This window comes from Impatiens glandulifera, chromosome 2 (genome assembly GCF_907164915.1).
Source record: "Impatiens glandulifera chromosome 2, dImpGla2.1, whole genome shotgun sequence".
NCBI classification, from domain to species: domain Eukaryota; kingdom Viridiplantae; phylum Streptophyta; class Magnoliopsida; order Ericales; family Balsaminaceae; genus Impatiens; species Impatiens glandulifera.
Window position 1 is genome coordinate 60,878,302 of NC_061863.1, and position 131,283 is coordinate 61,009,584.

At 31.7% G+C, this 131,283-nt stretch overlaps 24 protein-coding genes and 1 pseudogene across 33 annotated transcripts; 9 read left to right on the plus strand and 16 right to left on the minus strand.

Annotated features, from left to right (window-relative positions):
• The first annotated feature begins 5,709 nt into the window (after positions 1-5,709).
• On the plus strand, positions 5,710-7,326 carry LOC124927685 (UDP-glycosyltransferase 90A1-like). Its single transcript, XM_047468140.1, has one exon. It carries the CDS (start codon positions 5,725-5,727, stop codon positions 7,135-7,137), a length of 1,413 nt encoding a protein of 470 aa, XP_047324096.1. The 5' UTR covers positions 5,710-5,724; the 3' UTR covers positions 7,138-7,326.
• An 893-nt stretch (positions 7,327-8,219) lies between these two features.
• On the minus strand, positions 8,220-10,919 carry LOC124927688. 3 transcript variants are annotated; one of them, XM_047468143.1, is made up of 7 exons: positions 10,858-10,919; positions 10,720-10,783; positions 9,624-9,910; positions 9,369-9,475; positions 9,152-9,284; positions 8,886-9,080; positions 8,220-8,767 (listed from the first exon to the last, which is right to left on the minus strand). In XM_047468143.1, the coding sequence occupies exons 3-7, from the start codon at positions 9,888-9,890 to the stop codon at positions 8,450-8,452; spliced, it is 1,020 nt and encodes a 339-aa protein (XP_047324099.1). In that variant the 5' UTR covers positions 9,891-9,910; positions 10,720-10,783; positions 10,858-10,919; the 3' UTR covers positions 8,220-8,449. The 3 variants fall into 3 exon arrangements, with proteins under 3 accessions (XP_047324099.1, XP_047324100.1, XP_047324098.1); XM_047468144.1 differs by having other exon boundaries at positions 9,624-9,893; positions 10,858-10,863; XM_047468142.1 differs by having other exon boundaries at positions 10,720-10,898.
• A 921-nt stretch (positions 10,920-11,840) lies between these two features.
• LOC124927687 (serine/threonine-protein kinase STY13-like) lies at positions 11,841-14,007 on the minus strand. Its single transcript, XM_047468141.1, has 6 exons — positions 13,591-14,007; positions 13,290-13,411; positions 12,933-13,129; positions 12,681-12,855; positions 12,459-12,593; positions 11,841-12,345 (listed from the first exon to the last, which is right to left on the minus strand). Exons 1-6 carry the CDS (start codon positions 13,856-13,858, stop codon positions 12,139-12,141), a joined length of 1,104 nt encoding a protein of 367 aa, XP_047324097.1. The 5' UTR covers positions 13,859-14,007; the 3' UTR covers positions 11,841-12,138.
• A 480-nt stretch (positions 14,008-14,487) lies between these two features.
• Positions 14,488-17,740, minus strand: LOC124925129 (L-aspartate oxidase, chloroplastic-like; the record flags this gene model as incomplete). Its single annotated transcript, XM_047465099.1, is given in 13 exon segments — positions 14,488-14,559; positions 14,562-14,750; positions 14,752-14,854; positions 14,856-14,917; positions 14,919-14,942; positions 14,944-15,064; positions 15,173-15,234; positions 15,577-15,657; positions 15,761-15,817; positions 15,950-16,095; positions 16,098-16,191; positions 16,646-17,000; positions 17,239-17,740. Coding segments are annotated over 12 exon segments (1,248 nt in total), but the record flags the coding sequence as incomplete, so codon positions are not given.
• Positions 17,741-24,583: 6,843 nt separating this feature from the next.
• Positions 24,584-32,046, plus strand: LOC124925465 (serine/threonine-protein kinase BLUS1-like). 2 transcript variants are annotated; one of them, XM_047465470.1, is made up of 21 exons: positions 24,584-24,822; positions 25,967-26,180; positions 26,403-26,657; positions 26,909-27,033; positions 27,171-27,215; positions 27,318-27,399; positions 27,592-27,660; positions 27,756-27,926; positions 28,034-28,099; positions 29,181-29,249; positions 29,330-29,479; positions 29,612-29,685; positions 29,884-30,087; positions 30,404-30,480; positions 30,599-30,672; positions 31,087-31,215; positions 31,294-31,336; positions 31,425-31,447; positions 31,555-31,616; positions 31,710-31,761; positions 31,840-32,046. In XM_047465470.1, exons 2-21 carry the CDS (start codon positions 26,004-26,006, stop codon positions 31,873-31,875), a joined length of 1,983 nt encoding a protein of 660 aa, XP_047321426.1. In that variant the 5' UTR covers positions 24,584-24,822; positions 25,967-26,003; the 3' UTR covers positions 31,876-32,046. The 2 variants fall into 2 exon arrangements, with proteins under 2 accessions (XP_047321426.1, XP_047321427.1); XM_047465471.1 differs by having other exon boundaries at positions 30,602-30,672.
• Positions 32,047-37,971: 5,925 nt separating this feature from the next.
• LOC124926603 (cinnamoyl-CoA reductase-like SNL6) lies at positions 37,972-39,476 on the plus strand. 2 transcript variants are annotated; one of them, XM_047466855.1, is made up of 4 exons: positions 37,972-38,347; positions 38,420-38,601; positions 38,692-38,895; positions 38,980-39,476. In XM_047466855.1, exons 1-4 carry the CDS (start codon positions 38,086-38,088, stop codon positions 39,442-39,444), a joined length of 1,113 nt encoding a protein of 370 aa, XP_047322811.1. In that variant the 5' UTR covers positions 37,972-38,085; the 3' UTR covers positions 39,445-39,476. The 2 variants fall into 2 exon arrangements, with proteins under 2 accessions (XP_047322811.1, XP_047322810.1); XM_047466854.1 differs by having other exon boundaries at positions 37,975-38,347; positions 38,692-38,913; positions 38,980-39,474.
• Positions 39,477-40,527: 1,051 nt separating this feature from the next.
• Positions 40,528-43,548, minus strand: LOC124926696 (ADP-ribosylation factor 1). Of its 3 annotated transcripts, none has more exons than XM_047466974.1 (7): positions 43,412-43,548; positions 42,718-42,895; positions 42,555-42,625; positions 41,450-41,569; positions 41,197-41,315; positions 40,903-40,984; positions 40,528-40,757 (listed from the first exon to the last, which is right to left on the minus strand). In XM_047466974.1, exons 2-7 carry the CDS (start codon positions 42,863-42,865, stop codon positions 40,752-40,754), a joined length of 546 nt encoding a protein of 181 aa, XP_047322930.1. In that variant the 5' UTR covers positions 42,866-42,895; positions 43,412-43,548; the 3' UTR covers positions 40,528-40,751. The 3 variants fall into 3 exon arrangements, with proteins under 3 accessions (XP_047322930.1, XP_047322931.1, XP_047322932.1); XM_047466975.1 differs by having other exon boundaries at positions 43,460-43,535; XM_047466976.1 differs by having other exon boundaries at positions 42,718-42,886; positions 43,412-43,429.
• Positions 43,549-44,980: 1,432 nt separating this feature from the next.
• On the minus strand, positions 44,981-46,864 carry LOC124925131 (annotated as a pseudogene).
• Positions 46,865-47,344: 480 nt separating this feature from the next.
• On the minus strand, positions 47,345-49,358 carry LOC124927192. Of its 2 annotated transcripts, none has more exons than XM_047467563.1 (5): positions 49,016-49,358; positions 48,853-48,942; positions 48,543-48,763; positions 47,806-47,856; positions 47,345-47,726 (listed from the first exon to the last, which is right to left on the minus strand). In XM_047467563.1, the coding sequence occupies exons 1-5, from the start codon at positions 49,236-49,238 to the stop codon at positions 47,499-47,501; spliced, it is 813 nt and encodes a 270-aa protein (XP_047323519.1). In that variant the 5' UTR covers positions 49,239-49,358; the 3' UTR covers positions 47,345-47,498. The 2 variants fall into 2 exon arrangements, with proteins under 2 accessions (XP_047323519.1, XP_047323518.1); XM_047467562.1 differs by having other exon boundaries at positions 48,543-48,778.
• Positions 49,359-50,595: 1,237 nt separating this feature from the next.
• On the plus strand, positions 50,596-53,013 carry LOC124927063 (pentatricopeptide repeat-containing protein At3g26782, mitochondrial). Its single transcript, XM_047467404.1, has 2 exons — positions 50,596-50,822; positions 50,951-53,013. The coding sequence occupies exon 2, from the start codon at positions 50,964-50,966 to the stop codon at positions 52,947-52,949; it is 1,986 nt and encodes a 661-aa protein (XP_047323360.1). The 5' UTR covers positions 50,596-50,822; positions 50,951-50,963; the 3' UTR covers positions 52,950-53,013.
• Positions 53,014-54,574: 1,561 nt separating this feature from the next.
• LOC124926586 (mitochondrial phosphate carrier protein 3, mitochondrial) lies at positions 54,575-56,732 on the plus strand. The gene is made up of 6 exons (XM_047466836.1): positions 54,575-54,982; positions 55,310-55,671; positions 55,771-55,814; positions 55,892-56,106; positions 56,202-56,326; positions 56,411-56,732. The coding sequence occupies exons 1-6, from the start codon at positions 54,674-54,676 to the stop codon at positions 56,469-56,471; spliced, it is 1,116 nt and encodes a 371-aa protein (XP_047322792.1). The 5' UTR covers positions 54,575-54,673; the 3' UTR covers positions 56,472-56,732.
• Positions 56,733-58,004: 1,272 nt separating this feature from the next.
• Positions 58,005-59,854, minus strand: LOC124926642 (translocon-associated protein subunit beta-like). Its single transcript, XM_047466908.1, has 6 exons — positions 59,612-59,854; positions 59,129-59,227; positions 58,942-59,050; positions 58,794-58,865; positions 58,680-58,685; positions 58,005-58,322 (listed from the first exon to the last, which is right to left on the minus strand). The coding sequence occupies exons 1-6, from the start codon at positions 59,791-59,793 to the stop codon at positions 58,206-58,208; spliced, it is 585 nt and encodes a 194-aa protein (XP_047322864.1). The 5' UTR covers positions 59,794-59,854; the 3' UTR covers positions 58,005-58,205.
• Positions 59,855-61,423: 1,569 nt separating this feature from the next.
• LOC124925868 (zinc finger protein CONSTANS-LIKE 13-like) lies at positions 61,424-63,527 on the plus strand. The gene is made up of 4 exons (XM_047465986.1): positions 61,424-62,460; positions 62,583-62,774; positions 62,853-63,061; positions 63,180-63,527. Exons 1-4 carry the CDS (start codon positions 61,657-61,659, stop codon positions 63,313-63,315), a joined length of 1,341 nt encoding a protein of 446 aa, XP_047321942.1. The 5' UTR covers positions 61,424-61,656; the 3' UTR covers positions 63,316-63,527.
• Positions 63,528-65,384: 1,857 nt separating this feature from the next.
• On the minus strand, positions 65,385-66,017 carry LOC124925132 (zinc finger protein 3-like). Its single transcript, XM_047465100.1, has one exon. The coding sequence runs from the start codon at positions 66,015-66,017 to the stop codon at positions 65,385-65,387; it is 633 nt and encodes a 210-aa protein (XP_047321056.1).
• Positions 66,018-67,069: 1,052 nt separating this feature from the next.
• On the minus strand, positions 67,070-70,417 carry LOC124927765. Of its 3 annotated transcripts, XM_047468236.1 has the most exons (6): positions 69,608-70,417; positions 69,252-69,509; positions 68,605-68,685; positions 67,806-67,950; positions 67,411-67,724; positions 67,070-67,325 (listed from the first exon to the last, which is right to left on the minus strand). In XM_047468236.1, the coding sequence occupies exons 3-6, from the start codon at positions 68,620-68,622 to the stop codon at positions 67,263-67,265; spliced, it is 540 nt and encodes a 179-aa protein (XP_047324192.1). In that variant the 5' UTR covers positions 68,623-68,685; positions 69,252-69,509; positions 69,608-70,417; the 3' UTR covers positions 67,070-67,262. The 3 variants fall into 3 exon arrangements, with proteins under 3 accessions (XP_047324192.1, XP_047324193.1, XP_047324191.1); XM_047468237.1 differs by having other exon boundaries at positions 67,411-67,856; XM_047468235.1 differs by having other exon boundaries at positions 67,411-67,950.
• Positions 70,418-72,731: 2,314 nt separating this feature from the next.
• On the minus strand, positions 72,732-78,347 carry LOC124926868 (uncharacterized protein At2g33490-like). The gene is given in 14 exon segments (XM_047467176.1): positions 72,732-72,934; positions 73,228-74,248; positions 74,908-75,103; positions 75,105-75,140; positions 75,237-75,316; positions 75,319-75,443; positions 76,228-76,256; positions 76,428-76,442; positions 76,444-76,499; positions 76,575-76,649; positions 77,008-77,038; positions 77,041-77,084; positions 77,307-77,394; positions 78,106-78,347. Coding segments are annotated over 12 exon segments (813 nt in total). The 5' UTR covers positions 78,220-78,347; the 3' UTR covers positions 72,732-72,934; positions 73,228-74,248; positions 74,908-74,983.
• Positions 78,348-83,105: 4,758 nt separating this feature from the next.
• Positions 83,106-91,324, plus strand: LOC124925986 (regulation of nuclear pre-mRNA domain-containing protein 1A-like). The gene is made up of 8 exons (XM_047466137.1): positions 83,106-83,490; positions 87,829-87,966; positions 88,411-88,658; positions 89,261-89,380; positions 89,476-89,632; positions 90,100-90,239; positions 90,345-90,380; positions 90,488-91,324. The coding sequence occupies exons 2-8, from the start codon at positions 87,891-87,893 to the stop codon at positions 91,079-91,081; spliced, it is 1,371 nt and encodes a 456-aa protein (XP_047322093.1). The 5' UTR covers positions 83,106-83,490; positions 87,829-87,890; the 3' UTR covers positions 91,082-91,324.
• Positions 91,325-100,397: 9,073 nt separating this feature from the next.
• Positions 100,398-101,006, plus strand: LOC124927617 (glutaredoxin-C1-like). The gene has a single exon (XM_047468066.1). The coding sequence runs from the start codon at positions 100,427-100,429 to the stop codon at positions 100,832-100,834; it is 408 nt and encodes a 135-aa protein (XP_047324022.1). The 5' UTR covers positions 100,398-100,426; the 3' UTR covers positions 100,835-101,006.
• Positions 101,007-105,731: 4,725 nt separating this feature from the next.
• Positions 105,732-110,118, minus strand: LOC124925715 (actin-related protein 2). Its single transcript, XM_047465792.1, has 15 exons — positions 109,699-110,118; positions 109,381-109,491; positions 108,999-109,133; positions 108,835-108,906; positions 108,655-108,733; positions 108,498-108,547; positions 108,195-108,298; positions 108,001-108,069; positions 107,852-107,915; positions 107,673-107,741; positions 106,627-106,710; positions 106,465-106,523; positions 106,271-106,337; positions 106,069-106,152; positions 105,732-105,974 (listed from the first exon to the last, which is right to left on the minus strand). Exons 1-15 carry the CDS (start codon positions 109,738-109,740, stop codon positions 105,894-105,896), a joined length of 1,170 nt encoding a protein of 389 aa, XP_047321748.1. The 5' UTR covers positions 109,741-110,118; the 3' UTR covers positions 105,732-105,893.
• An 886-nt stretch (positions 110,119-111,004) lies between these two features.
• On the plus strand, positions 111,005-112,619 carry LOC124925556 (60S ribosomal protein L7a-2-like). Its single transcript, XM_047465590.1, has 7 exons — positions 111,005-111,113; positions 111,199-111,246; positions 111,326-111,527; positions 111,639-111,808; positions 111,894-112,022; positions 112,102-112,194; positions 112,274-112,619. The coding sequence occupies exons 1-7, from the start codon at positions 111,111-111,113 to the stop codon at positions 112,403-112,405; spliced, it is 777 nt and encodes a 258-aa protein (XP_047321546.1). The 5' UTR covers positions 111,005-111,110; the 3' UTR covers positions 112,406-112,619.
• A 292-nt stretch (positions 112,620-112,911) lies between these two features.
• LOC124927162 (pentatricopeptide repeat-containing protein At5g14080) lies at positions 112,912-115,378 on the minus strand. The gene is made up of 2 exons (XM_047467523.1): positions 113,700-115,378; positions 112,912-113,626 (listed from the first exon to the last, which is right to left on the minus strand). The coding sequence occupies exons 1-2, from the start codon at positions 115,333-115,335 to the stop codon at positions 113,391-113,393; spliced, it is 1,872 nt and encodes a 623-aa protein (XP_047323479.1). The 5' UTR covers positions 115,336-115,378; the 3' UTR covers positions 112,912-113,390.
• A 1,368-nt stretch (positions 115,379-116,746) lies between these two features.
• LOC124925416 lies at positions 116,747-117,089 on the minus strand. The gene has a single exon (XM_047465409.1). The coding sequence runs from the start codon at positions 117,025-117,027 to the stop codon at positions 116,803-116,805; it is 225 nt and encodes a 74-aa protein (XP_047321365.1). The 5' UTR covers positions 117,028-117,089; the 3' UTR covers positions 116,747-116,802.
• A 305-nt stretch (positions 117,090-117,394) lies between these two features.
• Positions 117,395-118,609, minus strand: LOC124925413 (ribonucleoside-diphosphate reductase small chain-like). Its single transcript, XM_047465407.1, has one exon. The coding sequence runs from the start codon at positions 118,550-118,552 to the stop codon at positions 117,557-117,559; it is 996 nt and encodes a 331-aa protein (XP_047321363.1). The 5' UTR covers positions 118,553-118,609; the 3' UTR covers positions 117,395-117,556.
• Positions 118,610-122,389: 3,780 nt separating this feature from the next.
• LOC124925414 (mitochondrial import receptor subunit TOM20-like) lies at positions 122,390-124,520 on the minus strand. Its single transcript, XM_047465408.1, has 6 exons — positions 124,344-124,520; positions 124,171-124,249; positions 123,915-124,084; positions 123,786-123,833; positions 123,051-123,137; positions 122,390-122,794 (listed from the first exon to the last, which is right to left on the minus strand). Exons 1-6 carry the CDS (start codon positions 124,437-124,439, stop codon positions 122,669-122,671), a joined length of 606 nt encoding a protein of 201 aa, XP_047321364.1. The 5' UTR covers positions 124,440-124,520; the 3' UTR covers positions 122,390-122,668.
• Positions 124,521-125,340: 820 nt separating this feature from the next.
• LOC124927373 lies at positions 125,341-125,915 on the minus strand. Its single transcript, XM_047467778.1, has one exon. It carries the CDS (start codon positions 125,855-125,857, stop codon positions 125,435-125,437), a length of 423 nt encoding a protein of 140 aa, XP_047323734.1. The 5' UTR covers positions 125,858-125,915; the 3' UTR covers positions 125,341-125,434.
• Between the last annotated feature and the right edge of the window lie 5,368 nt (positions 125,916-131,283).

Consider the following 131,283-nt stretch of genomic DNA (forward strand, 5'->3'; position numbering starts at 1 on the left):
TCAAATACTTTCAGAGATAATGATTTGAGTTTTTTTTTTTTTTTTTTTTACGGTAAATTCTGTGTCTAATTAAATGGTTAATTGTTTGTGGGATATGTGTTTAACCTATTGTTACCACATTTTTTATCTCTCTTCTAGTCTAGCGGAAATAAAAGTTGGATATCTTCAACTTTTTTGAAAGGTCATTTTTTATCCTGTTTTCTAGTCTAGTGATAATAAGAGATAAATATATTCAGCTTTTTTTACTGAGTTCGAAAGTTTGGTTAAATTGTTTAGTGTGTTTGCAGACTATTTGCTTAACTTTGTAGTCATTTTTTTTAATATATTTTTCTAAAAGAACTTTTTATATTTAATAATATACCGACCCTGGCTAAAGGACTACAACCGAACTTGTTTGATATATGGGTTATTTCGAGATTGAACCCATTAAATAATAATAATAATAATAAAGAGACCCTACTATTATTTGGCTATATTGGAACAATAATATTATTATCAAGACCCTACTAGAAAGACTATAACGACTTTGTTTAAAGTATAATTATTATGGGTATGGACCTTATGGGTTATGGTATTTAAATAATTCTTAAATAATTAGTTGTTTATTTATTTTTAATATTAAAATATTATTTATTACTGTAAAAATATATTATATATAAATATTTCTACACAACTAATTTACTAATACAACCTCAATCAATCACAATAGGCAATTTAAGATGTTTGCTTCATGATTCATGAGAATCATTTTTACCTTACAAAAGTTTAATTAACCATTTTTAACATACATATTATTTTAGTTTAAGTCTAATAAATAAATTTATTTTTCATTTGAGGTATATTAATTAGTAATTTTTATTTATTTATTAATGTAGTAAATTAGAATTACCGTCACGATCATAATATTTATTTTAACTTGTTTAAGTAAGAATCGAACTCGTAATGTTATCTTTTAAGAACCATTTTAACTAATTAATTTAGTTTAGAATTAACTCATTATAACATCTTTTCTCCTAAAAACTTTTGAAAATCTAATTGAAATATAAACCATGCTTACAAAGAAAAGAGATGTATAAACAATTAATATTTTTTTTTTATATATATAAATTTATAATTAGTTTAAACTTAAACCTAAACACCACGAGATAAAATATCCAAACATATTAAAATTTTATACACTTTCAAATTAATTTATAAAATATAATAAAATATTTATATTCTTATTAGCTCGGAATCAATTATCTTTATAATTTACGTAGATAATATTTCACTTAAACTTTTATTTTAAGTTTTGTAAAAAAACTTTATATTAATAATACAAATATATAACTATTGCTTACATTTAAAGATTTTATTTATTTAATTTGATTTATATGCGTAGTAAATTGCATTGGTTTAATAAATAAGTTACTCCATATAAATAAAATTAAATAGGAACATTTTGTCGAATAAATTGAATCATTTGAAACAAATACAAATAATAAATTATATGTATAATAAATTAAATATTATCAACTATATATTATTAGAGTTTCATGAATAAGTTGAACATAAAATGAAATTTTAATATAAAGTTGAAAATCATGAAAAAGATAATGATTTCACTTATAAAAATTGTAAAAAAAAATAATTAAAATTGTTATTTTTTAAATTTTAATTCACTAAACAAGATAATTACCGTCAGAATTAAGAATATGTTACGAAACATTATAAATAGTGATAAATTAGTTTACAAGTTAAAATCATATTTATTTTAGCAAATTATTTTTTCTATCTTTTCTGTTATTCTCATCTCGATTTCACTCCATATTTACCTGCAAAATTACTTATTTATCCTTATCACTTTTATATAATTATTTTTTATTTTATTTATTTTACTTATTTTATTTTATTTTATTATTAATTTTTTATATTAATTATAATTAATTAATTTATAATATGTTTTTTTCTACTTTATTTATTTAATTAAAAATACAAAATATTATTATTTTTATATTATAATTATTTAAAATAAGTGTGTCCTAATTTAATAAAATATAAATATTTATTATTTTATTATATTAATTATATATATATATTAAAATACTTATAAAAAATAATTGAATGATACAATTTTTTTATAAATAAAATTATCTATAATAATATAAAGTCATTAAAATATTATATATTAATAATTAGTCAAATTAAGTATAATATTTTATTTAATAATATTATATATTAAGTATAATATTTTTAATAATAGGTTGTCTTACCCCTGGGCCGGTTTGAATAGCAAAATCAATTATAAATAAAATTATTTGTGTCGGATTCTGGGTTGATCGTCAAAAACTTAAAACGGTTACAAATAAAATTAAAAATGTTATAGGTATATTTCAAACTCGCCACATAACAAAACAACTACAAATCTATAACCAACTAAGCTAATAACACTTTATATTTTAAATTCAACACTAAATTTGATGAACGTGGAACGTTGTAACAATATATTTTTATCCGTGTGCATCGCACGAAAATCTTCGTAATTAAATTAGTAAAGCTTTAAGCTATCATGCAAAAAAGAATAACAAATCAACTTATTTGGTTGGAGGGAAGAAGGATAAGTTTATTGGAATTAAGGTAATGAAATTTATTCTTTTATAGTTTTAGTTTTATAAATATATGTATGATTATTTTGGGTATAAGTTTTAGAATATTGAAATGTTAATTTTCATATTATATAGTATATAGTGATGTTTCAATGTAAAAACATGGGTTTATAAATAGTTGATTTTGAAATGATTTTTGATAATGTGATGGTAAGATTTTAAAATGCATTTTTAATAAAATAATGATTTTTGATAGTTGAATTTGAAATAACTTTTGATAAAATAGACCGTCGCCTTTAAGCATTCCTCGCAAGATTTCCAAGTGTTGGGTCATCGAACTCCGTTTGAATGGTCGGGCTCAAGAAGTGGAGTAGTGGGTTCGCAAATGTGATATCTGGTAGCAATTTAAATGGTTATGATAGTTGATTTTGAAATAACTTTGGATAAAATGATGGCTTGTGATAAATGATTTTGAAATGTTTGTGATAAAATGATGTTTTGTGATAAATGATTTTCAAGTAGTTTGATGTGGTTTTTTTATTTCGACATTGAAATGAAATATGATATATTTGGACTTGAAAATGAGGCTTTAAATAATTACGACGATTGAGATATTTTTATTACTCTGGACTTGATATTGTATTTATTTATCTAATAATGGACTATTTGTGACTCGAGTGCCGCTTATATTGGTTAATGCGTCAACGCAAAACCTTTTTGTCTTGGTTGATGATTATTGCGTCAATGCAAGACCCTAGTCTTGATTGATAGCTATTACGTCTATATAAAACTTTCTGGTAGATGACTTATTATTAAGCTATTATGATATATAAACATTATTTTGATTACAATAAAGAATGAATACATCTTTTTAAGAATTAATTTTCTATGAAGTTTATTATTTTTTATCTAGATATAAAAATATATTGTTTTTTTTATTATGCATATGATTTAGCTCATTCATTAAATGGATTCCTTTTATATAAGAATACTGATGAGTCATGAGAATTATTGAGAAAAAGACTATATATATTTAGACTAACCGGTAAGGAAGGTTAAATCTCTATTTTATATTAATATAAATGTATAGATAGCTTGGAAATAAGAAAATATAGTTTTTTAAAAATATGATTTGTTATCCTCTATTTTAAACTAAAGATGAAAAGAAAATTATAGTTTATAAAGGTTGATAGATTGTGATATATGATGAATGTTTCTTTTAATTTGTTAGCCTAGCATGTTAATTATGTATGGATAATGAAATGCAGTAACTACATGCATCTCATTTGTTTTGTTCTGGGGCCTAATTTTATAAAATTGTGTCATATTTATTCAAATGTAAACTAAATATATATAACCCTCTTAATTTTTTTGCAATATAATCATTACACATTAATATTTTTTTTTTAACATAACGTGGGTTCTATCTTTTAATTTTAAATTTTGTTTATACGTTTGAACTAAAAAATTAACATTTAACTAAAAAAAAAATAATCTTAAACCACCTAACAAAATCTAATTTTAATAAATTTACATACTAATAATATTAGTACAATAATTATATTTACTGACTTTAAAATGACTCGAACCATGACCTCGCTGAATATTGTTGTTACTAGAATATAATAAAGTTGAAGATCTAATTCTTTACAGCTCACACTTATTAGGCTAAACGACAACACCACAAACAAACGCTTTTACTATTTCACAGCCATCTTCTCCGGACGGATTGTCGTCTTTAGGGTAAGTCAAGTGTTCTGGAGATGAATTCGTGAATGCCAAAAAGGAACTGGACGACACTCCTCTCCTCTCCAGTTGTTTAAACGGGCTGAAATAACTAATTCTATAAGTGAAGTGATGATGCCAAAATAGAAATTGAGCAATCTGACTAATTAATTAATTAATTTGTTAGGATATGAAGCATCCTAACAAATTAAGAGAAATCATATATAGTGACTTTTCAATAATTTATTAAATATAATTATTGAGTAAATATTATTACACATTACATAATTCTATATTTATTAAAATTAGTTGTTGGCAAGTGGTGTAAGAGTTCAAATGCAAAGCATACACTTACAGGTCCATCCATTTGACAAACGTCTATTGGACACTGCTCTTTCGGCCTACTTTCCCTTTAAACTCGTTTCATTTTGGTTTTTCTATTAAAAATATTTTGAATTTTATAATATATATTTTTTATATTTTGAATTTAATAAATATAAAAATATTTAAATTAATAAATTAAATAATTCAAATAATACTGACTTAGCAAAAATAAATTTTAAAATATACCGGATATTATTTTTTACAATTTAATAAATCATAGACAAACATCATCGCATTCACTTTTTTATTAATTATATATTTATATATCTCAATTCATTAATTAAAATATTAAAAAAATATATTATTTTATATAATAAAAAAATTTAAATATTTTCTTTTACACTCCATCATACCATATTATATCATTTTTCGTTAAATTTTTCTTAATCATATCACTTATTCATTAATTAAATTATTTAATAATTTGATCAAATCATGTAATTAACACATATCTGAAAAACAGATCAAGTTACATATCTTCAGTCATTGCTTAGTCCCTTAAACCTTTTTCTATGATTTTTCTTTAATACTTCTAAGCTCTTATTTTTCTCTCTTAAATGGTGTACGAGAGACTTAATGAAAAATGAGTCTAGCGACCTTTTATATACAAACCATGGAAGCAATCTATAAAAATTTCTCTCCATCAATAAAGTTATAGATATGTGTTATTTTCATGTTTGGACAAATGGATATTTAGCCAAGTGAACATTTGACTAAGTATGAATATACTTGATCATACTATGTGTTATTTTCATGTTTGTATTAAGTGGACATTTAGCTAAGTGAACATTTAACTAAGTAGGGATATACATGATAGTCCTAGTCCCGCTTAAACTCAAAATATTTATAGATAGAATCGAAATCCATTGAGCTACCTCGGTAAGTATCGTTACTACATATTGTCATATATTAATAATAATTAAGTTTCTTTACCAAAAATCTCAAAATCTCACTATACAAACATTTTAAAACAAAACATGAACAATAAGTTTATTTTACTTATAAATAAGAATAGAGAGAGTGTGATAGAATGAGAGGAAGAGAGAGAGAAAGAATGGATTCAAATGTTTTATTTTCATCCACTCACGTCCTTCTATTCCCGTTCATGTCCAAAGGCCATACCATCCCAATTCTCCACCTATCCCGCCTCCTCATCCGCCGTGGCGCCGCCGTAACCGTTATCACAACTCCGGCCAACCAACCCTTCGTCGCCGACTTTCTATCCGGCACCCCCCAAGCTTCCATCGTCGTCCTCCCTTTCCCAAAAAACATCGTCGGAATTCCCCCCGGCGTTGAAAGCACCGACAAACTCCCTTCCATGTCACTCTTCTTTTCATTCGCCGCCGCCGCAAAACAAATGCAAACCCACTTCGAATCATATCTCTCTTCAATCCCCGTCGGCACCATTTCTTTCCTTATCTCCGATGGTTTCCTCCCCTGGACCTTAGAATCATCCTCCAAATTCAAAATCCCACGTTTCTTTTACTACGGTATGTCAAATTACGCTGTAACCGTCAGTCGAGAGGTCTTTATAAATATGAACCAAATAGATGTCAAATCAGAGGACGAACTCTTTTCAGTTCCAAATTTCACTTCTGTTAAGTTAACCCTGAATGATCTCGAGAAGAACGCAAGAGGCTCGGAATTCATACAAGAGTCGATCTCTGCAGCTTCTAGAAGTTACGGTGTGGTCGTTAATAGTTTCTATGAACTCGAGCCTGTCTATTTCAATCACTGGAATCAACATGCAGTCCCGAAAGCTTGGTGCTTGGGACCGTTCTTCCTTGAACATCCGTTAAAGGAAAATGGTCCTAAATCTCCCTGGATGGACTGGCTGGACATGAAGTTAGAAAATGGGGAATCCGTTCTGTATGTAGCATTCGGTTCCCAGGCCGAGATTTCAAGAGAGCAATTCGAGGAAATCCGAATTGGGTTAGAGAAATCGGAGGTGAATTTCTTGTGGGTGGTGAGAGGATTCGAGGATAAGAATGGAGATGGATTCGAAAACAGAGTGAAAAACAGGGGAATGGTTGTGAGGGAATGGGTGGAACAGAGGGATATTCTTGAACACAAGAGTGTGACCGGGTTTTTAAGTCATTGTGGATGGAACTCGGTCATAGAGAGTATATGCGCCAAGGTCCCGATATTGGCATGGCCGATGATGGCCGAGCAGCATCTGAATGCGAGGTTTATAACGGATGAGATCGGAGTTGGGATTAGAGTGGAGACATGTGATGGATCGGTTAGGGGGTTCGTCAAATGGAAAGGGTTGGAGAAGATGGTTAGGGAATTGATGGAAGGGGAGAAAGGAAAGGTGATAAGGAAGAAGGTGGAGGAGGTGGGGGTTGCCGCCATGAAGGCGGTGGCGGACGGCGGTTCATCCTGGCGTGCGTTAAATGAGCTCATCAATGAGATTCATGGAAATAAAATTAACATTTCATGATTTGATTGATGATATTGCGTAATGCGTTTTGTGGTCCTTTCTATTTTGTATTTTTCCTTAAGTTGGGCAGACTTTTATTGAAGTATGGGGGGGAATAATATGTATATTCAAGATCAGATGGTATCTTTGTTGAATGCTAATTGTATTCTAGAATTTTCATTCATACTATTTTAAAACACATTTATTGGTGACAGCGATAATAAAATAATTATATTATTTTGACTACTCATTTTTTACAGTTTTTATTGAATTTGGGAGAATATTTGACAAGTATTTATACCTGATTATAAAATAAAATGTCATTGCTAGTTTTTTAAATTATTCAAATTTCAATATAAAAGAAAATAACCTTTTGTGTAAACTAAAAGACCAAATACAAATTTAAATTTTACATTTCAATTCAATATATATATATATATATTGAAATTATTGACTCAAAAGTAATTAACTTAATATTTAATTATTTTAATATTAGATTTAATCCCTTATATATATTTTTTAATTTAATCTTATGTTTTAATATCCTACTTTTGAGGATTTAATTTTTTTTCAAAGAACTTAATTATTTAAAAGGAACCGAATGGTGATGATTTTGAGATTTGAGAAGGGATGACTTCTTAAAAAAAAAAACTTAACGGATTAATATATAATAATAAAATAAATAATAATTTAAAATAATTGAGTTATTTAAATATCTCAAATCAAACAAGACATTAGTTTTATTTTGTCCTTAAATAAGTCATTATTATAGTTAAAGTTTGTTTGATGTTTTGTTAATTGAGAATTTTTTTTGAATTTTATTAAAATAATTGTTGAATAAAAAAGAAATTTTATTTAAGTTTTTAATTTGTTGAATTATTTTTTTTTTCATTGATTTGTTGCTTGAAATGATATATGATAAAATGTTTAGGTAAAAATTCACATCAAACAAGTTCCAATTGTATTAAATCTTACCAAAGAGATTAAATATCATAAGTTCATAAAAATACTAAACAATTGATCCTCATTTTGTTGTGTATGTTTTCATTAAAATAAAGATAAGAACTTGCAATGAATTGTAAAAAGTAAACTTACACGTAAACTCATAAAGTAGTAAGTACTCAAACAAAACTCTTGCTGTGAATAATTGTCAAAGAATCACTTAAAATGCCACCACTATTTATAAGGCAACTACAATCCTTGGAACAACCTCAAATCCCAATCATTTTAAACCTCTCTTGTGGTATTTACAAGTAATCAAACAACCAATCAAGGGAGGGGATGAAAAATCCATATCTTCTTTACTCAGTAACAATAAAACCAAATATGTTCTTCATACAGCAGCTACTGCTGGAACCCGTTCACTGGATTGACGACGACCTTCCTGCCCCCCAATATTCGTTGTTGCTCTGAGAACTGCCTGCGCATTTAAAGCGGACAGTTTTGACTGACAGAATATCTCCCAAGAATTTTTTTCAGATGATTCAACGACAGCAGCATCTTCTGCCTCCTGACATTTCTCGTACGCTGATTGAAGTTCTACAAGAAGAGTCCGGGCAGCCTCCCTTGACTCAGGAAGCTGGTCACTCAGCTGGGCAGCTGCTATCTCCACCAATTTGTCCATCCCAAAAGCTTTTATCCCTTCATTGCCCTGTTGTGGGAAATGTCTTTAGTAAATGGAAGAAACTATGTGTTCTTGTTCAATTGAAAATATTAATCATGATGATCCAGAAGTATATCTAGAAATAGGACATTATCTGAATTCTTACTAGGCGTGGGACACTTCGACAAAAGCACAATGAAGCTTTGGCTCGAATTCGAGGATTCCGGTTCTTCAGATATGGTTGCAACTTTGGTAACAGTAATGCTGGAGAAAGCCAAGTAGTCATGGCTATTAAAGCTCTCTCAGCTGCTTCGCATACAAATCTCTTGTCTTGTGAAGACTTGAGAAGAAGTTGAAGAAGCTATACATGATAGAATAAATGAGTTTTAAGGAGGTTGAATTTAATAGATCACATATTAGTATACTTCTTACCATTGGGTCAAGTTCATCAATTAGCTGATCATTGTATGCAATGAATATATCAGCAGATGTCATTATGGCAGTCTTACAGACTGCACTTCTTGGATTTTTCAGGGATTTTACAATCAAAGGGATCACTTCTACCCTACAATGGAATTTAAGAGGGGAAGAGCAAACATGAGTAACAAAAAATGAGAAAATAACTTATGACTGAAAAACGAAGACTTACAACATGCCAACTAGCATCTCCTTGTGATATATAGACAAACGGCGAACATCATTTAGAGCCTCACAAACCAAAATCCACTCTTTTGAACGTAGACCTTCTACAAATGTCTGCATGATAATTAATAATGATTATTATTTTTGGGTAAGTATCATATCAATACATCGATAAGCTAGAAGTTGGTAAACAAGATTAGTGAAACAATTTTACTAGCAAATCAAGTCTATAAAGAAAAAGTATATTTCTATTTGTTCATACCTTAAGACTCATTTCTACGTTATCCACGTCAGTAAGGTTCTCTGAATCAATGTACTCAACCTCTGAGTTTCCTCCTTCAACCCCTGGATTAAGACTTGGGTTGCCATTCGTGAGATCTGCAACAATGGAATCATTCTCTATTTTGTGCTTTTCTTCAAGTTTTGTGTGTCCTACATCAGTATCAACAAGGTCTTTGACCTTGAGGCTTTCACATTTTCCATTAGGATCCAGATGCCCATTCAGATCACCAGGAGCTTCCCCAGACATGATCTGCAGGAAATAAGAACCTGATGTAGATGGCAGATAAACAAAAGTGATTATCATGGACCATGAGTAATCAAGTACATGTATATAGAAAGAGCACAACTGTAAAAGAAGAAAATATTAAAAACTGTATTGAAGTTAGATCAATCAGTTTCATTTACTCATTAATACAGTAAACAAGAAGTTCAAAAGCATTGCATTCTCCTCTATTTCTCAGAAGCTAGGGTGCCACAACTTCAGTAACATTCTCCAAAGAAACTTAAGGTGCATTCTGACAAATACTAATACAGTTTCCACTTCAGAAACTTTGATACAAACATGACAAAGCCCTATGAACACTATAAAACCGAGAAACTAAATCTAATGAGCAAATATAGTACCAGTTCAGTAAGACTGATTCGATTCACATTACAGATGCAGAACTGTATACAATGTTGATGTATTCACTAGATGAACACATGAATATATTGACAAAAGTAACAGGCATACATACGCATAGGAATTTGATCATTCCTTTAAGAAAAAAGTAAGGACTATCAAATACATCTAAGATTTTTCATTGAACACTTCAACCTGGACAGCTAAAACTAGGCTTGAACATGAAATGCAGTAAAATGGAAACGCAAAACTGATCTATACAACCGAAAAGCAGCACGTTAAGTAAATTAGGAAGAGCAAAAGAAAGAGTTATTCATTGAACAGCGAGATCTCATCTTAAAAGACATTAAAGAGTCCAGATCTTCCAGGTCAAACTATATTCTTCGATCATGGAGTCCGCTAGACTATAAATGAAGATAAATAGATTAGAAAACGCGTTTGAAAGAAAGCTTACCAGAGAACGGTAGTGAAGTAGTGATCGGACCGGCAGAAGTCCAGCAAGTTCCTGACGTCTCTGTCTACGATTACAACGTATTCATTCGCAAAAAGTAGAGAGAGAGAGAGAGAAGGAGAGGTTTTGTAAGTAAGTTACCGGCGAAAGGCGACGCCGCTGTTGTTACCAGACTTGGGCCGGCAAGCACGGGTAAAATCCAGGAGATATAAATTCGCAAGATTTTCTAAAATTAATGCCCCTCAATTTTCAAATAATATACGTAATTGCCACTATTACCACCTATTCATGTGTAATTTTTAAATTGCCAAAGAAGATATAGGTCCCCTGATTTTGGCGCCATTTTCAATTCTATACTAGAGATTTCATGTATTTTGGTCCCTAATCTTATCAATACTTGTAATTTATGCATCATTTCTCCTCTTTTTTTAAAAAAAATTATTACATGGAATTTTGGGAAGCTGTAAGGATTCTTGACTTTGGTCTTTTAGTCAAGATTTTGTTAATTACTATAAATAATGTTTAAATGAAAACCTAATTTAAATTATTTATTTTAATAATTTTAATGAATCAAATATGGAAACTCTGTAATGAAGATCATTAAATTGCTAGATTTAGGGGAATAAGAAGTTATTAGCTGGTCAATTTTAAATAATTCTATGTTATAGCCGCCGGCCTTTTAATAAGTCAAGAGATTTCCTTTTTTTGCCTGAATAAATGAAAATTTTATTTGTTATAAAGATGTATATAATAATAAGCTATTAATTGTAATATATATATATATAGTAACATTAATATAACCATATTTAATTTCAGTCTAACTTGGTTTGGTGTTGAATTTCAGCTAAAATTGAATTGAAATTGTTACCAGTATCTCTTTAATCTTAATGTTGTCCTGAATAGAGTAAATGAAAATTTATTGGAATTGTATTGATTCACTTATTAAGGCATAGTTTTTTTTGTGTTAATTTTTTTTTTTTTTTTAAATAGTTCATTATCCAATTTACAATCAAAACAATGGTTGCATCATTTAAAATATTAAATAACAGGGACATTTTAGTCATTTTACATCAAACAAATAATATTTGGAAATAACCTCAGATCTAACCAAGCCTAAATATTATAATATTCAAAATGAATAAAAGATAATTTCATTACAGACTGTGAGATAAGATTTACAGATGGAAGATGTTCATGCAATGCTTGTGACAATAACTTCATTGCTCAAATAAATTACTTCATAACCTTACAACTCAAAAGTTCAATTTTTCCAGTTTGAATTGAATCAAAATGGAAAACTCACTCATTCACTCACAGTCACGTAGATATATCTGCATCTGCATCTACTACTACTTATTATCATTATTATTATTTAAACCAATGGCTCTCTGGTTCGGGTTTTGGTACATAGTTTCTTCATATTCAGGGTCCTCTAGTTCTACGGAAACATAAACAACCTTGAGACTGATCTTGAGGAATCATACCTCCACCCTTGGATGTGTCGATGGCCTCCAACATTGTTACAACCTCGTCCATCTCAGGCCGTCTGTCTGGGTTAGCATCCCAACATCGTTTCATCACGTTTGCAATACCACTTGGACAGCATCGAGGAATATCTGGCCGCAGATTCTGTAGACAGACAGACATCCAGACAAACATAATAATAATAATAATAATATTGCAATTTATGTCATTTCTAGTTAACAAATTCATCCCTATCCCTATTCATATTTTTTATTTACCTGGCGAACAACTGCAGAAGTTACTTCAGAGAAACTGAGATCTGGATATGGCATATCGCAACAATATATCTCCCAAAGACATATACCAAAACTATACACATCGCATTTCCTGTTATACGGGTTGCCATTAAGAACCTGTCCCAGATTGTTATCCAATTTTATTTTAGTTGTTCAGGAAAAAATATAAAAAGAAAACGTCAATTTGGTAATTTTGTTATATACCTCAGGGGCCATATAGCCCAAGGTTCCGGTTTCCCCTGTCATGTCATTAGGGTTTGAAGCCTCCACACGAGCAACTCCAAAGTCGGCTATTTTTAGCACACGGGACTTGTCCAAGAGCATATTTTCTGTCTTGACGTCTCTGTGGACAATCTTCTTCAAGTGAAGATAGCTCAACCTGCGAAATCAACGTTTTAGCATCAAATTCTACTTTCTTTTAAAAAAGAAAATTGTGATTTTAAGAGTACTTCACACCCTCTTGCAAGATCCAGTGCCAGTTGAATGACAACTTTGAAAGCTAACTTTCTTCTTCTGTTTTTAATGAGGAAATTCTTAAGCGCTCCTCCAGGTAGATATTCCACAACTACACAACAAATATTCCTAGGCATGTCAATTTGTCCACTTTCTGTCTGAATGTTAAGATCCGTTGCCCCCATTATAGCCCCTATGAACTGCAATCAATCAAACAAACTGTCAGCAGCAGCTTCATGTCTATGTGACTGAAACAAATGATCATTTGCCCCCGCCCATGATCCAAATTTGTGATTCATTCAACTCTACATTTCACTTCCCACAAAACCACAGAGAGAAAACAGGTATTGTGATAAATACCTTAGTTACATTAGGATGGTCAAGTTTGTGCCAGACAGCAACTTCTTGTGTAAAAGAAGCTCTAAGTGATGATATTTCTGCTTCTGTTCTATGTCCTTCTTCTCCCCAATCAAGAAGTTTAACTGAGCATGAAGATGATATGTCACTTTATAAGTTTGAGACAGCTGTAAATTCAGCTATATCCCGTGATAAACTACTACAGATCTATCTAAATTGATTTTTAAAAAAACCCTAATTAATTAATTAATTAATCAATCAATAGTAGTAAGATTTGTCTAAAAACCCTGAAAAGAAAATAGACCTGCAACGTCAAGGCCATCGTAGAAACCCCGATGAACAGTACCGAAGGTACCGCGAGCAATAACACTCTTGATAATGAGTTTGGAAGGATCGATCTCCCATTCCTGCCTAGAAACAATAGATTCAAGTTGCTGTTGATCGTTGTTCTTCTTCTTTTCCATTGTCCATGCTCTACTAAGATGCCTCTGAAGCTGTTCATCCAAGCTTTTCAGATCTATCTGATCCGCCCTAACAAAACCATCTCCTCCCCCTCCTCCTCCTTCCTTCATCCTTTGAATGTATGTTTGACTTTGAGAGAGCTTATCTCTATTCTCTACTACTAGTAGTAATAATAATAAGATGTAAAAATGGGGAATTATTAAAGAAGGCAACTGTATAGACAGAGAGAGAGAGAGAGAGAGAGTAACTGCCCGATGGGTGTTGAAGATTGCAGAGATTCGGGAAAGTAATCTATCATTCAAAGCAGCCTTCCTTTAAGGATTTGACTCTGCTGTTTTTTCTTTTTCTTTCTTTCTTTCTCGTGAAGGCTGTTTCTCTTTCATACCCATGTGTCCACATGGATCACCATGTCTGTTTCTTTCTTTTGGGAGCCCCACCCTTTTTCATTTAAAGCACCCCCTCTCTCTCTCTCTCTCTTTCCCACACGGTCATCGTACCTTCTCAAAACATTTACCTGCCTGCAAGAAAAAAAAACCATGTTACTTCCCAACTACCCGCATCCAGCTTCTACTTTTGTTTTGTTTTATTTTATTAATTCACATCATTAATTAACTCTTTCTTTAGAGGTTAGTATTTTAATATAAATATAATAATATTTTAAAAATAAAATATAAAAGTTGAGATAAAATATAATTAAAGTTTTTATAGGCTAATATAAAAATAGTATAAAAAAACTATCCTTCTTCTTCTTCTTCTTCATGTGATGATGATCTATTGAAGGTTGGACTGCTCTTGCAAAGACTAATGCTTTCGAGTAATGAATTGCTAGCTAGCTAATCTATTAGCTCCGTGTAAACCAGTGCATGCAACCTCACCAGCCACGTATAAACCAATCACATTCGTCTCTCCTTCTAGACCGGCCCTGACTCCACCGCACATGTAATGGTTGCGGCTGGAACTACTGGAATTGGTTGCCTGCCGGGTTATATCCAGGCCATACTTTGAGGCACTCGGCAGCTATGTTGGGAAAATGACTCAGTATTTCTTCTTTGATGGATTTATGGCATATGTCTAGAAGCACATATTTCTCATTGCGTTTCTTCAGCAATGCTTCTGGCGACCACGTCTCTAGGAGCAAGTTCTGCTCTCTCGTCGTATAAAGGCATGAATGAATCTTTCCATGGCTAAGTTATAGATACAGGATGCCTCCATCGCCTCTAACAGCTTCTGTAATTAGAAATGCATTCTCCCTAATCTTTGTTGGCTTAATGGGAAGACCTTCGTCAGCTAAGGCTGTGGGATGGAACTGAACAAATCTGCCAACAAATTTAACACCAACCAAAATAAAGCATTTTTGGATTTCTTAACAACATAATTGATTCCATAGTTTTCAAAATGACAGTTAAAGAGGTGAAGTTACTTACTCCATATTTGATATCACAGCTTGAGCTCGATGAGCCATAGCCATCCCGTCACCTGTAGCTATCTACAATATTGAATTGAAATGGAGTTCAAAAGACTGGGACATCTTGACCTACATACTGGATGATCACTGATGAAAACTTGAATCAGGAGACAAGCACAGCAATAACCATGATGGTTTCTGATTTTTTTTTTATTTCAGTTGGAAGTGGGTTATGATCCGGATCAAGATCCTAAAAATTATACGTTTGTTATGTTTGTTCACGCCTTTCTAGCATTCCAATCAGCTGTTTCCAAAACACAAGTATCAAATTTATCTCAAGTGTGAGGATCACCTTGGAATATTTTTATAAATGTCTGACAGAAAGAGCAATAATCCTGCAAAGCAAGATAACTTTAAGAATACCAGAGGATTGGTAGTTGTTGGATAAATATGACCTGCCCCACCTGATGCAAGCAAAGTAACCTTTGAGATAAACCGTACAACCTACATGTTTGACATGAAGAAACCAGCAACTTGACCTCAAGAATGGTAATGAGTTTCTGCATTGGATCATTTTAAATAACATGGGGAAATTCTAAGAAGTTACCTCCTGAGTTTCAGTGCTCAAAGTGTCTACACCATGACAAACAGTGTCTGAACCATCCTGCAGTGGCAGCATTATTTATTCATATCAAACTAAGAGCTCGAAATTGCCAGATAAAGAGATCCACAACCTTGTAGAGGGGGATAGGAGTTAACTGGACCAAATTGGAATAGCTTTTTATTAGAATTGGACCTGAGATGTCAGCAAATCTATTGCAAAATGGTGCTGGAAAACATGAATATTCGAATCATTGACAACTGCCTCTAATAATACTCTCTCGATTTCTCTTCCCGTCATATCAGCAGCATGGACAATCCTGCAATGAGAGTGTCCCCCTCCCTTGCCAGATGCAAGTTTCCATCATCTCCATGGTCAAAAGATGCACCCATCGCAATCAATTCTCTAATCCTGTCTGGCCCTTCAGTGCACACAACCTGAACAATAATTCAAATTCACATTTGTCACTTTGCCAACCATTACACTACTTAGAATGCAAGAAAATCAAAGTTGTCAAATTTCAGAGGAGATGAAGAAGAAGATTCAAAATGATATTATTGATTAGATAACAAGTATTACAATGTGTCATTTATATAGGAGTTTTATGGTAAAATCTAATTAACTGCAGTAGTCGGTAATTTTAACAAATGATAAACTGCTAAAGTTACAGGAGAAAGAATAAACCGATATACACTTCCTCAATTCTTTAGACAATAGTTTTTTTTTTCTTTGAAGGAAGCTAGAACAACATCCCACTAAAATGCTAGCTAAATCAAGGTGTTCCTAGTAAGAATTGAACTTTAGACCTAATTCTCCTCTTATCACTTTAAGAGCCATGTGTATGGATGACAAACACTTAATACAGGGTATTCATGTAGAATCAGTACTTACTCTGACAGTCTCCTCATCACAAAGATAAGCCCCTGCTACAATGGTGTCCCTCATGTGATTCTCCACTGAATCAGTAGGGCACAAAACAGCACTTACACCACCCTGGGCATAGTTTGTGTTGCTTTCGTGAGGCTCAGCCTTGGTAATTATTGCAACAGTCCCAAATTTGGCCATTTCAAGAGCATAACGAATACCGGCAACACCACTACCAATCACAGTAAAATCGAAGCACTTCATAGAACTATCTTGTGTGCTAGACGCAGTTACAGTCCTAATGGGATTTTAGTTTACATGAACTGGATGAAGGGATATTTTAAATCTTTGCACATGCGAGAGTATAGGCATGCCATGGGACCTGGCAAAAGGTAAGACATTTTTCTCTTAAACCACATATAATTGCATTCATGTCTCCAAAGCAACAAATAACACAATTCAAGGGACAATTCTTTAGCATGCAAGAGTAACACGTTCCAAGAAGCAAAGTTAACCATTTCAAAGTATGAAATGCCAAGATGATTCTGACAGATGTTTGTAATGTGCCCACAAGTATAAGTCTCAATTTTATAGATTAAGAAATTATAACTAAAACATACCCATTCAATTATGTTGCTGTTGAAATACCATCCTTCATCACTTACCATACGACACCCCTTTGATGTCCTCCCCGAAAAGCTATACGAGAGACCAATGAAGCTTGTTTACAACAATGATTAGTGAAAAGCATCTCCTTGAAGTGCAAGTTGCTGCTGCTGCCTGAGGCTATATATGGTGGTTGCCATCACAACTTTCTGGGAAATGACAGAAGTTAATGAAAGAAAGATACATCAACATTTAGGTCACGTGTTTGTGACATGGTATGAACAATATTTGGAAGTCTCACGTGTAAATATGTGGAGGAGATCTGAAAAGCATCGGAGATATCGCGGTGGAATAAGATTAGAGTAGATAGAGAACAGAAATGTATAAGAAGAATCTTACGGTGTGGCTGGCAATCAGGAGAATGTCGCAAACAAGAGGATGATGAGTGGCCAAGAAGAGAGGATTACTGAGTCTTATGGTGGTTATTGGTACTGGTATGGGACGTCCTTGTCAATATTGATTATTCATAGCGGATTGCTGCAATAATAATTAAATGGAAGACGAAGCCAAACTGAATTTAAGCATTATTCCATTCGCGCCATACCCTTCCCCATTCATCCTTGTCAGCGACCGGCATACATGATCAACAACAATAAACGATGAAAAATAAACTCTAGCAAATTAATTAAGGGTGTAAAAATAATCTTTATCTACAATTCTATGCTGCATTAAAATTTATCTTTGTTTTGCTCGAGGTTAAAAAAAAATTCAATCAAATAATAATTTATCATTTACAAATATAGCCAAAATAGTGAACAAAATTATTAGAATATATATTTTATTTTTTAATAAAGAAGAACTAGAATCACACCTCACAATCATAATCTCCCGCTTAAACTCAAAGAACTTTCAAGTGGAATCGAATTTGTAATATTTCGATCTCTTAAATCGATAATTACTATAATATAAGGACAATATGATCTCTTTTGCTGCAAATAAGGAGATAAATATGGATTCGAGAAATAATTATTAACAAAATTGGAGAGGATAAACAACAAACAACTAACCAAAAATTACGATTATTGTTCGAATTATATATATTAGATATGACAAATCTAATTTGACTAAATAGATTATCGTACCGAAAAAACACCATACTAACTTTAAATTTGAACGTTATTCGAGTAAGATATTTTTCAACTATTTTAAATTATTTTTTAAAGAGATAAAATATAACTTTACATATTATGGGGACATGAAATATAGTTCCTTCATTATTATTTTATTATATATATATATATATATATATATATATATATATTATATTATATTTTGTGTGGTAGGAGATTGATTATAATATCTCATTTTTAATGTTTAAAATAATAATTAAAATAAATAAATAAATAAAATATTGAAAATAGTTGATACTTCACAAAGTCATGATTTTCAGGCGTTCTAAGAATTATTAACTATCTTTAAGTGATTATTAGTGTTTATTTATTTAAAAAAGATAAAAAAAAAATTAAATAGTGTTAATTTTTAGTAGAGTTACCTCTAAAGTTTTGTTTCATGAATTATTTAAAAAGTAACGCTCGGTGGTGATTTTTTTTTAGTAAAAATTATTTAAAATGTATATAATATAATGATAAAATAATAATTTAAAATAAATATTATTTTAATATTTTAATTAATAAATGGTGATGAATTAAATGATATTTAATTAGCTTGTGTTATTTAAATAAGTTTGAAGAGATTTAATATTTTTTAATTTTTATTTATAAATAAATATTAAATTTGTTAACGTTAAATTAAGACTATATAAATGGAGCATGGAGGGATTTCTTCAATTAAATAAAGTTTTAATTTTGTTAAAATTTTGAGTTGGCATTTGAAGGTTAGTAATGTGTATCATGCAGGTTAGTTATTTTAAATATTATAATTAACTAGGAAGATCCTACGATGCATATGGATAAAATTATATTGTTATAACATTCAGCGTTCATTAAACTTAGTGTTAAATTTAAAATATAAATTGTTATTAGTCTAATTGGTTAAAGAGTTGTACTTGTTTGGTTAGGTTGCGAGTTTGAAACATACCTATATAATTTTTTATTTTATTTTTAACCGTTTTAAGTTTATGGACGGGTTAACCCAAAATCCGACCCAAGTATCAATTTACTCTCACATATATATCCAAATTAATCACAGTTCTCGACCCGACAATTTGGTTAGTTAAAAATGTTTCGCGTTCATCAAATTTGGTGTTGAATTTTAAATATAAAGTGTTATTAGCCTAGTTGGTTAAAGAGTTGTATTTGTCTTGTTATGTTGCGAGTTCGAAACATATCTATAGAATTTTTAATTTTATTTTTAACCGTTTTAAGATTATGGGCGGGTCAACCCAGAATTCGACCCAAGTATCCATTACTCTCACATATATATCCAAATTAACCACAGCTCTCGACCCGGCAATCCGGACACTTTCAAAATTAAGCATCATTATATATATAGAGAGAGATTAGTTAGTTAAAAATGTCCCGCGTTTATCAAATTTAGTGTTGAATTTAAAATATAAAGTGTTATTAGTTTAGTTGGTTAGAAAGTTGAATATATTTTATTAGGTTGCGAGTTCGAAACATACCTATAAGATTTTTAATTTTATTTTTAACCGTTTTAAGTTTATGAGCAGGTCAACCCCGAATTCAACTCAAGTATCCATTTACTCTCATATATATATCCAAATTATCCACAGCTCTCGATCCGGCAATCCGGACACTTTCAAAATTAAGCATCATTATATATATATAGATTAGTTAGTTAAAAATGTCCCGCGTTTATCAAATTTAGTGTTGAATTTAAAATATAAAGTGTTATTAGTTTAGTTGGTTAGAAAGTTGAATATATTTTATTAGTTGCGAGTTCGAAACATACCTATAAGATTTTTAATTTTATTTTTAACCGTTTTAAGTTTATGAGCAGGTCAACCCCGAATTCAACTCAAGTATCCATTTACTCTCACATATATATCCAAATTAACCACATCTCTCGACCCGGTAATCCGGACACTTTCAAAATTAAGCATCATTTTATATATATATATATATATTAGTTATTTAAAAATGTCCCGCGTTCATAAAATTTGGTGTTGAATTTAAAATATAAAGTGTTATTAGCATAATTGGTTAAGGAATTGTACTTGTTTTGTTAGGTTGCGAGTTCGAAACATACCTATAGGATTTTTTATTTTATTTTTAACCGTTTTAAGTTTATGAGCGGGTCAACCTATAATTCGACCCAAGTATCCATTTACTCTCACATATATATCCAAATTACCCACAGCGACCCGGCAATCCGGACACTTTCAAAATTAAGCATCATTATGTATATATATATATTAGTTAGTTAAAAATATTTTGCGTAATCAAATTTGGTGTTAAATTTAAAATATAAAGTGTTATTAGCCTAGTTAGTTAAAAAGTTGTACTTATTTTGTGATGTTGCGAGTTTGAAACATATCTATAGGATTTTTAATTTTATGTTTAACCGTTTTAAGTTTATGGGCGGGTTAACCCAGAATCCGACCCAAGTATTGATTTACTCTCACATATATATCCAAATTAACCACAGCTCTCGACCTGACAATCCAGACACTTTCAAAATTAAGCATCATTATATATATATATATATATATATATATATATTAGTTAGTTAAAAATGTTTTGCGTTTATCAAATTTGATGTTTAATTTAAAATGTAAAGTGTTAGATTTTATGTTTAACCGTTTTAAGTTTATGGACAGGTCAACCCAGAATCCGACCTAAGTATTAATTTATTCTCACATATATATTCAAATTAACCAAATCTCTCGACCTGACAATCCGGACACTTTCAAAATTAAATATCTAGAGACATGTGAAATAAAATAATTATTAATTTTTAAAATGTTAAGTTAGTCAACTCAAGTTGCTTTGCAAATTGCAATGGTCTAATGAACTCGAACGGATTGGCTTAAAATTCAGCCAATTGGGCTAGTTTTTGAGTTTTTTTTTTTTTTTCAAATAATCAATTAAAAGAAAAACTTGTTATTAAATTATTATGATCAAAATACTCCAAATTAAATGTCTTTCTACTAATATTAACTTTATTAATATAAAATAAAATATTTAAGTTGATGGTAAGTTTGATATATATTTAAATTGATAAAATAATTTATTAGATATAATAGTTGAGTTTTGAAATAAAAACTTGATTTTATCTCAATAACCAAAGATCAATAATTCATTTTTCACCAAATATTTCAAATGATTTTGAAACTTATAAAGATTTATTTGCATTTTATTTTAATACCTATCTGTCTTTTTTTTATTCTGCAAATTTTAACTCTTTTTGACATTTCAACTAAATGTGGCTGTTTTCTATTTGGCAACATCAATACCTGCTTGGGCACTGACTGACCAATATTTATTTTGTCTATTTATTTAAAATATCATACATTAAAATATAATAAAAATTCTTTATTTTTACCATTAAACCTTTTTGTGTTGTATTTTTAAAAAAAAAAATGTAATAAAAATAATTTAGACTTAAGAGAATAACAGTAATTTGACCATTCAAAAAAGAAAAGAAAGTGAGTAAATAAACTTAAAATTACTTTTAAAAATTATTTGGTATTAATTTTGAATTTTTTTTTGTTGATAAAAAGGTACTTAAATGATATTAATTTATAATTATAAAATATATAAAATTAAAATAAAGAGTATTTTTTAATGAATTAAGTATAAGTATAGGGGATTTGGTTTGATCGGTTTGTACACCAAAATGCATAATCCCACTGTCGGTATGAGATTCAAATCATCGATTTCAATTTGTTGATAGGTTTAGTCGGTTCAATCATTTTTAATATTCGTTCGCAAAAAATATATTTTAAAATAATACAATTACGCATTGTTTGAACAAAATTATATCAAATATATATATACTTTGAAAAACAAATAATAAATATATATTATATTTCAATTATTGAAAATGTAATTATTAAAAAACAATTATCTATTATAAATTTTAACATACATATATATATTATTTTAACCATGATTGGTCTATAGGATGGTTTGACCGCCCCTAAACCGAACTATTTGAATTTGGTTTAGACATTTCACAAGTAGTAGGCTATATTGTCTATTAATTTCATTTATGTGGAATATAATTAAGTGATATAATTGATAAAAAAAAAATTATATTTAATTATATATATATATATATTTTAAATCATATACAGAACATATATATAATATATATTTTTTATTTAATATATCATGTTTCCACCTCAATAATTTGTTTTTAGTTATTTTCACTTTTGTTGATATAAATTAGTTTTAAATCATTGAATTATTTTATATAACTAAATTAGCAGAAAGATTGTTTTGGGCCCAATATGTGTACTAAAATGTCTTTAGCCTGGAGAGTTTGATGGGCTTAAGTCTTAACTAATATTTTTTACTGGGTTGCTGTCTTCTCTAACCCATTAGTTTGCTAGGTAAGTCTGAATAGATATTAAATTTATATAAATAAAAAATGGGTTGTTGACTTTTAGGGTTTGAGTAGAAAAGCTCAGTTTGAATTTTTTTTAAAAATGTTATTAAATATTTAAAATATTTTTAATACATTATATCATTAAACGACTCTACAGAAAACACACATGAAGTTGGAGCCAAAACTGAGTTTGAATTTTAAATGAAAAACATTATTAAATGATTTTAATACATATATCACTAAATCAATATTAGAATCTCATAGTTTGATAATAAATAAACATTCCAAATAAAATTATAAATATTTTTAAATTTAGCCTCAAATCCAACTCTAGCATGTTTAATTTAATAATCATTTTTTCTCAACAAACAAAAAAAAACATAATTTTTTAGGCTTTTGAATCTATTTAAATGAATTCTCTCAACCAACTTAACAACCAGATTTGAATCTTTTGACCAAATTAAGTAGGTGCATTCATATATTCATATTGAACTCACATATTGAGCATTTATTTTCCCCTTATTAGCACTACAAGAGAAAATTATACAATTCTAAAAAATCATTCACCCACCATTTTTCAACAAAGTAATGGCATTTTCCTATAAAATATTTGACAACAAAACAATAGTTGGGAGAAGTTTCTTTGGTACCAAAAAATTTTTAGACAATAATGATTTTCAGATAATAAATTTTCCACCGATCATCGATTTGCAATTAGTTTCAACTATTCATTACAAGATGAAATTTTCAATTCTTCCCTTATAACTTATTTTATAAGGGAATTCCATATTTTGAAATTGTATTTTACACTTATATTATGTTGCAGAGTTAAGTCGTTCATAATTTGTCGAATTAATTTGAGTTGAATATAAATTATTAATTAAGTATTTTGAAATAAAAATATCAAATATATTTAATTTAAATAAAATTTTAAATTAAGTATTCTGAAAATATTTATTGTTATCAACATAAATCCAAAAATCACTTGAAAAAAAAAATTAGTATTCATCACACGTACACATTGATCTAGTGAAGGAACATGATATACTTTATTTTTTCTTTAAAGTGAAAATTTTATACTACAATTCTCTATAATGAAATCATTTAATTAAATGAAGAAATGAAGTTCAAGTTTTGTTAGTTTGATGACATATTTGAACATCTTATTCAAGTTTAAGGGTACATATGAACATTTGACCAATAGATTCAATTTCCAAGGAAACAAATATTATTTTTGTATCCAACATACTACTACCATAAGATATATATTATTGTTTGACATTAAGAGAGTGACATCATACTCTAAATTGACCGAGTATAGAAAGCCAAGGCCCACATGTCCAATACATTTTGACCTACAAAATGTCTCAATATTTTCATCCATATCATATTCTTTTTTAGTAACGGCTTTCTTTCGTTTTATTAACATCGAACCATTAATTTAGAAAGACGTGTCCGACACGGAAACTCGAAGATATAATCTCATTTAAATTTAATGAGTTTAGATGTTAGTCAACGAATAATAACATTTTAGACAATTGAGGTCGATGATGTTCCGAAATATAATATGATTCTAATGATAAATTTTTATTAGATTTTATGATAATGATAATGTTATTCATTCAAGTGTTTTGGAGGTCAATTTTGCCCCCATACATTAATATTAAAGAACACCACCTAACCTATAACTTTTAACCTATATTTAATTTAATAATTGTGTAAATATCATAAATTGTCAGAGACCGAATATATAAGGTATTTAGGTTTTTTAATTATTTTTTTTTGTAATTCATTTATTTATTTTTATATATATAATATTGCTTTGATTTAATCAACGGGTGTGATCCGATCTCATAAACAGAACTGAAGCTACTACCGCTGGAAGAACTAAATCTGACATTTCTTCTTCTGCATCGTTCATGGCGGGATAGGCGAAGGATCTTCGCCGGTATCGACGTGCTGCGATTGCGGATTTCTCTCTCCATCACTCAATCGAAGATTCAGTAAACAACGAGGATTCAATTCGCGTGAATCACGCATTCATTTTTATCCTAATAAAACCCTAGGTCCGTACTCCAGACATATGCAATTCAATATCCGATTCATGTTTTCGACTGACTAGTTTCTTTGAGTAGACAAAATTCCCATTCTTGTTCGAATTCAAATTCTATAATTTTATTTGTTGGTTCTCAGGTTTAGCTTTACATTTTCAACTTAATTATGGTACAGTCTGTCTTTTGGTTCAGTATGAGCACTTTGATCCCATCAATTTGTATTGACACTTCATGTTTTTTGTGATTCAGTAAGATAAATTAGTTGTTAGTGGTTGTGAATTATTTGATCACTTAGCCAAAATGTGGAAAATGGGATCACTGAACCATGTATATCATCTTCTACTTTGGATCCATCATACACGTGTCCTTATTCTTATTTCAAATGTATCACACTCCTTGAGATTTTGTAATGGATTTAGCATTGTCATGGTTATTTCCTTTGGTATGCCTGTCAACCTGAACTATTTACCAAGATTTCCAATGCAGTCTGCACACCTGCTATGACTTCTGCTGAAAAAGTCTGAAGCAATTTTCAGAAGAAAAAGTGCTTCTGAATGAGACAAATTGCCCCATTTGGAAGTTAGTACCAGCTGTATTAGTTCTGTTTCTTTAGAATATTTACACATATGTCAACATCAATTATAATAAACTTATAGCTCAACAAAAAGTAGTTACACTTGACATATATAGTAACTTGATTCTCGTGAAGATCGCATGCTTCCGCATACGTTAAATGTTCTAAAGTTGGGATTCACTCATTGTGTACTTTATTCTTTTTTGTTTCCGCATACGTTAAATGCTCTAAAGTTGGGAATTCATTCATTGTGTACTTAGTTACTTTTTTTATTCCGCATACGTTAAATTTACTTAAATATCAGGTTCTGCGAAACGACAAAATTAGAGAATCATATTTTTTGGAGGCCAGTCTGTAGAAGTACTTCAATATTTTTGGACACTTCATCTCATATTTTTTTCTGGACAAGTTTTGTTGGGTATTAGTATAAATGACCTTCATAGTGTGGTGGTTTTGTTTTAGGATGAAAAGTATGTCAGATCATTTGTATCTTTGTAATTTTGTTCCAAATGCCAATATGTTAATTTTACTGAAGATATCCAGTATTGGTTCTACTCTAACCTCAGTTCTTCACGCATCTAGGGACATCTTCGACCAGTTAGGGTATGCCGTAGACCTTATGAAAACTATGGAAAATATCCCAGAGAAAAAGTTCCCAGTTGACGCAAAGGACTACAAATTGTACGAGGAGGTGGGAGAAGGTGTAAGTGCAACTGTTTATAGAGCTCTCTGTATTCCTCTCAATGAGATCGTTGCAATCAAGGTCCTTGATTTAGAAAAGTGCAATAATGACTTGGTATGCAATCCGTTTATGGCAATGCTTGTCTTCTCTATTTCACTTTTTTTTGGTCTTCATCCCTAATCTCATCCAATTCTTGTATTCCCATGTTTGATTTTTTAATTATGCGAATTCTGGGAAATTTCAATCTTTTTGATGTACTGAAATATTTCGTATAAGCATATTTAAATTAAAAAAATATCTTTGTATTGGTGTGTTATAATATCTTGAACTAAACAGGATGGTATCCGTCGTGAGGTTCAGACAATGAGCTTAATAAATCATTCAAACCTCTTGCGGGCACATTGCTCATTCAGTACCGGCTACTACCTGTGGGTTGTGATGCCATACATGGCTGGGGGCTCATGTCTTCACATAATGAAATCGGGCTTTCCTGAAGGTTTTGATGAGCCAGTTATTGCTACATTGTTGCGTGAGGTTCTCAAAGCCCTCGTTTATCTTCATGCCCATGGACACATTCATAGAGATGTAAAGGTAATTGTGATAAATGGGTGCATCATTGCTTCCTTTTTCTCTTGTGCTATTACCAGATTTTTGCCATGAAATTGCATATTTTCTCTATTGATACATTCTTTATATATGATGTAGCTGATTGGGTTGAGAATTTGATTAAGAATGATATTTCTTAGCAATTCCCAGGAATTAAATTTATCATGAGGATTCATGTGGTTAATACTTGTTCATCTGATATTTTCTATGCTCATGCATATCAAATTTTATGACAGGCTGGGAATATATTGCTTGATACCAATGGTGCAGTTAAATTAGCAGATTTTGGAGTCTCTGCATGCATGTTTGATACGGGGGACAGGCAGCGTTCAAGAAATACATTTGTCGGCACTCCATGCTGGTATATATTATTGTTAAAGCTTTACCAGTTGTGTTAAATATGAAACAATCATTTATGATGAATTCATTTGTTGTTGTTGTTGTGAGTTTTTAAGTTTTTAGATCTGCTTGTCTGTTTCTGATTTGTTTTTTTATTAGGATGGCTCCTGAGGTTATGCAGCAGTTGCATGGATATGACTTTAAGTGAGTCCATGACTGACTTAATGTGTTATTTGGAGATTTCTGTTTTATGACATATTTGTTTATTTTCGTAGTTATTCTAACTAATTTTTATCATTTAAACAGGGCAGATATCTGGTCCTTTGGGATAACTGCACTTGAACTCGCTCATGGACATGCTCCCTTTTCCAAGTATCCACCTATGAAGGTTATTATTTCAAGCTAGATTTCTATTTCCCCCATCTTGATAAGTTGTTGAGTGGGTTGGGAGATAAAACTCTTTAGCAAACCAGTCTTGGGTCCAAGCATCTACTTTACATTTGTACTCTGAAAGAAAAAGCTGTGGTGCGATATTTAGTTGCATAAACCGAATTCATTACCTAATTTTCTCAATTTGTAGGTTTTGTTAATGACACTACAAAATGCTCCGCCAGGCCTCGACTATGAGAGAGATAAGAGATTCTCAAAGGTCTTTTCCTGGTTTATTTACTATAGATTTGTCCTGTCCAATAGTTCCACCCTTCAGATTGTCGAATTAATTCTAAGTCTCAGTTGTATTAACAGTCTTTCAAGGAACTGGTGGCTGCCTGCTTGGTGAAGGACCCAAAAAGACGTCCGTCCTCGGAGAAACTTTTGAAACATTCCTTCTTTAAGCAGTCACGCTCATATGATTATCTTTCACGTACCATTCTTGATGGTCTTTCTCCACTTGGTGAACGTTTCATGAACTTGAAGGTCTCTTAGTTATCCTCAATATGTCTATTTGGATTGGTAAAACATGTTTATGATGTAACCAACTTCCTTTAGGTTTTGACTGATATATTGACTTTCAATTTTTTCAGGCAAAAGAAGCTAATATTCTTGAACAAAATAAGGCCTTATACGAGGACAAAGATCAATTATCACAGGTACAGTTTGTTGCACAAGATTTTGTTTGTTATCTGTACATTGACAATAAACGCCTATCACCAATTGCTTTATTTCATCAACTTCTAATGTTTGTAGGCTATAGAATCAAACCTGACAATAACACAAAATGTAAAATGTCTGCACTTCAATCAATGCTTGAGGTCATATTTGAAAAAGTGGATCACTATTGTGACCATTTAAATAATGTTTTCCTATAATGGAGTCTATGAGTTGGCAGATTCAATCATTTTTTTTTTCTTTTTACCCTTCAGACATGATCTTCTAAACCTGAACTGAACCGTGATGAGACTCTTGAACTTGATGCCTTTCAGGCATGGTTAACCACTTATTAAGATCTCATGCACCTGTGTAGGATGTCTTGGGTTATCTTACATTGGATGTACCTAATTGTTATATGTTCACTATTACCGCAAGTTTGCATGTTCTAAAGAGAGAAATTGATAATAGTGTGGTTGATTGATTACTGTGTTGTCTTATCCTTTCCCTTCTGGCTGTGGTCATGACTATTCTTGTTGCCCGGGGTTTTTAAGCTACTATTTTGGCGGTATATATTACTGATGGTCCTTGATTGAAATAACAGCAACTCTGAAATTTGTTGGTGTGGAGACATAGTTCTTTTCTAAAGGTTGTAGGATCTTTGTCTTCTCTGGAGGCAGATGGCCGAATTATTGAGGCCAAAGTTACTTTGTAAAATTAAGGAATTTGTCCAGTGACTATACTCCCCCTTCCCCACAAGGCCCTTACAAATCCAAAAAACTTGATGCAAAAATTCACGATTGATGCAAGATTATGCATTTTATTGAAGCACAAAAAAACTGAGGTTTCCATTTTTGTTATATATGTAATCAATGTTCTTCAAGGATTTACTGTTGAGAAATTATCTCTATCTTGTTGAAAATGCACTCAATTAAGATAACACACTTATTCTTGCAATTTACAAGTAATAGATTAACAATATTGTTGCTCTTTATATATCATGCATACAATTACTAATATCCTCTTGAAGGGACACACGCTATTTCATATGTTATACATCTTGATCTGATTTTTCATGTGCAGAGAGAGTACATTCGAGGAATTAGTGCCTGGAATTTTAACCTGGAGGATTTGAAGAGTCAAGCAGCCCTTGTATGTAGTCCATCGAGTGATCTTCCTGGAATCCTATTGTATACCACATGTTTTTATTCTTTTTCCTTCTCTGTTTGCAGATTCAGGATGATGATTCTATTTCAAATGGATTAGACCCTAGTCAGAGTAGGAATAAAAAAGACATGGATAATAATTTTAGTGTCTCTGAAGAGGAGCACTTCCCCAGGAATGATTATGAAAATCATTCTGATGCTGTACTACAAGAAAAAGTAGGGCCATTGACCCTCTCTATCAATTGTTATGCTCTCTCAATCTTACTCTACATATGATTATATATGCCTTATTTTATTTTATTATTTGTTTAATTTGATCTTCTAGTCTTGACCTTTTCTTTTTGTCAGGATAAAATCAACATGCTCGATAACTTGGACAGTTCCCTTGCTGCATTTCCTATCCAACCTCTTCAAGCATTGAAGTATGATTCATTTCTTTGGGCACTCTTTTTCTTACTTGACTGCAATTGTTTTCATTTTTGTTTTAGTTCTTCTTCTTTCAAACTTAAGAATTACCGCTCCTGCTGTAAATATAGAAATATTTCTGACAAATTGTAAGAAGTTTTTATTTGTTATCTTTAATTATATGTCTCTGTTTATTTCAATTTGTTGCATTCCAGAGGTTGCTTTGATATTTGTGAGGATGAAGAAGTTTCTAATAGATCAGTTCAACCAAATTCTGAACACCTGGGTCAAACACAGTCATCAGAAAAAGCCGCTGTTGATAAAGAAGGTGCTGGAGATGACGGTGAGAATTTGGGACAAAGTAGCTTTTTGCAGCGATCTATAATTTCTGGGAATAAGAAATATTTGAGTGGGGAGAGGTAAATATATTCCTTATTTGATGTTCTGATTTTTAGAACTTAAGCAAAATGTACTCGGGAGTTGGAGGGGTCATGGACTCTGAGCAAGGCAAAGTTTTATATTTCAATTCATACTGCCTTTAACCACCTCGCGAGTATAATATATAAATTGAGTAGATATATTTCAATTTATCTGGAGTTAGACTGCAAAATACTCAACCTGTATATCTACTTCTACTCCTTGCCATCTTCAAACATGCCTAATCCAATGTACATATTGGAAAACAAAAGATGTAGACAATTTAGCCTATTGACATGATTGCTTTTGAACTTGAAGGGATCATTTACAACCAAGGGCCCTTTCTGATAGGAATCTTAGTGGTCCATTACCTTACCGTCAAAAGAAGGATATTGGTAATGCTACAACTGTTAAAATCTACTTGCTTTAGCCTTGTCTCATCTTCATAATGCTTAATACTTTATTGGTTAGAGATATGTCTAATTTCTCTGCATAATGCTTCCGTTGATGCAGTAGAGGATACTTCTGACGGGGCAGTTGTCCGAAGGGGACGTTTCAAAGTCACTGCAGCTGATCTAAGTCCAAAGGTATATTGGAGTCATCTAGTGGATACAAATTAATAAGGCAAAAGACTTGGTGCATATGTTAGACTGTTGTCTTTCTTAATATCTGTTTAAAGTTTGTTTTCTCTAGCTATTCATGAGAACTACACCAACATTTAAGTTTGAGACTAACCCCATTTGGAAACACTTTTTATTTATTTATTTATTTTATCTGGATTCATATACGTTTGGAAAACCTATTGATTGTTTCTCATATGGATCCGGAAACATAAAAATTATAAGTGTTTCCAAATGGGGGCAGCACTGATCTCACCATTCCTTCATTCAGACCCCTTACTGCTATTTGTATATTGAAACCATTGTTAGGAAGCTTGGTTGGCAGTTTAATTTTTACAAATGATGGGCTTGTAACCGCTGCCTTTATTTTTTCCTGTTCAGGCTCCAACGACGTTATCCTCCACTATAGCTTCAGGAGGAGCTTCATCCGGTCCTGTAAACCCTACATTTTCACCTGCATCCGTTCTTCCATTCTTGCAATTTATTTTGCAGCAGAATACTATACAGAGGGTATTGTTTTATGTGATTATCAGGTCTATTGTTCTTAATAATCAGCTTCTGTTGTTGAATTATTATTAATGTTTGCAGGAGGAAATACTTAGAGTAATGAAGTTTGTTGAGCAAATGTCTGGTAATGTTATCATCTCTTTTGTGCTAGGTCAATATTTTTCTTGTACTACTATCGTGCTCACTTTTTGTCCATCCGTTTATGTATTCAGGTACGCCTACGGAGTCAACTGAGGTGAGAAATAAGAAATTTACTATTAGTTTATGTTTTGGCGATTCATAATCCTGATAAAGGTTGTTAAAAAGAAGTGTTTGGTTTACATTGTATGTATTTATGTATAGGTGCCATCAATTTCAAACAGGGAGAGAGAGCTGCAGTTACAGATGATTCAGTTGCAGCAAAGGTAACAAACAGACTTTTATCTGAATAGTCTAAACAGTTGGATGGTTTTCCATTGCAATACCGGATGTAGTGATCCACCTTTGAAATTTGACAGTGTTGGAAATCTCGTCGAAGAATTACAGAGACAAAAGGCGAAAAATGCACAGGTATTTTGATTTTGTTGTTTTTGGTAAAGTAATATTATTCTGATCTGACATGCAATTTTTCTTACTTACTTACTGTAGATGGAAAAGAAACTGGATGCTTTGGTGAAGAGATAGGACATAAAACTATTTTTGATTGCAATTACTACCATTGAAAGATGGTGTTTGATTTCATTTTTTTTGTGGGTCAGCTAAAAATACAATTAAAATTGTATTGTTAGTGTATCATATGTGACTGCAATACAGGGAGACCACACTCATTATTTTGAGATACCATCTTTTTTTAGTCATTTGTTCTGAGTGCCATAACTGTAATTAAGTATTTTCTTCTTCTTGAGGACGACATACTAGCAAATCTGATTCTCCCTCCCCCCTCCCTCCTTGTATAAATATAAAACGTGATTTCTGTACTTTTCAAGTTTTGGCATAAATTTTGTGACTTAATCTAGTAGTCTATCCTTAACATGATATTTACATTGCTTCATATGTTATGTGGGTTGCATTGCATGCAGTTTTCAATAGTTTTTTCGATTATAATTTTTGGAAAATGTTGCTGGATTTGTCTTTTATATTGTACAAAATTTCTCATTTTTTTTAATTTTTAAATAGCTGGTTGATGCTTTGTTAGTCTACATGAAACTAGCAAAAATGTGCATAAAGTGTTAATTTTTACATTGAGGTGTTTGGTTCAGGTGTTTAATTTTACCTTATTGATTTAATTATCCCTTTTAAAAAATTATCAATTCCTCTCTGAATCTAATCTTTTGGTCATTTTTTCTTTATATATATTATATATATTCTTTTATAATTATATTAATAATTCTTTTATAATTCTTTAAATAAAAATTAATATTTTGTTATTAAAATAAAATTTTTAAATATTTATATAAATTTTTTTTTTTTTGAGAATATAACAAATTTAAAGTAAGAGTGTAATGTTTTTATGATAATATTTAGAGTGAAGTAGGAATAAGATCGAATTATTTGAAAAGTCACACATTAAACTTTAATAAAAAAATTAATTTTAATATCAATATAGCCTGGTACATTCCCCATCTCCGACCCCGTACCCAACCGGGTACATTCTTTCTCTCCTCGTATCCGACCCCGATTTAAAATACTCATACCCGACTATCGGATGGATACCCACGAGTATCAGACATACATGTATTCATTATCATCCCTAAATTTTGTGTTTAATAATAATTTTTATTTATAATTTTTAAAAATATATATTGGTAATCATTTTTAAAATTTTGTAAGATATTGTAAAAATTATTTAACTCTTTTTTATTCAACTCCTTTTGCTTAAAATTCTATTTTTATTTTTGAAAAAATATAACTAGTATAATAATATGTATTTTATTAAATTATGACATATTTGAATATTTTTTATATTTTTAAAAAATAATATGATTTTAAAAAATAATTATATAATAAAAAAATAAAAATAAAATATTAATATTAATTTTGTTATAAATTAATAATAATAATTTCTCGACCCAGAATGGTAAAATATATAAAAATAAACTCTTTTGTATATATAGTTATTTGTTTATAATATTTGATATTTTAACTTCATAATTTTATTTGTAATTAAAAAGTAATAAAAATATTTTAAAATTAGGATTTTAATTTTAATTTTTTAATATAATTAATTATTTTAATTTTTATATATATATATATAATAATTTATCTATAATTGTTAAAATTAATGATAATTTTCAATAAAACTAAAAATATAATATATATAAAATTTAATTTATAATACAATTTATTTAGAATAACTACTCTAATATTTACTAAATAAATATAAAATTAAACTAAGTTGATAATTTAGAACAAAATATTTTAAAATAATGATTTGAATTTTTGTAATAAGTTTATTTATATATAATTCTATTTAAAAATATTATTATTTAATATATATATAATTCTTTATATTTATTAAAATAAGTTTACTACATCAACCTATGTCAATAATTATTCATGTTAAATGAATGTCAATGTATGGTACGCTAGTTTCTTAATTTAAAATAAAAAAAAAGTATATATTATAATAATATACTATTAATTTTATTTAAAAAAATTAAAATAAAATAATTGTGTCAAAATATTTTATTTTAAATTATTATTAATTAAGTGAGTTAGTTGAGTATTTATTTAATAAATATTTTAATAGTTATTTTAAATAAAATTATATATATATCAATATATATTAATTAGTTTAAAATAAAGTAATTGTTAAAAATATTTTATTCAAATTTATATTTTAACAATTATAAATAAATAATATATATATATATATTAAAATTATTAATTTTATTTAAAAATAAAAATAAAATCATAATTTCAAAATATTTTATTACATTTTATTTTTAAAATAATATTATTAAATAAAAAAAAACAAATATTATAATAAAGTTTGAATAATTCAGTCCTATCACTTTTATGGCAATTGATGCAATGGACCAAATGATGGGCAGTGGGGGTCATAATACCATTCAATTTGTTTATATGTAATATAGAAGAGTCTGGTTATCTTTTCTAGTTTGGACATCATTTAATTCTCATAAGGAAATAATTGCACCCCAGGTTGCTCTTGTCTGTTTGTAATGAGTAAAGCATTGTTAATCACTAAAATTATTAAATTCCTGTGGAGTGGTCCACGTAAACAGAGAAGAAGGTTGTTATAAAAATGGTATATATAAATTGTTTTTTTTTTCCAGAAAATTCGAAACTTTTATGTCGAGTGAACAGTGGGTTAAGAAGATATATATTTTTATATAATATTTGCTTTCCCTTTTGACATGTTACTTAAAAGAAAATTTAAACATATTTGAAATATTTTATGATTATTCGATATATTTTCGATATTTGAATTAATCTTAATAAGTTACACATATTTTCTAAACTTTTGTTTCGAATAGAAAAAATATGAGATTGACAAATTTATTGGGTTCAGAATTGGTAGTCTTCCGTCAACCTATCGATGCTAAATTACGATCCATAGTTATTGGGACCCACTAAAATGAAATTTAAACTGTTTAGATAAAAAAATAAAATAATTTCAAAAGGGGTTCGATTAATTCTTATTAAAAATGTGTTTTCATATATTCCCACATATATGATGTCTTTATTCATTTTTCTAAAAGTGTGGCGGTGAAAATGAATAATGATGTGTAAATTTCTATGGGTCTTTTAACTCGTCGTTTTGTTATATAGTTAGTTGATATAGGTTAAATGTTTTACAAATTAAAGATGTCTGAATATTCAAGATCCTATTTTATTTAATAAGGTTCTTTTATCAAAATGGTGTAATAAATTTGCAACGGAGCCGAATAATATTTGGGCTTCGAAGAGCAAATGTAAGTATAGTCATGATTGGTTTGATTGGTTTATCAAAATGTCTGAAAATGTTTTCGTAATAAAATCTAGATTCATTGTGAAGGTGATTATTTGATCGGTTTTTGGGACGATATTTGGTATAGTGTCAAAAGTCTAGCTATGACGTATCCTGAATCATTTTCATTGTTATATTTAGAAATGTTGGAGTTAAAAACATTTTTGATCTTCGGTCTAGTGGTTTTACTAGCTGAATTATATAAAAAGATATTAAACATTATTGATAGTTCGTCCCATAATAAAGTTTTACTTTTGATAGAACACAAACAAGTGTTCTCATCTAAACAAGACATTATACGTTGACAATACATAAATAATTTCTATGTGAAGAGCCCATCTTTGCAGAGCCAAAGGTGAATTGGTCGGGCCTAGCGTTTGCTACAAGTTGTCTATTCTTTATTTTTTCGACATTCGGAGAATAATCGCAACCCTAGGTGTGTGAAGACGAATGTTCCATCTCATCTTCACGAGAAACTATTAAATCATTTAATTTATCCCGTCTTGCTCAACCACCCCCGATCATATCATCTCAACAACTAGTCTTTCATCACCAACAATGTTAGCCATAAAGATCCGATCGACGTAATACAGTGTAGGAATTGACTCTCTCGTTAGTCCAAACGAAGTCGACACCTTCGACACTGACGAATTTGACGATGATGAGGATCTCAGTGAAGAAGACAAGACAATAGAACGTTCAAGTTTTATTTTAATGTATTATTTGATATTATATTTTTTATTCTAATAAGTTTGAAATTTTTATGTAATATATTTTGTTTAAATTTATATAATATATTGTTTTGATAAAAATATATATGTTTTATTTTAATAAGTTTTATAATAGGTTTTATTTGTATTTATTTATTTATATAATGTAATTGTTTTGATAAAATATATATTTTAATTTAATAAGTTTTATAATATGTTTCATTTATATGACAATATAATTTATTTAAATTTATATAATGTATTGTTTGATAAAATAATTAATAAGTTTTAAAATATGATAATATATTTTAATTTTAATTATTTAAAGAGAGAAAGAGAGAGAGTGGTGAGTGACCAAAATGTGGATAATTTGAAAGAAATAAATAGTTTAGGGTAATTTGTGAAAGGTAAGTAGAACCGAAATGAATCCCAAATGATGCATATTAAAAAACTGGCTAGATGTTAACAAATGAACACAAATGTTATTTATTTATTTTAATGTAACAAATTTGGGCAAGTATAACCAACCTGTCAAATGTGCTATAGTTTTTAATTAATTAATTAAAAAATACTGTCAATAAAGACAAAGGCATGTGATCAAATCGGCCAATCTGGATATGATGTCAGAGATTCCGTGAGTAAAGAGAAATGCTTATCACGTGCTCTTCATCCGATGTCAAGGTCTAGCTATAAAAAATAAAAAAAAATACAAATAATATATATATATATAATTGGCAAGACAATAACGTGACACAATTAAAAAAAAAAAAATTCTATACAGTCTACCTCTCCTCACCCTTCATCATTTAATATATAGTTCATTTTAAATATATATATTAACAAAGATTTCATATATATTTAATATTAATTATTTTGTTATAAAATATTTAAAAATTATTATTTTTTAATAAGATTAATAATTTTAATTTGTATATATTTTATTTTTAATTGTTAAAATTAATCCTAATTTCAAATCAAATAATAATTTTATTTTTAATTTATACAAAATTCTAATTCTAATATATTTTAGTTTGAATAATTACTAAATAAATATACAATTAAATAAATAATAAAAATTAGAATCAAATATTATTATATTATAAAAATATTTTTTAAATTTATTTGTAGTTAATAATATTAAAAAGATAATTATATAGTTTAATAATATATTATAAATATATATATATATATTAGAATTATTAATTTCATTTACAAATTTAAAATAAAATTATTATGTATATTTATTTAGTAAATATTTTAGTAATTATTCAAAATAAAATATATTATAAATAGATTTTTATATAAATATATATAATTTAAATAAAATTATCATTAATTTAACAAGTAAAATAAAATATATACACAAATAAAAAATAATAATCTTATTAAAAAAATATATAATTCAAAATATTTTAATATAAATTTATTATTATTAAAAAAAATCATTAATTAAATATTGAATTATATATCAAAAATTAAATTGCACATAAAAATATAGGTGCGGAATAATACGACATAATTGCAATAATTAAAATTTTAATGACCGAAGATCGACAACTCTAAAGATCTGTAACGATGAGGGATGAAGTAAAACAATCCATACAAACTAATCAAACGACGTCGGAATAATATTTACAAAATATTTTGAGCGACATTAAATTTTGCATTAACTGAGGGTCGATAAGTAACGCCAAAAAAAAATCATGTCAAATGAGAAACATGTAGAAATAATGGGAGGATATCTGTAAGAGGACCTCCGACTGAAAGATCTTATTCGGTGACTTTTTTAAAAAAATTGAAAAACAACTTCAAATCCGATAATTTCATCTCCTTTGCTACTAAAAAGGTGACGAACACAATCACCATCAAATTCGAAGGGTATGAACAAGAAACATCCACTAAAGATCAAGAATTATAAGAAATTTGATGCTAAAGAACACATAGAAAAGGCAAAATAAAAATATCTTATCTAACTTTCTTTTCTTTTTTTTATTAGAAAAAAGAGAAAGATAAGAATCAATATAAAATGTTTGAAATATATTAAAAGTAAGATTTTATAATGTTTGTAGCCGGTTTGTAAACTTGCTTCTTTTTTTCTCCATTGAAGAACCGTTGGAGAAAATTAACACCATATTTGACAATGATGTATTTATGTATTCTTCCCATATAAATATAATTAGAGCTATAGAAGGGGGAAAAATAAAATCTTGAGAAATGGGGATGATAAGGCCATTTGAAGAGGAGCGGATTGAGATTAAGGAATTCAAGCAGATGCTGTCTTCATGCTCCTCCGTGCAACGTAGGAAAGACGATGACCGATTTCACGATCAGCCCGAGAAGCTAGCTCTACAATCAGACCACGACGTCACAGAAACGCTAATCTGCGTTACCAGCGGAGTATCCTTCGTCGGCATCGCCATCGTCAACCGCCTCTTGCTTCGCGGTTACTCCGTCCGAGTTCTCGTCACTAATGAAGGTCAGCCAGCCAATTCAGATTTTGTATCCTCTAAATTATTTCATTCAATTTGAATTAAGTTTTATTTTACAGAGGAGTTGGAGAAACTAAGAGAGATTGCAGGCAACATAGACATTACAAATGGCACAACCATGTTGACTGCAGTTACAGCCGATATTAATGAAGTTCAGAGCTTATCAGATGCGTTTAATGGCTGCCAAGGAGTATTCCACACTGCTGCTTTCATCGATCCAGCTGGTCTTTCTGGATATTCGGTAACCCTAGCTAGCCCTCCTCCATCCCTAATCTTTCATTCATTCTTAATCAATCAATGAATTGCATGCTCTCTGATTTCAATCAATTAGAAAGCAATGGCTGGTATAGAATTGAAAACCTGCGAGAATGTGATGGTAGCATGTTCAAGAACAACAACGGTCAGACGTTGTGTGCTCACCTCGTCGCTTGTGGCCTGTCTATGGCGGGAGGATAGTAGTAACTGTGACAACGATCCTTCCTCTTCCTCTTCATCGAGTACGATTATTAATCACCATAGTTGGAGCGACGAATCAGTATGCTTGAAAAACAAGGTTTTCAAATAACACCACCTTAATTTATTTGAAAATAAGGTACTTATAATTCATAAATAAATGCAGTTATGGTATGCATTGGGTAAACTAAGAGCAGAGAAATGTGCATGGAGGATAATAGGTGAGCAAAAAAGAGTAAGGCTTGTAACCATTTGTGCTGGTTTGGTTACAGGTCCTGAATTTCCTCACAGAAATCCCACTTCTACATTTGCCTATCTAAAAGGAGTCCAACATATGTATGCAAAAGGTTTGCTAGCAACAGTAGATGTGCACCGACTGGCCGATGCACACTTACTTCTTTTCGAGGCAATGGACGACGAAGAATCATTCGGAAGGTACATTTGTTTTGACAATGTTGTTCAATGTCAGACCGAGGCCGATGATTTGGCCAGACAACTTGGTTCAAATGCAACTATTATTACCGGAAATAACCCGAGCCCTGCCTCTCCAAGGTTTCAATTATCAAATCTAAAGCTTTCTAAGCTAATGATGACAACACTAGGATGCAACAGCAATAATAATGTAATCTAAACTCTTTCCTTTTGTTTGTTTGTTTAGGTCTTGTTGTATCAATGATTTAAATAAAATTGCATAATTGAAAATTACAAATCTTGTGCCACAACAAACAAACAAACAAATACAAGTTTAAAGGAACATTATCAAAAGAATCACGTGCTTCATTTAAAGAACACCATTTTACGTGTTTACCTAACTGTCTGAAAGTTATAACCACACCCAATGTCTTTATGTGATTACCTAACTGTCTGAAAGTCATTAAATCATACCTCATGTCATATCTCTTGTAATATTTATTACATTTGATTCTTTATTTAAAACATCTTTACCTGAATAGTCTAGTACATTTATGATAGATATTGACTTTGTTCCCTGTTTTCTCTCACATTTGAGGGCAAAACAGTCCATAAAAAATATTTTTTTTACTATTTTATTTATCTCCTGTTCAAGGTTATAGGGTAAGTAAACAGGTAAAATCAATCTGTTTTGTTTTATTTTATATTAAATTCAAATTATATTTACTTAATTCAATAATTCAAACTATTTTACTAATTACTACATAATTAGATTAAATATGATTTAGAGAATTCAAACTAAAAAATATTTATATATTTATAAATGTCAACATGAAATTATTTATAATAATTTTTTTATAATTAATTTTATTTATTTAATATTTAATTAAAAAAATAAAAAAAATCTTTTAACTGAACAATGCAGAAATAAATAAAAAAATAAATTACAATGAATTGAAATATAATTTTAAAAAAAAAATTAAAATATATATTAATTAAATTGTTTGGATAATCTTAATCCCTAAGAGAGAACAGGGAGCAAAGGAGAATCTGAAATGGTTAGTTATTACTCAATTGAATGTATTAAGTTTTCTAATTGAATTGTCAAGCAATTCTATTGGCGTTGTTAGGTACATTTTCTATTTTATTTTTATTCCGGGAGCAGTTCTATGACCAAAACTTAAGACGTTTTTAATAATAACACACTCAAACCCGAGATATTTGGTCTCTCTTAAGTAAGACATTTGAACCAAACAACATAACTTGCCAAAGGATCATCCAAGGAGACAATTTGACAAATCAGTAGAACCGACAAGAGTTCGAATAAACAACATCAAATACCACAACAGAAACATAGTGCAATATTCAAAAAGTATCTATCAGATATTACAAACATTAAGAGAGAAGCAAAAATAGTATAAGCGCCTCTATCAAATTCTGACAATTTAGCACAAAGATAGTATAGATGGTATCTAAAAATCTCCGATCAGCTAAAACTCCACTGTCAGCACCACAAGAACATCTGCCCTAAGACTGTACCGAAAAGGAATACACAATTGTGTCAGTATCATCCACAAATGCATCCAATAATGAATATCTATCTCATTGGAATGAGAACTTACTTTGTAAGCAATATTGTAGTAGTGTTAATTTAATTTGACAAGGAATGAGAACTTACTTTGCTAGCAATATTGTTCGACAGCCAATCAAGCCCTTCATATAGACCCTCCCCAGAGGTTGCACAAGTGCTCTGGATGTACCTAAAGTGCACAAAACGGATATTGAATTATGTTGCCAGCTTTTGTAAGCTTATAAAAATATATATATAGGCATAACCCGGTGGAGCTGGTTTGGACGAGAAAATGTCAACAAATTTATTAATTATCTCGTCTAAATCAGCATCCGGATGTGATACTGATAAATAAATAAATAAATTCCAAGGAAATTTATAGAGGTGTTTCCATAAAATTACCAGTGACGTTGGCGAAGTGAGTGGAGACCGAGCTTATCAGTAATTTCTGCAGCATTCATTGCATTAGGAAGATCTTGCTTGTTAGCAAATACAAGCAAAACAGCATCTCTGAGTTCATCCTGTTGCAAAATCAATATGAACATTTCAATGTTTTTTTCTGCTTTCAACTCAAACAAAATGCAATAGGATAACTTCTGAAAAAAAAGAATAAAATCATAAGTTATCACAAAGATGGTAATTTGCATTAAGGTACCTCATTCAACATCCTATGCAATTCATCCTTGGCCTCAACAACACGGTCCCTGTCATTGCTATCCACAACAAATATCAGCCCCTGAGTGTTCTGGAAATAGTGCCTCCAAAGTGGGCGGATCTGTAACAGATATACAAACAGCCGTTTTGATATTACATTTTATGATCCCGATCATGATGTAGAAAATTCTACAAATGCCAAATATCACAATTATATACAAAATAATCTGGATCATAATAATCGCAGAATAATCTGAATCGATCATGATAGAAAATAATGTACACCAAGTGAAGTTAAAAATAGCACTAGAATATGGATCGTAATCTAGAAAATAATTTTGTGTTATATCAGAAATTAAGCCGATCAAGATTCAGAATGGAAAAAAAAAATCAGTTAACTTTGACAAATTTCCAATAAGATAATTTGGGAAATTTGAAAAAGTCAAATAAATAATATATATATATATATATTTTTTTTTAAAAAGCGCGCTATAAGGGGGCTATAGCTATTGGCAGGGGGCTATAGCTATTGGCGCTATAGCTAGAAAGGCGGCGCTATTTGAAAGTGTGTAGCCTATAGCGCCTTATAGCTACAAGGGGGCGCTACGCTACGCTATTCGCTATAGCTAGCGCTACGGGCGCTATTGACAACTATGGAGGAGGCGATTAGCACAACATCCCACTGTCATCATGCATCCTTCTACTTTAACCTAGGTGCTTTAAGTGGATCATGCATCCTTTAGTGATCACAATATGCAAGAAACCGTTTGAAATCCATTGATAGTAGTCACATTATAGTTTCAAAAGGCATAAGTATTTCATTTTCTCTTTGATGGCAAGGAGTTAAAGAGGATGTTTCATAAATACATACTGACTAATAGCCAAATATCAATAATCTGAAGTCATTACATACCAGGTGTTTTATAAATTCAGAACAAATAAATGAAAATGCTCTTTACTAGGGAAAATGTCATGAATTATTTTGTATCCTTCCAGCAGTCATGTTCAATTGCAATATAACAAAACAAAAAGTGATTTTTCTGTTTGAACAAATTCTTTAAGGACAATAAACCTCAACCCAGCACTAATGGTACATGCAAACATACCTTGTCCTGACCACCAACATCCCACACCGTGAAGCTAATGTTCTTGTATTCGACAGTCTCCACATTAAATCCTGCAGATAGCTCATATTCAGACCAAATGGAGAATGGGTATAGATGCATTGTGCGACAAAATCTTGACTGAACAACAACTGTAAGGACTCACCTATGGTAGGAATTGTAGTAACAATCTCTCCTAGCTTGAGCTTGTACAAAATGGTAGTCTTACCAGCAGCATCGAGACCTACCATCAGAATTCTCATCTCCTTCTTGGCAAAAAGCCTGCTGAAAAGCTTTGTGAAGCTGAGTCCCATCGTTCTTAAACTTCAGTTTCCCTGCAATGCCTATGTTCCACAAGAAAATTAAAATTGGATCTGGTAAATGACATTTCAGAAGTAAATCCCTCACTTAAAAGACAAGATAGCTTCATTACAACCATCTTTAGACTTCAATCAAGAAGGAAAACTCAAGCAGCAAAATGTTTGGTCAGAGACATCAAAACATGATTAAAGCAAAGTCAGATCTAGATATTACAGAATCTCTAATAGTTTGAGAAGCAATCAGGCGATAGGAAATCAACAAGAAATATCATGCGGTCCAAGGCGTTTGATCGGAAATCTCAGATCCTTTGATAAATGAACCACATGGCTATCGATTCAAAGATTTCAGGCACCGTGCGGCAACAAAAATCAAATGGATAAAGAAAGAAAGAAAGAAACAATAAGAAGATGAACGATGATCAATCTTAACAAACACAGCATCATCGTGAGATCTTGAGATCACGTATAACAAGATTATACAGAGCGGAATTGACATAGTTGATCTTTTGAAAGATGCTTTAAGAAATTTAGGAAACTTACAAATATCAACGATGACGGAGAGAAAGGAGAAGCGATAAGGGCTCACACCTTTCGAACCTCGAATCCTTCACAACAGGATTGATCTATCTGAGTGGCAGAGAGAAAATTTGGGTACCCTTTTATAGCGTTTTAACACAAGCAATAATCAGCCTATTTACGACCACTTTTTTTTTATTATTCTTTTTTAACAAAAATAATAATATATTTCCTTAATAACATAATAATAATAATAATAATATATAATAAAAAACGAGAAAAAACAATAATCAACCAAAAAAAATAATAATAATAATAATAATAAACTCAAAGCATCTATCAAGATTAATTATAGAAAATAGATGGATCTCCTACAAGGTAATACGTTAATTTTTGCATTTCTAGTTAAATTGGATTAATCGCACCACAATGAAAAAAGAATACTTCAACTGATTTTGTTTTGGACAAATATTTTTCCGATTTGATAACCCTATAATATCACCGAAAACTAATATATATAATGTAAACAAAAAAAATCTCAACTAAAGGAGACAAATAACATAATAGCACATAAACTCCAAAAGGATTCCCTTGTACTGTTACGAATATTTGATGTTCCAGAAATTTGATAGAATGACCCTAAAGATATCTTATTTGACTTTTTGACCGATACATAAAATTAAATACGCTGGTGACGCATTTTATTGTTTTGAACGAAAATACCCCGTTACAAGATGCAACTGGGTGCATTGTGAAAAGTCCACAATCGCGAGACGCAACCGGCATTCACGCGAGACGAGAAAAAAGATTTTTTTTTTTTTTGAAAAAAAAAAAATATATCGACTCGCGTATGCCGGTTGCGTCTCGCGATTGTGAACTTTTCACAGGACATTTGTGAACTTTTCACAAGGCATCCGGTTGTGTCTCGCAACGGAGACATTTTCGTCCAAAAATATAAAAGATGTCACCAGCGCATAACCACGGATGCAAATAAGGCCATCTTTAAGTTCATTCAGTCAAATTTCCATTTTGTGTTATGTCTCATAAGAAAAAGGTAAAATATCATCTTTTTAAAATAATATATATATATTTACCATTTTACCCCTCTCACGGCCCCTCTAAGAACATGCAGAAGCTTGAAGCATAAACTCCTTCAGTCTTAATTGCTAAACAAAACAATTTACCACCATTAAAAGTAAGACAAAATAATAAATAGAATCTTCTGTCACATTCATATTCCTAATACATACCATATCCTATTGTATTGTGACAAAATCCTGATTTTAGTTGGACATGCTTTTGTCAGAGATTGGCCCAATAGTTTATAAATATTAGAAATTTGAAATTTTGTTAGTACTTTTATGTTATTTAGGTGTTACTTGTTTCTCCTTTCTTTGATTTATAATCAAATAGAAATTTATTTAAGACCAAGGGTCAATGATTATTTAATTAGTTCATTTGATCATCTATATAAAATTAAATATGCTTCTGATTCTTGTTTTATTTTATTTTGTTCACCAACTGTACATTCAAGATCACCTTCTTTTGATTACATTATTTAATGACCCTTCTAAAGCTTAAATTGTAAGACAAAATGCACTTTTTGGACCCCAACTTAAAGCCAAAATCAGCATTGGATTGTTTGGTTGATTGACTTGCCAGTTTTCAAGCAATCAAAAGGAGGGATATCGGAGTCTGTTTCCAAAACTCCATATGTCTGCCAACAAAATGGTTCTCTATACATGCCTTTTTGCAGTGGCTCAAGCTCTATGTTAGCCAGAGTTACACCTCTGCATGGTAAATTGTCGCTGCATGCAAAATATATCGGTCGAGTTGTATAAGTCCCTCTTATGTTTCGAAAGAATACGCCCGAAATAGTGACGGCCGATGTCTTGTTCTTGCATTTGCTTGCGTCACAGTAATATTGGTCTATCACAATTGGAGTTTTCACCCTATAAACTTTTATGTTGGAGAACATGATTCTCTGAACTAAGCCTGATCCACCCTGCTGCAACAAATTGAAACAACTTAGTTTTTTTTCCTTTTCAAAGAAATATTTTAAGAAAAATTGGTTCTTTTTGTTCTTGTTATTGTTTGCCTGCCATGTTTTAATTCTGACTCCAGTCAATGTATCATTGATTGTTGTATCTCTGACTGTTATGTTTGATACACAAGCTTTTGTGCTGTTCTTTCCCAGCCCTCCTATGCTTATTCCATGGCCAGGTCCACAGTTCACATCATGTATGTTTATTTCAGAGCATCCTGTTTGGATGGAAACACAGTCATCCCCTGCAGTATTGACAGGAGAATGATTTTGGTTAGTCTTCTGATTTAGGGGGTTATTTGGATCAAATCTGAATGGTGAATCCAAAAGTGGATTAAATCAATAGGTTCTTAGTGGAAATCGAAACTGAGATCTTTTGAGAGTTGAGACCTAAGTCTCTTAGCACCACTTGAACCCACCTAGAGTAGCTCAAGTTCTCTATATTAAAAGGTTTAGGTCTCAATATGCCCCAGGAAAAAACCCTTGTCTAAAACAATGTACTATTTGAAAACAACAAAAAGAAGAAGCAATTGAAGAACTAATACCTACCGCAAGCAAGATTAGAGTTATGGATAAGAACGTTTGTAGAGTTATGGAGGTGAATTCCATCTGTATTAGGGCTGTCTCCTGGTGATGAAATAGTCACATTGAAGACATGAATAATCGAACAGGTATCGAACTTCAAGTGAGCTTTAGCACTATTTTGAATCTTGATTCCTGAAACTGTTATGTTTTTGCTCTCAATGAACCTCAGTGCCTGCACAAGTATACATAACATGAATGCTTCTTTATTAAACAAACAATTAACCATTCTTGTGATACATAAGAAACATGACTTACTGTCGGCCTTGTGCTTAGCTCTCTTGTCCACCAAACAGAGCCTTGGCCATCTATAATGCCTTTCCCTTTGATCATGATCCCATTATTAAGGTTTTTGAATTCAATCCATTGAAGTATACCTTTTATCCAAGCTGATGAGCTTCTAGGAGATATAATGGTACCATCCAACTGCAATCAATAAAAAATGTGTTAAGACAAACTATTTTGATTGAGGACTTCTCTAGCTAGGTAAGTATATAAAAAATACCTGCACTACTATGTTTGATCTGCAATTTGTGCCGTCCAGAGAAATGGGTTTGACAAGGAAAACATAACGGGATGGAACCAACATGGTAGATGTTTCCACTTTGCAAACATGTGCCCATGTTGCTATAAACGCCTGTCAAAAGTTGAGCATATTTTGAAAACTGATATTTTTGTCACAATCATGAACGATAATCTTAAAAGGGTTTGTTTGAATTTTGATTGAAACAAATCAATTTAATCACCTTAGTGTCATCTGTATCACCATCTCCTATAGCACCATAGTCCAAGACATTGAGAAAAACGGAAGCACCACCATTTGGTTCATGTTGTGGAGTGTTTGTAGCCATTAATGTCATAGACGAGGTCATCACTAAGGAATAGTAACTCTCGGCCATCATAAGTAATTCGTTGGCCTTAGTTACTATCAGTCTCCCTTGTTCATGCTTTTTTCTTTGCCAAGTCACCCAATTCGAACAACTTAAGACAATAAGAAGGAATATCAATATTGTGGAAATATTAATAGTCATTTGATTTCTTAGAGCTGTAAGTAGATGGAGATGTTCTTGTTATATTTATATTATTAAATTATGTTTGAAGGAGTAGATAAGCTAGCTAGGTTGCGTAAACAAATGAAAGATGGTGAGTGCAGGCATCAGTTTTGTTCCTTGCCTTGTTTAACTCAGATTTCATTTGTCTTATTGTCTAAAATTCATTTTAAAAATCACAAAAATCTACTTTACAATTACAAATTATGTCAAGTTATGAATAAGTGGTGCCTTTTCCACAGCCTACCATCTATTAGAACCAGGGTCATCCCATATATTATCAATTGTACCTAATCAAACAACTCGAAGAAAAAAAGATGCAATATATTATTATAGCTTTGACAGAATACAATGAACACTTTCAAATAAAAATAAAAACAAACAAAAAATGAAAGGCAATAAATAAGTAAAAGGATGCATCTCAAGTGATTATCATCTAAATTTGTAGTTTTGAGTATTTGAGATATCTATTATCATTATAAATGCCTGAGAGTCTGTTCTTGACTGCAACAAATGCTTCTTCAATCTGCAAACATGGCAAACATGGCAAAATCCACCAACTACCCAGCAGCCCGATCAAAGTCAATTTTTCATCGTTTAGTTCAACTCTCGCTATACACAATAATGTGTAGTCATCAATTTCAACTTTCTTAGCATACATTGACTGCAACACACACAAACAATTGTTAGATATTTTCATTTATCTTATGCCAAAAAGGAAATGAAAGAAAACTAACAAATACCTTAAATTTGGACAAGAAAGGATGTCGTTGATTCAGCAACTGATTCCGCAACTGCAAATGAGACATAAAAAAAAGTCAAACGATGGACCTATCAAAGAGAAGAAGTATTTTTGGGTTCATTTGTAAGAAATGACATAGACTTGCATCACAATTAACACTGATAAATTCTTAAATCATCAATACACAATTTTTTAAGCTCTTTAATTAATGGCAATTCTTGGCTAAAATATTATTTCTTTCTAAAATGCATATAAAGACAATGGAGTTGATAAAGAAATGACAACAATAAGTTGAGTCATGTTTAAAAAGTTCATGAAATGTTTTTCAAAAAGAAACTAGCATTGCCCCCACAATCATGTCAACTTAAGTATTTTTAGTGGGAATCGAATCTGTTAGGCAAAAATCTTTCCATTTGAGCTACCCTAGTGGGGTTGAGAAGATAAAACTTCCTTCCCATATTTTGTCTCAACAAGTTTATGTCACATATAAATGGTCATCAAAAGACACATGAAACTGTGTGGCCATGTCACCACCAAAATCCTCTCAATAGAAAGTTACTAAGCCATTACCTAATTTCTATGTTTTTCTTATTAATATCATAATATGCATTGAGATGTAACTATCAGATGATTCAATTGCAATACATTCAATCTTCTATCCTTCTCTACTATTATTTCAAACTAACTGTAAATAAGCGGAAACAGAAAGAAAGAGATGTATGCAATAGTGAATCTTACCTCTTCAATGGATACATATACAGAGTAGGGACTTGGCTTTGTAGTGATAAGAGTAAGAATAACTTTAGTCACAAGGATAATCGGACTGCCCCAGTTTGTCACAATAGTCAGAGTTAGAAATATGGGCAGCAACAGTTTCTTCATAAGTGCTAATATATCACGATACTTCTCCTCTGCTTCTGAAGCAGACATGTAGTTCAGACGATCATCATAACCATCTTCTAAAACCTCAAAACCTGAAAATTTAAGAGTCAACATTTGGAGGAATAACTAACTGATCACCATTCATTAAGTTCATCCTTTCCCATACCATCCATTGCAGATGCTATCTTTGGACAAAGGTATATTGATCCAAATGTGATAGATAAGCCACATATTCTCCTCATACTGAAATAGCTACCTGAAAACATTTAGGTCTAGAACCAATAAGTCATATCCACACTTTCCGTGTAAAGATCGATCTTTTGACTGACCTGATTTAGATAAATTTGGGATACGATGTCTTTGTGCAAACAACTTCCACCTATAACTGCTCCCATGGTTGAATATTGCAGGTTCAAAGTGCTTCGCCAATGTCGTTAGTGGCAAAGATTTCCATTTCAAAGAATTCCTTGAAGCAGGGAGCAGGGAAGGCGGGGACGTCAATTTAGAAAGAGTAGCGCGAACAGGATGCAGAGATCTCGCCATCTGCATCATTCTTGAGCAATCATCACCGGATTTTCCCGTTTATTTTTCTCTAAAAGATTAATGGCGGCGTACAGGGGGTGAAAATGTAGATTTTCCTCTCTTTGCCTCTTCGGCTCTTCCCACGATTAATGGCGGCGTACAGGTGAAAATGTAGACAACATTTTTATTTTCTTAAAAATGATGTTCAAGAGAAAAAAAAATCAACTTCCATTTAAAATAATTGATAAAAAAACTTTGAGAGTACAAAGAAAAAATAAAGTAATTGATAAAAAAAAATATGTTTTATGAAATAAACATTTTGATCTGTGTTTAAAAAATACTCAAAAAATTAGATGTTTACCTTCGTGTCAAATTTTTTTATGATCGGCGTTCACGTGACAACTTTAAATCAACCATGATCCAAATGAGTTTATAAACTCTATTCAAAAAACTTTGAGGATTCTTTTAAAATTCATGTAAGAGATGTTACTAATAAGTTCGTATTACCTTTTCAATAAATTTTTTAATAATTCTCTTATTGGGATGACACGACAATTTCAATTTTAACTTTATTATAGGTATAATTTATATCATCTAAAAAGAATATTGCAATTTGAAACTATATAGGATCAAATATGAAAGTATTCTAACATAGATTTTTGATAGGCTATGAATCTAACCTTTTTTTTGTTTTTATGAGTAGTTTTTTGTCACCAAATTTATAATAAATTAAATTTTATATGTTTCTTTACTAGATATTTAAAAATAACATATTAATATATAGAATCAAATACTAACAACATCATATAATATTTTTTTTCATATTCTGTGAAGAACGTGCGATTAGATTATTCATTGGTCTTGACAATCTGAATTTATTATGGTAACAGGAGGAGGTCAATTTTTTGTCGCTTCATTTTTGTGTTTGACCTTCATTTCCAGCCACGTTCTTTTCCTCCATCTTCAAAACTGCAATATTTTTTTTTGAGAAGATTAGACTCTATATTATAACTTTATCGTCGGTCACCGAAAATTTAGTCGGAGGTAGTTTACTCTTTTATGTATTTTTTAAACATAAAGGATAAATCCAGTGTTTTTTTTTGTTTTTTTTATATATTCTATATTAAAAAAATTCAATTACATTTTCTTTTTATTTATAAAAAAAATAAAATATTTTCATTTCATATTTTAATAATTTTTAAAATAATTGTCTTAAGAAAATTATGCCCAAAATAGAGTTATAGGTGTTTTAAATAAAAGTTTTTATAACATTAAGATATCTTATTAAAATATCACAAAGTTCAGGGACTTGTATAAAACATTTAATGTGAGAAGCTTTAAGACCCAAATACCTCCGTCCATTAGCCTAATCCCAGATTCCGGCGAGGCCATTCTCTCTGTTCTGCAGCCTACGGCGACTTTGAGCTAAACCCGGCGAGGTTATATATATCTCCGGCAAGAACCACCTTTCATTAGTTCACTCACACAGAAGCTCTCAAACACACGACGAACTCACACAACAAATTCACCTGTACCTTCAACCTCAGTTTCCAGAAACCGACAGCTTCCTCTTCTCTTCTTTTACAGACAAAATCTCCGACGACCAACCCTCAGGTCCATACAAGCCTTTCCTTCTACTTTGTTTCTGGAATTAGATTGTGGGTGGGCATCACTCAATTGGTAAATGTAATATTCTTCTAGTAATCATTTCAAATTGAAACTAAAGCAATTTTTATTGGCAGATTGAAGAAACAAATGAATGAAGTTCTCAGAAAGAGTTCTTCCTCCCGTGAATGTTTCCTTAAGATTTATAGATGTCGCCACTATTCAACCACTCCAAGCATAAAAAACATGTTCGATAGGTATGTCGACAAAAACAATGTCTTCTCCTGGAACTCAATCATAGCTGAGTTGGCTCGGGGCGGTGACGCTGTCGAAGCCCTTCGCGCTTTCTCCTCCATGCGGAAGATCTCTCTCACACCCAACCGTTCTTCTTTCCCCTGCGCTGTGAAGTCTTGTTCCGCCTTATATGATCTCCTTTCTGGCAGGCAAATCCACCTACAGGCTTTTATTTTTGGATTCCAGTCTGATCTTTTTGTGTCATCAGCTCTCATCGATATGTATTCTAAATGTGGCCTCTTGCAGGACGCAAGGAAGCTGTTCGATGAAATTCCCCTGAGAAATGTGGTTTCTTGGACTTCCATGCTCACCGGTTATGTCCAAAATGGCTATGCCTGGGATGCACTAGCTCTGTTCAAGCAACTTCTGTTGGAGGAAATGTGGAATGAAGGGGAGACAGAAATGTTTGTCGATTCAATTACAATGATCTCTGTTCTATCTGCGTGTGCCCACATATCAAAGAAAAGCTTCACAGAAGGGGCTCATGGGCTCGTTATCAAGAGAGGATTTGAAGAAGAGTTGGGTGTGGGGAACACTTTGATTGACGCGTATGCAAAATGCGGTGATGTGGGTTTGTCTAAGAAGGTTTTCGATGTGATGAATGAGAAAGATGATATTTCTTGGAATTCAATGATTGCTGTTTGTGCACAACAGGGGCTAGCTGAAGATGCCATGAATCTGTTTCATGATATGGTCAGAGATGGAAGTGTTTCCCATAATGCTATCACTTTATCATCTGTCTTAATAGCTTGTGCACATTCCGGAGCCTTACAATCTGGAAAAGCCATACATAATCAGGTTGTAAAGATGAACTTGGAAGATAATGTTTTTGTGGGCACTTCAATCATCGACATGTACAGCAAATGCGGGAGAGTATCAACAGCAAGTAAAGCATTCAACCGCATGAATTACAAGAATGTCAAAACATGGACAGCCATAATTGCAGGACACGGCATGCATGGCCACGCCAGAGAAGCTCTAGAACATTTCAACCAAATGATAAAGGCAAAAGTCAAACCTAATTACATAACCTTTGTGGCTGTTCTCGCAGCTTGTAGCCACGCCGGTCAATTAGATGAAGGCTGGCATTGGTTTAAAACGATGAAACATGGCTATAATATAGAACCGGGGTTAGAGCATTACGGCTGCATGGTTGATCTATTGGGTCGAGCCGGATATTTGAAAGAAGCTTACGATCTGATAAAAGAAATGAAAGTTAAGCCAGACAATGTCGTTTGGGGTTCCCTTCTTGCTGCTTGCAGGATTCACAAGAATGTTGAGCTAGCAGAGATATCTGCTAACAAGTTGTTTCAGTTAGACCCGAGAAACTGCGGGTATTATCTTTTGCTTTCGAATATATATTCCGATGCTGGGAGATGGAAGGAAGCTGAAAAAACGAGACTTTTTATTCAGAGTCACGGGCTGATGAAAGTACCAGGGTTCAGCCTGGTGGAGGTAAAAGGTTTGGTTCATGTGTTTTTGGTTGGAGACAAAGAACATCCTCAGAGAAACAAAATATATGAATACTTGGATGAACTGTCGTTGAAGATGCAAGAAGCTGGGTATGTGGCAAATATGACGTCGGTTTGTCATGATATTGACGAGGAAGAAAAGGAAATGGTGCTGCGAGTTCACAGCGAAAAGTTGGCGGTTGCTTTCGCATTGATGAGCACGGTTGATGGGACGACAGTTCAGGTTATTAAGAATCTTAGAGTTTGTAGCGATTGTCATACTGCGATCAAGTTGATTGCGAGAATAACGAATAGGGAGATTGTCGTGAGAGATTCTAAGCGATTTCATCATTTTAAGGGTGGGGTTTGCTCTTGTGGTGACTATTGGTGATGTTGAGATGGTTTTAAAATGTTCTTTATTAATACTAAAGAGTAGAATTTGATTTTATCATTCCTAGCAGGGTTTGTAACAAAAAAAAAGTGTGTTAGAGAAATCAAAATTAGAACTAAAGAATTACGTTAATTATATGCCTTTTTAATGAGAATTGAATAGTTTTATTTTTCTATTCATAAAAGTGGAACTCAATAATTCAAAAAAAAAAGGGCTAGAACAAACTTATTGCATTAGGGAATAATGCCGGAGAATACAAGTATGTAGTTGTAATTTGAGGACGAATATTCTTCTTTTGTTATTTGAGAAAAAATAATATTCTTCTGATTTTGTACTAAAATGCTTATCCTTCCTCAGTCAATTGGATTTATATTAGAATGAATCAATTAAATATGTTCTTGGAGATTTGTAACATATCTAGTTCTAATGAGACTAAACTAATTTTTTTTTAATATTGAAATTATTGAAATTCATATTCATTTGGTATTAATTTTGAATTAAAAAGAACTAGCTAACACTTTATAAAGAAGAACTAGCATGCTATTTTATAAAGAAGAACTAGCATGACTTATAAAAACGTCAAACTGAGTATTCAACAAATCATCAAATATTTATTCCAAATATCTCCAAGTGATTTGATTTTAAGAAATATATTTACGCCTTCTTCGGTATATGAGTTTTTTAAAAAACCCATACAAAATCAAATATCACTTTACCACTATTTATCCATCACATCACTCAAATCATTAACCAAAATACTAAAATACCCTCTATTTTAAATTATTATTTTTTATTTTATTTATATATATTAATACCCTTTAAGTATTTTTACCAAAAATAATCATCACCCCTCAAAATCATCACCAATTATTAATTTTTTTTCTCCTCTAAGTTTTTAAAATAACCAAAAAACGAACAAGCTCTTAGAATAGTTAAAGGTATATTTTTTTTTTAATATATTTTCACTATTTGATCTCCTGTATTTTGAATTAACATATATATCATAATTTGATTGAGAACATATCTTTAGTTATGGTTTCTAATGAACTTTTAGAATTTCTCATTTAAATATTCTTTTCAACACCTTTTTATTTAGAGTCACAAATAATTCTCATTGTCATTAGCTAGAAGCATTAGGCCATATTCTATATTTGAGACAAATATTGGTCTTTAGCATTAAAATATCAATCCTTTGATAATCTCAAAAGGGTGATTGCCTTCTAAATCTCTTCTCCAGCCCATCATCATCTCCAAAGTATACAGTTTTTAAAAAAAAAGTTGACATTGCTTTTATCAATATTATAATAAAAACTTTTATAAAACCAAATATTGTTTAAACACATTATAAGAATTACATGATAAAATATAAATATAATTTAAAAGTTTTGTTCTCAACATGATCAAATTTTAAAAGATTTAATCATCTCTCAAACAAAATTTTGACATATATATATTTTAAAAGATTTCCATAATATTAGTAAAAAAAAATGAATATATTATAAACTATTTGTTAATTTTTCTTAATATATATGGAATAAAGTTAGGGCAGCCAATACGGTAATTTCACATGGAGACGGTCAATTTGATTGGTCGCCTAGTTATATATAAAGGAAGAGAGTTAGCGTTGGCTGGCCCTATTATCAGACCAAGAAGATCGGGAGCGGAGTAAACTCGATACCTTAAAACCCTCTCATCTCCATTCCAATTTCGCACTCATTTCTGCGATGGCGATCTCCGATGACTGTCGGCGATCTCTCATCCCCAACTTCCTATACTCTTCTTCCGCCTCCTCTAAAACCCTAATTCTCGAGAGAATGACGAGTAACGCCTCCCCTGCGCCGTCGCTGTCCGGAAATGACATGTCGATCTCGCCTCCCAAAAGTAACTTCCTCATTCCTGCTCCCAAGGAGTCGGGAAAGATTGAGTTGTATTCTCCTCAGTTCTACGCCGCCTGTACGGTTGGTGGAATTCTCAGCTGTGGTCTTACTCACATGGCCGTTACTCCTCTTGACCTTGTCAAATGTAACATGCAGGTCTGCTTTCTTACTCGATCTACTTTGTTCGATCTGATTCAATTTAACACTGATTTTTGTTTTTACTGTCATTAGATCTGAATTTATTTGTGGGGTTTCCTTCTTTTTAATCTAGATCTAGTTTTTTTTTGTACATCATCTTTCATTTGTGTTTAACTTGTGATGTTTGTTAAATTTACATTGTTTGATCACTAATCTGCGAATGATCTTGTCAATGATATGGATATATTAGTGATTTTTAATGAGTACCATCGATAGTGGATCGTTTTTTTCAATTTATGTTGGAAGTGGTGGCTGGCTATAAATTTGCATTCATTTTCTGTCTAGATTGACCCTACAAAGTACAAGAGTATCTCCTCTGGTTTTGGTGTGCTACTTAAGGAACAAGGTGTAAGAGGTTTCTTTAGAGGATGGGTGCCTACACTACTTGGTTACAGTGCTCAGGGTGCCTGCAAGTTTGGCTTCTATGAATTTTTCAAGAAGTATTATTCTGATATTGCTGGGCCAGAATATGCAGCCAAGTATAAGACTCTTATATACCTTGCTGGATCAGCATCAGCTGAAGTGATAGCTGATATTGCCCTTTGTCCGTTCGAAGCAGTCAAAGTTCGAGTACAGACTCAACCTGGTTTTGCTAAAGGACTATCCGACGGATTGCCTAAATTTGTTAGATCTGAAGGTGCTGCCGGGTATGTCATTAAGGATGTTATATATTACTACAGAGTAAACTGTTTTTTTTTGTCACAGTAAGTGTCAATGTGTCATCTGATTTGTTGTTTATTGTGTAGGTTATACAAAGGGATTGTTCCACTTTGGGGACGTCAGATTCCATGTAAGTGTCTGATTTTCAATTGTTTCTCATTTGGAACGGTAATTCATTTGAATACTTATAAATTGTGAGGGTTGCAGATACAATGATGAAGTTTGCTTCTTTTGAGACAATTGTGGAGATGATCTACAAGCATGCAATTCCAGTGCCTAAAAGTGAATGCAGCAAGCAATTGCAGCTTGGTGTTAGCTTTGCTGGAGGTTATGTTGCTGGTGTTCTATGCGCTATTGTGTCGCATCCTGCTGATAATCTTGTCTCGTTCCTTAACAATGCGAAAGGAGCCACTGTTGGCGATGTAAGTGTTGTCTTTTTTTGTGGATTAATTTAAAGTCTTTCTATAATAAATGGTTTGTAAACTTTAGTGTTATTTTGAATGTTGTTTTTGAGTAGGCTGTGAAGAAGATTGGGGTGGTGGGTCTATTTACAAGGGGGCTTCCTTTACGTATTGTTATGATTGGGACCTTGACAGGAGCTCAATGGGGACTTTACGATGCTTTTAAAGTGTTTGTCGGACTGTAAGTTTCTGAAATCTTTGCTTGTTTCAAATATCGAACAAGGCTCAGTTGAGAACACATTTTGATGATTGATATTTTGTGTAGGCCTACAACTGGTGGTGTTACTCCTCCCCCTGCTGCTGTTGCTGAGCTAGTTAAGGCATAGATGATGGAGTTGTTCCTATTTTACAGGACTCGTGGTCCAACAGAGATCAGTATCACTGCTCTGCAGTTGAGAATATTCTCCTTTTTTGTATTGAGAACTCTTTTTTTTTGTAATTTGATAGATGGTTTTGAACTCATCATCCTTGGAATATTGTTGTTTGTTGGATACAAAATCATAATTAAATGCAGCTACAGTTGCAGGATAATATGAAAATATCTCTACCCATGTTGAGAAAAATGAAATGCCCTTATTAATTCCCTTGAAGTCTTGCTGATTGAAATCCCCTTATTTATTAATAATCTTTGTCATTTGATTCTGATTCTCATCCCCATAACTTGTGCTGTCTAGGAAAGCTCATGTCAACTTCTGAACTTGTTTTTATCTCATAATGGTATTTGATTCCCAATTCAATAACTCGACTGTTTCATGATTTAGTTAACTTTTTAAAATAGTCATGATAATTTAAAACCATGATATTGAAAGAATGAGTCCTTGTATTTTAGCTAACTTTGTTTGAACTAATGTTCTTTGTTTAATCATTTATTACGAGGAAGCAAATCTAAATAAAATTAAATTTTGGAGTTTTATGCTAATTTCTTATCTATTAAACTTGCACACATAACTTGTTTGTACACAATCAACGGAGGCCTTCCCAACATGTGGTCCTCCATATGGAAAGGTGGCCAATTCAAGAGTTTTTTCAACTTTATATCTATCTTTATATCTATCTTTTCTATGATTAAATAGCAGAAGTGCATCTTTTCTATGATTAAATAGCAGAAGTGCTACCGTCATTGTTAGTCCTCAAACTTTAAAGATATCTCAACCCTTTACAAATAAAGAGGAGGATGTTTTATCTTGTTTGCCCTTAGTACGTAGATATTCAAATCCTTTGTTAAATGAATATTAATCAGAAGGTTTGGGGCTTTTAGAGATACTGAATTTTACTCTATGAGAACATACTGTTTGCGATGATATAAGCCCACCATTTGAAGTTTCGCGCATCTCATAAGGTGGTAAATACTGTAATACTGGAAGCCTGCTCTCTCAAAAATTACTTATCAATGCATCCAGCAAGTATAAGGTCCCCTTTAGGGATGAAGCTTTTCAAATTGATAATAGTGATTGTAGTCATTTTCTACCTTTACCTTTATTGAATGAATAGTCTTCTCATACTGGTCCTAGACAATCTTATAAAAACTTATTAATATCACTATGACTTTAGGAATTACAAAGTATTTAAAAAAAAATAGTTCTACACACAAGAAGTCCTGGGTTCGAAACAGTAAGGTGTCAAATTCTGCGTCTGATAAAATGATTAAGTGTGCTTGAAAGGTATGGCTTAAAAGTTAAAACTCAAAAAACCACCCCAAAAAACAAACAAACTAAGCATTTATCACCCAAACCAACATGTAACTTTTTTACCAACATAAATCTTATCTCCATCAACATCAAATAACAAAAGAAACCAGGATGAAGCCTGCCCATGCATTTCATCATCCAACCAAACCTAAATTATTGGATCACAAATAATTTAGAATAAGAAAAGGGCCTTGTCAATATATGTGGTGTAACACTATTTTCCATGTTAAAGTCTAGTGATGTTCTATAACAAATTTCAACATAAAAACAAAATGCAGTATAATTCAAGTTGGACTACAACATGAGTCACAAGCTGAAGTAGCTAGATGAAGTCCCCCAGCTCAGACACGCTGTTTGCGCATAAACAATCAATCAATGCTTCTTCTTGTTTCCTTTACCACCAGACTTTGATGGAGTTGAAACCACATACACAAATAAAACCACAATGGAGATAGCAGAGACCAAAGACCCGTACTTAGCCAACAATCTCTGCAAAACGAAACCAATCAAAAAACTATTCTTAGATCCTCCTTGTAAATTATGCACATCAACTGTCACATTGGGTTCATTTGAAAACACAATTTCTTTCAGATTTCTCATCTTGATTGGATCACATTTAAAAACATCGTGTCCCAATTCAGAAAAACTTATTGTTTATGTTTCTTGATCCATTTCCAAATACAAAAACATGAGAATTTGATGTATACATTAGCATAAACAAACAATTAAGTTTTGTCTTTCCAAATGGGACCCATGGTTCGTTTCTAACATACATACAACTCATCTTTAGAACAATGATCACACACAAGAGAGTATAACTGAGAGTAATGAATGTGTAACTCGTACCTTAGCCTGAAAGATATCCATTGTTGATAATTTCATGCAAAAGATAAACAGAGAAGGGTATTAGCAAATGAGATAAAAGTTTGCAACTTGTATAGAAATTGAAGTGAAGTTTACCCAGTCAAACTTCTTTTCTGGAGTTCTGTCTGCAAGGATTTCCAGAGGCAGTAAAGGAGTGGAATATGCTTCCTAAAACAACAAAGACTAGTTAGAATTATATTCCATGTATAAAGCCTCATGGAAGATTTGATTTGGACAAACAAACCTGTAGAGCAGCCTTTGTAGGAACACGGAATGTGATAACCGCCGGAGCACTGTAGAATACTGTTTTCGTCTTCGACTCCAATTCAAAGAAATGCGACACGAGAGAACCACTGCCAGATCGCAGGTAGTGAAGATACAAGAGATGCGTGTATTAACCAACAAAACTCAACAAGATTTAGTCAACTTACGCGTTAAGATGATCCCATGACATTGAAGTGTTACCAGAGATAATGTCAAAAATCTCCTTGGACCAGCTATCATCAGTGAGGCTTACATCATATGCAGTTCTGAAGCAATGCAAGATCAATGTTTATAAGTTTGCAAACAATTAAGTGGGAATTGATCAATGAGGAGGTAGAAACGAGATCATTTAACCATGTCTGTGTACAATCACAGTCACAAGGAGATGATATCATAAATTGCAAGTCCAGAAATTAAGAAGGTATACTTTAATTTCAGATCCGAAACAATTGCTGCTCAAAATCAGTCAATGGCAAGTGAACACACAGATTTCAACAGGTTAGACTTCAGAATTGAAATCTAGATCATTGACGACTGACAAAATTTGATCATTTAATGCATGATAGATTTCTGGCGATATGCAGCACGTAAGGAAGATTAAAAGGTCATAAATAAAATGAGACAAATTGGATGAATGAAGAAGAACGTACACAGATCCTTGGTTATAGATATCGATGGAGACGGAAACTCGTTCGACGCCATTTTTGAGTCTAGTTAGGGAAGCTTTCTTATGAGAGACGATAAACGGAGAATCGGAGGTGGCTATCGCCGGCCAGAAGAGAAGAAGAGTTATCACCTTATAGATCAGGCACCTCGTCAATGGAGTCGCCATTGTTAAACACTTGAGAGTTGAGACTAGAGATAATACTGTTTCACGACCGGACGAGCTTTTTTTCCATTTATTTCTACTTAAATAAAACAAATGTACGAGGAAACAGAGACATATGGATAAAATGGTAATTTCCGTTTCTCATGTTTGGGCTGGGCTGGGTTGGGCTGAAGTCTGATCCAATGGCATTGTATAGTTGGGACTTGGGATTATTTACAAAAGATTTTTTTTGGGTTGTATGGATATATACATTTTATATGTTTTTAATTAATCTCTTCAAATTAAATCACGGTAAATCACATTAACTAGACTTATTAACTTTCATACAATCAATTGCTAATATAAGTTAGGGATAAGGTGTGCTCAAATTCACTCAATATTTTTATTTATTTCCCAAATTATCAAAAATAATTACGTTAATCTATAATGTTTCATTCATAATTTTTTTTAAAAATTTGTTACCCTGACTTCAATTATTTGATCCTAAATATTACATATAGATCAATGTGAGAGTATAATTTTGTTAGTCTGAGTTTTATACACCTTTATCAAGTAAGTGGGTGAGTATTGTTTTTAGATGTTTCCTTATTCATTTTCATCTTTAATGATTCATTAAATAATAATAATGAAAAATATTTCTTACTGAAATCAAATTTTATTCTCAAATTTAAAATAACTGGTAATCATGATAAATATTAATTGAAATTTCACTTCTAAAATTATATCAAATATAAATTAAATTGAGTATTTTTAACTTGAAGAATAATTCAAAGTCAGAGAATAAAAATTTGTGTTCATATTATTATTAAAAATATATTAATTTTGAAGTAAAAACTCATTTTCGTGGAGGACCAATTTCATCATTTTTTTCATGGACATGCCAAATTGTCACAAATTTCAAACCCATGAATAATGGGTTCTGATATGATGTTACAACACATGTTCCAATTTCTGTTTCCTTCTTCAAAAGTCTTAGAGAAGAATTTTGAAAGATTTAAAAGAATAAGACATGCATTAAAATATATAGTGGAACAGTAGATCATGCCCCTAAGCTAATCACTTATAGAAAAGAAAGATCTTTAAAATTCTTATTAACCTATTTCAAAATCATTAGATGGTTAAGTGATGAATTATCACAAGAAAAAAATGAATCAACTTTAAACATTGTGATTTTTTTCTTTAAATATTCATAATATTTTTAAGAATAAATGGGAATATAATGAATACATTTTTTTGATGCAAAGTTGAGTATATGCCATTAAAAAGTGACATTAGTTATATTTGACAATATTATAATATATAAAAATAATTTGAATCATATTAAAATATACTTATACATTAAAGAAAACCAAAATAACAAAATTATTTATATTATCAAAACAATTTATTATATGAACCATCATAATTCACAAAAGACTGATTAAAAAAATGTTAAAAATGAAAAATAATTGTACTTATATTTTAATAAGAATGAATTATTTGATTAAATATTTCAATATGCAATTAAAAAATCATTATATGTCAAATGAAGACGGCTACAGAGCCCAAGAAATTGAGCTGAGCTAAGCTGAGCCGAGCTGATTGATATTATAGTTAATTAAAGGACATGCCAACGAAGCAAAAAGTGCAGATATTTTTTTTACCCGCCTCTTTCTCTCTCTTCTTTCTCTCTCTTCCATCTTCATTCATTTTGTATTGTATGATTGAGCTGACTCTCTTCATCCATCCTGCAATTTCAGATTTCAAAGTCAGAAAATCTCTCCCATGATTTTATTCATATAATCATCGATTAAAAGTTTCATCAGATCCTCTAATAACTTAAATTTGCTCCTCTTTTCAAGCTGAATCTGTCGTAAGAGGAAGAACATGTCTGAAATTTCTCCATCGTGTGATTTCTGCGACGAGAGAACAGCGGTTCTTTATTGTCGTGCTGATTCCGCCAGACTATGTTTATTCTGCGACCAACAAGTTCATTCAGCAAACGCGCTTTCTCTAAAACATGTCCGATCTCAGATCTGTGACAACTGCAGATCTGATTCCGTCGCCGTTCGATGTATTACTGAAAATCTGGTGCTATGCAGTGAATGCGATTCGGATGCTCATGGAAGTTCTACTGTTGGTATTCACGATCTTGAACGTATACAGGGATTCTCTGGTTGTCCTACAGCAACTAAAATTGCTTCAGTTTGTGGAATTGTTCTGAAACATAACACGTCTAGTAAGATTTCAACTTTATCTAGAGATTTTAAGGTAACGAATTTTCATGATTTGATGATGAAAAGTGATAACTCACATGGCGCTAGTTCCCCTAGTGTTCCTTGCTTTGAGATCCAGATGACGCAGAACTCTGGAAATAAGAGTTGTGGGAGATATAAAACTGTGTTCTTTAAACAGTTGGTTGAGTTAGCTAATAGGGAAATTGTGAGATTTGAGGAAGATGAGGTGGAGGTGGAGGAGGAGCTAGGTCCTGGAACACCAAGTGGAAGGGGCCAACCCGAAATGAATTTGGATATTTCCGAGTTTGATAATGGAGAGGAAGAGGAAATGTTGCAGCAACAAACACCCTTTACATCTTTGCTAATGTTTTCTGATCATCCTGTTGAATCATCAAAGGAAGTTAACAATCATTGGACTTGCCACAACTCCCATAATAAGTATCAGGCACCTCAGGTTTGGCTCTAGATTATTGTCATATAGATCATATTCCATATTGCATGCAAGATGAAAGTAGAATACAATTAAGATTGATTGTAAGTTTGTAACCTTTAGTTATCATTGATATACCTTTGCAGATTTGGGATTTTTGTTCACAAAAATCAAGGAATTGTGATCAACCTGGAGACATAGAAATTAGATGTGATGCAAATAATTCTGGTTTTACCATGAATAACTATAATGACATTATGAAGGAAACCAATTTGATGACAAATGCATACGAAATGAACTGTTTGTCTCAGTATTTCAAATCACCTTTGCAGAAGAAGGTATGAGTCATTCAATATCATGATAGAACTTTTGAAGTATGCACTCAGGAGTACTAAGAAGAAGATTTTGTTGTATAGGGTATTGTTGATGTGGGTCAGGAATCAAACACTTTGAGCGATGATAAGTTTGTGTTTGGAGGAGCATTGTCGTCGGATTCAAAGATGGTTGAAATTGAAGCTGATGAACAATCTAAAACTGATACAAATAATCTTAATATGGCAGAGAAAAAAGCTGGGTATAGAGGTAATGCCTTGTTAAGGTATTTGGAGAAGAAGAAAATGAGAAGGTACATAATTATTCTTTCAATTTACCTTAGCTAAACTGTTACATTTTTCATCCTATATATACAATTCTATTTACTTACACAAATGTTTAATTCGTTTTTTTTTTTTTACATTTCATAGATTTGACAAACACATTAGGTATGAGTCGAGGAAGGCAAGAGCTGATACTAGAAAAAGGGTTAAAGGTCGGTTTGTAAAAGCCCTTAATGATGATGCTGATGAAGATGATGATGATGAAAAGAGCTTAGTTTATTAATTAATTTGCCCACAGATATATATAGCTGGATGATCTTATTCATTTCTCTTGTACATAAAAACAAAAACATCAAAATATGCTTTTTGTGTAAGTTTGTTTGAATATGGAGAAGAGATATGTTTTTCCTTGTGTACTTTGATTTGAATAAAACGATGATCTTTTCATCAAGATTTTGTTTCTGTGAACTAAAGGGAACCATGATTGATTGTTTATCCAATCCTTTTATATGGCCTTTTATGATTTGTGAAGGTTTTTGCTTTTACTGAATAATTATTATTATTATTTCTTAATTTTAAGAAGTGGACCAAATTCTCATAATCATTAAACTTCACTTTAACTTAAATATGATTTTAGTAAAAATTGAACTTGAAACTAAACTCTTAATTTCACTTGTATGGATTCAAAATGAAGATAAGTTTTATTACCCAATCATGGGCTAGAGAAATCGTCTCTTAAATCAATTATTAACAACAATCACTTGCCTTTGACTCTCGGTCACCAAGAGCTTGTTTGATGTTGCTTATTTTTAGAATTTTTTTTAGAATTTTGTCCAAAAAATTTATTTTATAAAAATCTAAGTTAATTTAGGTTTTTAATTAATTTAATTATTATATTATATTTTTATATTTAAATTTTATAAAAATAAAATAAGACTATTTTAATACTTTAGTCAATGAGAAAAATTTATAAATTATTAGATAAAATCTCAACCAAATCTAAAAAAATAAACATATCAAACAAACTTAAAAAAGTTTGCTAAGAATATTTAGCAATGAATGAGTAAGCAAGAATATTTAATTTTGGGTCTTGAAAGAAATAAGCTGGTTCAATTGAAATTTCTCACTGGGCTCAAACTCAAGTTCTGGTGATGGATATAAATTTAAAAACCCACAAAAAAAAAATGTCAATTTTATCAAATATTTATTTATATTATTTAACTAATTTTGATTCTTTCATAACATTATATTTGAACTTAATATTTATATATGTAATTGGTTAACAAAACATCTAAATTTATTAAATTTTTTGTTAGATGAGATGACACGTGTGATTAATCTGTCATTTTTAAAAAAATTAATATATATATATTATACATTTATTTTTATTCATAATCTTAAATAATAAAACATTTACATTTTCAGATGCATTAACTAAACATCCTTTATATTTTGATAAGCATTAACAATTTCACTCTACTACACATTGTTACCCTAATGTTACCCTAATTCACTAAGCCCAATATTCTTATTCTACGTGGTTTTACTTATGACAGGTTCGATAAGTTTGAGTCAAAAGGAACCGACGGAACACGAGCACGAGTTGGCGAGAGCATTGAGGGAAATTTGAGAGAAGATTCTGATTTCAAATTGTATTTCGCTAGAGATGTTTGGATATTTTTCATTGCATAACCTTGAAGTCTCGTCGCGTCAAATTTTAAAATCCTACCACGACGAACCTTGACGTTTGGCAGAGCCTCGTGACCTCAACTATGCCTTCCTACTTCGACCCATCTCAAATCAAGTTCACAATGAACTCTGATGACAAGTAATGAGGTTTACAAATCTTCATCTGTTTCTTTTTTTAACATAGATAACATCTTCCCCTTTGGTTGTTTGATGTAAAATATAGCTAGCATATTTCATGATCAGATTCTTAGTTAAGCAAAAATAAATATAGATGAATATAATAGAATAGGTATGAGATGAATCTAATTAATTAATTAATTAGAAGAGTACGTACGTTAGAAAGCAAGACATATTAATAATGGACAAATTAACTTGTCATATATATATATATAGAGAGAGAGAGAGGAGACACTGAGAATAATAAAAAGAAAATATTTCATGAATTAAATTTAATTTGAAAAACTTTCATATATGAAGCATGATATAATATGATGAATCACGAACATCATCAGCTAGTTAGCTATAACTGCGCTGCTACGATCTAGTCCTTAACATGAATAACAATTAATAATATGGATATATATATTATAAATAAAAATATAAAATGGGGATCATGATCTGTACGAGTGAGTACGTACGTAGCTAGGTAGTGATATTGATCGATCATAAGCGGAGGGTAAGATCAAGGTTGTGAACTGCATGGTCATGAGAGACGGTGACGGCGTCGGAAGGTGATGTAGCAGGAGTAGAAGCAGAAGGAGAAGAGAGAGTCTGACAATGATGATGATGATGTTGATGATCAACAGGGTTAGTGGTGGTGGTGGTGGTGGCGGTGGCGAGGAGGAGGCGGCAGGCTGCGGCGGAGGGAGTAGGGGAGGTGGAAGGGCGGAGTTGAAAGGGCAGGTGGTCGAACCAGTTGAAAGTAGTAGTACTGGGAATGGGAGTGGGATTAATAATATTATTATAAGTTTGAGGATGGAGTTTAGTGAAGGTACTGTCTGCAGGAGGTTGTGGTGAGGATGAGGATATTGTTGATGAATGGTGGAGGTGCAAATGAGCATTGAAGCGAGCGGCGGCTCTTTCTCTCTTGTGGGCATTCTGGTGGCCGCCCAGAGCTTGGGAAGTGCTGAACTTCCGGGGACAGTATTGACAAGAGAATATTCTTTCTTTTTTCTCTGCACCCACCACCATCTCCAGCCCCGCCCCCACTTCATGATGCTGCTGCTGCTGCAGCCTCCTCCTTTGTTTTAGAAACTCATAAGTGCCGCCGCCGCCTCCTCCTCCTGACTCCGCCATTGTTTTAGCTACCTACCTTTTTATTAAAACAAAAGAAAGAAATAAAGAGAGAGAGAGAAAGAAAACTAAAGAGAATATGCAGGGGGAATTGGTTATTTGGGAATTTCAGGCACCACCGTATAATAATAAGAGAATGTTAACAGCCTGCACCACTACTATATACGAGTACGTACGTACGTACATATATATACGTGTATAAATAAATAAATATATGTATGTATGTGAGGTTTAATAACTAATAATATCAATAATTAAATATATATATATATATATATCTTATAACTTAATTAATTATAAAACTATTATAAAGGTTAACATGTGAGATCTAATTAATTAATTAATTAATTAAAATGATGGATGGAATTTGTAGATAATATGGGAAGGGGAAAGAAAGAATGGGCTGGACTATATAACAGCTGTTATTAATGTCGGCCGGAAACCCTAACGGATAAACTTTGTTCCTTTCTCTTCACAAGAGAGAGAAGATGATGATTTGGACAAATGGAAACTGGACACGTACAGTTATTACACTTGTGCCAAAAACGAATCTCATTTAACTATAACTATATAACCAATATCTCCATCACCTTATATATTCAATTAATTCATTTCATTTCAGCTTTTTTATTGCCAGTTTTTAGGAATCAAAACATTTCATGTGAATTAAAAATATTTTTTCATTTTAAAAACTTTTATTTTATTTAATCACATATTTTAATATTTTTTTTTTTAATAATACTGCGTTTTCTTAATTTTCTTTGCTAAGTAAAGAGTATATGCCCTAGCTAGCTTCTTGGAATGGGAATGTGGCTGGGAGAATTCCAAATTATTATAATTCCAACTCTAACAAATAAAACTACTTTTGTATATTTTGGAGCTTCTTCGTTTGTAATTTGTTTAAATAAACATTAGTTTATTTAAATTATTTTGATTAATTATGAATTTGAAGATGTGAATTTTTTTGGAATGTTTTTAAGGAATATTAATATATAATAATAAAGAATATAGTTTAATCAAGCATAGGTTAGACCAGCTGTTGCATAATGATTTTAAACAAAAATTTCTCATTAGTGAACATTTTACCCTTTCTCAAAATAAAAATACATGCAGTTTTTCCAAAAACTCTAACAAAAAAAAACACCATGGATCATATATATGTTACCAACAACTTCCCTAGCGTTTCATACCAAATTAAAACCCAATACTATATTTACACCTTCCAACATTTTCTTCTCCTCCTCATACTCAATAATATTTTCCAATATCAAAGTATTTTGGATTCTCTGGGTAATCGCATTCCACCTTTAGCTGCGTAAGTAAACAAAAAAGATAAATAATATGTTAGTTCTTCACACAAACAAACAAATGTCAAACAAACAAATGTCAAACAAACCTTTCCCTCATCGGCATCAAAATGGCGTTGTGGGAATACAACCCTCATATCATTGTACATGTAAAATCTCCGCTCCTCCGGTACCCCTTCTTCACTACTATCACTTGTAATAGTAGTAGTAGTTTCCACTCTTCCATTTTTGGATCTCAAGCTTTTCTTAGTCAAAGGAACATTAGTAGTAGGAGGGCATATGAAACGAAGATGAATGGCATAACGTAAAACACCACCGCCACTCGCACCATTCTGATTGTCATTTGCCTTCAAACAAACATCTTCAGTCCTCGTTGTCTTCTCTCTTTTGCCAATATCTCTACCTTTACTTGAAGAAGAAACATTATTGTACTCCTTTTTTGAAACTAATTCACCCGTTATACTACTACTTGTATTCATCTTACAATTCCTTTCATTCAACATATTTTCATCATCAGCTGCACGCGTTCCACTTGCTGCATTTGTTTCACATTTCATCAACTCAGAGATTCTCACAGGTACTGGAGTTGACTGAGATGAATCTAGAGTGACCTTCTGCCTCATGAAGGTCTACATCTCAGGGATAAAAAAAAACACAACAATTACTAACAACAACACACTGATGCCATTTGAAAAACATTTTTTCAAGACACATATTCAAATATTTATAGGCAGTTTCTCATATGGATCCGAATTCAGATCTAAATAGTGTTTCCAAATAAGCCTTCAACGAATAATTTTTCTTCATTTAATTCCTTCCCCCAAATATTGTCATCTATCTAGGCCTCTTCAAGTTATAGGCAGCAACTGCAGCCAAATTTCTTAAAATTTTGTCATATAATCAGTTTTAGTTAGCTAAATAACCATGTGTTGCTACATTATTTATTGAAAGATTGTCACTTGTATACCAATAAATGTTAACTTAATACTTATAACTGACAGATTTATCATAAATAAAGCAGACAGATTAGTGATATGCAAAGATAAAGTACAAACAATAATGACATAGTTACTAGGAAATTTTGTTTCCTAAATCTCTATTTGGATAAGGGTACTCAAGAAAATTTATGTATGCATGCATGATAGCGCTCAATTAGATCACATGGAAAATCGGCGTGAGAATTCATAATCAGCTATCAATGAAAGTTGCAGACCAAAAAATGCACCTATAACTAACTTGGCATATAAGTCTGAACAGAATAACTTTAAGAGCATTAAACTTGCCTTGGTACCAGCAGGCATGTCACTCAAATCATAGCAACAGAAGAAGGTGTGGATAGGTGTTTTTTCTGGGTTACTTAAAACCTGCAAAACCAGTCCAATTATGCCTTAAATTTCCAAACGAATAGTACAAGTAGAGTAGTAGACATATATATGATGCTGAAATCAACACAACAATTTTGTCGTATTTTACAAGAATCAGCAATTTGAATTAGTCCTAACTCCTAATAAAAGATAAGCCACCTTTATGTAACAGTTATAGGCTGAAAAACAAGGCAGTAGATCAATAAAGCTCGGACTAAGTCTGCTTTGACAACCAGGGTTATCCAAAAGATATCCATAGCCATTGCGGAAAAAGAAACCAATTGCATCAACAAACAATTATATGAAGTTAATCTAGATTCGGATTGAAACTTGAAGAAATGCATAACAAGAAAAAAAACAAGTAGTCTTATATTAAATGGAAAAAAGACAAAATCCATCATCATTAATTAATTTTCCAATTCAAGTGTAGTAGGTAAAGTATTACCACAGGTAAAGCATTCTATTGATGTATGAATGAAGAACTCAGGGTAGATCTCATTTCTACTAAAATAATTTGTTATGGACAGTCATAATGAATAGGTGAAATGAGAGGACAAAGATATTACCAGCTGGACGCGCCCTTCATGGGGATACGCATACGACTTTTAGCATCTTGTGAATCATCAGCATCAACGTTCTTTTTCCAATTCGGGACCCTAACAATTGTTGCTTGATGAATGAACTTTCTTCCCAAGTCCTATGGATGCATAGTACAATAAGTAGTTATCTCCATCAATACTTGTAACTGCAAAAGGAAGTTTCTGCGATCTTGGTGAGAAACTACCACCAGTTATGGTTAGTATGGCCAGAAAACCATCAATTTTCTGCAGAATCAGTGTTTGATAGATGTTACAAAGGAGGCTAAAATGTAGGAAATTAACATGGACATATGATTCAGTTGAAAAGGTAATGTAGTGACAACCTGATTGAGCTTCCCACATGACAGACACCAGAAAGAGCGATTCTTCAAATGAACCGACTAATGATCTTCTTATAGGTATTCCCTTGAAACTTTTAATTGACTTGATGCAGCAAGATTTTGGTTCCAAGTCATGGAAAGAAGGCCAACTTTTCCCACCATCTCTATGCAAATTATCAGGATCTTCAATAGATTTTATTGTGCTCCTATATTTCTCTTCATCGGACAAGGGACCGAATAGTGGAGATTCCCCTATTTAATGGCTTCGCCGAATTTCCAAATTCTAGGTCATTCTTTTCCCTTTCTATCACAGAATTATTGTATCCTACCATGGTTTTTATGCTTCCACAAAAATTTGGACCAAGACGAGACAAAAAAAAATGTGATGAGTCCATTTTCTCCAAGGATATGGATCTATCCCCAGTTTGGGTCCTTAGCTTGCTTGATTCTACCGAAGATATAGAAGTAGGAGGTGCCACTTTCGTGTCCTTTGGTAAAGGCCCATCTGTAAGGAAATTTAAGGTCGACTTACTAATATCATACATTTTATCTTTCCTTTCTGAGCAATTAGCTGTAGACCATCTATGAGTTGTAAATTTGTCTTTGCTTCCAATGTTTGCTTTCTTAAATCTTGTGATATGGTAATGTCTCTAGGACCAGGGTTCACTTGAAATTCGCCATCTATAGGGTCACCACTGCAATGATTCTGGATAAGAATACCATCTAATGGTGATAGTAATCTCTTTCTCACCATTGATCCACCAAGTTCTGTCTCATCAGCTGTGATCCCTACAACAGACGAAAAATTTACATAATCAGTAGACATTGTTTGCTCGTGAATATTAAAAAGAGCAGTCAGAGTTTGTTTACCAATAGATGAATCATATGCCATTTGTGAATGTTCATGAGGTCCTTATTTTTGGAAGATCTTCTACTGAGGAACATGCCAAATCTCCACTACCTTCACTTATGCTCCTTACATGCATTCCATCCAATTCAAAACTTCTCACATTAACAAAACCGAGGAGGGTTGCATTGTGGTGTGCTCATACATCTTGTGACCTCCTCAGTGGTCTCACTCGAGGGTATTTGCGGCAAGCCCATAACAAATATACAACACCAGAGAGTTACCCAACCATAACACTCAAGCTAGTTTAAATTCACCACCTTCCTCCTATCTACTGACTGTCCAAACCTCTGCTCATTTCGCAAAGTAAAAAGATTATGTTAGACAAATCATAATATGAAAAAACGACATTAACTATACTCATATCAGTCATGAACTTAACCTCCTTCTAAGCAGCATAAATAATTCTTCCAAGAATTTGATAATACATCTGAGCATATTTAGGTACTATGCCTGCAATCAAATCAGAACAAAGAAATCATCTGTGGGAGCTATTTTCTAGAATTGATATCATAGAACTCATGAATACATACATAAAACTATTCAGTCTACATATCTCACATAATGCTTACTTGTTGAAATAGAGAAATTACAAAGCAATCTACCACGTATTTATCGAACTAACAAAGGATAAGAATAACAAAATCTAAAAGTCTCAGTCTAGAGACAACATTCAGCAAGAAGAAAAGCAAACAATAATAATTCATCGGAATCATCTTTGCGCCTCCAACGACGACATATATATATACATATCTATGTGCTAGATATAGAGAGTACTTAATGAATTGAAGCAGGACAATAACAACTCATCAATGAATTGAGAAATGGTAGTATTGTGTTGAAAGATCATCGGAAGGAAGGAAGTAAATGCGAGTGGATCCTGATGATCAAAGCATCATCATCAGATTATTTTGAAGAAAACGTGAAGATAAATAAGAAAGTATATGCCGCTGAGTGTTCTTCTTCTTCCTCGTGATGAATCTTCTCTTTCTCTCTTTTATCTGTCCGAGCCTGCGTATGCTGTATAATCCTTTTTGCCATTTCAGCGATACAATGAAACCGCCATGTTTACACATCATTGAATTCTTGGAAAGGAAAGGAAAAGGGAAAATGGAAAATGGAAAAAAGGAAAAAATCACTCCTAAAAATAAAATATCCTTTTCGATGCTTCACGAATCTTAGCTTCATCTACATAATTAACAAAAACAAAATTAGTTACCGTGATTTTATCTTTTCCAAATTAATAATTTATTTTTAAATATATTCAGGAATCTAGCTTACAAGATAAAATTAACACGTATTTGTAACTGCAAAAATGTTGACTAGTTTGTCCTTACATTAGTTAATTTTATTTTTTTTGTTATAAGTAAATAAAATTAATAATTAAAAAAGAATTGGTAATGTCGAATCTTTGATCTATATGCATGCTGAATAACTGACACGTAGCACGTCGTGTTAACCCTAGCTTTCTTTAATTTTTCTTTTCTTTTTAAGAATAAGGTAAATTTTCAAATAAAATGAAAAAAAATAAGCTAAAGATAATATTAAAAACTTGGCCCAAAGTTTTTTTATTGTTTTTTTTGTTGAGGTTACCAATCGAGCATAGGGATGATCCCGGATAAGATTTGATTGATTTTTCAATAAAAATTTTCAACATCGTTTTGATATATTTTTAGATATTCGACCTTATAACTTTAATATAATTAACTAAATATAATCTCTTACCAATAATATATATATATATATATATATGATCTTAAGAAATATTAATATAGAAATTTAGAAAATTAAAGTATTAAATATTTGTAAGACTGAATCAATAAGAGTTATAGAATGAATAAGACTGCAAAAGGATTTGAAATTCTAGAATCAATATTTGACAAAGTATAATATTGTATGCTTTTTTTCTTCCAAAAATTCATTAACAAATCATTAATTCCAATATTATTTTGGAGTTATTTTTAAAATGTTTTCAGGACTAACTTGAACTTCCAACCCGTTTATGATTGGTTTCTAATTTATTTTAATTGCAATCTATTCGATATTTTCTTAATTTTTTGGATCGATTAAAAACGGGTAAGGTCAGTTTTTCTAGTCACCCCTAATACGACAACCATTCAACTTTCAACTTAATGAGTGGAGTTTTAATATCACAATCATAAGAATCAACAATAACAAAAAATAAAAATAAAAATCATTGCAAAGTCAAGTATAGCCAAATGAATAAGTGAAGGATGATATATAAATGTTAAAATTCCATAAGCACAAAATTGGAGGAGGACCTGACCACCACCCAACTGGCAAAACATTGATTCACCAAAATACATGAATCTCATATTTACATACAGAGACCCCTCTCTTACAACTAGATCAAATCAAACAAAAGAAAGAAAGAAAGAAAACCCATCAAATCAGCTGACGACCTGCATCAACATATCACCATGATCGTGATCAGATATGCAAGCATCAATCAATTTTTAACCTAGAAACTTAATAATCAGATTTCATTTGGCATGAAGTTTCTGCATATACATACAGTGTTATTTTTATAAACCTATGAAACACTCTTCCCTACTATAATCATCAACTTCTATAAGCAGGAAACCAACACCAAATTCGGTTATTCTGAAATCCACTTAGGCCAGTGTTTCTCAGTACATGATTATTGACGACCAATGTATGCAAATTATTACTAGTTAAGAGAGAATTCACTTACTTCTTCTGAGTTGTTCTTCCCACTGAGAATCTACTTCTGATCCGTATAACAATGGCTTGATTTTCGAAAGAGATATAGGAGTCAACGGAGGTGAACTTACTTCCGCAGCTTTCTCACAGTGTTGAGGAGATTCCAATAGTTTGGCCACGTGAGTTGCCATAGCCCTCTGATTGTTGGAGGGTATTGAGAAGCTACGATGACAGACGGAGGAGGAATTGGCAGAGGGTTTGGATTACTGAAAGCGGTAACATGGCTGCTTTTATTTAGAGGAGGTGGCGGTTCTTGATTCTTGAGGATCAACGGACCAGAATACCCACTTAAAGAAGCTACCGGCTTGGGGGGGGACGACCACCACTCCTGATGATTTACCACCACTTGGAGGAGGCCTCGGAAGCTCATGAAGCTCACTTATTTTTGGTGAAGATGCAATCGAGGTGATGAAGCAGGAGATACTTTCGGTGAAATAGAAACAGGTACTCGAGAGAGAAGCATCCCCCCGGAAGTTATTTGGGAGGAAGTTCACTATGGAGATTGGGCCACTTACAGATATAAAGGGTTTTGCACCTGAGGCAGCTTTGTTTGAAAGTGGACCAGAAAAGGCTTGCCTCTTCGGCTTTTTACCATCAGAGGATCCTGGGAGTGAAGGAAACAATACGCTAGGGGGGAGTGTGTATTAACTACTCGCTTTAACTTTTGATTTTGAGTTAACAGAACCTAAGGGGTTGACATCTATGAAATCTTTCCCTTCTTTTTGAGGTTGCTGCAATGGAGATGAGTGCCACTGAGACTGGTGGGAGCTGCCACTAATGTTACTTACTGGCCTTGATTTGGAACTGAGCTATTGCTCTAACCGAATTCTATTTTTTTGCATCATCGGGTGTGGGTAATACATAAGAGTGAGATTTCCTTGCAGGGACTTGAGGCAAGTCTCTGATTTGTATCCCGGATTGAACTTTTTCTCTGGAAATATTGGTGCAGAATAGCTGCTCCACCGAGATTCAACCTTCAAAGGCTGATTTCCCTGGTTTACAACATAAATTCATGTCCAAGAATTAAAAATTTGAGAAACTGATGTTTGTGGACAATACTTGCCAAACTAATAAAAACAAGGCAGCAATATGGGAGAACTTGGGTAGAAGGATACTGATATATTGGTGATAGCCAGTGACAAGAATAGTATCAAAGAAATTCTAGGGCCTTATTTGATGATGAAAGGGTTATTTGGATTAGTCAAATAACCCGTATCACGCCATCATCATCAACTGAAATACCCTTACTTTATTTTAATAACATTTTAAAATATTAAATACAAAGAATAATTAGTCATACAGCCCCAAATATCACTTTTCATCAAACAAGTATTTTTTTTAATCAGATCATTTGAAAGAAAATAAAAATTAAAAACTACATCAAACAAGCTCCTAGAACATAGATGCCTGAAAATTGAAGCTAGAAAATCCAATCATGATGTACAAGTTAAAAGTAGAGCAAACATCTCAAGGGAGCAACTAAGCAACAGTTAGAGTTTTACACAGCACGATGTAACTATTTACACAGATTGTGCATCAACTGTGGACAGGAGAGTTTTTAAGCCCATGGCATGGTCAGACAAACAATATAGCCACTTCATTAGCTAAAACATCTCAAACACTCTTATAATCTTATTAGAAGATGACTTACTTCAGTAGAATTCCTTGATCCAGAAATGGCATCAGATACTTGCTTATTTTCCTCTATAGACAAAACATACTCCTCATCACCATGCTACCATAGCTATTAACATGTACATCGTCCCATTTCCTACATCTTCAAATCCATCAAGTTGATAGTCTATGTGTTGCTTTTTAGTGACTCTATTCAAAAGAGGCTCAATGGCTGTCAAGTGATTTAAGCCCATTCTTAAAGAAACTCATCTGTTAACAATTAGAACGGAAACCATTATAAAAATAATAATACAGACTCACAAGAGAGAAAGAACTTACTTTCTATTAACAAAAATAAATGATCACCTGAGCAGCTGATGACGAGCATGCCTGCGTTAACAAACTGCGCCATTGCCCTTGCTTCAAAGATTTCAATCGAAATATACAACGGATTCCACCTCAGCATATTCATCACGAGCAGCTTTTAATTGTTGTGAAAATACACTCTCCCCTTTTCCACTTCTGGACTTCCCTTTCTCTTGATATTGAGCCACAATATGTTCATATATTTTTCTGGAGATAAATCAACAAGTTATAACAATCCATATCAAACAAACTCAATAGGTTACATTTAACAGCTTATTGATGTCAGCAAATATCAACAATAATATTTCCTATGCAGGTCAAGTCAAATGCCTTCATGGAAGTTACACTACTTTCCTACTGATGCTAGCAAATGTCCCCCAACAATTTTTCCTCAGATTTAAAACTCTGAACAAAGAAGTATCATATTTTACTGTTTCAAGAAGGTGAAGCTAATCCTGAATTAAAGGATTGCACCATCACATGTTCACAGTCCTCAAACATCTAAAACGGAATAAAGAGCAAGATGTCAGAGACATCAAAGTTCATGCAATCCTTCATTTTCTGAACCATGCCTAGAGAAACTACTCTTGTATGTCAAGATACCAACATAATCACTTAGACAAATTCAGGTGAAAACGATCGTTTATTATTGATACAAGATTGTGAAGAGATAATATAAATTGTTCTTGAATTGATTTATCTTAATTGTTTTGTCATAGTGTGCATGTGGGAGCTCTTTTCACAGATGGGAGGAGGGATAGGAAATGGAAGGGAGGAAACTAGGTGTGGTATCAAAATACTTTTATATGAGCACAATAACATATGCTGTTTCAAAATACTTTTTTAAGTAGTATAGCACACAAAATGAGAAGGAAAATAGTAAATAAAAAAAAAAAAATAGCTATCTGCACCTCTAGCTGAACCTGTTTCCAATGGACAATAATTGGTATTAAATCAATATGCTGTGTATTAGGAAACTTGAAATTTGTACCTTTTCTCGTCGCATTGTAGCTTCATCTCCTGAAACAGAAACAATCAACTATCCAATGAGTGATGATTCTATGCTAACACCATAGTTAAATAAAGCAAACTGCAAAATTGTTTAGAACCAAAAAATTAAAAAGAAGTATGAAATTGATGACAATCTAGATAACAACAGCATTTCAAAGATAAAAATCAATATTTACCAACCTCCACTGTTCGAAGGGTCTTTCAGTAGAGACTCTGAGGGGTTGTGATTGGTCAGAAGTAGATGACCACAAGCTAAAATGAAGAAAGGTGTAAATTATTCATCAAGCTGAACCGGAGCCATGAACTGATAATCCAGAAGCAAGAGACATAAAAGACTCACATATCTATCAAAAAGTTTCTGTAGATCAAACTGAGCGTCTCCCAGCATAGATAATAGTTTATCTGGAGGCACAACAACAACAACAGCTTTTCATCCATCCATTAAAATGCAAGTGGTCATGAATACGCACGCTTTCACAATTTACTAATAGTTTGCTCAAATTTTAGAATAGTAAAAATGTTTTTTTTTTCTGAAATTTGAAAATAAAAATACTAGGAAAGAGATTTATTGTGTATATAGATATATCAATTACAACAACTAGAGTAACAACATGTCTCCTGATAAGTCACAACTTTTATTTATTACCAGGTGATGCTTGAACCAATTTGATCCAGATGAAGTATTAGAAGTTCATGGGTGAATAGTTCTTTTGCATGTAAATTTTCAGTTACTAATAAGGAGAGGTGTAATGACCCTTACAGCTTTCATCATCATCATTCAATGCAGGCTTTCCTGCAGAAAACAAGTGCCAATGTCTTGCAGTGACTCCGAAAATTCTGAAAATATAAGTTCAATAGAATAAGATTTAGCAAATCAAAAACATCTATGGCATTAAGTTCATCATGGGAATCTCTGATTAAGATGAAAAGATTTCATCAGCAGCAGGACTGTCATTGAATGTTTTACGTATAGCACATATTCTATCTATGGTTGGTCTGTTGTATTATAATGAAAGAACAGAACATTGAGTTACAGACAGCAACAAAGTCCGTAAGTACCATATACACTATTTGTGGCTGCAGCAGCTGCAGAAAGTAAGTTGTCATAGCAACTTCTCATGTCTTGCATATCCTGGTACAGTAAGAGCTGAAACAGAACCCAAGGAAAGCACACAATAAATTCACCGAATCTATAGCCAGTATGTCCAACGAAATGTAGTAATAGTTTCTGTATTAGCACAAAACACCCGAACCCTATGCCGGGAGAAGGTGCTGCAGTTACAGCGAACAATGTCTACTCATTACTCTTTCACATTTATAGGATAAATATAAAAGAAAGGGTTTAGAAACTATTGGTCTAAACGAGTTTCACCATTCAAACAAAGAAATTGCATCAATAGCCGGTCAATATGATCAATTAACTATTGAAACGGATTCACGAAGATTTCTTATTTGCTACTAGAACTCCAGTCCTCATCCAAATACATTTTTTCCAAATTACAGGAACATAAAATGAAAAGTTACAGAACCTCTAAGACGGCAAGAAGTACCTCATGCGAACCAGAGGGAAATCCTACATTTCTCTTCATCGAAATTAATAAGCCAGTTTGATATTTCTCCCAACTTCGAATTAAGAAGAAATTAAATACATTCCCGAAAGATTTTTGCCAGTTTGAAGCCAAAACCACTGGCATAAAAAATATAAGAACGAGAATTTCAAACATCAATCGTGATCTGGCAGTTTGGTAGCGGACTGTAAAACCCTAAATGTACGTCACTGTGCTTTATCTTCATAATAAACGAGATCCGGAAGCCATTGAAAAAAAGTGAAGAAGAAGAAGAATCAAATGGTCATCACCTGTGAAGCTTGATCGAGCTCATTCAAACGCAACATATGTTGACGCTCCTTCTTCTCCTTGTCATCACTCCTGAGGAGACCAAATTTCCGCAGCTTCCCCAGTGAAGATTTCATTCCGACGAGATTCAAGTCTAACAATTTATATAGAGAGAGAGAAATAGAAACACAGTCTCGCCGGCAATAGTTCAGTTTATTTTCCGATTCGAGTCACGGGGAGAATGAGGAAATGACGGAGACAGGAAAACAAGGTTGAAGGAAGATGAACAGGGCGACTGACTGTTTAATTAGTTTTTTTATATATTTTATTTAATTCATATCTATTTTAAGTTTAAATGAAGTCAAATACCTATATGAAAGAAGGCAAATTCACCATATTTTGATTAAATTAAATTATATATTTATATTATATTGCTATTATTATTATTATTATTATGAGATTCTGAATTACTTAAGAAATTTATCTAAATGACTGAAATTATTCCAACCTGTGACAGCTGTCAGTAAAATATTTTATGCTATTGTTATGGTCAAACATTTATTTTCAGTGACAAAGATTAAAAAGTAAAAAAATGTAAGAAACTTAATTAACAAATTTTACTTTTTTAACCATATATTGTTGAGTTCTACTTTTTGTATGCAATTCACCATGTAATATCTGTTTTTAATATATTTTTAGTCATTGTGTCTTGGTGGGGTCTATTAAATTTGTAAACCGTATTATGTAAACATATTTTGGTAAATTTAGCAAAATGTTTTTGATCAAATCAACAAAAAAAAATATATATATATATATATTGTTTGATATAAAAACAACATATATTTTCATAAAACTATCACTTTTTATTATACTTTAAACCAAACGATTATATTGTAGCCATCAGACCTAGATTATATATTTATAAAATTTAAAATACCCTCATATTTTTATTTTTTATTTTTTCAAATTTCTTTTTATATATATTTTTTTTAAAGATTTCATCTATATATTAAAAATTATCAAAAATCGTTTAAACATAACGACAAAACATGACATGAAAAAAAAATAAAACGTTACTGAATAGGTTATCAAGTTGGTAAGTTCATAAAAAAAACGATTAACTTTCCGACAGACTCTACTAACTTTCAGGAACAAATCTCAAAAAACATTACAAATATAATTATTAATAATACGCATAAACAACTACGATCAATCAAAACTTCTTAACTAGCTAAAATAATGTCACAAAATCAAATTTATACAGTGACTCCAAAACACTCCAACTCTCTTTATTTTTAATGTTATCATTAATTTCATTGTATATATAAATAAACATATTTTATCATTATGATAAAGTATATTATTTATTTTTTTCAAAAATATTTAAATTATCTTTGTGGTATTAAAAAATAACAAGAAAACGGTTGATTAGTGTAATTATAGTATTTTTAAGTTATAAATTTAATTAAAAAGTTAATTGTTTATAAATATATTTTAATATTTACAAATAAATATTACAATGTTAATTATGAATACTAATAAAAAAAAGTTATTTAGCTTCTTAAATTATTTTTAGTCATTTCATTATACATTTATATATATATATTTTATATTCATAGAATAGTTAGTATTGTTCTTTTTATTTTCTTCTGATAATTGGAGATTAATAATTCATGGTTTCACTTTTATCGTTTATTTTGTTTATATTATTTTTGTTTATGGGTAAATATTTTCGTGTTTTACAGATTTTTTTTTATGTTTTTTCACTCATTTTTTTTTTTAATTTTGTGTGTCGTGCTGATTTATATTATTTTGCATGTTATTTTTTTTTTTAAAAAAAAAAACTTACAAAAGTAATGACTATAAGAATGTTTTTAATCTCTTATTGAACTAAATGAGGTGTTCTCCCTTCCCGTTGAATTTAACATCTTGTTCATTAACTTGAAATATCATAAAATTAAACCAACAAAAGTAATAATTTATAAGTGTTGCTTCTAGTCTTGGATAAGCGGTCGCGGGGAGCTCAAGGAAGTCCAAAGTGGACCGGTATAATATTAGGTCAAGTCAAATTTAAGTTTTCACTTTTTTCTAATCTCATTGAACAAGATAATAAAGGCTTAATTAATTATTAGAAGGGAAAAATATTTTTGTAATATTGTAACATATCAATGATATTCTTTTTTTTAATTGATAAAGTTTTCATAAGTAAGGTAAGATTATATCTTTTACGTCAAAAAAAACAAAAGTAGTTACAAGATGATATATAATAAGTTAAGCAAACTAATACTAACTAGAAATTTTTTCGAGTTAGTACACACCCGGATAAAAATATAATTAAATAAATTTAATAATAAAAAAAATAATAATATGTATTTAATGTTTAAATTTTTTAATAAATCACGAATAAAAATAAAACGCTCATATTGCACATTTTATTTCTTAAGGTAAAACAATTTATTTTCTCACATATTTTTTTTAAATGAATATCTCTTATCGTGACCTTACACTCAATCAAATATTTATTCATATTATACATAAGTTAGTTAAAAAGTTTAACTTAAATAGTTAAAATGTCTCACGTTCATCAAATTTGGTGTTAAATTTAAAATATAAAGTTTTATTGACATAGTTGGTTAAATGGTTGTACTTATTTTGTTAGGTTGAAAATTCGAAACACATATAGCATTTTAAATTTTATTTTTAACCGTTTTAAGTATATATGGGCGGGTCAACCCACAATTCGACTCAAGTATCCATTTGCTCTCATATATATATTCAAATTAACCACAGTTCTCAACCTGATAATCCGGACACTTTAAAAATTAAGCATCATTATATATATATATATATATATATATATATATATTAGTTAGTTAAAAAATTGAACTTATATTGTTAAAATGTTCCGCGTTCATTAAATTTGGTGTTGAATTTAAAATATAAAGTGTTATTAGTCTATTTGGTTAAGGGTTATACTTGTTTTTGTTATGTTGCAAGTTCGAAACACACATATAACATTTTAAATTTTATTTTAACCGTTTTAAGTATATATATGAACGCACAATCCGGACACTTTATATATTTTATATATATATATAGAGATTAGTTAGTTAAAAAGTTTAACTTATATTGTTAAAATGTCCTGCGTTCATCAAATTTGGTGTTAATTTAAAATATAAAATGTTATTAACCTAATTAGTTAATGTGTTGTATTGTTTTGTTAGGTTATAAGTTCGAAACACACATGTAACATTTTAAATATTATTTTTAATCGTTTAAGTATATATGGGCAGGTCAACCCACAATCCGACCCAAAATATCCATTTACTCTCACATATATATATCCAAATTAATCACTACTCTCGACCCGTCAATTCGGACACTTTAAAATGAAGCATATATATATAGATATAGATATCATACACCAACTAAACATCAAATTAAGTTAGATCAAATAGGTGTCATATCTTTAACTATAAGCTACCTCTCCTTTGATGTGTTTAAATAATATTTAAAAATTAATCCTTATATCAAATACATTGTTTCACATTTCAATATAAATGATTTTATATATTACATATTTGTAGTATGTGAGTTCCTATATATAATTCTAACTAAGGACAAAAATTTAAAAAGTGTAAGAATAAAATTGCAAAAATAAAATACTTGGATAGAATTAAACCCATCACAAAATATACACTATTTTTTATAAGTTTTAAATGATCTGAATACATAAAAGTTTAATAAATAATAATAAAAAATTAAGCACAATTTAAACAAAATACAATATTTACATAGATCAGATTCGATCCTACTTATATCACTATAAATAATAAATTTCAACCAAAATTAATTTATTTTATACAATAAGGTATAGAAACATTATGATTGGTCAAGTAATTTTCAGTTTACAGTTTTACACTTATTTTGTTTAGATACTTTTTATCCCTCTATCAATAAAATATAGTAATTAGTTTAGTTTATCGATCATTTGGAACCTTTAATAAATAAATGATTTTCAATTAACTTTACTACATGAGTAAAACAAATTAGACTTGATATATCAAGTTATAATAGTATTTTTAGTTGTATAGTGGTTAATATCATGAATAATTTAAATGCAAAGAAATTAATATTAAGGACTAGATAAAAAAAAATAAAGAAATTACATATAACCAATGTAACATTATAATAAATAGCAATTTCAGTTTAAATTGAATTATAAATTAATTTTAAATGCTAATAATTATATAAATTAAATTAAGAGAACCTAAAAAAATGTTAGCCTTTATCTATAATGTTCTTTTACTATATACATATTTCACTTTTGTATTTATTTATTAATAAATTAACACAAATTTTTATTAGACCACCTATTTACTTAAAAGTATTTTTGAAGTATAATCAAATTTGAGTTTTTTAATATAAATCAAATTCGTGACATAATTTATTAAGTAACAATTATAAAATTTAGGTTATGTAGGTACGCTTAATTTATTTGTTAATTTTAGACGATAAATTATATTTCTTTGAAGTAAATAAAATATATTTACGTTTCATATTAAAAATTTAAAAGAATGTGTTTATTTTTTTATTCTCAAATTTCTCCACAATAAATTTACAATTTAATAATTTAGTAAAAAATATTTTTGATTGAGAACACTTTAAAGCAGAGAGGATGTCATGTTTTTTTAGAATATGTTACGTATCTTATCTTAAAAAAATAATTAGATTAAAATAATTTAGGCTTAATTAACATAAAATTATTACACATATTATTCTAACAAAAATAATTAGCACATAACAAATAATAAAGTATTAAAAGAAAATAGTTATGATAAATAAAAAGTAATGTCATATTTGTGGTGGCAAATAGCAATTACGGTACAAAAAAGATCGGGTTTTCTCTAAAAAGGTGGTACCCAGAACGGTTGGATTGGTCGAAACCGTCGGATTCAATTAGTCCATTTTAATCCAAAATTGGATTTTAAACCCTAGCTAGCGTTGGTGCCTGAAATTTGAAAAATGAAAGGCAGATATACGCTGAAGAAGAAATTGGCTGGGCAAACATGTCTCAAGTCTGAACCTGGACGACCTAACTGGGCGGGCGCTGTTGTATCTTTTTCCTTCTCTTCACTCTTCCTCACACCAATCCCCACGGCTATTTAGAAAGAAGAAATTAATAAAAGATCTCCACGGCTACTTTCTATTTCGCCCTTGTCTTCTTCACAACCAGAAATAAAAGGTTGCATATCTCTTCCCAATACTTGGACCTTATCTTAACACCGACGAAAAGGCAATATAATCGAAGCAGCTACTCGTGAATCTCAATTTTCCTTCTACACACAGCTTCCAGCTTCCTTTGGAAATCCTTTCCTTCTCGGGGAAGCGAATTTATTCTTTACGAGGTTTGTTATCGTTTCCTCTCTTTTCATTATCTGGATCATCGTTACTGTTGCTTTTTGTGTTAACTTGCCTAGGTCTTTATTTATTTTAAATTTTTTTCTATTTATTTGAAAACCCTATATTTTATTTCGTTAGGGATGATTCAAGCTCGGTATTTAGGGTTCTTCTCTTAACTTTAATTTTTATTGTTGAAACGTTGCTTCACGATGATAAAGATTCAAAGCTTGAATCTTTACGGGAGGAAAGAGATAACAATGAAGGAAATCTAAATTCGGGAAAATGATTGAATTGGAAAAGAATTACAGCGTATTACAAATTAGGGCTACTAAAACTATAAGCTGGCCCTTCCATTTGTTGAATGTTACAATTGTAAACTCATAGATAAGCTATAATTCTAACTTTCCCTCCTCAAGATGAATCTTGTGAATGTCTTTCATATTCATATTGTCAAGCAATTTGTAAAAATGGGATTTGTATAATGCCTTTGTGGAAAATCCTGCAGCTTATATCTTTTTGTAGACATGTCTTGGTACAATGGATCCCAATTTGAATTGATTTCGTACAATTTGACAGTAGGATGAAAGACTTGATTATGAGTTATGTGTATGTCTGCTTTATTATCACACCAAAGTAGAACCATGAGTGATAGCTCAACTTCATGATATTTTAGAATGTAGGATATCTACTTTTTTTTTTGTTAAATAGTTGATTTCGTACAATTTGGCAGTAGGATGAAAGACTTGATTATGAGTTATGTGTATGTCTGCTTTATTATCACACCAAAGTAGAACCATGAGTGATAGCTCAACTTCATGATATTTTAGAATGTAGGATATCTACTTTTTTTTGTTAAATGGTCCATGTATATTAAAAATGATAAGAATTGTTTAAGCACAACGAATGTAGGATATCTATTGCAGCTCAAAAACTGTGGTTGCCATCCTTGTGAAATTCTGCTTATGTGAGGACCGATATACAATCATCTGTTTCTTGGTATTCCATGATATAAGAGATGTTCCTCATTTTATGCAGTACCCAATAACTGAACTCATGCTGTCGCACTGTCTGCATCTAAGTGTCTTTCCAATTTTACTTAATTGTTTGATGAATATAATATGCCTAATGATGTCTCCCTTTAAGCCATTATCTATCAGATCCTGGCTCTGTTTCTCAGAGTGAAGCAATAATCCGTCTCATGGCCATATCTGTGGTGGAATTTGCTTGTATCGACCCTTGTCTGGGTTCTGCTATCTGAATGAGACCCTTCTTCAGGAGTACTTCGAGAACACTACTCATTGGGACATCCTTAAGGAAAGAAGAATGATTCAAAGGGTTTGAACCATTTTCTATAGAAAGAAGTTTGACCACATGTAAAGATGTGTTCCAGTGAGTTACGTATGGGTCTTGCATATATTGACTGTTGCACACTGAAAACAATCATGCCTTGAAAGTTTAAATATATCAATCTCCCTATTAACCACTTGTACTTTTTCGGTGTCTTGTAGTCTTCACTTTCACTGTTGCTTGACAGAATCATTATTCTTACCTAGGGTGTTTGTGCAGGTTTGACACCAATCAGGCCAGGCCTGTGTCCTTTAAGATGCATAAAATATATTTTCTTTGATTTATTAACATTCCACTCCCATGTGAATATATTTCTAGGCCAAGAGTTTTTTAGCTTTGCCAAAGTCCTTTATTGTGAATAATCCATTTTAAGTAAGTTTTGACTTTATAAGTTTCTTCTAGATCACTTCTAGCTATGTATATCGTTAACATAAACAAGCAAAGTTGTGAAATTTGATGGATTTCTTCTAATGTATAAGCAATTATCATTTGAGGATTGTTGAAACCATATTGAATTGGACATCTAAAGAACTCTGGGCTTGCTTTACATATAGGCTTCCTACTAGCCCACATACTTGTCCAGGTTTTTGATAAGTTTTGAATTAGAATTCAGTGATACTTGGTTCAAGTGTAGGATAGTACCTTAATAATAGCTTGATTACAGATCCTGCATTCTCTTTCATCTCAATAACCCCACCATCCCATCTTACATCCCCTCATTTATCACATCATTCAAATCATCAACCAATCTATTTTTTTCTTGTATTAAATTTCATTATATGTTTATACTCTTAACACAAATACCCCACTTTTTCATAACCCCAAATGAACCAGTTTATTTGGGAATAACCCATAAACGCACAAGGCTATATGTTGTCAACATTTGAAAGATTTTCTCCTTCACTGGTTCTCCAATAAGGTTGAGTTGGGTGCTGATCATGTCACCATGTTCTTGCCTTAGTAGCCAATTAGTTTGAACCAATCTGGGTAGCAAATTAGTTTGAACACACCTCTTGAGTCTGGTCATTTATTCTACAGTGTGAGCACCATAGATTCCTCTTGTTCTTGCCAAAATGTTTTGATCTATTCTTGTTGAAAGGGATGTTCTGATTTCTTAATATCGAGTCTTGTCCCTCCTTTGCAAGCATGGATACATTATCATTTGTAGTCTAATTCCGTACCTCTATTTGCTTCTCAATACTAAGCATCATCATGAAGGCCTTACTTGCAGATGGTGAAGAATCCATTACCAAAATCTGTCCTTTAATATGTTCCCAGCTCTCATTCAGTCCCATTAAACGTTGAATGAGCTTATTAAAGTTTTTTTTCTTATGTTAGTTAACAAGTACATAGTCCAGCATATTGACATTTGCATACAAAAATTGGCATGACAACTTGCCGATATTCCATAACCTTTTTATGGTAGAAAAATATTTTATAATTTCATATCATCTTGGCTAATGGTGTTAATATCACTTTGTGTTTGGAATTTCATAGGAACATTATGTGCTTCATATCTTTCCCAGAGCCTTTTAGTGGTGGTCTTATATATGAAAAATTCATTTCTCTTTTAACATTGAATTTGAATCCAAGATCTCACCAGGTCTACGCACTCCCATTGATCTCGGATTGTTGGATCTTTAGGGCACTGATATCTTATGCCAACGAGTAACTTGAATTTTGGCAATAGTGCTAATTTAAGATAATTCTGACCTGTGAATGCTATGGTAACCAGTACCATTCCTGGATTGTCCGAACTTTGAATCAACAATGAATCTTCATTATACTTCTTTACAACTTCCTCCATTCTCTTCTCTTCTCTTGTTTCCCTCTTGCTTCTTGATGATCAAGATTCAAGCTTTGCATCTTTACTGGAGAGAGGAAACAATGGAGCAAACTAAATTGGGAAATCGATTGAATCAGAATATAACTACGTCTTGTTACAAATTAGGGCTCGCAAATCCTATTTATAACCTTTGGACTAAAAATTAATAGCTGGCCCTTCATTGGCAGAGATAAGTACTTATAATTGTTTTTCGGCGTTTATATGTGGACTTCTGGTGCTTTATAATCAATATATTCCTCTGTTAATGTCATTTTGTTATATACATAAATCAAGGTGTAAGTTTGGTAATCTAATAATAGGGATATACTTGTACTGTTCTAGAAAGATTATGCTTTCATAGGTTTGTTGTGTTTCTATATGATATCTCAGATTATGAAATTCTAAGCACAGTGGCCAGTAAACTAGTTATAATCTTGATAGTTTTATGCAAAGGTCGTAGGTTCGTGACCTGCATAGGTCGTTTTTAACCTTAGAAATATTTTTCTAGTTAACTCTGTTTTCGTGTTTTTTTTTTCCTTCTTTGATTATGTACCTTGTCTATTTCAGCTCATTTTGCACTAATCAAGTGTTCCTCGCTTTCACAAAAAAATCTCTTTAATGAAAAGTTTACCCTTTCTAAAAAAAAAGAGCTGGTTCATCTCTATCCTCAAGCAATTCTAGCATGAGACAAATATGAAAATGTTATATGCCTTCAAGGAAAGATATTTTATATTTACAGTTACTAGCTAGCGACATACTTTTTACCTTACATGTTTCAAATTTCACTCTAACGAAATTGCAAGGTTCTTTAGTTTGATGATAATTCGGATAATTGCTTGGGTTGGAGACTATGCAAAGTTCTCTAGTTTGATGATAATTCAGATAAATTTTTGGAAAGATGGAGACTGTTTCTTTTCCTGGATTTGTCTGACATGGTGACAACTTATTTGGTCTTGTAAAGATATATGTGTTTTACTAGTTACGCTATTTTTTTAGGTCAAAAGTGATATATTTCAAGTGAGAAAACACAAGAATAGTTCACTGTTGGTAAAGAAGACCAAAAAAATGTATCAAAATTCTTAAAGCAAACAGGCCTAAGAAAAACAGATAGTGATGTTATTAATAGCCCGTGAATTTACTGTTGATTTTCTTTTGTTTGTTTTTTTGCTAGGTTGATTCGATTTTGCAGATTGTCTCGTACGGTATTAGCTAGGTGGATTTTGGCAGAATAAAATGGGCAGTACATTCAATACACAGATTTTGGTGGAGAAGCTAGCTAAGCTCAATCCGTCACAGCAAAGCATTGAGAGTATCCTTATTTATATCACATAAGGTCTTGATTTTTGATATATTTTTCAGCCTTTCTCATAGCTAGCTCTAAGATTGATTTGACTTATTATAATTTGATCAATTTCATGACATCCCTTTTTCTCATTCTGATTATATAAATCCTATGGAATAACAAGAATGGCTTGTTCAGATGATATTAAAAGGCCCTGTTTAATGATTGGTCATTTTGATTGAATCCAAATAATCTCTTTATCCCATCATCCATCACTTCATCAATCAAATTACCCTTACTTTATTTCTTATAACATTTTAAATATTTAATACAAAGGATAATTTAGTCATTTAACCCTCAAACAATCCATTTTTCATCAAACAAGCTCGAAGTAAGTTCTCTCATTTCTGTTGCCATATTTTCCTCGTGACTAGTAAATGTTCCTCAAATGCTGTCCTTAATGAGGTGAAGCTCTGTCACATTGGTGCATTTTCCATATGGACAAGGCAAAACAGGTTGTAGAAACATGGGATAGACAGTTCCATTCTTCCCCACATGAGCAGCGATTGCCACTTCTCTATCTTGCCAATGATATTCTACAAAATAGCAGGCGAAAGGGATCAGAGTTTGTTGGCGAGTTTTGGAAAGTTCTCCCAGGTGCACTTCGTGATGTAATCAAGAATGGTGATGAATTTGGAAAAAATGCTGTTTTACGGCTGGTACTTTCTTCTTAATCACGTTGTCATTTGTTTTACAGTGCTGTCTATGGTCTTGTTTGGAGAAATAAGTTGGTTATTTGAGATAATATGACCATTTTACCCTTCCATCTAGAATATTATTAATGGATAATTAGTAAAGAAAAGAGGGGTATGTATTTATTTTAAATGGTATTGAAATAACTTAACGTGGTAATGATTGCATGGATAGATAATCCCACATATTCCTTGGCAAACAAGGCCTTGTTTATCTCCTATTTGATTAATCAAGCTTTCTCATTATTTTGTCCAAGGCCTTGTGCCTTTGAATTGACAATTTTCTGTTATTCTAGAAACTTAATGAGCTAATCCTTACATCATCTTAAGCCTTTCTTAAAAGTATATATTTGCATTTCGAATATCTTTGACATATTCTAATGTGAAGTTCATGTGTCCCATCTAGGAATAAAAGATTTTTCATAGTAGCCCACATTGGTTTTTGTCCCTTACTCCCTTAGAATTTTAACTACTTCCTATCTGTGGGTTATCTGTAATAAGATTTAACATTTTTGCTTATAGCTTTCCATATAAATTTCTCAATGCTGTTGTCATGCTTCTTTTTGCAGATTAACATTTGGGAAGATAGGAAGGTCTTTATCACTAGAGGACAAAGTCTTAAAGAAGAGTTTTTGGGAAGACAATCAGACAATAGTAATACAAATTTGAAAAACTCATCTTTCAAACTGGTTTGTAGCTTCAACTTTGGTTATGATTATTTCCATAAGCATGTCTTTGATCATAGTTCAATTATCAACTTTAGTTCCTTTATTCTTTTTAACAGAGGCCGGCAGCTGGAGATGCCCTGGACAAGATTGTTTCATGTTATCAATCTGTTTATGGAGGATCATTAGATGAAGATGCTTTACTGAGCAAATGCAGCAATGTTATTAGTTTTATGGAGAAAGCAAATAAAGAGATTGGGTCTGATACTGATTCAGGTGTGCCTTGTTTCATCTACTCATAGGCTATCGAGGCAGTTTCTTTGTTTTGTGTTACTTTCAGTCCATGTACATCTTTTTTTTTTGCATGCTGATGTTAATGAAGCATCTAACATGAAAAATATATTTTAGATAAAAATCTAGAACTTGTTTGATATAGGATTTTGCTTTTTAAATTAACACATATTTTGAAAGAAAAAATATTTGTTTGATGAAAAAGTGGATTATATTGGTTAAATGAGTAAAACATCATTTATATTTAATATTAAAATGTTATAAAAAAAAATTTATGGTAATTTGATATTTTGGTTGATGAGATGATTGATGATGGATAAGGGGTTGCTGGATTAAATCCAATTAACCTTTATCAAACAAGGCCTTAGACTTCTGTAAATGTTAAACTTTTATTTGGCGCTAGTATATATTTTCCTGTAATGATTTATCATTCTTGGTTCTATGTTGAATAGGAAAGCCGATTGGATCTGGCATTATTAAGGAGTTTGAAGGACAGCAAACTGTATTAAGAAATTGCATTGATCAGCTCACAATAGTTGAATCATCAAGAGTAAATCTCTTGTCTCAACTGAGGGAAGCTCTTCAAGAGCAGGTTGGTGGGCAACCCCTTAGTTCCCTAACTGTTTAAACCTATCTTATGTAGCCTTTTCTCTGTGTTTTTTATTTTAATGGATTGACCTAATTTTTTGGGTTTTAGGAGATTAAGCTGGAGCAAACACGCCATCAAATTCAGGTAACTTCCATTGTGTTTAGTACATGTCTACTGTTATTACCTAGTTTTGAAGGCTTTGGGTTTGCTTGTTTTAAATATGATTTTGTGCATTAATTATAAATTTTCAGGTTGCTCAGTCCCAATTAGAACAAGCAAATAGTATCAGCAGGCTGCTATTGAAAGAAGAAGGGTCTATCGCAAAACCACCTTCTGTTGAGAAATCTTGCGGTGACACCAAATCCACAGCTGCGGCTGTAGCTGCCAAGCTGACTGCATCAACCTCATCGGCTCAGATGCTTACTTACGCCCTTTCTTTCCTCGCATCCGAGGGCGTAATTGGAAATACAGGGAACGAAGCCTCCTCAAGCGATTTTCCTCTAGAAAAGAAACTTAAACTTGATCAAGACCATTCCATTGCTGCTAAACCGCCTCCACCGCCACCTTCATCTCCTCCTCCGATGCCACCATTGCCGCCACCTATGCAGCAGCCCTATCAGGTTCCCCAGTTCATGCAGACTGCCGGACCAATCAACTTCCCATATTCGTATGGCCCTCTCCAGCCCCTCCAACCGCCTGCCTATCCTAGCTCATCGGGAACTCAAGTGGTTAATGCGATCAGTTCAAGTTCCCCTCCAGCAAATGTATACCAAGGATCAGAAGTTGGATATTATGGACAGCAACAATCGACGCCTCCTACAATGGCGCCCATCTCCAGGCAGTAGGGTGTGGCTTCATTTTTTTTACTTCTTTTTTTTTTGGTATTTTTGCCCATAATACAGTATTAGTGGTAGCGACAGCCAGAGTAAATGTTTGTACTAGTAGTAGTAGTAACATGTAATGATTTATGTTGAGGGGTGGGATTTATGGTGTTTTTTTAATGTTGTTGGATGGACACAATTTGTTGAATTTGTGGATGATGGTGTCTTTGTAGTTGACATTAATTATATGCATAGTTTCTTAGCGTCGATTCTGAAACAGACAACTGTGTTTTTCTTTTTCTTTCTAAAAGGTGTTAAGAAGAAGTGATTTCTCCACAGATTTACAAAAGGGTGGAATGAATCGCGATTTAAGCACACCACACCGAGTCATCGCTTGGTAGTGGTATAAGGGAAGAATTTTGTTCTTATGATCATTTAATAAGACCATTATGATACCTTAAGTTCAATCTCTATCTCCTTAATTGGTTATATATGGGATTTTCTTTCTACATCTTATTTGTCAATCATAATATGTATACAAATGTTTGAAAAAGTATATTATGTAAATGAAATAAAGAAATTCACTTAAATTATTTGTTTGGAATTATATATGAGTAAGCTAGTTATAATTTTAGATAAAGTTGGGCAGTTGGAAAACTATCCATGTGGGTGGTACAAGCATGCAAGGACAAGTGGTACTCATGTCCATACATCATGTTACTCAAAAGAAGAAGGCTGCAAAAGATAAAGACCAAATTAAAGGAGCTACCTAGATAGCTAAGCAGGCTTCACAAATACTATTTTCCTATTTATTTATTTATTTATTTATTTATTTATATTAACTAGCTTGGTCAAAAGAAACTTGTCAAGTTCTCCCCACTACAGATTTCATCATTTGGGACTCTCTCCATTTGAACCTGCAGTTCCCATGTGAAGGAATTACTTCAAAACTAGCATCCCACCGACCACCTTTTTTCAATTGGATTGTCCCTTGTCCATCTAAACAAGGTAACAATCTTTTTCTCTTTTCATGAAAAACAATTTTGTTTTTTTTAACCTAAGAAAGCTATCACGACACTCCAAAACAACGACTTTTACTTCCATTTAAAGAGTTACAAGTGGTATCGAATCCGTGACTTTTTTTTGTTCTCTTAATAACTGCTAAAAAAAAAAATAAAAAAATTCATTCCTTTTTTATTTGTGAGTGAAAAATGATGGGATTGCTTTCTAATGGTCTCAAAATTTATGACTTTTAATAAATTTGTCATTTTTACAAGTGGGTCTAGAGAGAGGGGAGAGGATTTGTATTGCAAACAAAACTAGGGTAATTTATAAGTACTGCAGGAAAGTAGGATTCGATGTTCCCCACCCACCAAATTTTTTTATTTAACTTTTGTTATTCTTGGGAAAATGAAAAGTTAGATTAATATATATATTATAACAAATGAATTAGATGCATGCCAGTTGACCAAATTAATAAGATGCATCATAGGATCAATTAACTTACTATTTGCTAAATTAAACACAGTTAAAGGGATCATACTGGCATCCTTTAAATACATTTTTATCACTGTCTCAATAATATCGAAAATCATCAAAACTTAAAAAAGAATAATGAAATCAATTTATTAATTACGTGATCATTAGAAAGACTTTGTTAAAAACAATATAATACAATCAACAGAAACAAATTAAATAGCATACAATTATCCTAAGAGTTTCATGCCTCTTCCGATCAAAGAATCGTAAACACACTCAAAACACATGCAAATGATCAAATTATATTTTTGTTTATTATAATCTAAATTATAGTATATTTTTTATGATTTTTTTCTTATAATAATTAATTTTGTTTTCAGATTACTGTGATTAAAAAATATCTTTTTAGATATGGTTTTATCTAATTAAAAATAGAAACAGCCCAAGGTTTTGTTAATATTGAATTATTTGAGATTATTTTTAAATAACCCCCACATAAGGCTTGTTTGATTTTGGGGTTTTAGGATTTTCATAAGTTATTTGGGATTTTTGTTTGATTAATAATTAAAATGTTTTAAAGAAGGAATACGTGAATCCTGTAATTGGTTGAAAAAATTTTCAGTCAATCATCTCTCTTAAAGTTATTAATCAAAATAATAAATACTATATATATTTGTTTTTCTAAACTATTTTTTATTTGAGTTTTTAAGTTTTTTAAATAATTTATCTAAAATTTAATTATCATCTATCTAATCACCCTTTTCATTCATTAAAATATTAAAATTGTCTTTTATTAATCTCAACTAAAAGAGGGAATATATATATATATACAGTATAAAAATACTTGAGTATATTAACTAAAAAAATATTTTTATTTTAAATTTTTTATCAAACAAGTTTTTATTTTTATAAAACAAAAAAAAAACGAAGATAGTGAAGTCATTTACTCGATCATCTAATACCAAATAACTCACTTTTTGAAACCCAATAACCATGCATATATATATATATAGCTTGAACCAATCCCCAAGATCCCGACAACAACCACAAATCCTAGTACAAAACATTCACCTAATTAACTTCTAATCAAATCTAATTAAGCTATAGTTAACACTCGTCACTCTATACATAGGCACCCACATGCAGACAGTATCTATGTGTGTGTGAGAGAGAAAAGCTTGCGATCAGTATTTTTATGAGGATAAAAAATGGGGAGATAACGTAAAGAAAAGAATGACGTGACATTATGTTATCGAAAAAAACGGAAAAATAAAAGAAAAGAATGACGTAACATTATGTTATTGGATGGTAGAATGAATTAGTGTTAGGAGAAAAATGAGATATAAATTTTATTATTTTTTTAGACAATCAAATTACGCTAATATCAAACTAATTTATTAATTATTTTCTAATATTTTATTGACATTTAAACATAAAGGCCTTGTTCGGATTTTTTTTTTTTTTTTTAAATCTAGAAGAAAAAAAAAATAATGATGGTTAATAATTTTGAGGATGTGGTGATTATTTTTGATAAAAAGACTTAAATTGTATTTATATATATAAATAAAATAAATAAAAAATAATTTAAAATAGATAGTATTTTAGTATTTTGGTTAATGAAATGAGTGATGTGATTGTTGAGAAGTGATTGATTAAAAATTGATTTTGTTTGAGTTATTTTAAAATTCCAAATCAAACAAGGCCAAAATGTGTTTGATTATAAATATGTACGTAAAATTATTGTAGCAAATTATTATTTTATTACATAAACACAAAACTCTACAATCCTAATCAAACATGCCCTAAATGGAAAATAAACAAAAGAAAAGTTTAGTCATCCAAAACTATTTGTCATTCGATTTAATCAATTCTCAGGCATTAAACAAACTAGTCCTTGTCACATAATTGAGTAGATATGTTGAGTGTGTGAAAAAGTAGTCAATAGTGGTGGGGTAGGAAAAAATGATTTATTTATTTAGAGATTGTTCGGGTTTAATTAAATAAATTCTGATTTATTTATATAGTTTTTTTTATGAATAAAAATATTTAAAATTAATTAATTTATAATAATATTTTTAAATAAAAAAGATTTTAATATTTTAATTAATAAATTAAGTAATATAATAAATAAAATAATATTTAGTTATAATTAAATTATTTAATAAAAACCAAACCTAAGCAAACGTCACCAACGAAGATGTAGAGAGTTACCTGTGAAAGAGACAAAAGGCTGAGAATTTGAAATCATATTGTCTTGTTATTTTAGACCTGGGTCCATAGTCTCATATTGTTTTTTTTTTAATTATTAAAAAAAAAAATCTAGTGATTTAATATTGTGTTTTTCTAACACAAGTAAAATTGTGCAACTTTCATTTGCTTTATAATTTTTAGTTTGAGATTGGATTGCAGCAAACTCAATTCAGACATGCATGTTAGAAATGTAATCGACATGTTTTACTCGATGTTTACTTTATATTGTTAATTATAAATTTGTGTTAATTTATAGTATAAAAGTGCCTTCTCTTTTAAAGAATTAAAATTTATAAATAACATTTTTTACCTGATTAAACTATAGTAGTTAATATTCAATCACTAACAATATGAAACTTAAAGTGCCTCAAAAGACCATGTTTATATTCTTTTATGTTCAATTTTTAAAATAAATAAATATTTTTATTTTATTTTTCTCTCTTTAAAAAATGGCATGACATATAAGATTCCTTGTTTTGCTTTTGTTCTCACCTTCATTGCCCCTCTTACTGCCTTTTTATTAATAAAATCCAATATCTTTAAATTTGTACAGTGTAAGCTCTAAATATGGGAACTAGTTCACATTCGAAAAACCAAGAAAAAGGTTTTATCTAAGAGAATTAGATATCTTTTTAAGAAAAAAAAAGGAGACTAAGATTAACCGATCTTGCTCTTTGTTATACTGACTCCTCCTAACTCGACTCAACTCACTAACAAATAAAAACTTCTAAAAAAAAAGTAGGTATCTAATAAAATGTTATTAAAATTTATTCTTTTTTTTTTTGTTACCAACTTAGTTACTAACAAATAAAAACTTCTAAAAAAAAGTAGGTATTCAAAAAATTTATTCTTTTTTTGGTCCAACTAGACTTCCACTAAAACAATTAAATCTCACTGATATTTTTATTCAGAAGATATCAGAAACCTTTATGAAACTCTAAAGTCATGCATTTTGTATCACATTATCAATCTCAAATAAAAAAAATGTTATAACTAATTTATTACATCAACATTATCAAATTAAAAAAATATATCAATTTTGGAAAGCACAATTATAAATTACAAAAATTATATTAATATAATAAACTAAATTAATAAGAGAAATTTTAAACTTAATAAATAATAATAACTATCACACAGAGATTGACCTAAAATTCGGAGATGTGATGGGTTTAAAAAAAAATTTAGAGTGGGCTTGAATAAATAACTATTTTTTTAAACCATTAGGGGTATATTGTAACATTTTTATCATAAAAAAAATATTTTGTATTTGACAGCCCACCCAAGCCTTTACATAGATCTCCCTAATCACACACAAATACATGAGGGGTTGGAGATAATAACTTTTCAATATATATATTTTATTTTATTTTTGGAATGAAGAAAAACTAACATGACACCCCATAGACATGATTTCTGCTTAAACTCAAAACGTTTCCAGATGGAATCGATCGAACTCGTGATCTTTTGGTCTCTTATGCCGACTCTTATCATTGGGCTACCATGGTGGGTTGTATATATATTAGAATTTTTGAAAATAAAATAGTTAAAAATTTAGTTAACTCATTTCATTAATGTCATTTAATATAAAGGCTACCTTGGTGGGTTATATATATATATTAGAATTTTTGAAAATAAAATAGTTAAAAACTTAGTTAACCCATTTCATTAATGTCATTTAATATGTTTATACACTAATTTTGATTGTTAATAAATAATATTTTAATAAATTTATCACAAAATAAAAAATAAATTATTTAACCTACTATTTATAAAAAAATTATAAAATATTTAAATTTAAGAAAATTTTATCATCTCACCAATGTAACTATAATTCTATCATAAAGACCTAGGCTCTTAGATGCTACACCTACAAGAGTAGTGATGACTTGACCTACTTATAATATCATGACTTAATCGTGACGGATCTACAATCCTATGGTGCCTTAACAAGTTTATAAATATTTATTTTTATCAATTATTTATAAATAAAATATAATTCTAATATTTGTTATAAAATAAATAATTATAAACAAATAATAGAATTATTTAATTGGAAATATAGTAAATTTGTAAAAAAATTAATTAATAAAAATATATTTTAATAAATTTATTATGCTGTAATTATATATTAGTAAATTTAGTAAAATTGTTTTTAAATATGATATTATGTTATAAATCAACATTATATAAAGTTTAAAATAATAAAATAAAATTAATATAATCAAATTTCATAATTAATATTTTATACATTTTTGTATTAATAATAATTAATTTACATTTTTTTAAAATTAATTAATTATTTATTAATTTAATATAATACATATATTATTCTAATTTTATAAAATTCACTTTATTATCTTTGTAAATTAAGTTTATTAATATTAATAAAAATTATAAACTAATTTAAAATTAATTTTATTATTAAATATTTAAAAAATAATATTATAAATAAACTTGAATTTAATGAAAAATTAGATAATTAAGTTTATCATCGAAAATAAGAAGAAAATAAAGTGTTTGAGTTATGCCAGAGTCACTTGATGATTGAGTCATTAACTTTGTGAACTCGTGTTTGATATTAATTAAATAAATAAATAAATAATTGTATTTATATTTTTATATTATTTATTTTAGTTTTTAATTTTTCTAAAATACCGATTCTCACTGTAAAAGTTAGATTTTAAAAAATAATAAATAAAATTAATATTTTTATTTTTTAGTTTATTTTGTAAATAAAAAGGTGGAGTTCGCCGCATAGTATTTGGATGCCAGTAGGCACTACTATCTCGCGTGTTATCTGGCCACAGCTTTCAGCTTTGTCTTTTTTTATGTCTTTTTTGATGTCTGGATGATAAGACCCCCACCAAAATTAACAGTTAACATTAGAGTTTGTTTCATGTGTGTGCATGTCTGCATGTGTGTGTGAGAGATTATTAATTAATTACTAATTAAAAGGGAAACAAATGAACTTATTAATAAATAAAGTATGGATGATATTCCAAAACAAGTAAAAACTCTTTTACCTTAAAATAACCATTAAAAGAACTCAATCCGCATGCAGTTACATTTAAATACTTAATTAACTAAAAAAAAATCAAATATTTTTTATTATTAAAAGTGTGTCTCATTCTTTATCGTTTGAGTGCCTGCATCTGCCTCACACACCCACACGTCAGTACGCATGTCTCAAAAAGAAACCATCCCATGATAATTAAAATACAACGGTCTGCACCTGTGGGTTTTTATAAGACTTGTTTGATCTTAGGGTTAGGTTATTTCAAATTTTGTAAGGTAAAAATATTAAAAATTTAATTTATATATAAATTAATAAAATTAGAATAATAATATTTTGTTATTTTAATTAATGAATTTAATAATTTGATACTTAAATGATATTAGAATATATATATTTACAATTAGTTATTTTACCGGTTTTCATACACACTAGCAAGTTATATATTTATTATTGTTACAAAAAATTCTTTTGAATTGGTGGATAACATCTAAAATAACAATTTCTAAACAAAATATAATGTTATGAAGATGGATTCATGTTTCACATTCAAGTTTGCTTTTGACATGATTGAATTTAATTAGTTTGTTGTACTTTTGGGCTTATAAAGTGCTCAAACGATTATTTTCAATTGGTAACACTAGTTTTATACTATAGATAAAGTATATATATGTTGCTATCAGGCTATAAATGGGGCATACTAAGAACCTTTTGGTAGGTTATTTTTTTAAAAAAAAATCACCTATAGTCAAATATTTCATTTATATTCTTATCAATTACATTACACAATATATTAATTAAAATAATAAAATATTCTACAATATTTGTATGTGATCAGACTCCAATTTGGTTTCCATAAGATTAAAGGGAAACTAGAGAATGATCTAGAAAATGACTCAGTCATTAATGGTAATAAGAAGGAAGTTTGAGAGTGAGAGTGAACTATGTGGATGTTTATTGAATAAAAACTTATAATCTAAATGTTGATAATTTTTTTTATTAATAAACAAATGAATATTTTAAGAAAGAACAATAAATATCTAATTTTAAATAGGTTTATTTGTTCTTTCAAAAATAATTTAAATAAAAATTGTAATGAGAAAGTAAGTAATAAATGTTAGTATTTATTTTTTTAATATATTATTATTTAAGCATTTTTACTATTATTCAGATGGATCTACGGGAGTCTCCATCTTCTCCTCACCAGATGGGTAAAATGGTCATATTTTAAAAAATAATAATGTTTTTATCATATTGCCCTTCTATCAGCCTTCTCAATGACAACATTCATTTGTAATTTTTTTATTTTTTTTAACTTAAGAAGATAAACAAAAAAAAAGAGAAAAAAATGATTAATCTATGCATTCTACTCTTTATAGGTTTATGGATGTTTGTAATTGGAGGTGGTGTCTATTTCATGTTTAAAAAATGGTTTTGTAGGTTGATTTACTTTAATATATTTTAATTTAATTAATAAAAAAATTATTAAAATAAATAAATAAACTTATTTTAATTAATAAATAAAGTAATTAAATTGATAAAAAAAAAAGTAGGATAGAGTTTTCCTAAAAAAAATTTCAAAAACAAACAAACATAAAGGGCTTGTTTGATATGTGATTTTTATTAATTAAAATAATAAATTTTTTTAATTAAGAAATAAATTATTTAAGTATTCAATGGGTTGAATTATTATCATTTTATTTATATATAAAAACAAAGTAATGTTATTTAAATGTATTTTTTTATCAATTAAATGATATATTGGTTAATAAAACATGAAAAATATATGAGTTTGAATAAAATTCCTTAAATAATCCCTTCAAAATTACCTCAAAACTAGGGACTTCTTCCTTCTTTTCTTTTCTTTTTTTTTTTTTTTTTTTTTTTTTTTTTTTTTTTTTTTATTTAGGTTTTGATTATTTAAAGAACAAATTTAAAAAATATTATTTAACTTCCCTCATTTATTTTATCATTTAATTCATTAATTAAAATAACATCTATTTTAAATTATTATTTTTTATTTTATTATTATATATTAATATCTTTTAAATATTTTTTATTATCAAAAACATCCTCACGGTCTTTAAACGCATCAATTATTATTACTTTCTAATTAACAAAAAAAAAAATTATATCAATTAGAAAAGAAGACCTAGTTTTGTATTACTGTATCTAATTATTTATTTTTTGATATGTGGATTATATAAGTTTTGAAATAAAGTAATTGTTTTTATAATCAGGTCAAATCAAATGATGGTAAAAAGAAAGAAATATGATCTCCACCCTACATTCTGCGTCACAAAACAAAAGCAACGTTGAAACCCGACAATCCACCACCGCTTGAGGCGTCTTATAAAATTGAACCAAATATACATTTATTAATATATAAACACAGACAGATGTAACAGGCACATCACACCTTTCTGCTTGCACGCGACATGTACTTGCATTCTGTAGTAGGCAATTGCTTTTTTTCCTTTCAAATTAAATTAATCAATTTTATTTATTTCACAATAAAATACTAACTGCTTATAATACCGGTTGCTACTCTATTCCTACAACACTATAAATAAATACTTCAGTCATCATCAATAATATCACCAACATCAAACCATTCATAGTATATGTCTGACGTCATCATGGAAATGCAATACCAAACAGAGTCAAGCTGGCCTACCGATCCTTTCTTGACCAAAGTCGGATCTTCAGGGGACGGGCCGTTGGAGAAGATCGAGAGGCTGGCGGCGGAGAATGCGGTGGTGATATTCAGTTTGAGCACGTGTTGCATGTGTCACGCCATTAAGAGGTTGTTTTGTGGGATGGGTGTTCATCCAACTGTTCATGAGCTGGACGAGGATCCGAAAGGGGAAGAGATGGAGAAAGAGCTGGCTAGACTCATCGGAGACTCGTCGGTGGTCCCGATCGTGTTCATTGGGGGGAAGTTGGTTGGGGCAATGGATCGTGTTATGGCCTCACATATTAATGGCACTCTGGTGCCTCTCCTCAAGGAAGCTGGAGCACTTTGGCTCTAGGTTTTATCATTTTCAATCGGGCAGTAATTTAATAATGAACTGATCAGTACTGGTTCAATTAGCATGCATGTTGTATCTATGTTGTTAGAGTTAGAGGAGTTGGGTTTTAAGCTGCTCAATCTGACTTGATCCTCATGATTAAGTAATCTTTAATGTTTTTGGTACATGATTTGAAGGCTTTTTGGATATGATCACAAATAATTCAAATCAAACTCATAAATCATTATCAATCACAACAAGATTATACAATTAATTAGCCCATTTTGACTTGGGTTTAGACCAAGTCAATTAAAATCAAATTCAGATTTAATTAATTTTTTTTTAATTTTTAAATGTCAAAATATAAAAAATAGAATAGTTTAAGAACTGAAAACAAAATATTCCAACAGAAGAGTTAAAATACAAAAAACAATATAAGGAAAAAGACAATCAGTCTGTGCCACAAAACAACAACAAAAATTACAAGTTTAATTATCCTTACTTAGTAAACTCCTAATTTTTTTTAAAATAAAAGACAATTCTAATTCATCCCTAAGATTTTTAATCTCAAATGTCTTGTTTAAAAGTTTAAAACAATGAATGGTGAATGAAGGGAGGGAGATAGTTCAATACTACTAAACATAATTAAATAAATAATATTACAAATATATTTTTTTATTATTTATATTTTATAAAAATGTTACGTTTTGTTTATAATAATATTAATTTTTAATATATTATAATATACTTTATATATATAAAAAATTATTAATTTTATTTTTTAAAGAATATTGTATAAACGAAATCTATGTCCCTATTTAACAATTGAGTAATGATTAAGACTCGCGCGATAGATGGGAGGTAGTTCTATGGTCTCATTTAGTATAGTGCACGAAAGTTATTCTTAAATATCAATGTTTTTTCGTAAAAGACTTAACACGCGCGATCGAATTAAAAAGTATATGAATATCTCGGATCTCAGTCTTCTTTGTTTGGGAAATGAGGAGACTATTGATCCCATCTTTTTGAGGACTGCCCATTTGTTTCCTTACTTTGGGGTAAGTTCTCCACGTTGAGTCTCCTTAGCTTCCCAAAAGAATGGAATGATATCAAGAAGATGTCAATTATCAAAACAAAGGATAATGACTTTAGTATTTTTTTTGTAAACATTATTTATCATACTTGGATGGAGAGAAACATAAGAGCATTTTCAAGTATTTAAAATGATGTGGAGATTGTTTAGAATGAAATTATCTTTGATGGAAACTCACTCATTCAAATGTGGAGGCAAATTTCCATTAGTGAAAAAATTGGTTGATTTGTCAAATATGCAGCATTGCATGTGAGAAAGTCACTATTATTTCTGATTTTAAAACGCTCTAAGTTTTGTTGTTTGTGTTATTCACTTTTGTTCTCTGGTTGTTTTTTATTTTTCTATTTTCATCTTTGTTCAAACAATCTTGTAATTATTTATTATTTTTTCATGTCTTATTATAATTTAATGACCTAATGTGATTTTTTTAAAAAAAATTAAAAATTTATCCCATTTTTACTTGGGTTTAGACCAAGTCAATTAAAATCAAATTAATATTTAATTATTTTTTAATTTTTAATTTTTAAAAATATAAAAAAGAGAATAGTGGAAAACAAAACATTTCAATAGAAGAATTAAAATACATAAAAACAATCTATGAAAAAAGACAATCATCATGTGCCACAAAACACCAAAAAGTGAATTAAGAGTTTAACTATCCTTAGTAAACTCTTAAATTTTTTAAATAAAAAAAATTCCAATTCATTCATATTGATTTTTAATGCGAAATGTTTTTGTTAAAAATAATTGACTGTGTAATCTGGGACAGTGGACTAAGATTAAACATTAATAAATATAATTAAATATATAATATTATAAATATATTTATTTATTATTGATATTTTATAAAATTGTTAACTTTATTTATAATAATATTAATTTTTAATATATTATAATATATTTTATACAAAAAACAATTTTATTGAAGATTATTTTTATTTATCTTTAAAAAATAATATATAAAATGGAATTCTACCCCTATTATTAAAATAGAGTAATGGTAAGAGTAATAAAGATTTAGATTAGATTCTCTGTTGCTAATTTAACATGTTCCCTCTCACTCACAAGGGGAAGGGGTAATAATAATATAGTAAATAAATAAATAATTTATTTACTATATTACCCCTCCTCTTGTGAGAGAATATGAAAAAATGTTAAGTTGACAATAAAAGATCTCATAAGTAAAGATTTACCTATATATAGCCCTAAAAATTAGGAATTTTCCTCTCTACATTATTTTATTATTAAATTATTAATATTAATTAAAAATATTAAAAATATTATTAAAATATTTTAACTATTTATAATTAAATATATATATATATATATAACCTTTTAAAATTATTAAAATAAACAAAATAAATTATATATGAGTATTGATAAACTCAACGAAAGATTCAACGAAAACATGTCCACGAATTCGACGTGGCCTGTTAGGTGTCTCTACGTCCCAAAAGCGCTTATTTCGGGTCCCGAAACCACTTATTTTGGAAAGAATAATTTTTTTTTTTTGAAATGGCGTTTCAGGTCCCGAAATCACTTATTTTGGGTCTTGAAACCACTCATTTCGGGTCCCAAAACCACTTATTTCGGGAAGAAAAAAATATTTATTTATTTTTTTCCGAAATGGCCATTTCGGGTTCCGAAACTACTCATTTCGGGTACCGAAACGGTTATTTTCGAGAAGAAAAAAAAATTACCGTTTCAAAATGGAATTACCATTTCAGAACATTTAAAAAATTTCTCTCCTACCCGTGTCATGCCTAGTTGATTCGTGAACTTACTTTCATTGAATATTTCATTGAATTTATCATTTTAATATATATATAACTTTTTTAAATTATTAAAATAAACAAAATAAATTATATATATTAATATTCCAATTAACCTCTTATGTGGTGACATCATTACTCTCACATGTTTTTTATTTCTCTCACCAAATCAACCACCAATCTAGATGAATCTTTCGGTTTTGTGACATCACACTTTCACACGCTTCTTATCTCTCGCTAAACCAATCATCAATTCCAATGAATCTCTCTATTTCGTGACATCCCACTTTTATAGGTCATTTATATATCGAAAAACTAACCACTAATTTCAATCACATTTGCACACGCCTCTCTTAACTATTATCAAACCAACCACCAACTTGAATCAACCTCTTATCCCTCGAACTAACCTCCAATTCCAATGTTACCGGTCTTTTATTCATCGGTAAAATAATACAAATCACAATCGATCTCTCGTCTCATAATCTCACAATTTCACACTTAAATGTCTCTAATCGGCAAACCAACCACCAATCACAATCGACCTCTAATCTCGTGCATTTACGATCCTTTGTTATTGACTTTTTTATCCCTTGACAAACCAACCACCAATCCTAATGTTATCCATTGACAAACGAACCACGAATTCAAATCACACTTTCACACGTCTCTTATTTATCGGCAACCCAACCATCAATCTCAATCACACTTTCACACACCTCTTATCCCTCGGCAAACCAACCATCAATTTCAATCGACCTCTAATCTCATCACCTCATGATCAGTTATTATCGGTCTCTTATTCCTTGACAAATCACATCTTAATTACACTTTCACAAGTTTCTTATCTCTCGATAAATTAACCATCAATCTCAATCATACTTTTACACGTTTTTTATCTCTTGAATCATCAATTTCAATCATATTTTCACACGCCTCTTAGCCCTCGGCAAACCAACCATCAATCTCAATCAAATTTTCAAACGCCTCTTATTCCTCAAAAAATCAACCACCAATTTCAATTAACCTCTAATCTCGTAACATCGCGATCCTTTGTTATCAACCTCTTATTTCTCGACAAACCATATCACAATCACGCTTTCACACGTCTCTTATCCCTATGAAAACAAATCACCAATGTCAATCATATTTAACCTCGTGACCTCACACTTTGGTCAATTAAATATTTGATTAAAATTTTATAACAACTCTCATTTATTATCGGTCTATTATTTATCGACAAACCACATCTTAATTACACTTGGTTAAAGAGTTGTATTTATTTTGTTAGGTAAGAGTTATATTTATTTTGTTATGTTAAAAAGTTATATATATATAACATTTTTAATTTTTTTAACCATTTTAAGTTTATGGGCGAGTTAACCCACGATTCGACCAGAGTATATATCTAAATTAACCATTGTTCAAGATCCGACAAACTAAACAAATTCAAATTAAGCATTATTATTATTATTATTATATATTAGAGTTGCAGTAGGTTTAAAAAAAATTAGGATGGTTAAAGAAAATAAAAGAAAAATTATTAATGAATATGAATTTTGCTATTTTGTTTGAATTAAATAATTAAATAATAAACTAAATTAAAAAGATATAAAAAATTAAGAGTAATCTCTATAAAATAAAATTAAGTCACAAAATTAATTATATGAATTTATTTTTTAAATAAACAAATAATTTATTTATAATGTAAAATTTTAATTCACTTTATTTTATAAATTTATCACATGAATTTATAAACTCTAATATAATAGTAAATATAAAATTGTAAGAGTTTAATTATTTTAAAAGTTTATATAAGTTGGTAATTCATTTAGAATCGCCACAATTTAAAACTAATTCAAAATATTAACTTTTTGATTTGAAACTGAAAACATAATATATATATATATCTAATTAAGTCATGCTCATCTAAATCAACATAAAAACTAGTTATTTTTCACCAGAAAAAAGTGTTTAAAAAAAAGCTAATGCCATTTTATCGGCCATTATAACAAACTGGAGAGCAATAGGAGAGTTTTAAGATGTGAACTGGTAAAATGAAGCCTGAATCAAAATAGCCGGAAAAAACAAATGATACATTTTCTATATAGTTTATCCAAAAATGAAACAAATAATCCAGACATATTATCTAACCTAAATAAAATATGTGCAAGGAAGAATTGCACATACTAATAACAAGAGATTTTCTGTCTCATCAGGCCTGACCGCATTTGCTTAGACATGCAATTCCTTCTTCGAGATAATCTTCTCTGCTAATCCAAAACTCAGGGGCATCCTATCAATCAAAGGAAGACAACCATTTCTCCAACTGTCAAGTGAAGCAGATTCGATATTATTATTTCATCGCAAACTCTCACACCTTTACTAACCTTCATAATTCCTGCAAGAACAGCTCCTCCGAGGTAAACCATGTGTTTTCTTCGCGGTGGATCTTCTATCCGCAACCTTAGTTTCTACTCAAACAAAATGTCGCAAAAAAAACATAATGTGGGTACGAAGATAAGAAAATTGCTCAAAAACATTTAATATTCATTTATAAACTACTTAGGAGGCATGTCAATTTTATCCCACCTTCAGTCCATCTTTGTTTCCCTTCAGGACAAATTCAAGGTATCGATCCGAAATTTCCTTCTCCAAGCTGAGCCCAAAAAACAAAAATGAAAATAACTGTATAATATGGAGTTGTCTTTCAAAACTATGTGTTGTGCCTTTCTAAGGGATATGATTTAGCAATATTATCATCAAGAGGGGTTTACGGATATTACCGGCTTGGCAATCCAGGGTACATAGTACTCCCACCACTCAAAACTATGTGTTGATAAAGCTGCAAAAGTTGTAAAACCACAAATACAAGGCTTTTATAAGGTAAAGGAAAACAAAGGAACTTAATTTTTTAGTAATGTAAAAGCAGTGTGCAGCCTACTGACCATCATCCGGTTGTCGATATCCATTTCTTGTATGCATCGAAACACCATGTCTGCCAAACCGTCACCTTCAACATCTATTAGCTCCTATGGATAAAAAAATGATACTTCACATTTTCTTCGGACATAGCTCTTGAACTCCAAAGTATAGGATAAGTAGTGGACAAAGTTTGGTGTATTAATGAATTAAAACTATTTCCCAATTGTTCAATACATGTTGTAGGCTTGTAGCGTGTTATTTATATTGCCTATGGGCCATTTGATGTAAGCCCACTTATATTAGAGAATGGGTATATTAAGGAGGGCAAGAATAGAGGTAGGTTATTATGATGATTGTAGCTGAAAGGTAAACACTAATATTTAAGCGGGCTTACATCGGGAATGTAAATAACACGTGACAACATGTAAAAGTCTAAAAAAGTAACCAAATGTTTTAGGTCAACTTTGATCTAGTTTGAAAATAATGTTTGAAGTTAATGTATATTGTTGGCTATGACTAGTTAGAAACTGCCAATGAATTTTGAGAAACATAACCATTTGGTATAGAAGTCTGGTCAATTTGCTTGTTTCAAATTGGAGACCAACCATTTGGTCACTTCCAAAAAACACAATATTACATTAAATATTAAGCTTTCTAAAATTATTCAAATTTGAAAGAATTATGAATAATATATTATTATTAACAATTACACAACTAGCTAATGCAACCTTCACGTTGACTAAAGATGATGTTCTAATTCCCTAACACTCTCCCTTAAGTTGGAGCAAAGATATTAATCATATCCAACTTACCACAGATGTTTTATTCGATTTTCAAATCTTGTTTAGCTAGTAAACATCCATGTAAGCATGTTACATAAAGATGATGTGTTCATAAATTTCTTCAATGAAATGACAATCTATTTAAATAAGTTTTTGTTAATAACTAAACATGCAAGTCCTACTTTAATTTAAAGCCCCTACAATTTGGTTTCTAGCACACATAGATACTGCACACAATAGAAGCTCTTCTTCTTTCACATGGCAAAACAACAAGAAAAAATACTTACAGGAGTAAACAGTGCCTCCGGAGCCTGGAAACGCTCTGTGCCAACTTTGATTACCCTTCCATCCGGCAACTGATAAGATTAATCTCCCAATAAAGTACGTTCAGAAGACTAATAAAAAGGCTCTTATTAAAAACACTATGAAAGAACTTCTTCCAAGATTTTTAGAAGAATTGGCTCACAGTATAGTTCTTGACAAGTATAGTGGTCTCAAGTCCCAACTGATATTCCCTCTTGTAGTCATAACTGCACGGAACAAGATGTGTGATGCTTAATTATTGACAAAACACTGCAAGAAAAGAAAAGGAACACTAAGAGTATGATAGTACACCTTACGTAGCAAAGTTTCTCCTTGATATCCCTAACAGTCTCAAAGTCGGAAGTTTTGTTCATTGAATATCTTTGGAGAAAATGAAGGTTAATAACCATAAGTTACGTAAGATGAAGTTGTTGGCAAGACAAATGTTGCCCAAATGGGACAAATTTGAATAAAAAAGGAAAGAAGAAAAAGGTAGTATCTCTAACCCTCTACGATGAAGCAACTCAACTAGGTAAGATGTTATGTGCCTCCCAGCTACATTCATTCTCTTTGTAAGATGCGGGAATGAGTAGCCATCAACAACTGGAACCTGTCATCCAATAAATTTAAAAACATATGTATAAAGGAAAGGAGTTAAACCTCAGGTATTTTCCATTCGTATTGAACACATATGTATAATCAAAACATCTGATTCATTTCCGCATGGAGAGATGTTCGATGTTTGACTCCTTCATTCAAGCTCAAAATGTATATATTGCTAGAGATCACGCGAATTTATAGCACATTACCACGTGAGTGACGCCGTCTCCAGAATCAATGACTAGTCCAGTAAGTAGCCCTGTAATTCTGATATTAGCTTACATTATCTAACAAAGTTTATAAAAATTACACCTTTACGAAATCAATATAGAAAATATAACAAAAGAAAGCTTTATGAGTTTTGACCTTGAGCATAAAGCGTTAGAACAGCTTGAATTTGAATGAAGACTCCAGAGAAGTTGTACTTTTCAAACATGGTTTCCACCTGTAATGTAAAAGGCAAACTCATATTAAGATATTTCATCTTGCAACTCAAAAGGACTACTCCATCTAAAAGAAAGATTTAGTCATGGAAAGATCCCATACCATTTTTTCTCGGTTTTTGGAAGGATTAAGTGGTGGATCAGTAAGCAATATTTTACAATCAGCAGGATTAATCTGTCAAAATACAGGATATGAAAGGTGAAAACAAAATATATCATGAGTGAGTAGAAATGACAAAGAATTAAGGTAACATTACAAAAGTATACCTTTAATTCATTATAAAATGCATGGTCCCAGACATGGCCCATATCATCCCAGTTTTGAACAATTCCATTGCTAACTGGATAAGATATATCTAACTGATGCCTCAAGTCAAAGGAGCCTTCTCCCACAACAATATCCTAGAAAGCATAAAGTTCAACATGCTTAAAATTGAGATTTGAATACTAAATCATGCTCAACAAGTAATCCAATTGTAAACATTGATCTGTTTTGGTATGGTGTCTTGTCATCCAAATCATTTAAGATGATCCAGATGTCATATCCAACCACACTACTTTTACCAAATGAACTAGAAAATTTGGATAAATCCTAGTTTCCTAAAATACTCTAGAATGAAAAAGTTGAGGCTTAAAAAATGGGATTGACCTTCAGCTCTTGTTCTACAAGGGATTCTTCATAACGTAGCATTGGCCTCCCAACAACACAAGGGAATACTGAAGTGGGGAAGTTTTCTCCTGCAAACCCGCATTTAACGTACTGCAAAATGCAACAGTATTTCCAAACATGAAATGGCTTGAATAATAAAGCAAGGCATGAGCTATAAACCAACAGAATGAATAAAAATGTAAACTCGAGGTTTATTAAATTCATCGTAAGCAGATTCGATTGCTTGAAACGGAGCAGTAGCAGGTATTTGATCAGAAAATAATTCAGCAGTTTAGAAAAACAGAGAGATGATGCTACCCCAGTGCCATTGTCGCAGACCACAACATTTTTGTTGTTCATTTTACAGAATTATTGACGACTGACTTCTTCTTCTTCTTCTTCGACTTTATTTCATCGACAACTGGCCATGACGATCTTCTCGTCGTTCGAGTGGAGAACGAGCCCCGTGTGTGTGATTTAAGGGCAGCAGATTGTTAAATTTCGGACGATATTGGAGGAGAGTTGGTCGATCTTGATCTTAATCTTGACTGAATCCTGATAACAGAGAGAGAAAGCTTTGTGATACTGATGGATTTCCTTTGAATTGAACTGAATCCTGAAGGCCGCTAGGGGCGAAGCTTGCAGAGATTCAGATCTATTATTTACTTTTTCACCAAAAGAATTGTCTTGTTGATGATGAACAAATCAATGCTCAATTCAGACCGCCAAGTAGTTTCATCATCTAAGGGCTTATTTGGAATTTTTTAAAATAATATTTTTATTATATATATATAATTAATGATGTTTAATTTAAAAATGTTGGAATAGTAAATTAATACTTGGGTCGGATTATAAATAGATCCGTGCATAAATTTAAATTTAAAGCAGATAAATATAAAATACAAAATATTATATGTATATTTTGAATTTGTAACTTAATAAAAATAAATACAACTTTTTAACAAAATTATGTTAATAAACTTTATATTTTAAATTTAACACCAGATGAATGCGAGACATATTTAATAATATAAATTCAATTTTTTAACTAATATATATAATTATGTTTTAATTTTAAAGTGTCGGGATTATTCGAGAATTGTGTTTAATTTGGATATATATATATATATATATATATATATATGAGTAAATTAATACTTGAGTCGAATGGTGGGTTGACCGTTCATAAACTTAAAACGGTTAAAAATAAAAATAAAATTAAAAATATTATAAGTATATTCGGAACTTTCAAGCTAACAAAATTAACTTTAAAAAATATAAATTAAATATTTGATTGACAAAAAAATGTTAAGTCAAAATGTTAAATGTTAAAAAATATATTATAAGATAGGTAAGAAAATGATTTGTTTTACTTAATAAAACGTGGAATAAAAATATTATTTTTTATTTTAATATATTATTTTTCAAATTTTAAACATTGACATATTATTATAATTTATTTTGTTTATAGTTTTTTATGTGTATCCCACAATAATCTTACTAGTTTTTAAAATATATTTATTATTAAATGTTTTTAAATAATAGAAAAGGAGTAGTTGGACTTAATTATTATAATGGGCTTTCTAAGGAGGTCAGGTATACAGATGGATCCAATGGCCCAACATGATGAATAGGGTTATACTATATATTTGTTCCGTCGGCTTCTCCAAACCTAATCCTCCTTTCCAGTTTCTTCAAGGAGCCGACCGGAGCAGCCAGATCTCACAAAAATGGTGAGTACTGAACACTTATGATCGTAAGATTTCCGTTTGGCCGTTTTTGTTTACTCAATTTATCATTCTTTATATTGTTCTATAGGCACCCAAGAAAGGTGTGAAGCCAGTTGCGGCTGCCAAAAAGAAAACGGTAAATGATCTTTATTCGATCCGTATTGAGTGTATGTTTATGGTCAATGCTTATTTCTTCTGCTTCAAATTCATTTTAGGTGAAGATTGATAATCCAGTATTCGAGAAACGCCCAAAACAGTTTGGGATTGGAGGAGCTTTGCCACCAAAGAGGGACCTACACCGGTATGTGAAATGGCCCAAGGTTGTGCGTATTCAAAGGCAGAGGAGAATCTTGAGGCAGCGGTTGAAGGTTCCACCAGCTTTGAACCAGTTCACCAAAACTCTTGACAAGAACCTCGGTTAGTCTTTTAAATTAGGACATGACATTTCATTTTGCAAACAAACCCTATAGACAATGTAATGATGTAGTTAGAATTAGTTATTTGATTTGTCTTCTTATGATCTTGCAGCAACAAACCTGTTTAAGATGCTTCTTAAATACAGACCTGAAGACAAAGCTGCAAAGAAGGAACGTCTTTTGAAAAAGGCTCAAGCTGAGGCTGAAGGGAAGAGTATTGAAACAAAGAAACCTATTGTTGTGAAATATGGTCTTAACCATGTCACCTATCTGATTGAGCAGGTTTATATTACTGCCATTGATCAAATTGAGAAGCTTGTATTAAAATCTTTAATTGACAAATGCTTTTGTAACATCTTTTACGCAGAACAAAGCCCAGCTTGTTGTTATTGCTCACGATGTTGACCCAATTGAATTGGTTGTCTGGCTACCAGCATTGTGCAGGAAGATGGAAATTCCTTACTGCATCGTAAAGGGAAAATCTCGACTGGGAGCGGTAATTTGTTGAGATAACTCAATATTCCTCCAAACAAAATGTTCTTCATCACATGTGCTAATGCATGGTTATTTTTCAGATTGTCCACCAGAAAACTGCATCTGTTTTGTGCTTGACCACTGTTAAGAATGAAGACAAGATGGAATTCAGCAGGATATTGGAGGCTATCAAGGTAATTAAATCGATTTTTTTCCATGATTATTGTGATTCTTAAACAATTCTGTGGTTTGCTAACATGTTCTTGTTTTCAGGCCAACTTCAATGATAAGTTTGAAGAAAATAGGAAGAAGTGGGGTGGTGGTATAATGGGTACTAAATCTCAAGCTAAGACTAAGGCCAAAGAGAAGGTCCTTGCTAAGGAAGCTGCTCAGAGGATGAATTGAGAGGACAAAACATTTGTCATACAAGTTCATTGTTAGTTTTGAGGCTATCTGTTTGAGATATTTATTTTCATCTTTCTGTTTTAGTTAAAATGAATGTTTTTTTCTCTTTTTGTAAAGACAATTTTACCCTTGACTACACTAGGGTGATTATGTCTAATGTTTTGCTGTTGAAACTTGAGTATATTAATTTTGAAATTCAGATATTTCTTCTGTTCTTGCTTTCAATTGATTACAAGTTCTTATAAAGGTAATTGATTTTGGGATTTGTTTTACTGACTGTTATCTAATCTGATGTTAAGATTCAATAGTGTAAACTAAATGTAAAGGTTATTTTGCTAAATTCAATTGGGAATGTTTGGTACATGAACAGATTTGGATTGGGTGTGTGTGTTTAGGATAATGATCTGAACAGATTAAGATTCAATAGTTTCATTAGTGTTGCACCTCTTTTGTAAACATCATAAATATGTTTGTTTTGTGTTTTCAAATGAAGTAAATTGTGTTGATGATGAAGTTCATGACCAGTGATAACCATTACAAAATAACAAATCTGAGGCAATAACTATCAATTCATGTACTTTCAGATTTCAGAATGCCTGTGCTTGATCAATTTGAAACAATTCCAACATAGGTTCATTGTAATCACAAGTTATGGCATCCAACAGAGATGGCGAGGAGTTCTCCCGCATCCACTTCATGTGTTCTCTAGCATATGGAAGCTCGCCTGCTTCGGTTGAAGTTTTCAAATGGCAGTTTGAGGCTGCAATGACTATCCATTCATGTATATTCAGATTTCAGAATGCTCGTGCTTGACCAATTTGAAACAAGTCCAACATAGGTTCATTGTAATCACAAGAGATGGCGAGGAGTTCTCCCGCATCCACTTCAAGTGTTCTCTAGCATATGGAAGCTCGCCTGCTTCAGTTGAAGATTTCAAATGGCAGTTTGAGGCTGCAATGACTATCCATTCATGTATATTCAGATTTCAGAATGCCTGTGCTTGACCAATTTGAAACAAGTCCAACATAGGTTCATTGTAATCACAAGTTATGGCGTCCAACAGAGATGGCGAGGAGTTCTTCCGTATCCACTTCAAGTGTTCTCTAGCATATGGAAGCTCGCCTGCTTCAGTAGAAGCTTTCAGAAACGTCAAATGGCAGTTTGAGGCTGCAATATCAGAAGGAAGGTTGCAAAGTAGGCTAGACGCAACAGTAAAGTAACCTGCAAAATTTGAATTTTTACAATTTAGATTCTTCCAATTGCATATTGAAGAAGAAAAATAAGAAAAGGTTACCTTGTTCACACAGAGATTGGATAAATGTAGGCAGTATACTTTCCTGTTCAATACACTTGTAGAAGAGTTCAATGGCAACTTCAGGCTTTCTTTCTTTGCAAAGTCCTTCAAGAAGGTATTTATATGTCTTTTCGTCTGGTTTTATCCCTTTCTCCATCATTTGGCTATACAGTCTCTGACTATCATCAATCTGACCTATTTCCGAGAATTTATGGATAAGAATATTATATGTTGTCAAATTTCCAGGACATCCATTGGCAAACATTTCATCCCATAATCTTTTAGCAGGACGTAAAAGATCTTCTCTGCAACATGCTTCCATAATGCAATTGTAAAACGACAAATCTGGACTGATTCCCTTCTTCTTCTTCATCTCCTTTATAATCTCATATGCTTCTCTTACCTTCCCAGCTTTGCAGAGAAATGAAACCATCACAAGATAACTCTCCAAGTCAGAAAAGTATTCTTTACTTGATAGCATTTTGAAAATTTCCATCATTTCATCTATTTTTCCATGTTTGCATAGGTTCTTACACAAAATGGTTAGTGTAGCAATGGGTGGAAGTTTCTCCATTGTTATCATAGACTCGAGTAAGAAAACTGAAGAATGGGGATCAACTGTTGAAACTGACTCAATTAAAGAGTTAAGCATACCTTCATCGATTGGGAAATTTCCACTTACAATAATTTGACCCAGTTCATTTGCTTCCTTGATCCGTTTCTCAGATATCAATTCAAGGAGGAACAGTCTGTAATCGTTAGCCCTGGGCGTTACACCTAGCTTACGTTTCCTTTTCAAGACCGTCATCACATCCACCACGTTTCTCTCTTGACGAAACCCTTCTGTAACAATTCTATATGATATGAAGTCAGGTTTACATTCCCTTGTCCTCAACTCTTCTAATATCCAGAAAGCATCTTTTGTCCTGCCTTTCAGACAAAGTCCATGAACAATAAGAGCTGCAACGATCGAACCATTGATTAACGAGTGTTGTCCCTTCCTGGCCTCGTCCAACAAACTAAGAATCTCAACCACATCCGCATTCCCACAGAATTTCCACATGAAAACGCCGAAACCGAGCGTGTTGGTATAAACACCAGCGCGCATCATTTCGTCGAACAGTTGTCGTGCATCAGTAATATTTCCGTCAGAGGCTAAAGCGGCGAGGAGGGAGTTACATGTATCCGGTCCAAGATCGGAATTTTGTGATGTAGCAGTCTTGAAAATGGAGAAAGCGTCGTGGGATTTGTTAGCTTGGAGATTTGTGGAAATAATAGAGCGATAAACGTCGACTTCAAGCTGAATTTCGCGAGCTTTGGCGTCCTTGAGGAGCTTGTGAATGACGTTGAGATGGCGGGAATTGGATAGAGATTTGAGGATTGTTCCGAATGTGAGAGAGTTGTGAGAGAAACGGGGTTGCTGTGAGGCCCAATTGAAGAAGCCGAGTGCGAGAGAGTGGTGGCCTTGGAGAAGCGGATGGATGACTCGAGCTACGAGTGAGTGAGTCAAGGAATGGCGGCAGCCGAGATGGTGTAGGGCTTGTTCAAGCGATGAATTCCATGATCCCGTAGGTCTGGAAGATGAAATCAAAACTCGGCTAATCCGATTTGCTAATTCTGTCAACGGCGGCGACATCGGGCAGAATCCCCTCCGGTGAGTGTCGCAGCTTCTTTCTTTTCATTTTCAATTTTATGTGCTATTTAGAGTTGAGCCGAATATTATGTGATAAGGTCCCTCAATTAATTAGGAACCTCAATTCTGACCTCCTTTATTCATTTTAGACATCAGAAAATTATATTATATATATATTTTTAGAGAACTATAATAATTTAATAATTCATAATCCGGTCTTTCAACGAAATTATTTAGAATTTTTTTTTTTCTAAATTAGTATTAGAAAGATGGAGTTTCTTTCCAAATGTACAATACTTAAAAGAAAATAATAATAATAATAGAAATCGTTTATCTCGATTTGTCATTATATAATTTGGAGCGGGCTCAAAAGATTAACGTTATCATACTAAGGATCAAACAAAAACAAAAACGAGTAGGCAGTTAGAAAGACCAAGGTTCACAAAGGGATTAGTAATAAAGATAAATAGTTATTATTCAAAGAGAAATCTCTACATAAGAGAATCCTCACGTGGGATTTTTAGGTTGTAGAAATGATCCAACATATTTACCCATGATTTCGATCGAGAGTATTTAATAACAGGGGCTTTATTTTTTTTAATTGAAAATTATGGGTAGGAATGGAAGGAACGTTATGTGCTTAATTAGTTTGATAGTTATTCGGGTGAATATAATAAATTTGATAGTGGCCTTGTAAGGTAGAGCTTTGTGCGTATGCATGTATTGATTGCATCATCATTAATATGTTGTATGAGCGAGCCTGTTAAATAGTATGAATAAGGCGCTCCTAAGTAAAGTAATTTATAGATGACATGAATTGGGGGTGGTGGTGTGTGAAATTAAAGGAGATGTGGAGGATAAGAAAGCAACGGCCCTAACAATCAATAATTGAAAACAAAGGTCATTTTTTACTTTATATCTTTAACTTTAATTAATGAGCTAGACTTCTCCAGTATTCTCAATTATATTTAAGGCTTAAAGAAGAGCACCAGAACCATCTTTATATCTTCTTCTTCATCATAAAAGAAAGAAGGAATTAAATGATGAATGGAGGAGGAGGAGGAGGAGGTGGAGATAGAGATTGGGGGCCGGTCGTGGTGGCGGTGGTTTTGTTCATCGTGTTGTCGCCGGGGTTGCTGTTTCAGATTCCGGCAAGGACGAGGGTGGTTGAGTTTGGGAATATGTACACCAGTGGCATATCGATCATAATTCATGCGGTCATCTTTTTTTGTGTATACTCTATACTTGTTCTTGTTATTGGCATCCACGTTCTACGTCCCTCTTAATTTTATTATATTTCTATTTCACTTGCTTTTATTATTATCATTCTACAAGTATTGTGAAAAAGATAAAAATCCAAATCCAGTAGTCAAATAAATAAAACAACAATTAATAATAATAATCAACCCCGTTAAAACAAAACAAAACAAGTAAATTAAGTAGTGAAATTGATGATGAAGTTATAATAAGCTAGCCGGCATAGATATGGATTCCGACAGCTAGCAAGAAGATGGTGATGAGGGCGAAGTAAATGATGGAATGAACCAGGATTGAAAGGCCGCTGGTTTGAAAGTTGCTGAACTCTATGAATCGGTTGGGTCCCGGCACCTGAACCAGCAACCCAGGCGATAAAGCTATGAACAGAACCACACCCACAAACACCGGACCCCAATCCGCTCCTCCTCCTCCGCCCATTTCTTCAATACACTTAATTGAGCTAGCTACGAATCGAATTACAGACAGAGATAGGGGTCATGAGGACTGTTATCATCTCAAGTCTGATATTTATCATTGGGATGGATGGATGGATGGAGATTCGATCTAGCTAATTGCTTCAAGTAATCAAGATTCTTCCAGCATCTCTCATCACCAAGTAACCATTTTTTTTTTAAAGTTTTCTTTTTCTGAATTTAAACAATCCCCAAAGTGAGTTATACACAACAACCAAATGGGATCCCAAAAAATCCATTCTTGATCATCAAATATTGTGACAGAATATGAAACTGCTAGTTGATGAGTTTAAGTTGATAATGGGTGAGTGATTCCAGACTACAACAGTCTTTAAGATAAATAACCATCCTTGAGTTTAAGTTTTTGAATACTTCATAATTTATAGCCAACAAAGTTTTGGCAATTATGTTCCTTTAGTAGGGCAAAAAGAAACAGAACATAACAGAACATAACAGAACAAGACAAAAGCATAACCTAGGACTGACTAGGAGGATCAAAAATCCTCGTCCATCTTGAATACATGAGTATCACCACCGGTTCCATTCAAACTCGACATGACCGAAGCTTTCTGATACTCCCCGACCCTCTTCTCGAAGAAATTCGTCTTCCCCTGTAGCGAGATCAACTCCATCCAATCGAAAGGATTCTGTACATTATACATCTTCTTCGCATATCCAAGAGCATCCAACAGTCTATCCGCCACGAATTCAATGTATACGCTCATCAAATCACCGTTCATACCTACAAGGGCGCAGGGGAGTGCGTCGCACACGAATTCCTTCTCTATCTCCACAGCGTCAGCAACGATTCGCTTAACTCGCTCCTCACTCGGCTTCGTCTTCATCAGCCCATACAGCAAACAGGCGAAATCGCAGTGTAAACCCTCGTCCCGCGAAATTAACTCGTTCGAGAAGGTGAGTCCCGGCATAAGCCCACGCTTTTTAAGCCAGAAAATAGCGCAGAAACTTCCGGAGAAGAAAATACCCTCGACGCAAGCGAAAGCGATCAAACGCTCCGCAAACGATTCAGACCCGTCGATCCAATTCAACGCCCAATTGGCTTTCTTCTGAACACAGGGGATGGTGTCGATTGCGTGAAACAATTTGTTCTTCTCTTGTGAATTCTTGATGTAGGTTTCAAGAAGAAGACTGTACATTTCGGAATGGATATTCTCGATTGCGATTTGAAAACCGTAAAAGGCTCGAGCCTCTGCAACTTGAACATCTTTCATGAAACGGCCGGCGAGATTTTCTAACACGATTCCGTCTGAGGCGGCAAAGAAGGCGAGGATATGAGAGACGAAGTGTTTCTCGCCGGAAGTTAGAGATTCCCAGTGGCGAAGGTCTTGAGATAGATCGACTTCTTCGGCGGTCCAGAAAGAGGCGACGGCTTTCTTATACATTTCCCATATTTGAGGATACTGAATAGGAAACATACTGAACCGGTCTGAGTTCGGTGCCAGCAATGGCTCATCAAGAATCGAAACCATAATTCTTCTCTGTATGTGTTAGTGTGTGTGAGAGAGAGGATAGGTTTTGGTGTGAATTGTGAAGAGATGAAGATGGAGATATTTATGAATGAATAATGAGTTAGGCGGGTGATTTGAAAAGGAAGAAGCTTCCGCAGGACTTAACTTGTAATTTCTAACTTTGTCCTTCTACTATTTCAGTTTCTGTAATTCAGTCTTAAAATTATCTTAATTTTCAATTATCCCTTTTAACCTTTTTTTTCTTTCTTTCTAAATGAACCTATAAACAATTTATTTATTTTCAGAAATTTGGTTCCCGTGTCTCTTTTGGAGGAGAGCAACTATACACAAACATACTTAATTAGGGTAGCAAAATTTGACATTTGACCGACTCGAATTCAAAACTTCAAAACTTTATAAAAGTCTAAATATTCCTATTTTTTTCGTTATGTTATAAAGGATGAACCTGAAAATTTAAACTCATTGTGAATGAGTTTTTTTCTCTTAGTTTTTTAAATAATCATTTTTAATAAAATATATATATGAGTTTCGACATCTAAGAAAAAGAGTTTTTATCTCGCTAACCCATTCAACATTTGTTTGAATAATGAAGAATCTATTGATCACATTCTTCTTTATTGTGACATATGGGCTCTTCTGGATAACCTACTTCAATTTCGATGGGATACAATGAGACGAGCTGCTCGTGAGTTTCCCGCGAGTAGTTCGGTCAAAGCTCGGCTCATTATATAATTGAGCCGAGTTCGAGTAGTTATATATCCGTCTTGAGTACTCATCGAGCTACTCGAGTTTATAATATATATTTTTAACTTTTAATTTATATTTCATATTTAATTTTTATAATAAAAAAATGTATTTAATTATATTCACTCTCCATTCTCAATCCAGTCCATCACTCTATTGTATTCAGTAGTCAATAACAAAGAAAGCTACGATTTCTTTCTAGAATCAGGTCCTTCTCCGTATTCGACGGATCGGCGTCAAGCAGGTTTTTTCTCTTCTCTCCTTAGTCTCCAGAATCCTACCCTTGTTCCGGCTGAAGACAGATCGGGTATAGTAACTATTCCCTGTGTTCTTCTACGTAAATCTTCTTCTTCTTTGACAGATCGGGTTCTTGTTCTTGTTCTTGAAAGTCATATGCTTTTGTGTTTGATCTTTTTTTAGAGAGAAAGTAGATGCATTAATGTTAATGCAGTTTCCCATGGTTAAACGGGTTTGTGTTTGAATTGATTACAATTTTAGTTCATGTTGTTGTTTATATATGAGAAAGAACAGATATATGATAAATTAGTTGCATCAACGACGTGCGAGGAGTATTTTTAGAACACCAACATGATTTTGGTAAATCCATAGTTGTATTTTGGGTGGCTTTTAGACCAATCATGTCCGTAGATGGTGGGTGTGGCTGAAAATTGAGAGCAATAAAGTTCAACAAGATGAAACATTAGGAAGGTTGGAGTTAAATTGTACTAGTGTTGATGGGGAAGAATCATAACAAAATTAAAATAAATAAGAACAAGAGAAAAGTTTTCATATCAATAAAAGAAGAAAAATGTCAACTGTTTGAAATGATTTTGAAACTGTTACGGCGGTGGATGGAAGTGAAAAGACAAAATGCAAGCATTGGTCCTCTTTTTTAACAATATGTAAAGGGTCTACAACAAATCTTTTGAGACACAGTATAAGCTGCATTAAGAAAAAGATAAATTTGAAAGAAGCTGAACAACAAATAAAGTTAAACTTGAGAGAAGTGATTCAGGTTCAAATTCTCTTCCTTATTTACATAATGGAAATTTTGATATGGAACAAATGAGAGACAACAACACACATTATTTCAGCTAGTGAATATCCCACTTTTAATTTGTTTTTTCAAGAAGTTCAAAAAATAAAATCTACCTTGGATGGAAATGTGAATGATGAGGATTCTTTTATCAAAGAATTGTCTTTGAAAATAAAGACAAAAATTTGACAAGTATTGGGGAGATTGCAACTTGTTGATGGCTTTAGCTGCAATTCTAGATCCAACCAAAAAAATGTTAGGAGTTGAGTTTTGTTTTCTAAAACTTTATTCTCATGATGATGCCCAAAGAAATATTTGTAAAGTTAAAAATGCTTTTGCTAGCCTTTATGATGTCTATGTTGCTGAAAATGCTTGTGAAAGGATTTTTTGTTCATTTCATTTGGAAAATCTTGGCTCTTCCAACTCTATTGCGACTCAACGTGGTTCTTCATCCAATTGGGATGACTTTGATGCTTATTGTGCAGAAATTGAGACTTTAGAGTCTTCAAAATCTGAATTATTAGACTATCTTGAAAAGAGTCATTTGAAGAAGACTGAAATTCCCAAAGATTTTTCATGTTTAGATTGGTGGAAAATGAATAGACTACAATATCCAGTGTTATCAAAAATGGCAGCTGATATTTTAGCTATTCCTGTAAGTTCGGTAGCTTCCGAAGCAACATTTAGTGTTGGGACGAGGTCATTGATTCTTATCGTTCATCACTTTCCCCAGAGACGGTGCAAGTTCTTTTATGTGGAGAAGATTGGCTTCGACATTTGCATGGAGTGAAAAAAATACGAAGGCAAGTTAAATTTCAATATTCTTTATTTTACGTTAAAATATATTCTTATTTGAACATTAATTTAACTATATATTGTTTTTTTACATAGAGATAAACTTATCAAGAAATTTGTCTTCCGGTATCCAAATAAGGTGTTATTTTATGTTCGACCGATTTAATATGTTATATTTTTGAACTTTTGAGTTTGGGCTTTAGAATTTGGATTCCGGATTCTAAGTAATGTTTTATGTTGGACTAATTCGATATGTTGTATGTTTGGACTTTGAATATTTTTAGTTGGAATGGTTATGTTTTAAGTGGAATGATTTTAATGTGTAATGTTTATTTTCTATTTGATGGAATGCTTATGTTTTAGGTGAAATGAATGATTTTAGATGTTTATTCATTTTGTTGTGAACTTTTGATATAGTGAAACTATTTTGAGTTGAAATGATTTGATATGTTTTGATTTTATATGTTTTCGAGTTGAGTTTGAGCTCGAACTATAAATCGAACTAATCGAGTCGAGCTCGAGCCCTTGAGCTCGGTTAAATCCAAGTTAATCGAGTCGAGTTCGAGTACTTGTTTTGAGTTCGAGCTTGAGCCTTAACTTGGTATTCGGTCGAGCTCGAATAGTTGGAATTTTTTCGAGCTTGAGTAGACCTCTACTTGAGCTCGGCTCGACTCATTTACAGCTCTTATGATACATCACCAAAAGTCGTTGATTTCTAGATCATATAAAAGAGTTTTCAAAGAAAAAAGTTATGAATAAGAGCATCTTAAAATATTTATGTTACACGTGTTCGTCTCAATCCAGAAAAGAGGGACTTGTACCGGATGTAAATTTTTCGATCTTATTGGTATTTAAATTTTTTTTATTGTTTTCCTTATATTTTGTAACGTTTTAACGCATTTTGCATTTTTTTTAATAATAGTTACATTTTAAAAAAAAAATGATTATATATATATATATAACTTAAATTAATTTAATTACTAAAATAATATTATTTTAAAAACAAATTAAATTTACTAAAAGTATATAGAAAAATTAATTTACAAAATGAATGATTTGATAACTGGAATGATATCCGAGAGGGGATAGCATTTCTCTTCTGCATGTCCATGAAGTTTTGAAAAATCCAAACATCTCCGAGATAGAGAGGTAGGAATTTATCGAGTGAACCGCACTCCTTCGTATACGTCAGGAGTCCATTGATGAATGATAGATATTAATAAAAACTTAAAAAAAAACTCATCTCATAATTATATTCTAATAAATAAATGAAAAAAAGTAGAGGCACGGTATTTATGGTTTTCTCATGATAATTATGTCCACCTCTTCTTTTGGAAGAACTCATACATCTGTCTCTTTTAGGTTCTTCAATCAATCAAATGGAAGAACCAAGCTAGTGAACAAAAACAACATAATACCAGTATCAAACAACTTGACCTAATCTTGCAATTAATGATATATTATTGGTCATCTTATGAAAAAAGAGATCCCCCAAATGGATACCACTACTAGATTCATATATTATTGCCAAAATGTCCAACTTATCGCGGCTGTGGAGGAACATTGGATTTTGCAAATCCAACCCATGCAACAATCCCAACAGCAAGGATTATCCATCCAAAGATGTCGTATTTCAGATCATTGTTCTTCTTAGACGTTGTTGTTGTCTGCACCAGCATAAATACAAACAGGTGGAAATAAGGACAAATAACTTCCTACACATAACAAAACTAAAGATATGTGTGTTCAAAGTATTGATTGTTCATTTTACAGAGAAATTTGTCTGCCACAATAAACTTGTAGTTAATTAATTCTCCTGAACCAAGTGGATGAACTAATTTACTGTTTAAGCATGATCGGGTTGATAAATATATAATTTTGATGGAATTGCTACAATATGAAATTATAACAAAGGGTCTTCACCTTAGTTGTTGAAGACGTGGATGGTCCAGTTGGAGCAGCCTGCTGATTAAGACCATGCTTATGAAGCTCCTTATGCAACTCAGGGGCCTGAAAAAAACATACATACATAATTCTCATAAAAGAACTTAGATCTGTGCAATGCCAACAGTAACAGAACTTAGGTCTTCTGATTATAATGCAGTGGTGGGAAATGAACAATGCATTGAACTTCATGTTTGAATCATATTTTTCCTGCCATTACTTAACTGCCTTTAGACCATCGCAACCTGGCATTAGAATTCATGAACTGAGGTGGCCGAATGATGCTGATGGGAGGCCATACACACAGCTCATATAGAGTAAATAACTTTTACATGCTGAATTTGTGAAACAGGTTTAATATAGAAGTTCTGGGTTAACCATGTCTTTTGATCAGGATGAGTTCAAAATATTGATGTGTGATCATTTGATTGCCCTAAGATGCTCAATAAAATAGAGAAATGTTGAGCTTCCTTAAGTGCAGGTTCCTGCACAGCTCTCATCATTGTGCATTGCTTGCAACAATACAACTTAGGAATCTAGACTAATCGCTTCAGAGACATTTATTTGTCAGTATTATCTAGTGCTCAAATTGCCTTCTATACCCTCCATTTACAATCTTACCATCTATCTACATGTATTTCATTAACCATATATAATACTATTTACAATCCTAACAATACCTTTGAAAAACAAGGGCTGACAAGTATCTCTTACCTTAGCAGAAACTTCAAAGGACTTGCGATAAAGTTCATTCCCCGGCTCCTGCAAACAAATCATACATAACCCTTTTGTCTCGTGTCCAAGACCAAATAGCTGACATTAAATTATCAAATCAAAGTTTACCAGATCAACAGCCTGCTGAAAACAGATGGCTGCCTTGTCAAAATGTTCCTTTGCCTTGTCTTGATCAGGGGTTAGAAAAGCATTGGAAGTGTGAGCATTCCCTAGGCACCAGAGAGCATCATGCTTGGTCGGGTCAACCACCAACGCCTCTTCCAGCTTAGAGACAGCTTCTGCATACACATATTACTTATTAATCGAAATAAAAAGAAACATAGAGTCCTAAAGCTGAGTGAGAGGAAGTGAAAGATATTGTTACCCTCAATAATTTTAATTGCGTCGGTAACATTCTGAAATTGGGATAGCTCAAGCAGCGCGCCTCCCCACCTCGTTAGATTCTGAAAGAAGATGGTTCATAATCAGAAGAAATAGCTCCAAATTGGACATAGAACTAGCGATATTCTGTAGAAAAAGAAATGGAAACAAACCTACCTCTGCATCGAGGGGATTCATGGCGTAAGCAAGTTCGGAGGTCTTACGAGCTTGTTCGAAGAAGATGAGGCGGTCAAAATCACTCTGCATGTCCATGTTGGCAGCTACTTCTCCTTCAAACCGACGACCGTAGAAAGGTATCTATCTATCTCTATTGGTTTTAGGGTTTAAAGTGTTGGGGAAAATATAGAGAAGACGCTGCAGATTACTTTTTTCTTTTTTATTTAAAATAAAATAAAATAAAATAAATTCAATTTCAACCCAAAAAATATTTTTTAAATCATTATCAAATTAGTTATCAGTTATAAATTTGCAATAAATTCGATTTAATTTAAATAATATTAATTATACATTCTTACTCTTTATATATATAATTAAGAATTAATTAATTTAATAAATAAATTACATAAAATATAAAATTTATTTATTTAGATTAGTAATAAGTTATTTTTAAATTTATAAATATAAAATAACTTTATTTATGAAAATAATATAAAAACATAAAATTGAAATAATATATAAACTCTTAAAATTTTAAGATTCAAAATTTAAAATAATAAGGATTTACATAGTTTACCTAAATATGAATTATTGATCTCATTAATAAGATTTTGAGAAAGAAATTTAAATTTGTAAATTTATTTAGTAAAAAGAAATAATTAAATATTTGAAAATACATATTTTTTTTAATGGATTTTCAATTCTGAAAATGTTTATGTACGAAGATTATAAATGAGGATTATTTAAAACCGCAAAAACATTATTAAATTTAAAAAAAAAAATGCATAACACAAAATATATGAAAATAGATATATTTTTAAAATATAAAATTCAATTAATATCACATTTATCAAGACAGACAAATTAAAATACATAAATTCAAATTCAATCAAAATAAATTAATCTGAAAATGAGAGATCGATGAGGAACAATTCATGATCAACATGTCCAAATAAAAACATGAACAACCATAATATGGATATACAGTTGTCCAATATTTGGACATAAATTGCAGAAACGAGTCAATTGTATCAAACTTTATCATCTTGTTCATAATCATGATTCATGAATGGCCTGTAGATGATTTACTCTTAAACCAAACACCAGTCTTCCTGATCATCTTGTTCATCAGTTACATTAATATCATCCTCCGGATGAATATGATCATTATCATCATCATAATATTCGTTAGCCAAATGATCCAAAATCACGGTGCTCGATAACCCATAATTGTTTGAGGATACTCCGTTCGTGATCGACCGGATTTTCTGTGTGCCCTTAGATTTGACCTTGGATTTACAAACTGGGTGAAGGTGACAGCCAGAGCATCTGGGCTTGCCACATTTCCCGGTGAACTTGGAGTGGTTTGTGGGCTTAGTGGAGACCTTAATGAACAAGCCGGCAGTGGGAGGTGAATTGGTGCGGTTGTATCTGGGCTGGGGCCTCCGGTCGAATTCGGATGCACAAAGTGGGTAGGTACGGACTAAACCGTGCTGGCGACCTTCTCTCTTCATCTTTCTTAGTTAACTTGAAGGCTAAAACTGAACTGGTTATGAATCAAATGTATAAACAAACGCATGCTTTTATATGCATTGCTATTGCTATTGCTAATGTGGTTGGAATTCTTGGGAACCAAGCAATCTCCTCCCCTGTTTCGTCAACGCTGCGTGATGGCCAAGTCAGAATCTGTAAAATAAAAAAATTGTCTACTGTCAACTCATTTATTTAATTTTTAATTGGTTTATTTATTAAAATATTTATTAATATATTTATTTATTTTATTTTAAAAAGATCAATTTTTATTTAAAAATTAAATTATATTTTTTCTTTTTAATTGTCCACGGAGAGGAATTAGTTTTCAGTGGTTATACATATTATTGCTAAACTCCATTCAATCAATTTGACCAAGAAGTTAACGATTTTTACACTAGATTTTTGTTAGTGTATCTCATTGAGAATGAGGAGGTTCGACAAAAGAGCTCAAACGCTCTAATCAAGGTCAAAATAAAGAATAATATAATCAATACATTCTTCACTTTTCAATCATTTTTTTTTCTTTAGTTTACTTCATTAATAGGTTCCAAACCAAAAAACGAGAATTTTGATGATTTTTTTTTTATTTCCACGCTTCCTTTAAAAAAATACCGGGATGGAGTCTTTTAGAGGGGAAATTTGAGGAAATGACCCCAAAATAAGGCCAAATAGCCGATGGTGCGGGCCCATGATTTTTATAGCGCTGGTGACCCCCAAATTTTTTAATGACCATTTTACCCATGCGTCACACACCCTCCAGGTGCGTGACGCACCCTGAACCCTATAAAGACTTAATTTTTTTTTCATTTTCGTTTCAGTTTCTCTCTCATCCGTCTTCTCCGCCGTGAAACCCTAATGGTGGCGGAGAAGATTTTCTCTTCTTTTTCAGCGATGAAGAACGAATCGAAGAGGATTTCGAACATATTCAACGGCCTATAGCTTCGAAGAACATCCAATGGAGACGAGTTTGCACAGCGCTGAGGATTTCGAACAAATTGACATTTCATTCGACCATTCCACTATATTGTGTCTTTATTTCGTTATTATTTGTTTTGATTTCCTATTCAGTTCGTGTATATTTCATTTACAGAACGTTCCTCATTGATTCGCTGATTCGTTGAATGCAGGTTGTTTGTTTGGTAGGATGCGTCACGTAGGATGCGTCACGCAGGGTGCGTCAAGATGGATGCGTCAAGAAGGATGCGTCATCTCGGATGCGTCAACTCGGATGCGTCAACTCGGATGCGTCATCTCGGATGCGTCAACTCGGATGCGTCATCTCGGATGCGTCAAGTAGGATACGATGCGTCATCTCGGATGCGTCAACTCGGATGCGTCATCTCGGATGCGTCATCTCGGATGCGTCAAGTAGGATACGATGCGTCATATTTATTTTTATTTTATATAAAAACCCAAATAAGCCTCGACCACTATTCAGGCTCTCTCTCTCTCGCACCCGACGACGCACCTGCCTCGACGACGCACCTGCCTCGACGTCTCTTCCTGCTCGTCTTCGTCTTCATCTTCTCGTTCATTCATTGACTTCATGAGGTTAGTTTTAGTTATGTTCGTTTATGTTCATGTTAGGTTTTAGGGTTGGTTGCTTCTTGTTTGCAAATGGTTCATTCATGGTTTATGTTAGGGTTTGGTTGCTTCTTGTTTGCAAATGGTTCATTCATGGTTTATGTTAGGGTTTAGGGTTGCTACATGCTTGCAAATGCTTCATGCATGTTTTATGTTATGTTTTTAGGGTTGCTTCTTGCTTTCAAAAAGTTCATGCATGTTTTATGTTAGGGTTTTAGGGTAGGTTGCTTCCTGCTTTCAAACGGTTCATGCATGTTTTATGTTAGGAATTAGGGTAGGATGCTTCTTGATTTCAAATGGTTCATGCACGGTTTATGGGTTGCGTCAAGCAGCTGCGTCAAGCAGCTGCTTGACGCATCTGACAGTTGTTTCTAGCTATTTTGACGGTTGCTTTTCTTCTAGTTTGTTTATATTTGTTGTGAAATGTTTTCACAAACATTGTTGTTTTTCTTTTCCCTTTTGTAGATGGCAGACTTCACGGTTCATGATTTTCCTGGTAGGATTTCATTGAAATCTGTCCTAGCCTTGAAAAAAGTATCTGATAGGTTTGAAGCGTTGGGTCTTATGGAGAGGGCTCTAAATTCTCAATTTCAGTATTTATTGAGAGGAGTCTCAGACTTGTTGTTCTCAGGGACCATTTTACATCAGTTGCTGGTTCGGAAGGTGAAGGCCAATTTGAATAGGATGATTTTCAACTTTAATGGGGAGGAATATACTTTTGGTCTGAAAGAGTACGCATTGATTACAGGCCTCAACTTCGACAGATTGCCTGAATACAAAGATGAATGCCGAGGTTGTCCACCCTTGCTGATAAAATATTTCAAAAGGAATACGTCAATTCGAATGATGGATTTGGAATCTATTTTCATGAAATGCACCGATAAGGAAGACGCATGGAAGATCGGGTTGATCTGCTTGATTAACCAGTACCTCTTCTCATATGACCCAAAACGGCTTTTAAATCTCAAAATCATCCATATGGTTGAAGATGTTGAAGATTTCCTCTGATTTCCATGGGGGAAGGTGTCCTTTAGATTCACCATGAGGGGTCTTGACCAGGACATGAAACACCACAGGTCCGTATATATGTCCAGGAAAGGGAGTGGAGTTACTAATTCTTTTGCTTATAACGTGTATGGGTTTGTACTAGCACTACAAGTGTGGAGCTATGAGATCATTCAAAACTTGGTCCCTAAATTCGCCACAAGGAAAGACGTTGATGGCCCTTTTCGCCCAAGGATACTGTTGTATCAATCGAAAAGGAAGAATACATTTCAGGAGATGCAATCTGCCTTTAACAGCGCTGTGTTTTCTAAGATGCAAGAGTCCTCCGAGGAGACGAGTTTGTACAGTGGGGAGGATTTTGAACACATTAACAATTCATACGATGATTTGTTTGAGGGAGTTACTGATGGGGGAAAAAAGAGAAAGGCTGATAAAGATGTTGCTGAAGATGATGATGATGAAGATGTTGATGAAGAACCTACTACTGTCCAACCTTCCAAGAGGAAGAGGAATGTTGAATATGATGATATATCCCCCCCCCCCCCAGCAAAGCAGCCATCAAGCGTCGTAGCCTGCGTAACATGAGTCCCCCATCCGCAACTTCAACACCTCCATCATCACCTCCACGTGAACCTGCACCGGCATCTCATGTTCAGATAAAGGATGCCGAAGTGATAAAGAAGGATGTCGAAGAGATAAAGAAAGATGTCGAAGAAATCAAGAGAGACATAAGAGACATCAAATTGAATCAACAAAACTACTTTACGAGGTTTGAAAAGATGATTCTCAGTTTAAGCAACCAGTTCGCCAGCCATGTCACCAACCAGGTAATTCTGTTAGAGCTTTCTGTTTTTTACTACTTTATGTCTTTGACGCGGCTGCTTGACGCAGCTGCTTGACGCAGCTGATTGTGGTGTATTTGTACTAATGTATATTGAGTACTTGACTGCAGGTCTGAATCTACAAGAAGTGACCTCAAATGAGATGAAAGCTTGGAGAGAAAAGTGGGCAGTGAGGTTATTTCATGGAATTGTAGATCCATAGGTTATTTATGAAACTTTTGTACTGTACTGATATCAAATTTTTGTAATGTTAATCTCAAACCTTTGTAATATGGTTGATTTAATGATATAAAATGTTGTTTATGATATATATGTTATTGTAATTAATTAAATGCCTGAAGTACACAGTTATATAAATCATGTCTTACGGACCTCACCTTGGGATGTCCTACGTTTAGTTTGTGGCCGACCTTTCTTAACCTTCACAGGTGGTTTTAGACACACGCGTTGTTTGATAATATCGGGAAGATCCCAATTCTCTTCATCACCAACCGGATAACATGTCTCCGCATATGCATTCAACCAAGATACAGTTGTATAATACCTATGAGAAGGAAAATAAAACGATTAAAAATAGGTTAAATAAATAAGTTCAAAACGATTAAATACCTTGAGCATAAGTCGTAAGGAACCACATTCCTGTGACGGGCAGCAGGCAGTGCATGTGTACAAGGAAGACCGGAGACTTCAAATACCCTACAAGTGCAGTCCTTGTCCTTCAAATTGACTTTATAATGTGCCTCATTATCATGCACATACAACTCAAATCGGTTAAGGGATGATACGGTATAGAATCTTGCTTTCTCAAAACCATCACATAATAACTTTTCATACGTTGGAGATAAAAATTCTTGGTGGTTGGACGCTTTTTCTCTTCTATCATTAAACCACCCTTGTAATGTTGTTCTTAAAAACTCAAGCATTGCTGAAATTGGATACTTTCTGGCTTCCCTGCACTGACTATTCAAACTCTCTGCATAATTGCTTGTGAGTTGATTGTATCGTTTACCGGGGAAATATGCTCTACTCCATCTTTGAAACCCAATCTCTTCCAAATATGCAGCAATCCTATGATCTTTAACCCTGATCTTGTCAAAAAACCGATTAAATTGGGGGATAGTGTACGCATGAGAAGCCAAATCAAACTCGACATGACAATTATCAGTTTTGAATTTGGCATTAATATTCATCTTTATGTGATATGTGCACGCACCGTGGTCTGCTTCTGGAAAAACAGCACACAAGGCATTGGCTATACTTGGGTGTCTATCGGATACGAAGACGAGATCATCAACTAATCCAATTGCTTCTCTAAGTTTTTGCATGAAATAAGTCCACGAGTTATTATTCTCTGAATCAACAACGCCAAATGCAACAGGATACAGTTGTTCATTGACATCCAATGCAACAACCACCAATAGTTGACCTCCCACCTTGTGCTTGAGAAAACTTGCATCAACACACAATACGGGACGACAGAAGGCTTTGAAACCCCTAATTGAGAGGCCTAGAGACATGAACATATATTTGAAGTGCCCGTGCTCGTCTGTCTGAATATCTGTTATGGTACCCGGATTATTCTTCTCCAACATGTATAGGTATGAAGGCAATTTTCCATAGGAATCCTCTACCGTTCCTCGCACCGCCGTTAAAGCCGTTTCCCTTGCCCTCCAAGCCTTATTATAAGTCAAAAACATCCCATAATCTGACTGCATGTCTTCTATTATTTTTTTAGGCAAGTGGTTATGGTGATGGTCCATGTACTTACCCTTCATGCACTGCCCAATAACCCATGCCGGTGTTTGCATTTTTTTTTTCCGGCCTCGACAAAACTGAGCATGAGTGTTGTCGATTGAATTTCCGAATCTCAAACATCTCGGAAAACTTACCTTTCACAGCACGTAAGCTCCACTTGCATGTCTCATCCATACATTTCACATACCAAAGATGTTTTCGAGACTTTTTCACTTTGAATT

Coding starts and splice junctions, on each gene's coding strand:
- LOC124925416 (XM_047465409.1), bottom strand. CDS start 117,027: ATGGGCGGAGGAGGAGGAGCGGATTGGGGTCCGGTGTTTGTGGGTGTG.
- LOC124926642 (XM_047466908.1), bottom strand. CDS start 59,793: ATGGCGACTCCATTGACGAGGTGCCTGATCTATAAGGTGATAACTCTT. Junction 59,051..59,128: donor TCATGGGATCATCTTAACGC/GTAAGTTGACTA, acceptor GCGATCTGGCAG/TGGTTCTCTCGTGTCGCATT. Junction 58,866..58,941: donor CTACAAAGGCTGCTCTACAG/GTTTGTTTGTCC, acceptor TTGTTGTTTTAG/GAAGCATATTCCACTCCTTT.
- LOC124925414 (XM_047465408.1), bottom strand. CDS start 124,439: ATGGACATGCAGAGTGATTTTGACCGCCTCATCTTCTTCGAACAAGCT. Junction 123,138..123,785: donor CCTTTGAAGTTTCTGCTAAG/GTAAGAGATACT, acceptor TGTTTTTTTCAG/GCCCCTGAGTTGCATAAGGA. Junction 122,795..123,050: donor CCACGTCTTCAACAACTAAG/GTGAAGACCCTT, acceptor ATGCTGGTGCAG/ACAACAACAACGTCTAAGAA.
- LOC124925465 (XM_047465470.1), top strand. CDS start 26,004: ATGAAAACTATGGAAAATATCCCAGAGAAAAAGTTCCCAGTTGACGCA. Junction 31,337..31,424: donor GTTTGTTGAGCAAATGTCTG/GTAATGTTATCA, acceptor TTATGTATTCAG/GTACGCCTACGGAGTCAACT. Junction 31,448..31,554: donor CGCCTACGGAGTCAACTGAG/GTGAGAAATAAG, acceptor ATTTATGTATAG/GTGCCATCAATTTCAAACAG.
- LOC124925413 (XM_047465407.1), bottom strand. CDS start 118,552: ATGGTTTCGATTCTTGATGAGCCATTGCTGGCACCGAACTCAGACCGG.
- LOC124925868 (XM_047465986.1), top strand. CDS start 61,657: ATGTCTGAAATTTCTCCATCGTGTGATTTCTGCGACGAGAGAACAGCG. Junction 62,461..62,582: donor ATAAGTATCAGGCACCTCAG/GTTTGGCTCTAG, acceptor ATACCTTTGCAG/ATTTGGGATTTTTGTTCACA. Junction 63,062..63,179: donor GAGAAGAAGAAAATGAGAAG/GTACATAATTAT, acceptor TACATTTCATAG/ATTTGACAAACACATTAGGT.
- LOC124927685 (XM_047468140.1), top strand. CDS start 5,725: ATGAGAGGAAGAGAGAGAGAAAGAATGGATTCAAATGTTTTATTTTCA.
- LOC124927063 (XM_047467404.1), top strand. CDS start 50,964: ATGAATGAAGTTCTCAGAAAGAGTTCTTCCTCCCGTGAATGTTTCCTT.
- LOC124927162 (XM_047467523.1), bottom strand. CDS start 115,335: ATGTCGCCGCCGTTGACAGAATTAGCAAATCGGATTAGCCGAGTTTTG. Junction 113,627..113,699: donor CCAATCTCTGTGTGAACAAG/GTAACCTTTTCT, acceptor CAAATTTTGCAG/GTTACTTTACTGTTGCGTCT.
- LOC124927687 (XM_047468141.1), bottom strand. CDS start 13,858: ATGAAGGAAGGAGGAGGAGGGGGAGGAGATGGTTTTGTTAGGGCGGAT. Junction 13,130..13,289: donor ACCATCCTAATGTAACTAAG/GTATTTATCACA, acceptor GATTGATTGCAG/TTCATAGGGGCTATAATGGG. Junction 12,856..12,932: donor GCACTGGATCTTGCAAGAGG/GTGTGAAGTACT, acceptor TTGATTTCGCAG/GTTGAGCTATCTTCACTTGA.
- LOC124925715 (XM_047465792.1), bottom strand. CDS start 109,740: ATGAACAACAAAAATGTTGTGGTCTGCGACAATGGCACTGGG. Junction 108,734..108,834: donor CCAAAAACCGAGAAAAAATG/GTATGGGATCTT, acceptor TTTACATTACAG/GTGGAAACCATGTTTGAAAA. Junction 106,711..107,672: donor CGGAGGCACTGTTTACTCCT/GTAAGTATTTTT, acceptor TTTTATCCATAG/GAGCTAATAGATGTTGAAGG.
- LOC124927192 (XM_047467562.1), bottom strand. CDS start 49,238: ATGATGCAGATGGCGAGATCTCTGCATCCTGTTCGCGCTACTCTTTCT. Junction 48,779..48,852: donor GATAGCATCTGCAATGGATG/GTATGGGAAAGG, acceptor TTAAATTTTCAG/GTTTTGAGGTTTTAGAAGAT. Junction 47,857..48,542: donor TATATGTATCCATTGAAGAG/GTAAGATTCACT, acceptor TCTCATTTGCAG/TTGCGGAATCAGTTGCTGAA.
- LOC124927765 (XM_047468235.1), bottom strand. Junction 67,326..67,410: donor TTGATGCCGATGAGGGAAAG/GTTTGTTTGACA, acceptor TTACTTACGCAG/CTAAAGGTGGAATGCGATTA.
- LOC124926696 (XM_047466974.1), bottom strand. CDS start 42,865: ATGGGACTCAGCTTCACAAAGCTTTTCAGCAGGCTTTTTGCCAAGAAG. Junction 42,626..42,717: donor TACTACAATTCCTACCATAG/GTGAGTCCTTAC, acceptor AGCTATCTGCAG/GATTTAATGTGGAGACTGTC. Junction 40,985..41,196: donor TCACTTCGCCAACGTCACTG/GTAATTTTATGG, acceptor TGTGCACTTTAG/GTACATCCAGAGCACTTGTG.
- LOC124925556 (XM_047465590.1), top strand. Junction 111,809..111,893: donor TCACCTATCTGATTGAGCAG/GTTTATATTACT, acceptor TCTTTTACGCAG/AACAAAGCCCAGCTTGTTGT. Junction 112,023..112,101: donor GAAAATCTCGACTGGGAGCG/GTAATTTGTTGA, acceptor GTTATTTTTCAG/ATTGTCCACCAGAAAACTGC.
- LOC124927617 (XM_047468066.1), top strand. CDS start 100,427: ATGTCTGACGTCATCATGGAAATGCAATACCAAACAGAGTCAAGCTGG.
- LOC124925132 (XM_047465100.1), bottom strand. CDS start 66,017: ATGGCGGAGTCAGGAGGAGGAGGCGGCGGCGGCACTTATGAGTTTCTA.
- LOC124927373 (XM_047467778.1), bottom strand. CDS start 125,857: ATGAAGAGAGAAGGTCGCCAGCACGGTTTAGTCCGTACCTACCCACTT.
- LOC124926603 (XM_047466854.1), top strand. CDS start 38,086: ATGGGGATGATAAGGCCATTTGAAGAGGAGCGGATTGAGATTAAGGAA. Junction 38,602..38,691: donor CTGGTCTTTCTGGATATTCG/GTAACCCTAGCT, acceptor TCAATCAATTAG/AAAGCAATGGCTGGTATAGA. Junction 38,914..38,979: donor CAGTATGCTTGAAAAACAAG/GTTTTCAAATAA, acceptor AAATAAATGCAG/TTATGGTATGCATTGGGTAA.
- LOC124927688 (XM_047468143.1), bottom strand. CDS start 9,890: ATGTCTGGGGAAGCTCCTGGTGATCTGAATGGGCATCTGGATCCTAAT. Junction 9,285..9,368: donor GAGATGCTAGTTGGCATGTT/GTAAGTCTTCGT, acceptor ATTCCATTGTAG/GGTAGAAGTGATCCCTTTGA. Junction 8,768..8,885: donor GTCGAAGTGTCCCACGCCTA/GTAAGAATTCAG, acceptor TTCCCACAACAG/GGCAATGAAGGGATAAAAGC.
- LOC124926586 (XM_047466836.1), top strand. CDS start 54,674: ATGGCGATCTCCGATGACTGTCGGCGATCTCTCATCCCCAACTTCCTA. Junction 54,983..55,309: donor TTGTCAAATGTAACATGCAG/GTCTGCTTTCTT, acceptor TTTTCTGTCTAG/ATTGACCCTACAAAGTACAA. Junction 56,327..56,410: donor TTTAAAGTGTTTGTCGGACT/GTAAGTTTCTGA, acceptor TATTTTGTGTAG/GCCTACAACTGGTGGTGTTA.
- LOC124925986 (XM_047466137.1), top strand. CDS start 87,891: ATGGGCAGTACATTCAATACACAGATTTTGGTGGAGAAGCTAGCTAAG. Junction 88,659..89,260: donor AAAATGCTGTTTTACGGCTG/GTACTTTCTTCT, acceptor TTCTTTTTGCAG/ATTAACATTTGGGAAGATAG. Junction 89,381..89,475: donor AAAACTCATCTTTCAAACTG/GTTTGTAGCTTC, acceptor TCTTTTTAACAG/AGGCCGGCAGCTGGAGATGC.